At 41.1% G+C, this 143,794-nt stretch overlaps 4 protein-coding genes across 5 annotated transcripts; all 4 read left to right on the top strand.

Annotated features, from left to right (window-relative positions):
• The first annotated feature begins 45,467 nt into the window (after window positions 1-45,467).
• Window positions 45,468-75,643, top strand: VEGFD (vascular endothelial growth factor D). The gene is made up of 7 exons (XM_041416544.1): window positions 45,468-46,059; window positions 62,608-62,818; window positions 66,820-67,010; window positions 69,410-69,558; window positions 70,822-70,919; window positions 73,319-73,514; window positions 74,979-75,643. The coding sequence occupies exons 1-7, from the start codon at window positions 45,970-45,972 to the stop codon at window positions 75,103-75,105; spliced, it is 1,062 nt and encodes a 353-aa protein (XP_041272478.1). The 5' UTR covers window positions 45,468-45,969; the 3' UTR covers window positions 75,106-75,643.
• Window positions 75,644-86,906: 11,263 nt separating this feature from the next.
• On the top strand, window positions 86,907-96,084 carry PIGA (phosphatidylinositol glycan anchor biosynthesis class A). The gene is made up of 6 exons (XM_041416560.1): window positions 86,907-86,983; window positions 87,204-87,862; window positions 88,436-88,568; window positions 89,459-89,591; window positions 90,791-90,997; window positions 92,557-96,084. The coding sequence occupies exons 1-6, from the start codon at window positions 86,943-86,945 to the stop codon at window positions 92,818-92,820; spliced, it is 1,437 nt and encodes a 478-aa protein (XP_041272494.1). The 5' UTR covers window positions 86,907-86,942; the 3' UTR covers window positions 92,821-96,084.
• Window positions 96,085-99,478: 3,394 nt separating this feature from the next.
• Window positions 99,479-116,299, top strand: ASB11 (ankyrin repeat and SOCS box containing 11). 2 transcript variants are annotated; one of them, XM_041416456.1, is made up of 7 exons: window positions 99,479-99,699; window positions 102,691-102,770; window positions 105,722-105,829; window positions 107,283-107,433; window positions 107,639-107,773; window positions 108,703-108,894; window positions 112,111-116,299. In XM_041416456.1, the coding sequence occupies exons 1-7, from the start codon at window positions 99,522-99,524 to the stop codon at window positions 112,233-112,235; spliced, it is 969 nt and encodes a 322-aa protein (XP_041272390.1). In that variant the 5' UTR covers window positions 99,479-99,521; the 3' UTR covers window positions 112,236-116,299. The 2 variants fall into 2 exon arrangements, with proteins under 2 accessions (XP_041272390.1, XP_041272391.1); XM_041416457.1 differs by lacking the exon at window positions 99,479-99,699 and adding an exon at window positions 100,913-101,053.
• Window positions 116,300-125,486: 9,187 nt separating this feature from the next.
• On the top strand, window positions 125,487-140,662 carry ASB9 (ankyrin repeat and SOCS box containing 9). The gene is made up of 8 exons (XM_041416482.1): window positions 125,487-125,815; window positions 130,390-130,469; window positions 131,294-131,401; window positions 132,330-132,480; window positions 133,054-133,188; window positions 134,557-134,748; window positions 137,802-137,968; window positions 139,168-140,662. The coding sequence occupies exons 1-7, from the start codon at window positions 125,722-125,724 to the stop codon at window positions 137,924-137,926; spliced, it is 885 nt and encodes a 294-aa protein (XP_041272416.1). The 5' UTR covers window positions 125,487-125,721; the 3' UTR covers window positions 137,927-137,968; window positions 139,168-140,662.
• Window positions 140,663-143,794: the final 3,132 nt, after the last annotated feature.

Raw genomic sequence — 143,794 nt, 5'->3', positions numbered from 1 at the left:
AGAAGAGAAGAGAAGAGAAGAGAAGAGAAGAGAAGAGAAGAGAAGAGAAGAGAAGAGAAGAGAAGAGAAGAGAAGAGAAGAGAAGAGAAGAGAAGAGAAGAGAAGAGAAGAGAAGAGAAGAGAAGAGAAGAGAAGAGAAAAAGGGTTGGAGGGAACTAGTTCCAGTCTTCAAATATTAAATTAATTAAATATGAAATACTAAGAGGTGTTTCTGGAGAAGGTGGAGACACTCTTCACAAAGATGCACAAGGACAGGACAAAAGGCAGCAGGCAAGTTGCCTCGGGAAATTCTGTCTGTATATAGGGAAAAAATAGTTCACTTTGGGAAGAGTTATTATTGAAATTGTCCAGAGTCGGGGTGGAAAGAGCCGAGACGCAGGCGGGGCCATCCTTTGCGGCAGGGGTCTGGGACTCCGGAGGTGGCTCCCGGCCAGCCTGTGTTTCCCGGGAGAGCCAGGAGGTGGCATGGCTCAACTGCAGGAACAGTCTGCAGGGGCTCCGAGGGCTGCTTCACTGGAGTAAACGCTGAAAAACCCATGATGAGAAAGAGAAAAGGGGCTCAACGAGAACCAATTCTACTTCAGAGAGGGTAAGTAAGCAGAGTTTAAGAGAAAAGTTCGCTTTTTGGACAATTTTGTATCAAAGGTGTGTTCTGTGCCTGCGTGCCCAAGCCAGGTAACGCTGCTCTGTTCTGGTAGCCCTTCCAGGCACAGGGTTACCCTGCAGCTTAATGGTGGCTTTCCTTGGCTCTCCTTTCCTGACAGGAAGGCCATGTGACAGGTTAAGGAACACCTAAACAGCACCTATAAGTGCTGTATGGGCAGACACTTTCAGTCTCACGTTACACACGTGTCGAGTGAATGCAAGGAATCGTCCTCCAGCAGAGCAGGGCAATACAGGCTGATCCTCAGAAAAGTGCATCAGCAGTCACCAACGGGACTAGAATGTGGAACTCGAGGAGAGAAGGCATTTGAAACCCTGCTGCTTACCTGATTAGCCCATATCTCATTCCTGGTGTGTGTCTGAGGAGTCCCTGGGAAGCACAGAGGGAGGGAGCAGGCTGCACTCTGTGTAAGATTATCTTCAATTGAACAGAAATGGTTGCTAGAGATGATTAGGCTCCACCTAATTTTGTTGTTGATTTGTTCTGCTGTTGGTGTTATTGTACTCTGATAGAAACCATGAATATACCACATATATACATCACAACCAATGTAAAAAGTCAGACTATTTGTGTTGATGCAAAAGAGTTCGGGTTGAGCAATACTTGCCTTGGTAAACAGACATGGATGAAAAAGTGAGTGAATGATCACAATGTACCATGTTCAGATACATCCAACGTAAGTGAATATTGCAGCTGAGAGGTTTTCCTAAGCTCTTTTCAGCTTGTATGGATACATTACCTTAATCTCAGGAGGAACTCGTGGAAATGAGCAGACATGTAATGTAAACGTTTTTTATAAGCTGATGACTACTCACACCTGAGGGCTTTGGGATTACTGTCAGTTTAAAAAAATTTAGCTGACTGCTTGAAGTAAAAGCTGATTTATCTTTTTAATGATGGATTTATAGTATTGAAATGCCATTGCTCCTAATTACAGGACAAAGAGGCAGGTCCAAACCAAGCAGTTCAAAGATGTTTAATATGATGACATAGAATACATTTGTATGAATGTTTGAGGAGAACAATGTGATCTGATGGAAGTGGTATTTGATAGATTAATGGTGGTAGTAGGGTTAATTTGATGAAACTTGTCTAAAGTTAATTCAGCAACAAATTTTAAATGACTTAGTGTTAGCCCTGGAAGCTCACCCTTGTAACAAAGTGGTCAGAGTATTTGTTTTGAGGAGTGGGAGGAAGAGGAGCCCTTTTCCTTAAGTTACTTATTTGCCAAGTTTGAGAGAGAATTTGAAATGTGGTCCTGTGGAGCTTGTTTTGCTCTAGGCTGCAGGGAATTCAGGGTGGTTTCTTCTGGTCTTTGAAACTGCTTCTGTGAAATATGTACTGGATTAAGAGAGGAAACCAAAACCTCCCCAAAGAATTTGTTAATCACCATCACAATGTCAGTCTCTATCTCTGTGGCCTGTAGTTGTCTGGGTACTGGAACTGGTGGGAAAGGATGAATGTGATGGTTCTGCTTTGCTCAGAGCAGGAGACAAAGCTTTAGTTCAAACTTTTACTCACAGTGAAGCAGAGAAAGAGAGTGAGCTGCACTCTTCTGCAAAGCTGCCAAGACTGCTATGCAGGACATTAGAGAGATTTTTGGTTGGTTTCTGCATCCTAATGAGTTTAGCCTCGTGTATTACAGAAAATACCAACAATGACATGCTTAAGAGGATTGTGTCTGGGGTTTTTAATGTTGTATTTTGCCAAAATTACTATTTTAAAAGTTTTGTATTAACAGAAATGAATTTTTGATTTGATTCAGCCACAAACCCAGGAATTTTGCATCGTGGAAATACAATAACTGCATTAATTTGGTGCTTCTTGGCAAGGGTAATTAGCCCATGAATAATGAGGTTCTGAGGTAGTTACACTGCTGCTTGTTCTGGAGCTCATTTATTGTGTGACAGTTTGAAGGTCTTTGTGCCATACTCCACTGCTCAGTGTAAGGGTGCCCTCAGTCATCTTAATGTCTTCCTTATGTCTTTTTCACGCTTTCGCTCTGAAAAAAAAATGACTGCTCCCTTTCCTGTTAATGTTTAGTGCTTACTGAGTTTAGCAGACAAGGTGGACCTTTAAAATTCAGTCAATGAAATGAATTGGTGGAAATGTGCAGCAGCAGAGGCTGTCTGGTGGCCAGAAATGAAGGTGAAATGGAGAAGAACAGAACATTTCATTCTATCTTCATGAGAAGACAGCCTGTAGAGTCTGTTGGGTCACTTAACACTTAACTGTGTGCTGAAGTAGGAAGCTCTTTGCCCTGGGGGTGCTGGAATTTCAGAAGGTTTGTTTGTCATCAGCCTGATAATGACAGAGCTCTTACACCAGGACCCAGCCATAGCAAAGGGTCGTGCAGAGTAACATGTGGTTATTTTCAGTCTAAATTCCCTTTGAAGTAAAACGAATGCCATCAAATAAGGCTAGAGTGAAGACAGAGAAGGGGGAGGAGGAGAAACAGGATGCATCCTCAGAGGTGCTTCAGGGCACAGGAAACAAACACGCTCACTGTGGATGTATACACTCTTCCTATGGTGTACGTACCCTCGTGTAAGGTTGGCAGGGAATGTGCACAACACCACCCCTTCCTAGAGGAAGAAAAAATCTTAGTCTGCCCTTTAACCTATCTGTGTTTTCCTCATCTTTAAACTGTGTGAAATGGCAAAGTGAATGATAGGGCTTGCTCCCTGTTTGCTGAATTGAATCTTTGGATGTGAACTTAGTGCGGGCTGGACACACTGGTGTAGCTGTGTAAATGAGGGAATGCTGACACCTAAGTAAAAATGCTGAAAGAGCTCAGAGGTGGGCTCAGGGTTGCTCAGGGCTAGGTGAGGTAATATATAACCATAGAGTAGGCCAACAGAACTCTTATTCCTGAAACCACAGCAAGGAACTACATTATTGCTCAGTTATTACTCTGCAAAATAGGCAGGATCTATCCCTGGAGTGATACTGCTGGTTTTGCTTCATTCCTTTATGAAACACCAGTTGAAGAGGTTAAAAGCTTAGATTTCAATTTATGGTATTCATGTTTTTCCAGACTTTCTGTGCATGTTAGCAATCAAATTTTATCATTCTTATTGACTTTCTCTGGTCTACATCAATGTCCTTTCTCAAAAAGGCAGCCAAATATTTCAAAGAGGATTATGAATGTTTTAAAAGAACCACATTTAATTCTCCTTTCTTGTTTATATGTAGTCATTTGTTGGTGTTGATGTTTTCATGAGTCTTCCTCATACCCAGGCCCTCCCTCTGTATTTGTGTAATATAAGAGGTTCAGCTTTCATGATGTGTGCAGCAAATTTAGGAAGCAATTCTGCAATAGTACTGAAATTCTAAATGAGGTTCAGCAGGTACAAACCCATATGAAGTTGAGAGAAGAAAATGTGCTGAATTTCACACAAATGAGAATTATGCAGTGCAGCACATTGTTGTTGATGAGGTTTGAAATAAAGTGCAACATCCCACTAGCTGGCTTATTTTAACTTGAATTGTGTTTGAGAGTTGAGCCTAGGTTGCATAATGTCTTTGTCAAAACAAAATGTTTGCATTTTATAAATTTGTTCTTTGGAAGAATTCCATATTCTGCATTGCACATGTTCCAACCAAAATGCTGAAATACATGGAATTAGTACTTAAAATGAAAGCAATTTTTATGACCTATTCTGAGGCAAGTATGAGCCTTATGATTCAGAGCCCTGAACCTGTGAAAGATTTGAGCAAGGGGCCAGTCACTAATGTATCAGGCCATGCATTCTTTGTATCCAAGACAACCTTAGTTTTTCAGATATGTCTGCTTTATGTGAAGGGCTGCAGTAAGGCTAAATGTTAAATCTCAAGATTCAGGGATAGTACCAAGAAAAAATATCTAGAAAGGGTTTCTTGATTTTATTTTTAACTATAGTGGAATTGTGCGATCTCTTATTATTTGATTACCTTATCAATGATTGGTCAAATTGCAGTTCTTGTATAACAAAAATCCTAGCTGTCTGATACCTCTGCATCTGAAATGTACAGATTTCACTTAAAGTGAATGATTTCACTTAGGAGATGAAAACCAGATTCTGTGGAGGGAGCAGCCTTTGTTGTTGCCTGATCTCAACACTTCCTGGTGCACATGTCCTGAAAACACAGAGAGCATTGGTGGAGAGAGCCTTGGTTGTAGCTGCTACAGACTTTTAGCAGCTTCCTGCTAAAATACCTGGATAATACTTCCTAGAATCTGAATGGTTTCATATTCTTCAGGAAATGGTTGTTTCAAATGAGGAGTTTCTTAGCATATCAGGCTTCCAATTTATACTAGGAAACCTTGAGAAGAGTGCCAAGTGCAAGGCTAGGAGCTGGATTCCCACTATTTGCATATACCTATCCCACTTCCAAAGATCCAAATTGATTTAAATTTGTCTTTGTAAAAGTGCTGGTTCTAGAGGGAACATCTGTCTGAGACTTAAACAGCATGTAAATAAAATTTACTTGTGTTCAAAATCCAGACCAAGGCATTGAATTCCAGCTGTCTGGGAATGCTGAGCTGGTTCTCAGACTCCCATCTCCCATAGAAATATTGTGCTCAGACCTTGTGCAGGTTTACACAGCAGAGAAATAGCTCAGTGTTGGGAGAACTCAGCAGCTGTGCAGAGGCTGAGACAGCCCCAGAGCAGATGCTGTGCAACGCTGGCCAGAACCTCGTGCGCTGGAGCAGCAAGCTGCCGGTCACAGACAGTGGCCACACTGCTAGGAAGAGGCTGCTTACCTTTTCCTGCTTAGCTTCCAATTAACTGGCTTCTGGTGAACTACAGGAAACTGAAAACATGGGAAAACAAAAACAAGTCTGGCCAAAACAACTGGTGAACATTCAGAACAAAAACACCATTTCTAATAGCAGGCCTTTTTCTAAATGACTCTCATTTTTGAAAAAGGAAGCTGAGGTAAAGGACAAAATGATCTCTGCAGGGTCACTCAGATTGCTTTTTCCTTGGCAGAGGCTACTGGTTAGTGGCTCACCTTCTGCTGTACTGTTTTGACTCTCTAGAACAACAGAAGTGTCATCAGTTATTGCCAGGCTGTTTCTGTGCGTTGCGTAAGGTATGCTGGCTTGGAGAACTCTGAGGAGCAGTGTAAAAGCTGGCACAAACAAGACAGCAGGGAGTGTGCAGCTGGCAAGAGCAAGCTCTTGTGGTAGCTCACCACAAGTCATGACACTGCTTCCGACACAGTGCTGGTGGCAGGGCACGGTAGAGGAGAGCAGGTGTTCTCACTCTTCATTAATTGTTTATTTTCTCTGGGAGTAGATAAAGCCAATGCCCTCCCTTTTAATTCCATAATATTTTGCTTTGTTGTGGGCACGTGTGCATACAGAGAGAAAACCACCTCTATTCTGAGTTGCTTTCACATTATATTCACAGGAGCAAGTTGATTGTCTTTGGGTGAAACCATGGATAAATTGGAGGAAAGCAACCCAGTGTCCTACCTAGTGAAATTTACACAGGAGTATTGCAGGTATAGAATTTTGTGCTATTGTGTCAGTCCACACAGATGTGAAACCAGCCCTTTAACAAATGATTGATTTCAGGCAGCATTTTTGCTTCTGGACTTGTCAAGTCATCAGGGTTCACATTATCAATTGTGCTTTCATAGCACAATTTTTTTTTAAATTTGTTTTTTAATGTACGAGTGTTTTTCTTTCTACCAGAGCAGAAGGGCTATCAGCAAACAGAATTGTGAAATTCCCATTACCGTGGCAAATGCAGCTGGTGCTGAGAGGGAGCAGATGTGCTGGGCCAAGGCCTGGGAAGTAGTTCTGGAGAGCCAGGAGCCTGGCTGAAGCCAGCCGAGCTCTCAGGAGGGTGCTCTGCAGTGTGTTTTCTTTGGAGACGAGAAGCTTTTGCCCTTTCTCAGCTCTTGGCTGCTCTCTGATGTTCCTGCAACCCTCGCAGTTGTACTAACATAACTGTGGGCTTTGCCATAAACTCATTGCTGTGTGCTAAAGAGAAGGTTCATTTCCTTGATAAGGACTGGGAATTTTGATGCAGTGTTAGACATAAGAATCTGAGAAGGGAGGAGATGGCTTCCTCTCTCCTGCCCAAAACCCGAGGTGGCGAGACCTTCCTGCTGCTACCCGTCAGAGGAGACTCTCTAATCCCGCTGGCTCCTGCTCTGTGCCTGCACGTCCCAGCCACGCTTTCTAAAAGCAAATACAGTCACAGCAGTATTAGTGTGAGGCACATTGATTGGATTCTTCTACAGGAAAATAAATCTCACGGAATTAGTCTCGCTTCATTTGTGCCCAGAGCCTCGTGTTGTTTCAGAGCAGCAGTATGTGTTTGTAGGAGGATGGTCATGGGAGCAGTGACCTTTAGTTGGAAATATTGCAGTGTGCCTTCATCCCTTGCCTCAGGACAACAGCTTTCTTTCTTTCTTTTTTTTTTTTTTTTTTTTTTTTTCCATTCCTCTGAGGAGGATCTGGTTTCAAATTATGTTAAAAGACTTAAGGTTTCTTTTTTTTCCCCTTGACACTGCCCCAAACAAATATTTTCCACTGGCAAAACCCCTTAATTTTTTAGTTACTATTAAAGTGGTTTTTATTCCTCCTTCTCCACCTTTTTTAATATGGCAGCATCTCCAAGGCAGAAAATTAAGGTCTGGTTAGATCTATAAATCTTGCTGTGGGCAGAGCATTCTGAGTTGCTGGGATTCTTATCTGATGTCTGTACCTGATTTAGCTATTATGTAACAGAATTTGTGTAAAACTTTGATCAACTATTAAATGAATAGCAGTCTCCTTTGGAGGTTCAGCTCATTCATTGCAGTAAATGCTATGGTTAAAACCAAGCACTGTTTCAGGGTGAAGAAGTGGCTCTATCTGATGATCTTCATAAGGCACTTGCTTTAAACTTGGCAGAGGCTTCGCTGACAAAAGTGGTGACTAATGCATCTGCAAATTGTACTAGCTGTGCATTGCATTTTAAAAGGCCTAAGCACACCAGGATTAACCCTTCTGCAGAGCTAATTCTTGTGGAGGAGCAATGGGTGCTTGATATCACCCTTAGAAAGTTTTGAATGCCTCTGCAAAAGAGAGGTAAAATTTGCCTCTTACCATTGGATCTTTTCCCTGCTGTCCTATCTCAGTAGTACCTCATTTCAGCAAAATCCAGTGTCTGCTGCTCAGAGCCATGAGAGTTGCATTTTTTTGGGCTTCTGTAGCATTCAGACATGGATGAGCAGCCTCTCTGCCAGTGGCAGCTCTGAAACTCACCTTAAGGAGGTGACCCGAAGGTATCTGCATTGCCCTTAGTTCTGACGCCAGGCAGCTCTTGCTTTTGAATTTATGCACATAGACTAATTTATCTAGACTAATAGTTAGCTTTAGTTAAAAATCAAGCTGGATCTCTTAAAGAAAAATCTGTGTAAAGGTGTTGCAATAAATTCTAAAGCAGCTTAAAGTGAACCTTTTCATATAACAGATTGAAAGGGTGAAACAAAGTCTGTACAAAAGTTCTTGTCACAGATCAATACATAAAACTTTTCTCTCATGTGCATCATTCAAGTGCCTGATACAGCATCAGTTTTGTAGTGATGTAACACTGCTGACTTTTCCACTGCAAAGTTTCATACATAAGTAAAGGAATAGCTTTCCTTGTGCCTTGGGAGAAATAATAAAATGCTAGTTTTAGTTGACAACTGATGATTAAATCATTCAAACATCAAAGGAAGCACATATTAACTACGTCTCGGTAAATTTAAGGGCTAATAAATTTTTATACAAAGTGGACAAGACATGGCATCCAAAATTCAGATAGAAAAAAGGTGGAAAATCATTGGAGAAATGCTGCTTTTAGATTACTAGAGTGGCACTGAGTAAAGATGGAATATTACAGATTGCAATTCATAATGAAAAGCATTGGGAGATGATGAATGAAAACTGGGAGATGATAAACACAGATTTTTTGTGTTGAAACTGCTTTTTGGTCTTGCTACATAATCCAAGTTAAAGTAGTGGTGTGTGCTAAAAACAGGATAAGGATTAGATAGAAATTACCAAGTTCTGTGTAAAATAATACATGTCCTGAAAAATTACATTTCACTTGATGCATTTTGTAGTGCAAACACCATAAACCACAAAATTCTAACTTCAGAGAGTTAAAAATGTTAACACCACTCCTACAATTGAGTTATACTTTAAAGTAACTTTTTATATGTCCAGGATAAATGCTAGAAGTAATTCAAGTTGAAGTTCTTTGATAAAAAAGTAAGAGGGTTTTATTATAACCTTATAGGTGAGTTGAGTAAGAATATTAATGTATATGTATTTCTGGAGATGGATTAACTGTCCTTAAAATTTGACTTTCAGCAGCCTTTTTATGCAAATGTTGAAATGAAGTCATAGTTGTACAAAATACTGCTGCATTGTAGCACATAAACAAATGCATGTCTGTTAAAGAATACAGATGTTTTTGTTGAGGTTGTGATCATTTTGCAGACATCTTGCAGAAACTGTTTTTTAATATTTTGAAATAACTTTTCTTCATAAATTAAAAAAAAAAGTATATTCTGGACCAAATTCACCTATGCCATAAGTGAGCAGTGAGCATATAATTTTTCTTCTCTGTGACATGTATCTGAATTCAGTCCAGTGATACTGAGACTTGTCCCTAATTTACATGTAATTTCCTTACTTCTGACCTCCATCTCAGTTCTTATTTCCTCATTCAAAATAACTGTATTTCCATCACTTTCAGTGATGTCAGAATGGAGGCAGAATGGCAGAATGGCTGTCATTTATTTTACTCACTTAAAGTCATTTACAACTTATTTTCAAAAAAATGAAAAAAACCAACCAACCAAAGAGAACAAAAAGGAAAACTTCATTCTGGAGATGGGATAAGTGGGATGTAGTGTGAGAGGGATGGTATAATGCAAGTGTGTGGACAGACTGAGGAGATGGAGAAGGGGGCATGAGAAGGTGCATGAAATAGAACAGATGAGATTAGAGGGGACAGGAGAGGTTACCTAAAATACCCACCAGCCTGATGTGGGGAATTTAGGTGTCATAGCTGGAACTTTCCTCACATGGAGAGCAGGGATTGTTGTTTACTGCTTCCCTTTTGTACTGAAAATTGTTCACTTACCCACTGAAGCTAGGAACTTCCTGGAAAAATAATCAGACACAGTATGCAATGTCTAAAAATGCACAAATATTTATTAGAGCAGCACTATTTCTGGAGGCCTGGATTGTGGTTTATAAGTGTTTTGGATGGGCTGTATTGAGGCTTTCACTTGGAGTGGACAGGGCTTTTTGATAACCATTGTATCACCTTCTGCATGGGAGATTACATTTGGTTTAACTGGCTCTTCATTCTGGGTGCTTCTAGGTGCCCATATAGGCTCCTTTATATTTGACTTCTGACCTCCTCTCCCATTTAAGTATGCTCAGGGACTTCCTCAGTTCTTGGCTTTGTTGTCCCAGATCTGTAACTCATTCGACCAAAGTTTTGCTCAAACTACACCTTCTTGTTTTTGAAGCTGAGCCAGAGAGAAGATAGCACAGCACCATTTTTAGCTTTGGATATTGAGGCTCATCTGAGGTGAGCAAAAGCAGGTGGAGAGATGTGTGAGCCTATGCCCAGCTGGCAGCTGAAGCCAACTGGGGCCCAGAGATGCTGGGCCAGTGGAAGGTATTTCTTGCCTCAGCAGTTACAATCCAGCTAACCAGTGAGTTCAGCAGCTGGTTCACTCAGATTTAATTTGCAGTTCTTTGAAAACTTCAAAATGAATATTATGTGCTTGTAGGAACAGCCAGATCTGCACACTCCTCTGCAGATGTCTTGGCAGTGCTCTTTTCAATATGCTGCTGCAGGAAAAATTGACCATGGCTTGTGTTGTGGTACTTCTCCTTCTGCTTTCCTCATTGAGGACAGGCTTAGGAAAATGTGCAGGTTTTGCACTAATATTTCAACAAAAACTGTAAAACTGTGGTTTTTAAGGTCCTTGTTCATTTCTTCTCCTTTTTCTCCTGTTCTAGAAACAAAACAAAACAGAACAAAAAGAGGAAAGTATACAGATGTAAGAACGAGACAGCAGAAAAGGTAGAAAGGCTTAATAAAAAGAAAAGAAATGAGGAAATGAGAAGAATAAAGAAAGCAAACCCCAAAAGTGTAACTGTTCACATCACATGTAGAAAACTATACAAATTGATTTCAGCTGTTTGCTGCAAAGGACTAGACTATTTCTTTTATACTCTGCCTTTTCTATTAGAATATGTATTTTTCTTCTTAGTGTAAAGCATTTGAGTTTGTGATAATTCTGAATGTATGTAGCACTAATTGAATTAATCTGTATCCCTTGTTCTTCAAGGTTTCTTAACCATTAGAGATTTTATGGCTTATGAATATTTTGGTGGACATGTAACTAAACTGAAGCTAAGCTTTTTAAGGCAAGGGAATCCTGACAGAAAGGAGCACTTGATATTTAAGAGGATCCATCTGCCTTGTGTGAATTGATGAAGAAATTGCAGCCTAAAAATATTGCAGGTCTTTGTTACCATAACTCCCTGGTGTGTTGCAACCAGCTGTTGAAGTCAGCCAAAGCATTGTATTCTGCCCTCACAAATGTAGCACGTTTACATCCCAGATGAGTTCTCAACATGCCTTGCTTTACTGAAAATCTTTATATTTGAGCTGATTAAATGTCCACCAGCAGTGCATTGTCATGATTTCTTGATCTGCTAAACCTCACTAACATTTAAGGAGTATTTTTCCATGCACTGTTCCAACACAGAAAAATCAACAGATAATAGATATGAAGTGATTGCATACCTGATTTACTTTGAAATCAGGTGAAAGCCTCACCTATATTTTTCGCATCAAATGCAATTCTAGTATTTATTTTTCTCCACCTGCTTCCTTTAAGGTGCTCTCTACAGTTGAAGGAGAATAGAATATTTATGGTGCCTTTAACACTGTGAGATTTCTACCTGTATCACCAAACTATACTTTGTCTTTTAGTATTTTGTTGTGAGTCTCTCTTACATTGCAAAATGTTTCATGGCATTTCTCCACTTCTGTCTTCTAAAATTCAGTGGCTGGCTGATGGCCTCAGAGGTGGATGCAGTGCTCCAGGTGAGGTCTCACAAGAGTGGTGTAGAGGGGGAGAATCCCTCTCTGGACCTGCTGGCCATGCTGCCTTTGCTGCAGCCCAGGACATGTTTGGCTCTGCAGGCTGCAAGCACCCATTGCTGTGTCATGTCCACACACTTTGCCTCAGGGCTGATCCTTTCTGGGTGCAGGATTTGCATTTTCTCTTGTTGAGCTTCATGAAGTTCCTGTTGGCGCATTTCTGCCGCCTTTGGAAGGTGACACAACCACCTGGTGTCAAACACTTTGTGTTTCTTTACTTGTTTTTCTTTCCTTAAGAAGTATAAAGAGTGTTTACAGACAATGTAAAGACTTGTATTAGCACCCAGATTAGAAGGTCTTCAGTGTATTTAAGATGTATACAGTAAATATATTTCAGAAGTATAAATTCCTTTCCACTGACCTTTAGGAGAAGTTTTCTTTCTTAATACACACTTGTAACTCATAGTAATCAAAGTTATGGGTATCAGAAAGACAGCAACCTTATATGCTTCTTGTTAGAAGTAAAAAATCCCACACATTTTTTTCCAAATGTCTGGTCAAATAGGAACTTGGCTTGGAAAAATTTCAGTGGTGTACTAGGGTAGTATGAAATGGAAAAATTTAAATAATAGCAAAGAGAAAAAACCTTTTAAGTTAACCTGCTTATGCAATTTCCTATCCTCGTAACTTTCTTGCAGCAAAGTGTGCCTTTTGTCAAAAGAAAGGAAGCACGATAAAAAATGGTTTTTTTCATGTTTGACTTTCTGTTTCTGAGCAATTAAAGAATTCAATCTCTCACACCTTTTTGGTAAGAGGTTTGAATGTGAATGAGTCAAGATGCTTATTTTCACTCATAAATTTGGGATTAGTATTCAATGTGTTATTAGGGATTTATTGCACAGATCAAGACAAAAAAGTCCCTTTCTTTAGTACAAGGTTTAGGTATAAAAGAATGCCTTTGTGATCTACAGAAATGTGTCTTGTCAAAGAAAAATGAATTTTTCTCTTTGCTGAGAACCAGAAGGACATTTTTATTAGAAAAAAGTTGGGAAGGAGAACAAATATTTCAGGACAGCTTGCCAGTGCCCATGCTCCTGCTCCACCCTCCTACTCCCATGTGCAGCCCTGGCCTTGGCCTCTGCATTCATCCCCTCCTGTCACCCCAGGAGCTCTGCAGCAGTATTGGGGCGTGCGAGCATCTCTGCCTGGCACACATGTCCGCCGTGCCCAGCCCTGGGTGCAGGAGTGTGTTTCTTGTTGACAGAGCGATAAAACTATCCTTTTTCTCCTTAAAAAGGAAAGAAGCCTAGAAAAGCTGAAAAGTTACTTCATAGGACTTTGGAGACTTCAGAGTTAAGGATAGCTAATTGGACAGAAACTAAAAAATCTCGTCTGAACAATTTAGTAGAAAAAGAAGAGAACAAAGAAATTAATCGCTTTTGTGAGGTGTTTTACCAGGAGCAAGACCTCTTGCACCTGGCTCGGTTTTTCTGTTTGTTATTTTGCCTTTTATTAAACCTTTTTGTTTTCAACACTGCAGCAGAAGCTATCCTGCTTATTTTTATGCCTCCAAAGGTAGCTGAGCTATTTTGAGTGTGATATAGGCCTCTGAGAGCTTATTAGACCTGGCTCAAGGAAGATACGATATCACCTAGGGCAGCTCAGCCCAGGTGCCCATTCAGGAGTGGCTTTAGAGGAGACAGTCTGCAGAATTAGAAATAGTGTCTGTGCAAAAAAAGCAACACGTGTGAGGAAATGTGCAAATCACATTATACCTTCTCATAAATGCTTTTGCTTTCCTCCTTCCCACTGCATGAAGATGAAGCTGTCTGTGGCAACTTTGAGTGCTCTAAATAACTGCCTGTGCCTGACTGTCCTGCCTCCAGTTCAGTGAGGATGGATAAGAGGTGTTCTTCAGACAAATGGCTGTAATTTTATCCAGTCAGAAAGCTTGTTGGTTCTGTATGTTTCCTGTAAAGGTGGTAGGGTTCTACAGAAATTAGCTGAGCATCTGGACATCACTGAGTAATTGATAGGAAAAGAAGATTCTCTCTATTTTACATGTTCTTAGAAACAGATAAACTGGCCAGGTGTTTCTTTTTCTTCACTATCCTGGTAGAAAGTAAGGCAGTGAAACTTTTTATGTAAAACCCACAGACCTGATGTAGTTTTTTGGAGGCTGACATTAGGCTGGGGGTAAATATTGCAGTGTTGAAAGAAAATAAAATGTATAGGTAGAAATAAACTGTATACATGTAATTAACTGGGCACCATATTATCCAGCAAGTCTCTGCTCACAAAAAAAAAAAAAATATATATATATAAAGGAATACATCTACCCAGTGTTTTCAGACTGATGTGGGATTTCCCATCCACAGGATGCAAGAGCTGGTTCAGGTGTGGAGCAGGGGAGCTGTGCTGTGCTCAGTGGTCAGGCTTAGGTATTTTTCAGTGGGTATCCTTGGCTTTATCCATAAGACATCTGCTCCATAGCTGGCTTTCATTTGACTTGCCTGCAGCAGGGACAGAACTCACTGATAACTCTCTGGATAAATGCACCCAGGAGATCTGAGGAGCAGTACAAAGTGTACAGAGGGATCATTTCCTAACTGAAGAATTGGGTGGTAGTGCATTCCATCTGTAATCGCAGGCAGATAAATGAAAAGCAGAAAAAGCATCAATCATTGCAGGAATGTTTAGCTTTTTTTTGGCTGTTCTAATTTGTTTCTGATAGGCTGATATGAACTAGTTACTGTAGACTGTGGATCAAAAGGCATCAATTTTTTTTGCTGCACACTGTGGCTTGGACAGGATATTCCTTCCTCTTCAAGACAGATAATAAGAGTGTATACAGAGAAAAAATGCACAAGCTTTTCCTCACTTGACGTCAAGAGCATTAGGGATGATATATTAGAGTTAATGAAAATAGACCTGTCCCTGCTGCAAATCTGAATCTATGAATTTACAGTAAGGTTATGCCACAAAACCAGCACAAACCAGAACTGCTTTTAAAAGATGCAATATGGTAGGAGATGCTAGATTACTTCTAAGGGAAAGAGCTTGAGAGGTTTTCTGAGCATGTAGTAAAATAAAGGACAGGCCTGCTCTCATTCTGATTTTAGCTCCTTACTACCTCTATTTAGCAATGTCTGTAGTCATTACAGCCTTTCTCAATTAAGATAAAGAGGCACCCTTTCCTAGTGCTCTACACACACATTTATTTAGAAAGATCCCTGAAAGAGTTCAAGGCAGAAGATATGAGTCTTTTTTCTTCTCTGGGCATTTACATATGAGCGTGTAATGCTCCTGTGATGTTCCTGTTAGGATCCTGTTCTTTGCCAGGCCACTGGCACAGTAAATCAAAAAGCAGAGCTCATCTTGTATGCAAAGATTAGAGCAGTGCAAAATCCAGATGTCTGTCTGAGTTCAGCCCCTCAGTTCTTCTGTCTCCACTTCCAACAAATTCCTGAGGAATTATTGATTGTATGCATCCAGTTATTTCATAGATCCCCAACTGCTATAAGGAGCAGTTTCTCACTAATGAAAATAGTGATGAGAACAATTTAATGGGGAGTGTAAAAGTCTTTAATGATTGATTTTATCTCTGACACTGATGATTTCTAACAGAACCATCAGGTGCAGGCTTACTCCTCAGATGGTTCTGTGCATTTTTATGGCTTTGAAAATCCCGTGAATTACAGTCCCAAAGTCCGTGGAGCTGAAAGAGGCTCTGCTTCTGCCGGCTCTCACAACCTGTCTCTGCCTTTGCTTCAGCTGTGTCCATGGAGTGGTTAACACAGCACACACAGATCATTTTCCAGAGGAAGCTGGAGAAACCATCTCCTTGTCTTGCCTCCTTCTCCCAGCCCCTTGGTGCCCAGCAGTGTCCCAGTGAGCACACTGGGGAGGGTGTGGGGACGTCTCTGCACATGGAACTCCAAATTGCATCTTGTGTCATTCTGGGTATCACAGTGTAATAGGAAGGGCTCTCTACTTTGCTATTCCGGCTGAATGGCACAAATTACCCATTTGTGCCATTCAACACCACTGTCACTGTGTCTCCCTATTCTTATTGTATGTATCAGTTTTTTGGATTCCTTCCTTTCCCCAAGAAATATATTTCTCCTAGACATGGTTTCACAAACCTCTCACCCTCTCCTTTTGATGAAAGACTCTTTGCAGGATTTCTCCTTTCTTACTGGTAGCTGACATTCCTCCTGGTTTAATTACATCTAAAAATGACATTTATGTGGTATACCCTCGGTTTTCCTGATCATAAATGCATACTTTAAATAAAACAAGATTTACACTGATGCCTAAATCTTCCCTTAGTTGTCTCCCCTGACCTATGTACTTTGATATTTATCATTACCCTCTGCTTACGTGCATGGAGGTTTTCAGTCCATGTGACTGTTTCGTGCTGGCTGGCTCACATTAATTTTGCAAGTGAGCTTTTGTAAGGCAGATTGGTGTAATGCTGGTATTTGCTGCATTCTTTTACTCCACTGATCTTGTATTTCTGGCTGAAAGCCATCATAAAGAGACAGTAAAATCAGTGCTGAAAGACAGAAGGTGCAGCTGAGTTCAAAATGTGCAGCATCATGAATTTACAGACTAATACAGAAGAAATACTGTTTGTAGATGAGACTTTCACTGATATGTGTGCAGAAGTGTTTTCCTTCTGCCATTTTTGTAGATACACCCCATCTGTGTGGACTACTGCAAAAATGCCAGAATAGCCAGTAGGGTTATTATTAAGGGAGATTTCTGGTTCTCCTTGCCAGATGGAGCAAGTACATGTTTACAGAAAGGCAAAGAAAACTGAAGTTTCAAAGACCACAGATGGATGTTGAATAGGAGGACACTGGCCTTGATGCCGTATGACTTTTTTGGAAACATAGGAAGTGGAATTATTTCACCTGATTTTGAAGGTCTCAGCTATCACTGGAGAAGATAAGGATTTTCTTTTAAATTTGGATTTCCATTTTAGCTCAATCTGAATCAGGCCTGTTGACCTCAGGAAGTAGTTTAAATGCAAATGTCTGCATTTTATATGATTGCTTTTGATCAAAAGAAACTGTTTCCTGTTGTTACTAGGGAGGGGGAGCTGTGTTATCCTGTGCTATACCAAAAGAGAGAGGAAAGGCAGGCTCTCATTTTTATACATACCATTCTACAGGTCACTTTCCACATTAAGAACAGCTGTTGGCAGTATTACAGACGTCACTTCAAAGTGTTCCCCAAATGCTTCTTCCTGTGCTAGGGAATGGTTCATGGCCTGGCTGTCACCTCCTTCTTCACATGAAAGTGTGAGATAGGGCTGGAAACCTGTTTCCCTACACTTTCACAGGTCCTGGAAACAGAGCTGGAGATGCACCACTATGAACACACTTTAAATTATTTCTCATGACAGTGGATAAATGAAGAGGTGAAGCTTGGGAACTCACGTTTTTCATGGATTTGTTGGACAGAACTAATAATTAGTTTAAAAAAACTCTGCCTTCTCTAGCTCCTTCTCTTCTGCAGACAGTATTGCCAGGTTGGGTAGCCTTACCATGAGATGCTTGACTTTTCATTTAATGCTAAAGTACTGATGCTGTTTTGTCCATCCAAAACAAAATCTTAACTGCTTTCTGACTGTTCTGCCAATATTTTGGAGGCCACAGAGACTAAAGCTTATAAAGAATTCAGCAAATCAAGATAAGAGTCAACTATTTGTTACCAACAGAATGAAGCCAGATTTTCAACACAAGTGCCATGGGAGAGTTTCATTGCCAGAAGATAATTGTTGCTTTGACTCAAATGCTCATGGCATTTTGCATTTTTCTCTAGTTGAAAAGGCCACTGCAATTTAAGCTGTTGTCTCAGTCAAAGGACTGAATTAATGCTCATTAACTAACCAGCCCCAGTTAATAACTCCCTAAAACTGAACATCCCATTACCTCTGACGTAAGTGCACTTCAGGCACTCTTGCTGCATGATGTAAGGCAGTCTTATGTAGCTCCTCCATTATTATTTGTTTTGCAGAGATGCATGGCTCTGTGGTTTTATTATCTTTATTAAGATTAACCTTTATGAGGGAAAGAGAAGCTGAATGCATATTGCAGTAACACTTCTATACGTACTACTAACATTGTAATCGGATGCCTTTTATTTTTTCATTGGTTCTCTCAGGTAATGATAATCAAGCACACACTCTCATTGTTCTGCAGCTGTGATGTTTTTCCATCTGTGGGAAAGGAACTATGGCAGCGGTTGGATGTGGAAACAGCTCAGTCCTTGGGATCTCTGTGATCAAGCTGGCAGCACATTTCCAGCTGACAGTGGTTGGATGATGTTGGTTCCTTTCCTACTTTTATTTACTCAACCCCCAAAAAAGCCCTAAAAAAACCAGAATTGTTGATAGAGCAGTGAAAATCTAAACCCCTAAATACCAGAGAAAGCACAAGGTCTGTGATAGAGATCCTCTGGGGTAAAAGCAGTGAAGAAATAACAGTGGGCAAGGCTGCAAAGATAACATTAACTTGGCTGCATTACATTCACCTTCTATCTTTTATAGTCCTTTCTTTTTTCCTCCCAAAGTAGTGATAAAGTGTGTTACTCCTCAGTCTTTCATCAGGGGACAGTGTCTGTGAGCAGTTATAGCGTGTTGAACATTTAGGGGCTGCCTCCTGTACCATCTGCCAGATAATTTGCTTTGACTTGGAGGAAAATCACTTTGGCTGCCTAGCTCTCAGATGGTCATGGTCCATGCAACTTCATCTATTGCACTTTATAATAAAATAGAGAATAAAGCTATGATGTTTCACCATGATCCTTCCCTGCCTTGCTCCGCAGTCCCCTTGCTGCTGATGAGTGGGGTACAGATAAGGGCAGGAGTCTGCACAATCAGATCTAAATTCAGCTGGTGTTAAACAAAACCTGTAGTGGTAGGCAGTTCTGGTTACATTCATTAACTTCATTTCCAGTAAGAATTATACTTACCTACTGGGGCAGAGCACAGAAGAATTTGTAGATACATTTTTAAAAACCCCTCAGGCTTGTGTCTGCTTATACTGTTAAGATTTCTTGTCCCTGCTTCCTTTCCAAGGCCAGATGCTTGTTCTCAAAGGGTGTCTTTGAACCAGTGCAAGAAAAACAGCAGCCGCCCAGCCTACAATTAGAGCATGAGCTGTGGGATGGCCCTGGCCACCTCTGACAAATGGCCACTGGAGGGTGGGTGTTTATACCCAGGCTCAGCAGTTTGTTTGTTCAGCGACCTCGCTGGTAGTATTAAGAAAGGAATAAATGAGAGCAAACAAACATTTGGGCAGGATATGCATTTTTATGAGGTTAACTCATCCTTGGGGAAAGAAGGAAGGCTCTGATCAAAGCGTAGCCTTATTGCAGAAATCTGACTGCAGGGGCAATTTTGTTTGCACAGGACTCAGTCTCTAGCAGGCAGCAGCCTTGAATGATTTAAGAGATCTGCCCAAGAGAAAGACAACAGACAGGAAGGGGTTACCACTGCTGGGACATTTAATAGTTCTGAAGTAAACTGGTTCATTTTCAAAACAGGAAATATACTACAGTGTTGACATTTACTGCCCTCTGGCAAAAACGTAGTAGGTCCATGTGGTAGGGTTGGGATGTTTTTCCTGGGTTTTCTTTCCTCCCTAGCAAAAAAGGGAGGAAACCTTCTGCTTTTTTTTTTTTTTTTTTTTTTTTTTTTTTTACCATTTGTTTGTCTTTCCCATATCTTCAGCCAGTAATGGGAAAAAATCATTGGAAAAATCACAAAAAAGAGAGTAAATGAGGGACACTACACCAATTATTGTCTGTTAATGGATAAGGCAGTGTCTATCCAACCAGATAATTGTCAGAGAAGCTGAATATGGAAAATGATGTCCTGATTTGCTGTCCACAGTTTTGTCTTCAGAACAACCCTCTTACTGCACTATCATTGCATCTTGCTGTTATGTAAAAATATCCTCACCTAGGCTTTCTTAAAGGGATACTCATTTAGGCAACAACCCTACACACAAATCAATATTTTACATTGTTGTCAATAAAATCCATTGAGGAGGTTGTTAGGGTTTGGGTTTTTTTGTATTATGATTTCTAATGACATAAATTATCAGAACAATTTTGGGGTGAAGTTCTGGCCCTTCTGACGTCTGTAGATATCTTGCCATCACCAGATGGAGAGAATGTTCTGTGTGTACTGCCTGCCTCAGGCAGGTGACATTCACATACAACATGTGAATATCGCTTCTTACTTGCTAAAAGTTGGAAGCTAAGTCATGATTCCTCATTATAAAAATTAAGTTTCTGGCACTGCTGTCGCCTGTACATGCAGGAGCACTTTCTAATTCTTTGCAGTGAACTCTGAAAGGCATCTGTAGCCTGTAACTGGCACCACTGTTTGCTAAAAATGGGGTGAGGTAATCAAGTAATGGGAAAACCATCTGATTGCTCACCATAACAGGCCTGGCAGGGCACAAACAGAAGAAAAGTGTAAAAATCACTAGAAAAGGGAGCTAAAAGAAAGCTTGTGTTGTACATCTGGGCTTGATAAGTCATTGCTATATAGGACATTCAGGAACCTCTTCTGAGCTTGTTAGAAAATATTTTTATGTTAGCACACCAATGTAGAGTGCCTGGAATAAAAGAAAGCCTTCCCTCTCCAACTGAGTTATTTTGCCCCCAGAACGTTATCCATGACTTTCTCTCTTGTGCTAAGGGGCAGCCCCCTGTGAAAGAGGCAACCTGGATCCCACTGTTCACCCTGGACTGGTGAGTTCAGCCAAATGCTGCACCACTGGGCTACAAGAGTATACTGTGGCCACTTTTTTTCCAGAGAGGCATCTTGACAGAAGTTAAATTAAAGTGCTAAGATTCCATTTAGTGACTAACCAGCCTGCTTGTCAACCCCATTTGTTTGTGCACACTTTCAATTCCTCTTAAATTGATGGATTAGTTTAAGTCCTTCCAATAGTTGTATCCAGAACCATTAATTTACACATGTTTGCATTACTTTTTCATAAACCATCTGCATTCAGGCACTTTTATAATGACTTCTGTATGAACATAATGTTCATACATTTGTTCACATATATATAAAGACTCACAAAAAAGTATTTTCAAAGATAGGTTAATCTAGCTTTAACTTTGGAGATTTTATCATAAAGAAGGCTTTATTTCTTTGTGAGTTCATCAGTTAAACTTACTACACAGCTCTGTAAAGAGCCAGAGTAGTTATATGTATATACAGCACATGATTCTGTGAACTATGGTTCTGTAGGAAACTGTACATAAATCATAGTAAATAACATATAACATAGTATATAAAAACTGTAGTATAGTCTATATAGTAAACTATATATAAACTGCAGCAAATTTCAGTGTTTGGAAATTACTTGGAAGAACATACCTGTGTGTCTACACCATAAAAGGAAACAGTTGTACTTTCTACACTTGGAATTTTCCTCTTAGCCCTCTTTTTACTGGTAAAGTAACCTAATCCCAACAGTCACATACTTTTTGGACATCTTAGCAGGAAACCATTCATTGATTTGGCATGGAGACTAACCTTTCACCCCTTGGGGTGGTCTCTTCAGGACATAAGAGAAGGTACATAAGTGGATTGGTGTGTGGAGCATACGCTGCTGACAGTGATTTCTACGAGCACCACATTCTCACAGTTCCAGCAGCAATGCAGCCCTGCCTAAGTGAAATTATCCATCTATTTCAGCCCTGGTTTTGTTCTGTTGTCTGTCAAAATTAAGGGTTTCTGCTGAATTCATATCCTTAGTGAATAGTAACATCACACAAATATAACTAATGAAGAGCAGTACCCTAATGGTGTTTTAAGCACTAATGGCCAACAAGTTGACTATTTCCTGGCAATTAATGGCCATCTGGAGCAGATCTTGATCCCTCTGGTCATTAACTGCCAGGAAATTATTGACTTGGAGATTGCTATTGCTCTTAAAAATGAAATAATTTTTTTCCTTCTCTCTCTCCCTACCATCCTGCTTGCAGTCCTTAATTACCATCTTCAGTGGCAATTCTTTTCTTGATTGCAGACATTTTTAAGCTGTCCAAAGTGTTTTCTGCACTTCATAGAATCTCACAAATGTGTTCCCTGTCTGAAACAATCTATAATGTAGGGCTACTATTTTGCATTTTTATCTACATAGAAAGAATCTTGAATTGGTGTGAAATTATGTTTAGCTGAAGGGAGTTCTATGTGCAAAAAAGAGGTTTTGATCTTTCAGATGAAACTGATGTATACCTGATAGATACCAAGATAGATTTGGGCAGAAAGGATATCTGTTGCAAGAACAGAAACCAGAAAGCAACAGGAGAATGACAGTAACAAAATGGTTACAAAGATCTGTCTTAAGAAAAACAAAAATTAATATGGCTAAAACTAAGAGTTGCCTTGTCCATCTTTGCCTTGACCGCACAATACTTTTTATATTTGCTATATATTTAGATACAACCTCTTGTACCATTAAAAATTTTATATTTGTTAAGTGTAGTACTCATTTAGTGAAATCTACATTTCCAAATCTCTCCATAAGAACTAGCTTGACCATGCTGTCTGTAGCAAGGTTGATAATAACCTGAGTTTGTGCTGAGCCCACTCCCTATCATCACCAGATTGCCTTACTGTTCTCTCTCTCCCCCATTTGTCTGTGATGATTTCTGTCATAAAGATCATCCTTACATTCTCTAGGACTTGAAGTCTTTTAGTTTGTGTTTGTACAGGTCAGGGAAGAGTGGCTCGTGGGATGCCTGAGGGACATGGATGGTAAACGACTGCAGAGCTGCTTGAGTAAAGCTGGGCCCAAGACTTAAATGATTAGGGAGAGAGCAGAGGGGAACTAAAAAGAGAGGATGGCTGTGGAATGGCACCTTTGGGTCATGAGTCATTGATGCTGAAGGAAGGAGAAGAGAAGAAAGGGAAAGGCTAAATGGGTGAGATGTACAAGAGAAAAACAAAGGCAGGTGAAGCAAGGTGTCAGGTAAAAAGAAGTTAATGCTGCAATATATGAATAAAAACAGAACACAGATTGTTATCAACATATAGTTTACTAACAAGCAGCAATCATTCTAGAAGGTGCAGTGATCTGAGTCCCACAGAACAGCTGTTCACAGAGTGGGTATGTCCAGTACATAGCATTTTAAGAAGCAAAAACTGGACAAAGTCTTGGCTGGTTCCCATGCAAAGCACAGCTTATAGTGTTCCTGGAATTATGAATAACTGATTCTTCCAACCCAAACCATTATAGGAATCTGTGGTTGTAATACAAATTCTGTATGCAAACTATTGATTTCTTTGTTCTGTTAGGAAAGTATTACTAGAATAAAAGGAAAAAATCCAGGGAGGAAGACTAATTCATTTTTTATAGTGTCTTAAGACATGGTGTTTCATACCTCTGTTGCAAATTATACTTGGGGCAGGAAATTAAATACAATACTCTGTAGAAATCTAAAAAAATTGATCAAACTTGAAGAAAATATAAAATAAAAATACCTTTAAAATATAACTGTAAAATAGTTATGGATACATTTAAAGCCACATGTTGAAAAATTTATGACTGCTCTGGTATGCAGACCCCACTCTGTTTCAGCCTCTCATTGATTTCATGTTTTATATTTTGGTTCACTTTGGCAATAAAATGGACATATTAAAAAAGGTTCATAAATCATTTCTAATTTGCAGGAGGGGAATTTGGTGTGGACATACATACTCCTGCCTCTTGTACTTGTGCTAGAAACTCCAGTGCCTTCCTGTTGGAGCAGCTGGGATTTCAATAGGCTGCATAGCTTATGTGTGGCAATGTTTTTTTCTTATAATTAAGAACACATTTACAAATAAAACCCAGGAAAGTAAGGAAAGAATGTTAGGGGTGATAAAATTAAAGACTTCTGAATGGAAACTCTTTGAAGGGCACACAATATAGGGAATTCTTCATTTCAGAAAGGGTATTTATAATTCAGTTTAGTCCTGATTTGCATGTTTTCTGCATCAAGACAGTGCATTTGGTTACAATGTGAGACTACTTGCTAAAGGCCAGTTCCTCAGCTGTTTCAGTCCCTAATTAGGGAACTATGCAGTGGTGGTGACAGAGATGGTATTGGCAAAATTGCAGGAAGGAAAAGAACATGAAAGAGCTTCAATTTTTACATCATTTAACACTTTATTAAGAGGTAGGGAGCTTGCCATCTGCCTGGACCCAGGGTATTCTGTGGCCTTTTCTGTTCCTCAGCAGATTCCCCAGTTTTGAATGGTGACCCAAGACCAAGACAGACGGGGGAATTTGTCAGCAATGGAAAGTCCGTCATCCTCATCCCCCAAAATAAATGTTCTGGGAAGTCTATTAATCACAGGAGAAAGAACAAACCTCTTTGCCCAGAAGGAGATCTGTAAGACTACAGCCTAGTCTTCTGGTGTTTTCACTCTTAAAAAATGTAAGTCTGTCTTTCCTTGGTCTGCACATATAATTAAGTCTCACAGTGTGTAATAAAATGTGAGAAATACAGGCAGGTCAATCTTGCCTTGGTGCCTGGCAGGATCATAAAGCAGATTCTCCTGGAAGCTATGCTAAGACACATGGGGAATGAGGTGATTGGTGACAGCCAACAGGGCTGCACCACCAGCAAATTGGGACTGATAAATTCGGTGTCCTTATCTGATAAGGTGGTTAGAGGGAAGAATGAATGGCATGACCTACCTGGAGTATTTGGGACTCTCTTGCATGATATCCTTGTCTCAAAAGTGGAGAGAGACATGGATTTGACAGGTGGACCACTCAGTTTATAAGGAATCTGCTGGATGGTCACATCCAGTGAGAGCTGTGGTCAATGTCTTGATGTCAAAGCGGAAAGCAGTGATGATTTGTGCTCCTCAGGGGTCAGTACTGAGACCAGCACTCTTCAGCATTTTTGTTGCAGACATGGACATTGGCCATTGTCTGAACTGCATAGGCTACCTGGAGATGTGCTGGAATCTGCATCCTTGGAGATACTCAAAATCTGACTGGATGTGGCTTAAGTGCTGCTGTAGCTGCCCCTATTTGGGCAGTCTTCAAAGGTGCCTTCCAATCTCAAAGACTCTGTGATCTTTCCTGTGCTGTAAAGCAGATGCTCAATCTCATTTCTCTTCAGTTTTTTTTTTCCTGTTTTCTTTGATGATTTCCATTGTCAAACTTGCATTTAAACACATGTAGACTATGCTCAAGTGTAACATATCCAGTAAAACTAGGATGGTATTTATCTTCCCAAATTTAAGAAGTCTGTAGTGGAACATGTACTGCAGAGGTGGTTGCCATAGATGCTCCTTAAAGTATGTGAGAGATTTTTTGGATTATGTTCACAGGAGTTTTTTTGTTGTTCAAAAGAAGATGAATAAACCTTAAAATCTCTGTTTCTCTCCATCAGCCAGAAAGGCAGCCAAAGGTGACTATCTCAGACTATTCAAGCTATTGGAACATTTTGTATTGATTCGTTGAGGATATTTTCCCCAGTGTCTTTTTCAAAAGTTCCAACTATGATTTCTCCTTGCCATTAGTATCCAAACTTCATGTGCTGAATGAGCCAGGTGAGTGTAATATACCATTTTGTTATTTCAGTGGTGTACAAGCACTGTGTTATTTATTAGTAATAACTCATCTTCTGAGGCTTTGACACCCAGAATCTTTCTGAAAGCTCTGGGTTTTGTGGGCACCTTTTTTTTTAATGGAAAAAGTAGACAGACATTAAGCATTTTGAAATATAAGAAACCCTACCTAAGAGCACTGGAATGCATTGCATACATTTATTAAATGGTTGCAGCTCTAGATTAAGTTTAAGTTTTACAGAGCATTGCCACTGTGAATTCTGAACTCAATTTATTCATTTTTATCCAATACATATAAATAAAGAATGCTGCAGGCTATGTCTACAAGAAATTATCTATAGTAAGTACTGGTTTTGTGATTTCACTGAAATTATCAACTCAGTATTTTGATGAAATAGTTGATGAAAAGGCAATTCAAAGCAACTGTGATATGACCATAAGCATATAACTTAGCTCAGGAATTTGCCACTGTCTGGTTAGACTGTCCAACCTGTCATGTCTGGGCAGAACACAGATGCTGAAAGACGATTTCTTGCACATTTTCGGTAACTGCTGTGCAGCCTGGCACCCACACAGGTCCAGTTTGTTTGTTTGCTTGTTGGCAGCTGACTTTCCTGTCAAACAGACATATCAGCAGCTGAAATCAGTCATCAGAGACAGGAAAGTCATGTCTGTGACCATGCAGTATGTATTTGAATAATCTCTGTGAGCACAGAGGAAGTCTGTGCTCCTGCTTTACTGTTGTCCAGGCAGTTCTGGTCAGTTCAATATCTGCTTTTCATTGTGGCTGTGGATGGACAGATCACTGCCATGTGAAGCCTTCTGCAGTCCATGAGGAGTTATGAGGAAAACTTAGGGTGGGACAGCAGGGGGATGAAACAATGCCTTGGGGGCTCCCTGAAAAGCTTTTTGAGCTTTGAGTAGCTTTCATCTTTTTTCTAGAAATCTTCAGAAGAAATTTAATTCTCCATTAAGATACTTCAACTTTTCTCAGTGATTTGATCTTAGTTTTGTTTTGCACATTAGATTCAATAGTCCTTCAGAAAAGGACATGATCTCAGCAGCGTTTCCAGGAATAATCCCTAAATTGTTAACTTTTAAAAGAAAGCTGCACAAGAATTATAAGGTGATCAAATACAGCAGCATTCCACTGAGGAAAAGGTGACAGAGAAATGTCTGTCAGCATTCAAGCCTAGGCAGGCTCCTGCTGACCTCCCAGCCCTGTTCTTTACAGCTGAGTGGGCCAGTGCTGCCTCAGTCCCTCCCAACACTACCTGGGCTTCTCTCATCAGCCGCAGAGGGGAGGGCAGCAGGGCCTTGGGGCTGTTGTACAGCACTGCAGGAAGTTCCAAAGAATTCTCACTGCTTTTCTTTTGGGGAGGGCCGATGTATATTTTGGAAAACATCAATGTCTAACTGCAATGTGCTTACACTGTCTTTTTATTTGGCGGAGGGAGGGAAATAGAAGGCTTTTTGTAATGTGCATCTGGATTTGCCTCTTAAATAGAAATATTTCCAAATAATGGTAAGCCAATTAAAGATGCACTGGGAAAAAAACAAACAAACAACAAAAAAAAAAACTTCATTGCTTTTCCTAATGGATATTTTAATTGATTTATGTATTCAAGTTCTAGTCATATCACTTGCATGGATGAGATTTCACAATTGCTATTGATTTCTACAAATAATTTTTTTGTTATAAAACAAAATGTGATGTAACACTTTGAATATTTTTGCCAGTGAATATCAGTCCAAGGGTGGTGATTCCTCTAGTTTGCCAGTAATCTCTAAAGACAAGCATAACATTTTCAGTGAAGAGTAATATTGGTTAGAATTTTAATTTTTCTAAGGTTCCTTTAATTTGCTTCACTGTCTCATTGGTGATAGCAACGAGTCATTTCTTCATGCATACTATTAATTTCACTCTTGTTTCAAATTCCCTGTTTTCTTCTGAAGAGTTCATAGTTATATAAATACTTCAAGAATACAGAGAAAAATTATGTAGTGCAGGAGCTGTCAGGCTGAAAGAAGAAAAACTACTGTGTCTGACCTCATTCCTTCATCATGGACATTATATACTTCAGTTTAGTGTACCTGAGGAAGTGTATTGAATGTTGGCCTAAGCCAGATTTCCCCTTTTTTTAACCCCTGTTTGCTACATTGGCTTTTCCTTTTACAATTATTTTTTCTCTGTTTCCACATTATGTTTATACAGCTGCCTTTACAGCTTCTATTACTACACCCATAGTGCTAAAAATGTAGAAATCTTCCTCAATTCCTACTCCATTTACCTGGGATATTGCAGCTGACTTCCAAAGAACAAAGGAAACTGATTTTGAATTAGTGGCCCTAGACATCTTACAAATTACAAACTAGCTTCTAAGTACATAAACAACATCTTTCTTCCTTGTTTGCTTTATCCTTAGCCACATGCAGGTATCTGGGCTTCAAGCTGGACAAAGAAATCAAGCACACACGCTTTCTTACATATAGGAACGTTATTGGTTTTGTGGGAGGAGGAAAGTGGGAGAAGAATACAATGAACTGCGTGTGATTCATAATGAGATAAAATATTTCACCTTTATAGGATGAAAAGCATGTTAATTTTGCAGTGTTCTGCATTCTGAGTGTTTGGTAACATATTGAAAAAGGCAGTTACCTGTTCCCAAATCCTGCTTTCAGGACGGAGCAGCACAGTGTTTGATGGGGGCTGGGCTCCTCTGTATGGGGGTAGAATATCTCTATTGATCTAAAACTGCACTCCAGAGCAGCTCAAACTCCACTGACAGAAAATCAACAAGAATTGAAAGATGTAAGCCTTGCCTACTAAGTGTGACTTTGAGCTGTTGAACTGGAGCATAGGAACACACTTTTTATAATCTAAGGTGGCTTGTTTGAAAAGAGCTTGTTTCCTTGGAAGGGTAATTATGAATTAACACCAGAGCTGATTTTGTCAGGTCTTCATTGCTTTCTGGATAAAAAAAGGTCAAAGCTCAGCAGAAAGACTGAATTTCTTTGTCCCAGCTGATGATGGACTTGATGAGAGAAGAAATTGTCTTCTGCATTGAAAAGCCTGCACTTGATGGTTCAAAACACCCTCAAGTGAGACTGTGGGCTTGTGATGCCTTTAGTGAATGAAAACTGCTTGATTCATGCTGATTAATCAGTTTAATAATTTCACTTGGTGTGAATTTAAAAAAAAAAAAAGAAAAAGAAGAAGAAGCAAAGGTGTAGTTGGCAGCTATATGAACTTGTGAGGAGGCATTCCAAACACCTTCGTACATACTGGCTGTATTAATGTGAGAAGAGATGAAGAGTAGACATTTGGGTAAAAGATTTAAACACAGACAGCTCAAACAGTAACATTTTTCATGTGGTAGTTCAAGTGTGTTGTTTCATTGTTCCTTCATTTTTTGGCTTCTGTAGATTTCTTAATTGTCAGACTGCAACTGGAAGATTAACTACAGATGCTAATGGTAATCAGATGTTTTCATGTATTAATCTATTACAGACAGACTTTGAAAGAGAAACAGAGTGGGATTGCAATGCCTATTTACTTCAGTCTGGAGTACTAAGAATATATACAAACAATGTATGGCAAGCAATATCTTTACTTTTTTTTTTTGGGTAGCCCCAAGTAAGACCCAAGTAAGGAAGACCTTACTATGTGAGTGTACCTTTGGTGTCAGTCAGTTCAGAAGAGGAGATTGCTCATGAACAATTATTCAAATCATAATGGAAACTTACCTCAAAGGGGATGGATGGAGGCTCCATTAAGAGCCCTGTACTGAGGAAGGCAGCAGCTGGGCTCCACTCTTACCTCCCCCATGAGACAGGGTGTTGCAGGTGCCCCAGAACCACAGGGAAAATGTCACTTGTAATCTGCACTTCATCAACATCTGAGAATTCACATAAGAGTGAAAGGAAAAAATAAATAAAAGTTGACACACATCTATTAGAGATTTTTTTTAGGGAACTAGTTGTTTTAATTGCCTGAATGATTCCTTTAAACCAGTACATCTAAGAGTTAAACAGTTGGTCAGTGGTTTTGGTCTCATAGAAAACAGATGTTTCAGCACAGCGCGAGAGCAGCAGAAGGCAGGCTGGGGTTTGAAAGCAGCACATTCTGCGTGGCTTGGAGAGAGCCCAAGGCCACATCCTGCAGCCTGCACCCATCTGATAAGCCTTCCTCTTGGGAGCAGCTCCCCACACAGCATGCGCCAGTCTCGGCAGTCAGTGGTTGCCCTCAGGATTAGCAGAATCTCAGCATTGCATAATTCTTTCAGATTTGTAGCACATTTCTTCCTGCTAGCTGTATAAAAGGGAATTCCCTACTATCGACAGCAGTGGATTTGGTTTGTACCAGAAATCAGTTTCATTTGCAGTACAAAAGATAGTTTTTAGCTGCTTTCAAATAAAAAGATCAGATGAGGAATAATGTTAATAATTACGAGCATGTAGCACATCCAAAGAACTCTTTTCTCTTTATGGTCATAGGTTACAAATTACTTACATATTAGAAGAGCAATAAAGATGGGAAGCTGGGTGAAGTGAATCACCCCAAATTACAAATTAAATGCATCATACAGGTGTGTATGAATAGCCCTGTAGATGAGTGGTCAGAATTGTATTCCATTGCTGTAATCAGCATGCTGCATCTTGGCCCTGGATTCCTGGAAGAGTGACTGGAGATGGTCATGGCATGTGAAGTAACAGGAACCTAGTGAGAAAATATTTAACATTAGCTAAGAGTCAGGTAACAAGGTGATCCATGAATGACCTCAAGCTGTGAATGAGTTAGAAGACAGTGGCTCTGATTTAGCAGATCACTTTAATCTCAATACACTTATCTCTCCTTGCATGATGACAGCTCCATGCATATTTGTAGAGAGAGTTTCTAACCCAGCCCCCTGTGAATGCATGAATGCAGTAAGTGTAGGTAGCTCAGCAGTATTCTAGTTGCCATAAAACTAGTCACTTTTGACCGGCTGTTTTTGAGGTAAACTCAATATCATGGGGATTTTGAATTTAATAACATATATAGGTACACCTCATCCTTTTTAAAAGAGTCATCTTGTATTTCTCCTGCCTCTGCATATTAACCATACCCACAAGAGATAATTGCTTTCAAAATGCTGAGTAGGAATTGATGTAATGTCTTACCTTAATGAAATCCAAAACAGGGAAAGGTTTGATTTGGTGACAATTTTTATGAGACTCTCTTGTATATTCTAGCAAAAACTATAGTTATTTTAGCTGAAATGTCTCAAAAAGAAGTGACATCCCAATTTTCTTTATATTGCAGCTTCACAGCAAGGCTACTGTTTTTTGTTACCTTTGCTCTAATTTTTCATCAGATGTTTTATCACTACTTCTGGCAGATTTGTTAGTTTGCTGGTGGACATGATCTATTGAAGGGAAGCATTTTGCATTCCATTTGCCACAAGCACTCTTCAGTGAGCAATGTAATGTAAAATTTAGTTCCAGGATTTGAGTAATTTTAAAACGAATTTCTTTAAACATTTAAAAGCACAGAACAGGATCCCACAAATTTTAGAAATTATGGTAGGATGATTTTCCTACCTCTTTGCAGCCAAAATATAATAGTTTGCAGTTAACTTATGATAATTCAGAATTGCAGATAAGAACACAAACAGAAGCCAAACCAGATAAGGCTGATATATTGTCATAGCTCTAGGTGAGAGAAAAGAAAAATTAAGCAATGCCATGCAAAACAAATAGGTCAAGTCCTTTCAGTTTTCCCAGTCAACAGTTCATCTGATAGAGAAGCTGGAAGATGTTTCTTTATCCCAAAGTACCTTTCTAAGAATAAATCATTTGGGAGTATGCAGTACTCTGCTGTGGGTTTATATTATCCTAGGAATCTGAGTTGCTGTAACATACTCCAGTGACTCTGGAGGGGAAAAATGGGGGTGTGAAAGGTATGAGATGACATTTTTGAGAATTCCAGCACTTAAGGACTACACCTCTCCCTGCTGTCAGAGGTGATCACCAAGAAAAATGATTTCTTGTGCATGGCAGGTGAAGGGAATGTAGAAAATGTGGTCAGTGTAATATAGTGGGATTACCATCAGCTGATTTACTGCAGATATATTCCTGATAGCAAATGTATTCCAAAATAGAACTGGGTTATTTATTGGCTTGTTAAGTAGTTCATGAATGTATATGCATTATTTACATATGAATGCTTCTCACTGTGGTACTAATTGAAAATTTGACACACCAAAAATCCTTTTAGTGCTAAGTTATAATTTGATTGCAATATTAACTCACCTGCATTGGTGATCAAAACATGGAAAAATGTGCAAAGGACACTCAGCTTAAGAATTTGATTAATATTTGAAAATAAGCTGCTTTTAGAGTGTTCTGATACTAGAGAAAAAATACTCCAGTTGAGGAGTATTGGAATTTAACCAATGTGTATGTAATATTTGGAATAGCATCTCCAGTAAGACTACTCTACATCTCAGATAGTAAACCATGTCTGCTACTGAATGGAATAATTTCTTACAGCAGTACTGCAGCTTTGTTCAATACAGAACAAAAGCTGATTCCTTACCTTTAAGGAATCTCTGTTGAAGCCTGCATACCTTGGGAAAAAAAGTGGTAATAATAATGGAGGGAAGCTTTCAAATGTGAAAACAATGTTATACCAAAACAAATACATTTAATAAAATAGGGAGTAAACTGATCTAAAGGGAAATATTTTGCTAGAGGTGAATGCTACAGGATAGCAACTAGGATCTAAAGAGTTATTAGTCTGAAGTTATTTAAGAAATTGAGAGAATGTCTGCAAGCCTAAGGGACCTGCATAAAATTTTGGGAGACCTCATTTCACCTTGAGAAAAGAAGGACACAAATATTTCTATTTGTATGAAGCAACAACCCCAGATGGGATACGTTGTGAATTCTACAAGCTGTAATTTATTGGCTTGTGGCATAATAATTTAAAATATTTCTAAGAAATCTACATTTTCCAGACAGTATATGAGAGGCAGAAGAAAAATGCATCTGGAAAACGCTGATTTTATTACATGGCTGAATGACAGCTGAAGCAGCTGCTTGTGACTGTGAAGACTGAATCCACCCACACCTGAGCCACACACTCACTGGAGCACCATCCTCATTTCAAAGCACATGCATGTACTTGGTCTGATAAACCCATACACTTGTTTGTAAAAAATCCAGTTAGAGGAAATTAATCCAGTTATAGGTACCAATAAGTTCCTTAAGTAGAGAGTGATTTGGCTCAGTGCAAGCAGTTTCAGAGGTTAAGTTAGGCTTCAGATTTTCAATGCACAGGACTGTTAGGTTCCCACAGCCAAAGCTGGAAAGATTGATATTTGCTCTGATGCTTGTTCAGAGCACATTTGTGCAAGGTTCTGTATGCACAAAACTGAGGAGTAGCATGGAGCTGCAGTTGTCTGGTAGGGCTGACACACATGCACAAATGTACACTTAGCCTTTGAAGGAGCTGATAAACTCTCCTATGGAAGTCAATCATTGTCCAAAATTACCTTGCTGATTGCTGATAAGGCAACACTAAGAATAGTCCCAGTCTGTTACACTGCCTTGTACTCTGTGAGGTTGGAAACAAGGAGAGAAGACACTTTTCTAAATCTGTTCTTGTGGCAATGGTACCTAAGGCTTACAGGCTTCAACCACAGACCCATCTGTGCCTAAACAGCTCACTGACCAGGTCTGTGAGACCCCTCAGTTCAGTGCAGTGATGTCCTTTCTATCTGTTTCCTAAAACTTTGTATATTAAACCTGGTGTTTGTGTCTCATTGTACACCAGTGCTGATAACCTTTATTCATACCATGCCTGGCACTGTGTATGGTTGGTAAATCTGTATTCAACTCTCCTTGAAGCTTCTGTTCAACTCTCCAAAAGCAGCGCTCTGGCGCACGCCAAGATGACAAGATTTGTGGCAAACGGCAAGATGACAAGATTTGCAAGTATGTGAGATGCTGCACTTAATAAAAACAACTAAAGTCTGTGGCTGAGCAGAACAACGTGCTGGTGTTTTGACAGCTTAGTGCTTTCATTTCCTCTTCAGTGTCTGAGCACTGTTGACACCACCACGCTTTAAAGAAAAATGCCCACAGAAGAGGTTTGTATGATGAGATTATTATTTACATGCTCAATGTTATCTATCAGGTCTGTTCTCCCACCTGCTGGAGCTGATGTAGGACCCAGTGCTCTCCACCCTTTTATCTCCGTGGGGCTGTGTGCTGCACATTGTTGGGGAAGGCAGGGGCTGCCCAGAGAGAGCAACCCAGAGGGAAAATGTGCCAGAGAGAAAATGTGCCCCTGACAGTGCCCGACCCAGCAGAGTGACCTAGATGTTGTATTGCAGCATCTGACTGCTCAGCTCTCCTGTGCTCTCTTCGTGAATGGATAAATAGGATGATCAGAGCACAGGGACAGTTTTTCCATGTTCATGTCTGCAGTTCTTATTCCCTTGCTATGAGATTTAGGGCAATCTGTAAGTCTGCTCAATACTTCCAACCAAAACATGAAGCAGTAATCAGAATTTCAATATGTGTGTTACAGTTTAATTGGTCTGGTCTGTGTGTCTCAAGATGGTGGGAATTATTGCTTAATCCTCAGTACTAGAAGAAGGGAAGCAGAGTCAATGGGGATTAAATGTGGTAGCCAATAAAAGTCATACCCTATGAAAATATTACAATTAGAAATGAAAGATAGCCTTTCCAGATAGATTTCCTTGAGCTCTTACAAATGTTTAGACAGCCTAATCTAACCACATATTTAGAACAGCTATTTTCAGAGAGACCCTTGTGAACTGTGCTGTTAGTTAGCATTCTTGGCCCAGGTTAGCAATGGAAAATATTTCTTATCTGATCTGGCTGTATTTATAAGTGAAAGACATGTAATATGTATTTTCTCTTTTGAAACATTTTGATTTACAAAAAATAACAGTGTTCATAATGTATCAAAAAAAATGCCTGTGAACATTTATGTAATTGTCTTTGATGCTACTCTGCAAATCTTTTGTAAGCAATTTATATAAAAATAGCAACATATTTTACATCTGTAATCTATCTTTATATAGCTAGCTTTCCTCATTTTTGTAAACTGACTTCAGTGTCTGGGACTATAGACAAAGCTCTGTCATTTAACCATGAAGACAGCAATTGACAGTCCAGAACAGGCCATAGAAACTACATTTATGTGTAATCAGAAATGATCTTTCATATCACAACATTGATGTTTCCAGCCATCCCTTTGAAAAGTGAGGAAAGGAAAAATGATCTCATATAAAGTCAGAAGTTCAATATTTTGGCAAAGTTGTACTAATGATGTGCAACTTTTAGAATTCTCAGAAAGGACAGGAGAAAATGAATTCTCCAAGGAGTGTATATGCCCTTTATAAAAAAAGGCACTCTTGATGTATTAAAATTTCAGATTACTACATAAAAAGTCCTATATGTGGCTTTGAAAATGGTATTTAATGGTTAAATGGAGATGGAAAGACAGTGAAGACCAGTAGTCCATAAAAAACCAAAAGATTTGGGGCCATCCTTTATATCTGGTGTTTGAGAAAAGGCTGGTTGCTCATATCTGTCTTAAAAGTAGAGAGAAAAAAACCCTTATTTCAGTCAACACTAAGAAAGAGTCAATCTGAATGTATTCAAGGGAAAAAACCTTCTTGAAAGGATTTTAAATGGATTGTAAGAGTAACATAAATATTTCTGAACAAAGAAAAGAAAACCGCCCAGAAGAGTTTAGAATGAACATACAGCCTGATTCCAGCATTTCCTTTCTTATTTAAATGTCTTTTTTATTCAAAGATCCTGATGAAGCGAAACAAAAACTTGAAGTTCACCATAGTGTATTGACTGACAAAGAGTGCTCAGTTTGGGGACAAAGTATTTCTGCCCTAATGATTGTGGTCTGAAGGACATTTCTGAATAAGATTTAGGATGAGAGTTGCTGACATTGTTGCCATAAGCCATAACTGTTGGTGCATCACCTTCCTGACACCTCCTTGCAGACTTAGTATAAATTTACAAAGCTGCTCTCAGTATTTTAGATCAGAAAGCTCCTAAATATTTCACAATGGTTGTGTCTTTCATTTATTGGTCACATTTTTCTTTATTTTTTGATACACATCAATCCTTCAGCCTCTGCATTAATTTTAAGGTTGGAATTGTGAAGGGGACCTTTTCTTTGACATCACCAGGATTCGTTTCACCTGCACTGATAATTTCTTTTAACTGTCTTTTGCCATTAGAAAAATTTAGCTATCCCAGAACAAAGTCCCTTTTCCCAAAAATGTGTCTGGCCTACTTTTCCAGCCTTGGGGAATTTCTGTAAGACTGTAACAGGGAAAGAGTGTCTCTATGGGGAAGCAAAGCAGACAGCCTCAGTCAGTCATTATGATTCTTGATGAATCTACATCATGATGGGATTCTCTCACCCTCTGTCTCATCTGATCTTTTGCTGTGCTCTGCTTTCTTTTATGCTGAGTGCTCTTTACTGTAGGCAGAAAAATGGTGGGTGCATGTCAGAGAAATATTCTGACTGTGAAGTCCAGCTTGGCAGAAAGATTCCTAAATAATTATCTACTGAAATGAGTGTACTGTGTTTGCCTTTGTCCCTCAATTGCAGAAGATAATTAAAATCAGGAAAGTATCATCAAGTAACACTGCTTGTATCAAAGGCCAGTGAAGATTCAGATCTGCCCAGAACATTCCTAACAGCACATATTTCATAAGCCTCAGGTGTCATATAAGGCTGATATGGCTTGAGGCACATTTTATAAGCCTCAAGCCTTGGACTATTTGTAGGATTTTGGGTAAAAGAAGGAGAGGATCTCCCCCTGAGGACAAAACACTTGTGTCCAGAGTGCTTCAGGCCACCCCATCAGGATTGACAGCAACTTGTCTGAATCTGGGCTATGGAGCTTTTGGCCAGACATCTCCTCTAAGCTCCATGTGATGTTCCCGTGGCTTTAAGAAATAACTATCCCTTTTAAAAGACTTTTTAAACATTATTATCCTTAATGACTTAATTATTAGATCATAATTATGCATGTACCATGCCTTGGGGCATGGCAGGAAGACACTTGTGCATGTTTGAAGAAGCAAAGCCTGCTTGTAAAGCTCTGTGTGAGGGAAATCAGGGAATCCCCTTGCTTCAGCCTTGGAAAGAGATCTCTGGAATGATCTCTTGCCAGAACCATACTTGGGTGTTGCTTTGGAGTGAGCTAACTACAGTGGTCCAAAACAGGACCATGGAGCAAGGTAACTGTGACTCGTGGCAGAGGAGCAGAGATCCAATACTCAACCCTCTGTCACAGCCTCTTTAATATCTAACAGTCTACAGATATTCGTAGTTCCCAGTCAATTCCCAGAAAAAATAAATTTATTAAATCCTGCTTATTGGATTAAAATCTGCTTTTTAGTTTCTTTCATGGAGCCTGCAAAGATTTTTCAACATCTTCAGCTCTTTAAAATCTTGCCTGCTTGAAGACTGTTACTGAACATTTTCTGTCAAACAGAAGGGATCAGAACAGCTAGAATTGAAGATGCAGGTACATTTAGATAGAGCACATTATGGGGCTTTTTTTCAGTGTTTTAAAACCTGTTGAAAGTTTGATATAAAGTTAATGATTATTGTTTTTCAACATGTTACAGCAGTGATCTGTTCCCAGAGAGCTTTTGAGTAATTAAGGTTTAATTTCCTTTGGACTCATGTCTGCCCCTTTTCTTTGTTTTTTATTTATTTATTTATAATTTTTTTTTCCTTTAAATAAGTAACTCCTGTTTCAGTATCTAAATAGTGTTCCTTTTTTTTTTTAATTGGAAATTTTTATATAAAATTTCCCCACTGTGTTTAAAGAATAATACAGCAGTTGATATGGACTGAAGAATAAATATCTCATTATTTCACTTGGTTCTTGTCTTTCCCCTTTTCTTTTAAGCAGCGTAGGTTTGCTTTCTGTTCTCTGGCTGCCCTCCTGGACTTGGAGGATTTTGTTATTAATACCCTGGCCAAAAGGCAGTGCTGGAGGCTTAAGTTAATGGTATATTCATCAAGTACCAACAAGAGGGTAATTCCCAGATGGATAAGGAGGTCTGTCAGAACTCTTGTGACATTATAAAACCCTCTGGGTAAAACCTTACATATGGCCAAGTGAACTCTTCTCTACACTGGTGGGGGACCCATCCAGCTTTCTGTGCCACCTGAGCAGAAGTGCAGACTCCTACATTGTGGGCAGAGGTGGGGGCAGCAGTCTCACCCAGAGAAAAACAAGTTTGCATTGGGTGTGAGACCAGCAGGCTCCAAGATGAATGAATGAATGTCAGGGCACTCTCAGCTGCTTCAGGGCACCTCCTGTCCTTTGAGAAGCCTTGAGGGCACCTGAACCCTGGACCTGATGTCTGCAGTGGATGGGCATGAGAGGTAAGTAGTTTGTTTCACACAGGTGACTGGACAAAGGATGATGGATCTGAAATGTTCACTGGATCTTGTATGCAGGCAGAGTTGGAGCAGCACAAACAACGTGGGGATGAAAATTCTGCAGAAGGGTCAGTTAGCCAAGCCATCTTTTATTTTGTCCTCAATGGGAAATATATAGGGTGAGACTGACAAACTGTGTTTATGCTTACACATTATTGATAGCATTAGGATGTAATAAAAAGAGGTGGGTTTCTTGTAAAAACACAGAACTGCTTTTGTGTTTTAAGTGTCAAAAAATCCTCCTATTAGAGCTAGAGATGAACTTTGCAATATACACACTTTGAAGCTTACATTTTCTTATCTAAACATTCAACAGAGATCTCATCTATTCTCCCCTGCTGATGTCAAGGAGGTGATTTGTCCTTTAATTGGCCTAGTATCTGAGAGTGTCAAAGCAGCAAAACAAAATATAAATAATGCCCATTTCATCCTCAAACTCTAAGTTGCACCAGAAGGGTTTTATTTTCATATTACTGAACTTTTGTTACCCTAAAGTATCCTCAAATATGTATAAGTCCTGAAATTAACTTTCAGTGCTTTGCAATAGCTGTGTGCACACTTTTGGGGTGTTCCCTGCAAGGAGAATTATGCTAAACCCTGTACTGGTTCTCTGACCATCTGCTATGTATGTACATATTGCTCCAAGGATGGCACTTCAGGCTGCTACAGAAGTAAGTAGGGAAATCACCTATAGAAAATGAAGGTATAAATTCCTTCCTTATCACCTTCTTGCTGTCCTGCTTCCCACAATGTTGTTTCAGTTATCCTTGGACTTGTAACAAAATTTCCTGCCTCTGAATGTTTTAACTTCTACTTCTCTGCCTACTTCTCTGATTTCTCTGATCACTTAGTAGCCTTTATTTGTGAAAATAGCTACATGAGGAGCAGAAGACTCTGTTTAGGAGAAATTCTGGGCAAAGGCAGTTGTTCCTAAGACTTTTTAATGCTGACAGTTCCTACAAAAAGCTGCTTTGTGTTCAATGAAGACAGAAAGAGGCAGGGAGGGTGACTAAAGGTATCTTTAAGCTCTCTTGTGTGGGGCTTAGCCTTGGAGTTCCTTGCTGGCCTTGAGGGGCAGGATGTTTTCACAGCATCCTCTGGCTGTACTCGCTGGGTTAAGAGTCTGGGGCTCTGGCACAGAAACTGTTCCCAGGGCATTGTTTCTTCTTATTTCATGGACACATCTCCCTGAAAAGACATCAGAATAGGAAGCATAAAAAATATGAGCTTTGGAACTTAGCCAGGCACTTGAAGTATTCTGCATTGCATTTAACCAAGAACTTTTTAAAAGCAGACTGGATATGATTATAAAGTCCAGAAAAAGTCCAAAAGCTAATTGTGAGTAGATGTGACTGTGAGACTATTTATATTCTGTTCTGATAGACAAAGTTATGCCAACAGTTCCACCAGCTGCTTATGGGAGCCTGTGGCAAATTCTAGCCTGGTGTGTGAATTGCAAAGATGAAACTAATCTTGCATTTTCCACTCCTGTCACAAAGTCTGCCTTACCTCAAGGAGCATTGTGATGAGATGGGTGAAGATCTCCAGAAGCATTTGAAGGTGATTGTGTGGTAACAACTTCTTCAGAAAAATGTTCTTGCACAAAATTGCTTTAACTCTCCAGTCCCATAACATATACTTGCTTCTTGACCTCTGAGAATGCAACAGTCTCTAGAATAAATGAGGATATTCTCATGTAAAAGATGTTTCCTTGATGTCTTGTAGCTGCTCTTCTGGCACCATCCACTCTACAGTCACTTGAATTATATTGTTGTGAGGCTCTACTGGATGAGAAGAAAGTAAATGTTTGAAGTACAAGCTGTAATGTTGCTTTGCCATGTGAACTGGCTCAAGACATCACCAGAGACTGCCAGGTTAAGGATGTTGATATCACCTGCAGTCACATCTTTCTCTTGAGAAATTCTGGCCTTGATGTGTACAGTGCAGCAAAAGTCTGTTCAGTTACACAAGTTGGTGCAAGCTGTGCATACCTCAATTCCCAAGGCTAATTTAGCAACAGTGCCACGTGTGCTGGAGAAAATGAGAATTATTATTTTCTTCCTTATGAGAACCCGTGAGTTCATCTGCTTTGCTTGCAACATCTTCAGGATTCAGTAGTCTGGATACTCACTGTGCTTGGCAGTTACACTTCCTTTCCTTGCTGTACAGTAGCTGAGGATGAAGCCTCAGACTGAATGTAGCCATGGAACTCTGGATGTTGAATCCATCCTCTTGGTAACTGCTTCCTGCTTTGGCTTTGTGAACTGTTTCAGACCTGACTTGAACAAGCAGTGATTCTCAGGTGTACCTGAACACCAGCCAGTGCTTCACAGTCTGCAGGCAAGGGCTGGGCTACAGTCAATGGAAGATGTGAAGGATATCATCCAGTCAGAGTTCCTCCTCTCCTTCCTCCTCTCTCTTCTGTTTCACCTATCCCCTACCTCCCCACCTTTTCCTTTCCCTTTCTTCTTAACTGCAAGACCAGTTTTATCTTTATGTTCAGCTTCTCCCACTTCTCTGTAGAAAGAAATGAGAACTTATAACAAGTGAAACAAAGGCTTATGAAAGCTACTACACACCTTTGTAATTAAAGTTTGATTATTGCTTCAGTTGTGCCCTCATTAACAGGTATGTACACACAGATGGATGTGAAGACAAGCAGACACAGAGCTCCCATTATTGAAGATAAATATGAATAACAAGAATCCAGAGAGAGCTCTTGCTCTCTGGATCATGCATCCCTGTGTAGGTTAGATTTCTTAGAAGTTGGAGTAACTCAGACACAAAGGAAGTGCTGAAAAAAAGAAGCAGAAGTTTCTTCACACTTGATATAAAGCTGTTGCTCAGCACATCAGCCATGCCCCAGAGAGTTCTTCTGTCTTTCCATGCTTCAGACATCACAAATGTAAACTTGTGAAGGGTAACAAGGCAGCTGTGCACTTCACGAGGTTGAGGCAGAACCTATTCAAAAACAGAGCAGCCACACGGTGTTTGCATCTCTCAAAAGCTCAACAAACAGTGTTTGTTTGTGATTTGTATCTGCCTTTTGCTGACAGCGCTCCTCCATTAACAAGGGCGTCCCTCCCTGGAGCAGGGGAGGACTGAGCCAGGGGATGCTGTGGAGAGCTGGGACTTAGCCTGCGCTTCAGCCCAGGGTGTGTTTGTAGCCTGTGCAAACATTCCCAGGTGAACTTTCAGCCAGCTAGATGAAGGTGTGGATAGCAGTTCAGCCAGCGCAGCCTGGAGCGCAGCAGAGGCACCCCGTGGGATTTCCCCTCTTCCCTGGCTGGTTTTGCATCCTGCTGTGAGCTCCAGCTTTGCTGCAGCAAGCAGACAATTAAATGATCTAATTTAAAGGCAACTAAAGAATAACCTGAGGAGATGAAGCGGTGCTGGGGCTGGTGAGAGGGATGGCTCTGGATCTGGCTCTGTGGGGCTGTCCCCATCACTCCACTTGCCCAGCTTTGGCAGTCTCCTCGAGCTCTGAATCTGAGATTCTGTGCATGGGTTTTTTTCTTTTTTTCCCTAAATTTTATCAATCCAGCTTAGCATTGGTGTGATATTTCAGGCATTCTGCTATTTCACAGAAATTTATTATGCCAATAGGCATTTTAATAAATGCTGCTTTATTTAAAAAATGTTTTCAATTTAATAATTACTTGATAATTAGTTTAATAATGTGTACTAAGTGACCGGATTGTCATATAACTGCTATGTCATGAGTACTTTATTAAGTCTAAGTTAGTTCCTTGTTTGCAATATTTTATATACTCTCCCAGTCTTTCTTTTTCTATGTAGTTTTCAAGAAAACAAGTTCCTCTGTGTATGGATTAGTTAGAGGGAATGTACAGATCTACTTATAGAATCATCTTGAAAATACTTAATGAACTTCACTGGGAATTACGTTATTCTGAACATTGTGCCATACTGAAACTTCTAATGGTGTGGAGTTTTCAAGCCTGAAGCAGCTGGTGAAACAATACTGTGTTTGAAGTAAAGGCTATGAACTTCCTTTATTTATCTCCAATTTCAACTTTGCAAACTGATCAATTTAAGTTTATCAATTGGAGTTTATTTAGGGCATATCCTCACAAACCTTCCCTGATCTAAGCAGTCCTATTGATTTATGGCTTACTCTTGTGTTAAAAGCCTGAAATATCTTCCTTTGGTGTTTTGTTACATTTTTCCAAATGAAGATTTTTTGTTTGTTTAAGGTGTTCCCTTTTTATTTTTTCTGGCTAATAATGACACTAGTACGGGCCTTTCTGCAGGTCTAAGTTCTTTTCAGATTACTGAAGGAATTTACTGTCTCACCTGAAAAGATTTGAGCTTGAAGAACATGAGTTGTTCAGCACTGTCAGGAAATTCTTCTGTTCCTTGGGTGTGCATGCATACAAGAAGTGCACAAGTTAAACATGGTGCTGGTTTTTAGTTTTAGTCATTTGTACTGGCCTTATTTTTCTTTATGTGCAGCACAGTCCAAATATGGAACACCCAATGCATCATGATGAGGAGTTCTAGTAAATATACTGCACTTGGTCTGTCTATCCTATCATAAAAATGCCAATAAATGATGATCCATTCATCTACCAAGTTCTGGGTCATTTATATGTTCTCTTCCATCACAAAAACAGACAATAGGAATCATTGATTCCAGGTTTCTGTGCAATATGAGACTATTACTTTGGAAGAAAGACTCATACTTCAAGTGTTATTGAAAAAAATCATACATAATGCCTGTAGATAAATAGTTTTAAAGTTTTAATCTGTATTGTTCATCCATTTCAGACATCAGTGTTGACCAACATTAGAAACAGATTTAACTAAACAAAATTTTAAGCTTTTCTTGTGAAGAGCTGACTCTGTCACAATATTAATTATTAGCTGCTTACCCAAAGGAGGCATAAGTGTTTGAAATTTCAGTTCATTGTGCAGTATTTAGCATTGCTGATGTCTGTGGAGCTAATTATTCAGTTACAAAAGTAATTTAAATAGTCATATAAATTTTATTTAAGCCTCTTTTTAGACAGTGCTAGATTTCAAAAGAAGTACAAACCCCAAACCCTGAACAGAACTGAGCAGGTGGTTCTACAACAGCTAACTGAGATAAAAGAAGAAACTAGAGTGTAGGTATTGTTAACTTATGTTCATAAATTAAATGAAAACAGAGGTGTGTGGCCAGACAGCAAGTCTGTTCACTGCTGTGGCAGGCAGTCTGCAATATAATCTCATCACACTTCTGAGATTTGAGCTCCAACACAAAAGTATTTAAATTCTTCTCAAACACTAGGCAGGAAAAAAATCACAAGAAAGCTGTGTAAGGAGCAGAGCTGAGGTGGTGCTGAAGGGAGAACTGATTCTTATCAGGAACTGAGGAGAGAGACAAGAACTATAGGGAATGGGATGGGCACAGTGACACAGATGGTGAAAAAAGTTTCCCAGGAATTCATTATCTGAGTTGCTCTCCTGTCCTATCAGCTGGTTTCTCTTGCTTTGCCTTTGCTATCACAACAGCTTTGAGCCAGCTCCAGAGTCCTCTGCAGCTAACAAGAGAATTTTTTTCTCTATTTGCCAGTCTTTGTGTCTGAGTCCTAAGGGAGAGACTAGGTACTTTTTGTGTTCTGCCTGCAGCATCTCACTTGCTCTTGTATAAAGGAGTTTGATTCAGTGCCTGAGGGTCAGTTCAGCCTTCCTGCCAAAAAGGCCCCTGAAGCCAGAGGTGGGTGACCCTTTCTGATGAATGGTTTGCTTTGAGAAAGATACAGGCCTGCTCTTTCCAAACGTTGTAATCTGTAATTCAGAGCTGAATTTGGTAAGTCACAGCTATGAACTACAACATACAGAAAATACTACAGAGGTGTTTCTCTCCAACATTTCCAAACCAAACAGCCTTAATTTTCTAATGCTAGATTGCTTAGAGTCCCTGAAGGGCAGTTTGGGGCATTTGGCACCAGCCCTACCAGGGAACAGAGCAGCTCATCCCTGAACAGTGCTGGGGGCAGGCTGTGTAAGGATCCCATCACCAGGCTCTGAGCTGTGGAGGCACAAATTACTTCTTGACTCTCCCGTGGCTCTGGGTCTGTGCTCCAAATGATCCCATAGATGAGAGGTGAGTATGGCCAGACACTCCCTCCAGCTAAGTACAGGTTGATATAAAGTTATTTTCATGTAGTCCTGAGCCCACAGAGGTTATTTTTGGTTTGATCCCTTACTCGGAAGCTGTGCATCCGAGGCTGAGGCATATCCATTCCTTTTAGCAGGCTTGCAGCTCCTGCAAGGAGATGGACATTACTATCAGAAGCAAACCAGAGACATTAAATGAGGTCAAGGGGGCTGTACATAAGCTTTAGATAACACAATAATTTAAAATGATGAATGAAATAGTTTAAAGAATGCTAATTATTACCTACAGTACAGACACAGGATGGCCCTCGTAGCGTGGGCTGTGCAAAACTGTGTGAATATCTCTGGCAGCTGGGTGCAGGGGAGGCGTGAGGGGGAGCAGCAGGTACACTGACAAAGCAGCTTTTTCACTCTCATTTCAAAGAGGTGAAATTCCTGCTGTCCTTGTGTGGCGTGTGGGGTGGCAGCGGGAGGAAGAAAAAAAAGAGAAATAGATTGCTTTCACAAGTGGGAAAAGGCAAAGCTAAAAAATAATAGAGTTATATATATATATATATATATATATATTTTAAAACTTAATGACAGTTAACAGACAACAACTGGAAAGACTGGATTAAAATAATTTTCTTGCTAAGGTCCATTTGTGGTCAATACTGAAGAAGAAATTATTCAACCTAATGGTAAGTAGAGAAGTGTAACTTGTATTTAAGACAGCACTTGTTTGGGCATCAGAGGTAGGAAACCAGGACTCTGAAGTATTATGTACTTGACTGTTTTACATTAACAATTGTGGAGTCTGATTCTGCAAACACTAAAACCTGTGAGAGTGGAACTATTCTCCTGAACACAATAGATATATGAGTACAGCAATATAGATTTAACATATATAATTATTGGAGTCTTTGTCCCCACTATAATTTTAAATTATTGATTTCTGTTTTTAAATCTCTGTTTTAAACTGCAGGAATATACAGAGAAAATACATACTTATCTTGGAGCAGAAATGCTGCTTGTGTTTTGTTGCAATAAAAAGAGATTTTGTCCTTTTATACTGCAGCTTCATTAGTTTTTTTTTTCAAAAAATCAAAATCTTGTTTGTTGTCAGAGATAATTTTTAACTTTGCTTTTTAAAATTTATTCAGAAACTTCTCTGACACATAAGTCAGAACACATGAAGGAAAGTCTTTCTCTTTTCTTTTCCCACCCTCTTTTTTTTTTTCTTTCAGACAAGTAACATAAAATATGTGTGTGGTGTAAGAACGTGTGCTAAAGTTTCATGTTTCAGGTAATCTCCTTTAAAATAATGGGAGTCTAGATTGCATCAGTTAGTTTAAAAACTGCTATGCTATTGGTAGGAAGAAAATGGGATTTGAGCCAAAATTTGCCTGTGTTACTGCCAAAGTCTGTATCAGATTTAAGACACATGCTTCTGCAAGCTTCCATGAAGGTTGTGAAAAAAGTTTTCATACAGAGTTGGATTACAGCTCTCGGCTCAAAACACTGGCCATTGCACTACCATCTTAAAAGCCTGCTGTAACACCGAGCACAGAATCAAGCAGATTTCTTACATGTTCTGGACCACAGATGGATTTTGAATGTCTCCTTGTGTCTTGATGGAAGATATATTAACTTCACTAACTGGAATCCATACCTGATCGCTTGTGAGTGTGTATGTGTACACATACAGATATATATCTATTTAAATCCTTATCATGATTTTATTTCAAGTGTATCTAAGATCTGCTTTAAGAAATTACATTCTCTAGAGGAACTTATAATTGTTTTGAGCAGCAAAGAGACAGATATTTACCCTCAGATGCTGGAATCCTTTGTGAGTTTATGAAAGAAATTCTGGAAGCTTTTCTGTGTTGGTGGTAGAGAAATGCCTTTTGAAACAGACACTTCCAGCTGCACAACAACGACTGCGCAGTAACCTGTGGATTTAAACATCAGAATGTACAAACCGTGGGCAACTGTGAATATTTTCATAATTTCTTTTCTACATCTGCTGCAAGGATCTGACTATGAGAATGGTTCTGTGAAAGTAAGTGAACTTTATTTACTGTGATTCTTAATAATACAAATTTCCAGAATTAGCTGCATTTAATGTGCACGGTAGTAGGTTTCTTGATGTTTTGTAATGGATTGTTGTTTTTTGTTTGGTGATGGCTTGGTTGCAGAGATGTGTAGTAGCCATAGAGGAAAATGAATCTACAAGGAATTTAAATCCATATTCTCTGTTTAACATTTTATTACTTTTTTACTAGTTATTAAGTACTTGTTGTATAATTTGTTCTTCAGTTAAAATTTTTGTTTCAGTTATGGAAAATAAAAGAAAAATCTGAAAAAGAAGCACAAGTCAGAGTATTTAGAATAATTGGTAAATACACGTTTTTATTTCATGCATTTATAATTTCAGGAATTAGAATGCTGGCATTGAAATTTTCCCTGTAAGAACACGTGTTCATCAGTTGTTCACTTGTTTGGCAGATATCAGAGGAACATTTTTCTTTTCCTTCATTAGAAAAGGTTACATAGGATTATAAAATAAACAGTAACTAGTAATAATAGAGCACATTGCCTGGAAACTAACTTTTCTTCTGAATATAGTACATGAAACAAAATTTAAGCTGAAGCCTCACCATGAGAGTAGGATTTTTCAGATCTGGCTTTGAGACAATGTGAGAACATCCAGGACAATCATTTAGAAAAATCAGAACAAAAACTGGAACAAGTTTCTACATGTGCAGTCTGTCCAAAAATGATTAATTCACTGTGTGGTCCAGAACAAATTATTTGTTTTTCACTAGCAGAGCAAAACAAGCTAATATTTTTTTTTCCACTTCAGAAAACCTTCTGCTTGCAAGCAATGGCCACACACTAGTCTGTGAGCTGCTGCACGCTGACCTGTGCTTTAGGAAAGAAATGCTAAGTTGTGTGCCTAATTGCAGACTGCTGTTGCCAGCCCAGTAAGTCAGCAGTGGTGAGCAGTGTGTGCCTCAGGATGACTGATGCCTGCTGACTGCTCACAAGCTTTTAATTTACAACCTCAGCAATCAATTCTTTGAAGGCATTAGGAGCAGAGCAACAAGCCTTGTTTAATACATTAACTTTGTGCATTGCATGACAAATCACTGGTTTTGTACCTGTAGGAATTGCTTCATTTAAACCAGAACGTGCTTTCTAACGCAGAACAGTAACCATTTCATAATTGGTAGGGGTGATAATTCTAGCCACATGTGGGACACAAGTTTATTCAGCACAATAGGAAAACCACTAGAAAGCCCTTTAACTGTAAACTTTGAATCCATATCCACTTTGGCTAGAGTAAATGCAAGAGCTCTTCTTGCTAGCTTATACTGGCTTACAGTTCATTCACTGTGATAGGACTGTCCATGCAACATAGGTACAATTGTGATTATTTTCACTGAAATTTGGTTACCACTGTCAAGCAGCCAGCTTAGCCACAGGCTACTGTTCTTGAAACAGCTCACTGAGAGTTTCCAAGACTGTCTTAAAGGAATCTTACAGGTCACACTCAAAAAGGTATCACACTCAAATGCTGTATTTCATTTGCATTGGCTGCTGATTGCCAAAAAGAAAAGACTGCTTGTTCTGGCTCTTTTGGTATGGACAGAGATTTTTGCTAAACCATTTGTTTTTCTTTTAATGTTCTACATAGAGTGTTGGCTCTCTGGGTTGTTTTCTCCTGTATGACCTGTGGGCTTCTGTGTGTGTACACATGTGGAAATATGCCACAAAATGTGCTTCATTTTACAGTGCTAGATGGCACACAGGGTTATGATTATTTTTACCATTTGCACCTCAAATTGAATTTACAGTACACAGAAATTATGTATTGCATTCACTTACCCTACCTTGTTTTTTCAAAGTTCTTTGAGATCAAGAGCAGCATTGCCTGGATAAAACTCACAGGTCAGGATGCAGCTAATACACAGCTGATGAGACCTAGGAAGGGTAAAGCACCAGCAACCTGCTCTGCCCCCTGTTATATGAATCCAAGTTAGGTGAGCTCTGCCCAGGACACCTGAAATTTTAAAACTGTTTCTGCTTCAAACCATCAGGTGGCGTCAGTGTGGTATCATGCAAGAGTTTCACGGGGCTAAGGGTTTGAATTCTCTTTTCCCCCTTCAAATATCCTGATTAAAGGCATGAATGTTAAAAAGCTTATGTACAATCTGCTGTGATCTAGCATCTCCACGGCAGCTGGCTTTTCCTAACCCTTCAAAACCTCCATCCTCTTTTGAGCACATGAACCCCTTTTCCACACCATGTACATGTATTCCTTGCCTGTTGGAGCTCTTCCTTCTTCCTCCATTCCCTGTTCTACTCCCACCACTTGACCTTTGTTCCCTTACCTCCAGGACTCAGGGACTCACTTTCCAACTGGTCTCTTTTTTGTGCTATCCAAGTGTCACCCTCCTTCCCACTTGCTTCTTCCTGGATGGGGACATCCTTCTTCTCTCGCAGACCCTAAGGAGTTTTGTCCAAGTTCCTCAGGCAGCCCTAATGGACACTTTTGTTTTCCAGTCATATCTAACCATGGCTTCCACTTCCCTTCTCCATCCATAGCTTCCTTATTTGTCCTTGTGGTTTTAACTGCCCCAACTTTCCTTTTCCTGACCCATTTCTTGTTCTGATCTCCAAAGATGATCTCAGCCTCCTTGGCCAAGCCTTGCCCTCCTCCATGTGTATTCATTTCCTTCCCTCCCACAGGCAAATCCAGCAGTTCCTGTCCCTGGATGCCAGACCCCTGTGGCCTGCGGGGAAAGAAGGGCAGGTCCTGTGCTCTCAGCCCCATAGGCTGGATCTGCACCCATGGGTGGCTGCACCCAGGTCCTGCTCTTCTCCTGAATGGAACCAGCACAGGACCCGACTGCTGCAAAGGCCTGGGAGAGCTATGTGGACTTTTTTCAAAGATAGCAGTGTACACATCTAAGGCAAAAAAAAAGGCACCTCAGGTGTCAAAAGTGCACATCTGTGATTCATAGTAGAGAAATAGAAAAAATTTTTTCACAGATAAAGGAGGAGCTTCATCCTCCACTGTGATCAAACCATTTTGACAGAGAAAGCAAAAAAATTATTAAAATAATTTTGAGGCAGACATCTGGTATGGAAAGTTTCAGTCTGAACATCAAATGTCTGCCAGTCAGGAGCACAACTGGAGCACAGGCTCATGGTGGGGAGCAGTGGGCAGCCTCAGACAGGACAGCACAGCCACGCAGGTGTCCAACAGGACTTGGCTCCAGAGCTGAACTGATGTCAAGGGTGGCCCTTGCCTTCCAGTGGCTTGGTTCAGGATGCTAACCTAATATATAATGTCCTCATGGAAAAATTAGATTTCCGCGTGGGTTTTCTGAAGACTGAGAATTATTTTTTTAAGTTTTTTTTTTTTTTTTCATCAGGAAATGCTTTAAAAATTCCGTATTGAAGTTTTTGTCCTGACAGTCTCTTACGTTTTGGAACCTCTCAGCTAGAGAACCGCAAATTTCACTGTCTCTCTGTCTCTCCCCCTCAAATTTTTCCTCTCCTAGAGCAGAAACAGACATAAACTACTTTTTCCAGAATTTTAAAATTAGATGTGAAGAGCTATGTCCTATATCCATCAGAGCTGAGGCAAATTTTTGCCAAGAAAAGCCAACAATCCATCAGAGTTGCTTCTGTCTTCCAACACTAAAACTGCCTCTAATGAGGCAGCAAGTTTTGATCTTGGAGAATTAAAATCTCATTGCTTTCCTCCTCAGTTCTGCTGCTTCACATTATTGATAGAGTGTTGGGGGACAGGCAAGAGAAAGGAACAACTGGTCCCTTCCAGGTTAGACTCGGAACCTTTTCCTTTTGCAGAGGTGCTCTCCCCATGTTGAACCCTCCTTTGGTTTTGTTAGAGAGAAACCCACAGTGGATAGGCCTGAGGGGTGTCCCTGAAATATAAAGCTGTTTTCTGATCAAAAGACCAAGGGGTCAGGTGTGCTAGCCGGGAGGTAAACTTGGCTGCTCCCTGTTACATGCACTCCTTTTCCTCAGCTAAATCTTTTCTACTTCTGCACTAAACACTGTTCAAGCCTCCAGTGGTGACTCTTGCTCAAACAGATCTCCTTGATCTCCGACTGTCCCTGTGAACTGCACAGAGTGGGAAGCCACTTTCCAAACACAGCTGGTACATAGTCCTTGTCCACTGGCAAGAGAGAAGCAGCACTTCCCCACCCTCCTGAGGCCCTGGACCACCTAAGTGGAAAATGCCTTGCCCTTGGGAAGGCATGGAAATACCGGAGAGCCGTCACACCACGCGTGGAAGAAATCAGGAAGCTCTTTACATCTCCTCTCCCAGAGCCAGCTGCAGTCTGTCTGTCTGTCCAACTGAAACAGAGCTCTGTGAGGAAACCTGAGCAGCAGAGCTGGCTGTAAGCTTTTGTCTCTGTAATTATAACTGACACTGGTTTTTAGATAGATCTTCACAGCTTTCTAAAATCTGCTTGCAAATGTTGCTCAGTTTCTAGAACAGTTGGATTCTAACAATCTTCTGTGTCATGAGACCTCTTCCTCAAAGGCAACTCCTGAAATTCCAGCAAAGTGCTCAACTGCTAGAAAAAGAAACTTGAAATGTCATTGGAAACAATTCCTTTGTTTAAACCAGGCTTTTCATCCTCAAATCCAGCTTCCTTTCAAAGTTAGGAAACACTTCTAAACAAATATTATGACATTGTGGTTTTCAGAAGTATTTCATTCCCCCAGTTTTTGTCTGCTGCTTTTGATTCTCTGTGATTATCATCTCTGATAGGCACAATGAGCCAAAAATGTGCGAAAATATACTTACAGCATTCCTGCAGAAATTATTGTTTGTGTTTTCCTTCAGAAGTGAAAAGCTATCAGGGAAGTTGTGAGGAAAGCCAATTTGTTCTGACTTATCTGCTACTGCCTTGACAAGGTGCACTGAAGGCAAACAGAACAATCCTGTATTGTTATCATGCCACAGAGCATCCGTCCTTGGCTCTTATCAGTTTGGAAAGGCAACTACTAACACGCTGCTACTTTATCAAGAACAGTTCTTGCTCATGAGAAAGAGCAAAAAAATCCCTCCCAGCTGCTGATCCAATCCAGCCCATCTCAGCTAGGATTTTAATGTCTGAGGATAGAGCAGAGCTTGGAAAAGTACACCAGGCTGTGTAGATTATTCAGATGCAGCATTTGAGAAACCAAATTATCAGCTGTTTGAAATTAAGCACTAATTAAACTTTGCCATCAGCTGTAGCTCACATCTGAAAGTCTGTGAAACCAAGGGGAGGCAAGAAGGCAAGTTCAGAGGGCAGTGGGCCATAATTTTGGTAATTAGTGGTCTGAAAGCAACCAAAATAAGCCACCAGCTCAGGCTCAGCAAATGTTGCTTGTTTCTGTTTTCTGCAGCCTACTGGTGCTTTCCTCCCCCAGGCATTTGTGTTGTGTATAACCAGTGGTGTGGTGGTATCAATGTAGGCTCCCACAGGAGGCAAGCAGAGAAAAAATATGCCCGCAAACAGGAAAAAAAACTGGTGCAAACTCTGGCTGGTGAGACCTCTGCCATGGTGCCTGCAGTTTTTGTTCTGATCAACGCTGCCACTATTCCACACAAGGTTTACTTGTGCCTTATCTCCTGGGGACACCATACCGGCATTTGGGAAAAATAAATGAGGTACAGTTGTTGTAGGAGATAACTCGTTCATTCTAATTCCCATTAAAAACCCTTGTACAATACTTTTTATAGTTATCACACAGTGGGATCTGTGAGTCTTTTAGGCCTTTCTCTCCAGGCAAGTAAGTCCAGTTACAAAACTGGCCTTTACCCTTTCTTGGACTTGGCTTTGAGACCATATTGCTGAGCGGGAAAAATGACCTGAGCTATGCTGCTGCAGGAGAGTAAATCTGATATGGTAACTTTCCTACAGAAACATTTATTCCTGAGAAATTTCTTATTCCTCTCACTATGTGCCATTCCCTTATCTACTTCTCCACCTGCTTCCTACCTCCCCAGCATGCTTTGCAAATCGTCATACATCTTGCTGGGATTTGAGGAATGCAAACAAAATGCTGAGTGCTCCCACTACAGCTGCACAGACCCCCTTTGCCTGTGTGAAGACCAAGCAGAATTTTTTTTTAACATTATGGCAAAAGAGTGATATATGGGCTTCTGTACCAATGAACAGCAGAACACCTGCACAGGCCATTTTAGCTTTCTTGCATTAAGAAAAAATCAGTTTCTTTTTTTTGTAAAAGACAGGGGTTTTTATGTATTTTTTTAAATGTTTTTTGCCGAAATGTGATTTAAGGTGCGCGAGCACTCAGCCGGTGGTAGGACGCCATCTAGGGTCCTTCTGCTTCCACAAAGTCATACTGAGCACAAACAATGAGTTTGGAGGAATGGAGCTGGACTCCAGGGATTTGGTAATCCAGTGTTGGCACCACGTGAATGGGTTTGGAAAGGGGTGACCACCTTCCTCCCTGTCAGGATGGGATTGCCTGAGCCAGGCTTTCACGGGAATCAGGCTGTGCTGCGTTTGACGGCTCACGGTCACCGACTGCAGCGCGGTCACTGCCGGAGTGCAGCTGGGAAGGGAATTCTATTTGAGTCACCATGAATTGCAAAAAAGTTGCATCATGTTACTATATCATATGTCACTTTGCACACAGAGAATGTGCCACAAAGACAGGCAAAACTTTTCACTTTAATTAGCAGCATGACTCAGAAACCATGTTAGGATACTTTTCTGAATTGCTAGGGAAATATTACTCAAGAAAAACTACAATTCCAGGAAAATGTGTGCGTGTGATTGGGGTAACATAAGTTCATTCAGTGCTGGCAATGGCTTTGCTTTGTGAGTGACATTTTGAAACCCAGCTGTCCAATTGGCTAGTCATATCTCCAAAACATTTATTAAAGTGTCTTGGGGAAAACCCAAAAACCAGTGAAAGCATTAACTGAAGGACTCTTCACCACATTAAAAAATATTTTCAAATATTAGAAGAATACATAGTCATTTGGTTTCATGCAGGTCTCTGTTACTGAGCCATTCCAAACTCACTCTCCAAACCCCAGTGACTTCCAAAGAATGGACAAATATCAAGGGGCAGTGACTACAGCCTGGACATGCTCTTTGTAAACACATTTAATGTGCTATTTTTGATGTGTGCATCCTGTCATAGTGTTGGGCCAGCACCTAACCTGGTGTACAGTGAAGTGATAATGTTCTAGCTGAGCTCTGTATTGAGCAGCACATCTGCCTCAACACATTGCAGCAATGCAAGACCATCTGAACAAGCATATTAGCAGAAGCTCAGAAGATGTACTGTAAGACTCCCAAAGTTGTCAGTAGAATTTAGGATATATCAGTGAGTTACCACACTGGAAGTTATGAATGTTCTTTGCGTGATCACTGTAGGAGGGACCTAAAGGTAAACTCTCAATGTAGTTGACTAGGCTTGAACAGGAAGAAAATCCATACCTTGGCAGACCAACTCTTTTCTTTCATATACCACTCTGGCTTTTCCATTACTGACAGCAAACTTATGCACAGTGGATGCTGTTACCTTCAAAATCACAATTGGAGGATGTTTCCTATGAGAGCCAAAAGACCTGGCTGTGGGAAGAAGCATTTGTTCAAAGAGAGTTGTGGCTGATACTCAAAATATTTTCTGGCTGATAAAAGTGCCTCATTTTGGTGTAAAGACCATAGTTCTGAGAGGTATTTTGATAAAATATTATCAGTCTCTGCTTTGGACATAAAAATTTATATGAAATATTCTGAGATTCATGCTTCCACAAAACCATGTCCAGTTCTGATGTTTTCAGTTATTTGCTTTCAATATTTTGGTTTAGTCAAGAGAGAATACAGCAATGAAAATATCTCATCTCCAAGGATTTTTATAATGTAAGTATGCTACTAAAGTGCAAGAAGTCTGATTTGTTTGCTGTAACACCACAAAAGATCTATTCTAGTTCAAAAGGCCATTCAAAATATAAAACAGCTGTTCTCTTGAAGCCCCAGAGAAGTTAATGTGATTTACTTGTGAAAACATATCATCTTCAGCTAAGGTAGAAGCTGTTTTATCACCACCTTCACCACCAAGTTTAGAAAATTGGTAATTAGGTCTCCTTCTTCAGTGGAAGTTAAACTGGAGACAAAGAAGACAGACTCAAGAAGGAGTGTCTGGAGGAAGCTTTTTGCCACATTGAACATGAGGTGGAGCAGTCTGGAGCTTCCTCCTCCTCTGGTTTTGTGCCTCAGTCAGACGATGTACTGGCAGGGTTTTAGCAGAAGAGACCCTCAAACATCACAAGTGTATCAGTGATAAATGTGACAGTCTCTGGTCAATGTCCCCCTGTCAGCGCTCTGCCACCTCATGCAACACCTGGCCAGACTATAAGTTTGACCAGTTTTTGTTCCTCCCAAACCCACAAGTGACATATCTACCAGTCCTTCTTTGTGTGCTCTGGCAACTCTGCACTGCTCTTGTTACAGGCCCGGGCTCAATGAAGTTTCTCTTCCAGCAGCCATGGCACACAGGACTTCAGGACGGAGTGATATGATCATAGTCACCCTTTCCTGAGAGGATGCACAGCCAAGGCCAACACTCTCTAACTCTCAAGGCAGACTGCAGAGATGTTTTAAACAGATTGTGGGTGAGGGAAGCGAAATTTTCCTGTGCCTGTTCTTCAGTGCTTGAGCTTCTTCAGGGAAGAAGTTCCATCCCTTTGTGTATTTTTTTGCTATATACTTGGACAATATAGCTGTATGCTTTCAATACAGCTCTCACTGGAGAAAAAACTCTTATTAAAAAGTGACAGCTGGAGATTTGTGTCACAGTGCCCAAACTTGTCCCCACTATAAACAGAATGCCCCTTCAGGTTATTAATGTTGTAACTGTGATGATCAAGTGAATGTTAATCTGGACAGAGCAGTGCACTGAGAGATATGAAACATTTTTAGAAGAGATTTGAGTATTTGTTTACAATATTTTGAAGGTGAAGTACTGCATGTTCCTGAAATTTCATCCATGCTTTTGAGATAACAAGGACTGTAATAGCTGCTTAAAAATCCCATGACAAGCCCATCATGTTTCAGAGAATAATTTTAGTAGGAAGTCAAAATATCTAATTGTCTCTCTATGGTCATGTTCACTATAATTAAAAATAGATTATTTGTGCGCTAATATTGTACAATGATACTTCCCGAGGGAATATAGCCAGGGATGCAACTTCATATATCAGAAGTTCATAGCTGACAGAGAATCAAAAGTATGATTTTACTGGAGCTGTTGAAAAGGAAACACTCTTTTTCTCCTCGGAAATGAAATACAAAGTGATGATAAAATTGCTGCATGCTAATATGTGTCAGACATGTGGCAGAGTTAGATGCCTCATGATGGATATTCATGGGGTACTTGTTGATAGGGCAGTAAGTCACTCGTCCAAGCCTCAAGTTTTCAAACTGCAGAAGATTCTCTCACTATTTTATTACCTGTTATGCAACACCCCAAGGATACAAGATGCTGTAGTATAGACTATATTTGTTATGATAAAATTCAGCAATGGTTGAGCCCCTGCTACCTAAAAATCATGGCTCGTCACTCTGAGCGATATCTTCTGTTTCCTTGGTACTCCCTTTGGATGAATGCCTTCCACTCTTTTCTCATGTATTTTGCTTTGGCTGTAGACACCAGGTTAGGTATCACCTCTTCATTTCATGTTTTTACCTGACTCCAAACTGATAGGAGACACAATAATGCTAAAAATACTACTAATAAAAATGAAAACCCTCAAAAGAGTTCTTACTGCAAAAACTCCACACAAGCTTGTTATTCTTACCAGGAAAATGTATTTTTTTGTGTCGGTGTCATAATGGCCGGAGCTGCTTGGCATTTTTCCTGCCAAGAGAGAACCAAACATTTTCATGGGAGTTCTCTTGAAGTTCCCTGGCCACGTCAGCTCACAGTCTGTGTGCTGGGAGCCACAGCACGGCTGGGCACACTGTGGCTTGGAGGCAGGCAATGGAGTGCTTTCTTCTGCAGTGCTGGCCTTCAGCCAGTCCAGGTCCTTCTGACCCTGGTGCGCTGCACTTCCTGGATAGTTATATCTGTGTACCTCATAAATTGCTTTAGTTTAGGAGAGGTTATTTAATCTCATTTGACTGCTCTCAGCTGAGTGGGATTCAGGTCTCCTCACTACAGCTAAGCTGGTGATCTGAGAATTCATCCTTCAGCATCAATGGAGAGGAAGAGGCATTTTGGAGGCACAGTTAATTCAACAGGCTTTAGAATGGGATGAATGTTCACCCAGTGGCCTTATTTTTCTCCATGATCTATGAGAGGAGTCTCAGATAAATAGTTCATATTCATTTAGGTGACTAGAATAATAGAATCAGATTTTTTTTTTCTATAATTGTGGGGTGGCAGGGAGCTGTAGGACCTCTATCTCCGCAAGATGAGCCTGCAACTATAATGAGTTTATACACTATGTCAAAATCACCTTGGGGAATGCATCACAGACGAGAAAAGAAGGTTGTTTTCAGGTATAGCACACACAGAAGCAAAATTCCCTGGTATTTTCTTGTGGTGATGAATCATCTACCTAGTATTTAAACTGGTTTGAATCTAGTTCTGAGATTAGCCTTCAGGCAGCACTGGAACAGGGAGAATTCACCTTCTGGTTGCATCAAGCCTTTGTCTTCTACATAACTTCTCTTGAACTGAATGCAGTTGCTACAGCTGCATAAAGCACACAACGCTGGCATAAAGGTTCAAAATGTCCTCAGATGCTGCCAACACAGGCTTTGTGTTCAGGTGCCCTCCTTTTGAAACAAAACTTCCACCCCCCAGATTGGTTAATTTTGAAAGCTTTAGTCTGACCTTATCTAAAGCCTGTTTGGCCAAGTTTGTGATACAATGGCATTAAGAGAATAATCACTGTGCTATGCAGCTACAATCTGCTTTCAGCTAGCAAGATAAATCTATTACCTTCTGTCTATTGCTTAGCTGCTGAGAGGATGGATCATAAAACAGTGCAAGGTTATCAAGAGGTTCCTTAATCATTTGTCCTGGCCCCAGACACAGTGGTAATGCTGAAAATTTCCACTGGTATTTATGCAGTACTTGCCATGACAGCGTCTGTGACCCTGACTCAGAAAAACGTTCCTTATCAGAAGAATTCTTACATGTGTTTAGCTTTAAGCAGAGGTTTATGTCCTGCTGTAGAGAAAGACTGTGAGGCTGGGGCTTAAGGAAAGTAATCATATGTAAAGCTTTCAAGATGTATTTCCCGGGTCTGTGAGCATGCTTGAGTACAGAGTGAAATGCAGGCAGATTGAGCAAAATATAAATTTCTATCAATTTTTATTTTTGCTTTCCCATGCATGCAAAGTATTATTCATCTGCAACAATGCCAATCATTCATGCGTCTGTTTTCTTAAATACAACCTCATGTTTTTATGCTATAGGTCCTCAAATAAATGTAGGCCCTTAGCAGGCTTTTTTTTTACTGTTGTACTCCACATCTTTCCTCTGTTGTTCAAAATACCTCCAGGAGGTGTTGAAACACATCATTAATGCTGCTGAAGAGAGCAGCACATGTCAAGAAAAAATAAAAAGGAGTTTTGCAAAGGTGGGTTCTGCTGGCTTTCTTAGACATAATTTTGACTTATTTTTCCTAAGCAGGAAATCTAGGAGCTTGTCAGGGTGGAGAAGAGGTGCAAACTGCAGAGCTGCAGTCCCTGAGAGGGTATGGTCAATACCAATACTCAGAAAGAGCCCAGTTTGAGCATGGCAGCCTGTCTGTGGGATTGTGCATCTGTATGACATGGTGCATAGGCCAAACATTGGACTAGCGTAAATCAGTGGGGAAATGAACTCAGTGGCTGATTTTAGTCAGTGTCCAAGGTGGGAAAGGCCGCTGAATGTATCATTGCTTTTTCTCTTGTTCCTTTCCAATGCTGACTACTTGTAGGGTTTTCCTGGCATCTGAGATTACTGGGAAGAAGAAAGATAGCCCATTATGGTTTCTTTTGGAAGGACAAGAGTTGTAATTATCCAAAAATCACAATGCTAACTCGCGTTATCATTTCCTGATGATTGCTCATAGCCAAGATAGAGGAAAACAGATATTCCTCTTTGAATTGAAGAATAATTTTGGAACATATGAGAGGTCAGTGTTTTGGAAAACATGTGACTTCAGTTAATTATGAATCTGGTTTTTATCTTGGGGTATGGGATCCATTTTTAGATAAGGTCCTTAGAAAATTTACATTAATAGCAGCAGCAAGCTGAGGAGGTAAGAATGAACTACTTAAACCTACTACTTTGATATTTGTTATTGATAAGTTCTACTCAAACATTTCTCACAGGGAATAGCATTATGTCTTTGGTGGACTATGGGCTGTACATTGCTGGGTACTGAAAGTTTAGGACATGTGGAGCTTTCCAGTAATATGGATCTAAAAGTAATTTTTTCATTTTGAAAGCATGGAAATGACATTGCCATGGTCCTTTCCCAAAGACCCCTTGTCTAATTTGTTTTTCTCTCAACTCTTAATGCATACTTTAAAGTTTCTGGGGTCGGAGTTCATGATTTTGCTCCCTATGGGTACCATGCCAAGTGCAGTGAAGTTCTGCTCCACATCTTGGTTGTAACCATTACAATCAACAACTTCCACAATGATGACAGCTCACCTCAGCTGACTACTAAAATCTATGTCAATGTGAAGGGAAATTGGATGAGGGCATGGAAGGGAAAAAAATGGATGTTCCTCTGGACTAGAAGGCTTACCAGCTCAGCCTGAGATAGGTTTCACTAGACTCCCATCTACCAGAATTATGGGGAAAGCAGTGAAAATAAACAATATAAAAGCACAGTGGAATCCAAGCAGTTCATGATGTTGAGAGCAGAGTGGAGAATGGGAAGGGAACCTGGAAGGAAGGAAGGAATGTAGACATCAGAGAATGACTGAAAAAGGGAGGTAGGGATATCTGCAGAGTGGGAAAGAGCATGTGCAGATGGCTACAGTCAGGAAAAGCAGTCAATGATTCTGTTCCTCTTTTGCTCTTTGTGAGGAGCTGGATCTCCCAGAAATGTCAGTGAAATGTCAGTCTGACATCTATGTGTCTTCCCTTTGCTCTGTGGCTGAGTGAAGAGATCCCCACCTGTTCAAATGCTAGATTTAACTGCTTTCCACTTGCTATCAAGGTGAAAGGGCATAAGATCCTAAATCAAATTACAGGAAAGTTTGGGACTCTGTTGAATCTAACACCCTCCTCCAGTTTCACATTTATTCACATTTCTGTCCAAAGCTGCACTCTTTTAAGTAGGTCTTTTCAGTCAGCCAGAGCATGTCTATATCTAAACAGAGCTTGAATTTAAACAGCAGTATATGAAAGAAGTCTGCAGACCTGTGTGGTGCCCTATTGCACTTCATCCATGGTATTATCTGAGACTGTAAGAGGTTCTGTGTTTTTATTCGGTGCTGTCCTTTTCAAAATAGTATGATCAGAATTGAATACTTTGGAAAGATTTCATGACAATGATCTATTTGGTGCAGCTGTGCTATAGGAAGACAGGGGCCAGCAGAAGCAGTTCAGGCTGTAGGGCTTTGTCCTGCTGATGCAGCTGATGCACCTTCTACATTTTTCATTTTTCAAGCTTTTACTTTTCAATGCTTTTAAGTTGTGGGAAGCCACCTCTGTGGTCAAGGTGTACTAGAATGAGGATGTCCTTCTGGTGGCTTAACTGTCTGCTGTGTGCTCTAGCAAGCATTTAGAACAAGGTTCTAGATAAGAGCATTGTAGTACTCTCAAAAAAATCAAAAGAAACACATAAGGGGCTTTTCACTGTTCCTGTTTTGACACTTAGCAAGGCTGGGGCAAAATTCAGTGCTTCTCTTCAGATGTTTTATACCCCAGATAGCTGTGTTGAGATATGTTTGACCAAAGATCTACCATACTGATACCTCATGTGATCTGGTGAGCCTGGCCTTGCTGGTAATTAAAAAAAAAAAAAGACTTTCAGTGTGATTTCAAATCAATCGTGCTCTCAAAGTGTCTACATTTCTTGTCTTTGCTGTAGAAGGAGCTCAGGGCAACCAGCTCACAAACAAAATAGATGTCCCCACTGTAAAATCCTATAACTACTTGAGATTCAGACCTCCCCTAGACACCAGCAGTGCTTTCAGCTCACCATCTTGCCTAGTGTCAGCAATGCTCAGAGGCAAAGACCATACTTTATCTCAGTGCTGTTGTTACAGGAAAGGTCACCAGGGAATTCTGTACTGAATAGGGAATCCTGTGAAGTTAAAAAGTCAGCTGTGAAATGTGCTCCCTCTGGGAAGAAGCCAAATATAAGAAGCAGGAATACAATTATTCTTGTGTTATCGTGGTAGGCAACATCAAGCTGCAGAGCTTGGATCAATGTTAGGAAACATTAGAGAAGGGGCAACAGATTGCTTTCAGGGCTGAATAGCTTAGGCAAGCTCCTGTTTTGCTCATCTAATAATCAGGGCTTGGTTTAGTGGTGAACACAGTGGTGGTGTTGGGTTGATGGTTGGACTTGATGATCTTAGAGGTCTTTTCCAACCTTAACAATTCTATGATTAATAAAACCTCTTGATATAGGAGTAAGAGAAATTGAGAAGCTAGTCACCCCAAACTGCTGACTCCTACAAGAAGTGCAGGGATATATCTTCCAAGTTCTAGAATGCTATCATCTCATTTTACAGGTTCTGTGTAAATTAAGTCTAGTTTAGAAGTGTTGGATGCTGATTCAGCTAGAACATTATTTTGTACCACAAAGAGAGAGGAAAAAAAGTTAATGCTTAATAGAGTTCAGTTTTGATGTCTTTGGTCCCATTACCATGCCAGCTCTGGTCCTACACTTGCATGTTTTGCAAGACCAAGGAGACCGTTTGTGAATGGGAGTGAACATAAGCTGTGGTTCTTAGAACAAATAAGTCTTGACGCATTGACCTCAAGATGAATTTCAGCTTTCCTGGATCAGCAAAATTCTGGGTATCTTGTTTGTAAAACTGTCTAGAAATTCAGTTACTGGTGCTAAGCATTCACATTCCTTCTGAGCTATTTGTCCATTAGTATTGAGATGGGGTTTCTAGTTTTGACCACAAATGAAATACATGAGAAATCATTCACCTATGAAGCAGCCATCTCTATAATGAAATATGGCAACTTGCTAAAGCACAATATAATGTTCTGTAGGGGCATAAAAGGAGAGCAAACAAATTTTTCTGAGTTAACTACTTAAGGAATTTTAGGTCAGTGAAAGGCAATTACCCAAAAATTAACTTGGCCCATGTGTACAGGCTAACATCTGTATTGTTGCAAACTAAATGCCACAGATGTCTTTATAACAAGTAACAGATGCACTCAGTGCTTGGATTTCAGATCTCATCTAAAATCTTCCTGTTATAGGTGGCCCTTTCCCTCACTCCTTCCCCAGCCCCACACAGAGCACTTGCTTGCTACTGGTTCAGACTGCTGTCTGCTACACACCTCATGGACAGCCTCTTGTACTACAGCCTTGCTTTAAAGAGCTGGAATTTTATGACGGCCGGCAAGTCAAAAAATACAGTTCACTGTACGACCAGAGAGTACAGCTGAGAGAGCACCAGCCCAGTGCAACACAGACATTTACAAAGATAACCTCTTACTTGTGTTGGAGAGTGTTTTCAGCAGATCTGGTGAGTCAGTGGAAATAAATACTCAGTGCCTTGATAAAGGCACAAACACAGATGTCAGAAAGCAGCAGCCAAAGAAAGCAGTATTGTTACAGGATGCTGTGCAATATGAAGTGTTAAACAGCCATTTTTAAAGTGAGTATTAACTTCAAACTGATGGTACAGGTCTTTGTAGGGAGCTTTCTCCAATGGAAGCAGAGTGGTCATGAACATCACACAGGTGGAAAATGCAATGACTGTGCTAATGCTGCTGCACAGCCACAGCTCTGAGGCCAGGACCCAAGTGTAGTCACAATGGGAGAGGGCAGATGCATCCTGAACTTTGCAGCATGTTGGATGATGTGCTTGCCTGCCATATGGATGGGTCCTTGTACTTCGTGCAGCTTCCAGCTGTATCACCTGACCCTGCAGTGCTGTCTCTTGGCTGGAACCAAGTTTTGGCACCCGAGGTGGCTTGTTGCAGAGGCACATGGGCTGGGCTCATAGGCTGAACTGATTCAGGTGTAGGGTGACCTGGGATTCACTCTGGCATGACTGGCCAGCCCAGGCAGAGCAGTGATGTAGTCAATGTCCACCAGGCTCCCTGGAGACCAGGGACACAGTAAAGTCTGCATTGGTCAAATAGTTCTGAAGGCTGTGATGAAGAGGGTGAAGAAGTGGACATCTCCCCTTCCCAATCTTTGTGGGCACAAATCCTGCAGATAAGTCTGGTGCTGGGCACTCTCAAAGCCTGGGATATCTCTGTGTGCTGCTCCAGGCACACTCAGATGTGCTCAGGAATGTGCTGCCCTTTGGGACAAGTGCTCTACGTGCTGCATTGGGGACAGGCTGCAAAGTGCTGCCTTTCTGACTTCCCCCTTTCCTTCCAGAGGACATCTCTGTCAGCACTGGAGCGGTCAGAGCAGCAGATTAGGAGAGCATCCAGCCTGGAAGAGCTGCTTCACATCACTCACTCTGAGGACTGGAAGCTGTGGAAATGCAGGCTAAAACTCAAGAGCCTGGCCAACTTAGACTCCCGCTCTGCTTCACATCGCTCTACCAGATTTGCTGCTGCTTTCTATGATATCGACACACTGAAAGGTAGGTGCAGGTTTGTGGCCAAGTCTGATCTCAGCGTCAAGGCCCCTCCCTGATTCTGATCAAGGCTGCTCCCTGATTCCCCCTCCCACAGTAAACTGTGAAGGAGGTAAGGGGTTTCCTAGAATATACCCATACTAGAAACAACAGGGCATGTCTGGAAAATGACTTTGTATGAAAAAGTGTCAGAAAACAGCCCGAGTACACCTCCCTGTTTTGTGGCCAAATCAGGCTTATTTTCTCTGCATACTCTCCAAAGGGAAAATGTACTGTTCAGGGATTTGTCAGTGCATAAAAGAAAGAGAAGTCAATGTACAAAAACCAGGTCAGAATGACTGGATGAGGGGCTGGAGAGCAGCATTGTGCTACATCTCAGAACTTGCTTGCAGGCAGAAATGAATAAACTTTACTGCAGGCAGAGAAATCCCTTTTTTATTAGGTGTGCTCTGATACAAGGCACTGCACCAGCAGCAGTGTCTGTGTGGGAATTGAGAGAAAGAAGCTGTTGCCCTAACCTTGATCTGTTTGAGGAAGTTTCTCCAGAGAAAGGATGACCTTGAGGCAACCAAGCAGCAACTAAAGGTGGAGAATCACAACCTACTCCTTCCATCTGGAGCAAATATGAATATTGTTCCTTGGAGCTGTGATGCTCAAGAGGTATTACATATTCATGGATGAAAAAACAAAAGATCAGTTACTATATTTTGGTCCAGCAAATGGACATCCTACCTCAAAGCTAAACTGTAGCCTAATGAAGGACAGGCTAAGATAATCTTTGTTGTCTTTATCCTGCTGTGATATTATCATATCACTTTCCTTTTGGGAAATCAGATATTACTGATCCTGTTCCAATACTACTTTTACAACAACCCCAGCCACATTCACACACCATTACTCAGCTAAATTATGTCTGAACAAAGCCTTAAATTGCTTCTCTGAGCCACAACACAAATATGTGTATACAAGTGCCTGTCTGAAGAGGATTTTCATATCACAGGCATGGCTTTAATCTTTTCACAGAAATTTTGTATAGAAAAAAATTTAAAACAAATACATAAATAAAGAACAATTAAGACAGATTTCAATAGTGATAATCATTTTGTTTACGTACCCTTGTAATTCTATTCAAAAATATTAAAAATCCATAGAGTTATTTTGAGTACCCAGAGTCAAATGGTGTAATCCTCTACTCACTGTTGCTCATTTAATGAACACAAACATTTCTGCAAAACTAAAACATCCCTTTTGTCAAAACAGCATGACAAAAGGAGATGTTATTAAATGTTACTGAGGCAGGGAACATTGAAATGGGCATTTTTCAATGGCAGAATAATGTAACTCAATATTTATAACGTAAATAATATTCAGATAATAAGGTCACTATGACATTTAGTGTGCTGTGAATTATTTGAGATGGTCACAGGGCTGGAGAACCTCTCCTATGAAGTCAGGCTAGGAGAGCTGGGGCTGTTCAGCCTGGAGAAGTGAAGGCTCCATGGAGATCTAATTGCAGCCTCCCAGTGCCTAAGAGGGAGCTGCAAGACAGCTGGAGAGGCACTTTTCCCAAGGGTATGTCGTGAAGCTAAGAGAGGGTAAGTTTAGATTAGATGTTAGGAAGACACCAGAAGAGGTTGCCCAGAGAAGCTGTGGATGACACATCCCTGGAAGTGTTCCGGGCCTGGCTGGATTGAACACTAAGCATCCTGGTCTAGAGGAAGGTGTTCCTGTCCACAGCAGAGGGGTTGGAATTAGATTATCTTTGAGGTCCCTTCCCAGCTAAACTGTTCTGTGGTTCTATTTTACTATGATCATATTGATAAAGTTTTCTGCTTGGAACAGCTATTAGGTTGCTTGCTATTTTCCCTTTGAAAGTCTAAATTTACATATAGAGATTTCAGCTTTCTCATTAAAAGTCAAGGTGCTGAAATTCAAGTTAAGAAAAGCCCATTGGGGCTGGCCATTCTTCCATTCAAAGTGGAATTATCCCAGGACAGCAAGTACTTTTGTTCTATTATATTAATATGTTCAAGGTACTAAAGCTCCTTTTAAAAAAACACAAGCCCATAAACATGTATTTCTTTCCCACACGCTTTCCAGCCATGAAACAGCGACCTTTCTGCCAAGTGCATCTGTTTTGTTTTAATAAAATGCTTTGCTGAGAAGGCTGGGTCAAGACTTATCATTGTTTCACTAGAGTATCTTCCACAGCACTCCAAACTCCACTGGGGAAAATTCAGGACTTTATTCCCTCTTTCTAAAGCTTTAACAATGAATTCACTGAAAGTTTGTGTCACTTCATCAAACCACAGCCTCCCCTGAGCTGCTCAGTCACTAAGGACTGCAGCACTTTCAAGTTGGAGACTGTATCACAGACAAATTTCTCAGAAACTGCTCTGTGCTTGGTCTCAGAAATGACCAGGGTGACAATGGGGCATTCTGAACAAGATATGACACTCACTTCCTTGGCAGCCAGTTCCTGTAGCAGCCCTTCTGCTGGAGAAGTGGTTAATAAAGTGAGGATGTGTGTAGCTGGAAAGGTCATCGCTGCTTATGCTCATTGAAGTGACATCTGAAGTGATTACATGCACATACATTAATGAGTTTGGCAAACACTTTATTTTCTATTTTAATGTTAGGATGAGATTTGTGTTTTGATAGAACTAACATTACTCTAGAAAATTCTATTAATTGTAATGATTATTCTTGTCTTAATTTATGCCTCTTCTTCACAATTCAGACATCAAACTCTTATTTCTTGTACTCTCTGCATGACTGAAAAATGGAGCAAATCAACTCTGTTGTAAGACTTTTCAGGAATAAGCAAAATTATTTAAATATACAAAGTCTGTTGAAGAAAAAGTTAAAAATAACAAAAGGAAAGTCAGGAATGAGAACAATAGATCTTCACCTGAAGGAAAGTATAGCTAATAGGTTAAAAGTATTCCAAGATTTCTTTTTTGTCAGAACTTCACTGTAAATGTAGGCACTGCTTTTACAATGGTAGGGAGGTGGACTGCGCTGGAAGAGAGAGCATTTTTTTAATGGTATAAAAGTTGCTTTTCATATTTCACAAGCCTGATGTAAGGGGTAAAGAAGAAAAATGTTTTTCATAATTTTAAGAACTTAAAGCATAAGCATTGGTGACTCATGAGCAATTCCACAACTTGAATCAAAAAAGCAAAAGGCAAAAAAAGGAGAGCCACCTCTTGACAAAACTCAAGACTGTATTATGTTGATTAGGTAAATGTCACTTTTTTCTCTGTCTGGCTCAGGCAGTTAATACATTATTCCTTCTCACAGTCAGAATTTGACAAATCAGTCAAGCCTAGTCTACTAGTCTACAGCAATTCAGATTTTGAAAGATTCCACTGTGTTCTGAATAGACAGCTCACATTTGAATTCATATTCCTGTTATTCAGGAACCCCCTGGTGGTACTGAGGTGTGAGACTGTTTGTCTTGGATTTCACTGGGCATTTTGGAAACTGTGCTCTCTGGCTGACATCCACCAGGAGTACTCAAACCCGCTGACCAGAATCTGGTAATCATTAATGTGCTTTTGCACTAAGACCCAGGCCCTGCTGGGTCCGTGGTGGGGTACACTCAGATAGAAGATAAAGTGACAATAAGGAAGGCTACCCTGGAGCAAAGGGGAACAGGATGTGGTCAGACAGACACTGTGGAGCTGGGGACCCTCAGCTAAGGGAAATCAATGCAGCTTTACCTGATCTGCTGGAATTAACTGAGATTTTGGTCATTTGCATTGAAAGCTAAAGGCAGATACATGTAACAATCTCTCTGCCAGGGCAGCTGGTATAAGTTACTGGGATAATTTTGCACTCAGACTCCCTCTGGCCCTTAGATTGATCCAAATAAGTGCAAATTGATCCAAGTAAGTGCAAATGGCCTGCCAGCACTTAATTTTTTTTTTATATAATGCTTCTCCTTCACTAATCAAGAGGTTTAGCTTTGCCATGATTGTTCATAAAAATGCTGTTTTCTCCAGTCATAGATGAAGAATGGCAAAAGACTCAGTGTGTGCCAAGGGAAACCTGTGTGGAAGTTGCCAAAGAACTGGGTACAACAACCAACAAATTTTTCAAGCCTCCCTGTGTGAATGTGTTCAGATGTGGAGGCTGCTGCAATGAGGAGAGTCTCAGCTGCATGAATACAAGTACAACTTACGTGTCAAAAACGGTAAATGAGGCTATTCATCTGTTTTCTTTTTACCCTGGCTCACCAAAAAGGGAGGGGAAGGAGGATGTTTGGTTTCTGAGATCCTGTTATGAAAGATCTGTCTGCACTATCATAACAAACAGAAGAATTAATTTTTTATCCATGTGGAGTGAATGCAGGAGTGTGAATACCATTTTGCCATGTTGCATTATTAAAAATTGTTTATATATGTGTAGAGATGGAAAATCAGGTCCTGAGAAAGTAACTGCAGGCTCATGATGATCAGAAGTTATATCCTTCTTTAATATATTGTCCTTGGACTGGAGAGCCCTTGAGAGCATTGTCTCCTGGGAATCTTCTGTATCCAAGGTTTAACCCCAGAAAATTTTGTTGTGTTGGGCTGCTGTATTTCAACATTATCATCCATAACAAGAAGGCTGGCTAATAATTTTGGAAGTGCAATTTTGCAAGCCAAAAAAGGAGACATATTCATCAGGAGAGACCAGATACTGTTAATTAGCATGCCTCAGGATCTGAATGTCCCAGTTCATACTCGTCTTGGGGAAAGAAAAGCATAAACCATTAGTCAGTTACTAAATAGGTGCAACAGGTGATACCCAGGTTTTAATGAGCAGTCCCAAAAACGGAGCATAGGGTAGCCAGACAGCTTCTTTCTGTAGACTCCCACTAGAGGCTATGTGCAGAGATATCTTGCTCCAGTGGGTGACAGAGCAGAGCTCCAAGTTTAGTACTTTCAATCCACTCTGTGGCTGAATCCATCCATCGTTCATCAGCAATCTGGTCTAGTGGGTGGCACCCCTGCCCATGGGAGGAGGTAAGGGGTTGGAACTGATCTTTAAGGTCCCTTCCAACCAAGCCTTTTTACGATTCTATGATTCATACCCACAGATGAAGCACAGGACACGGGTCCTCTTTGATAAACCTTCATCTTGTGCATTCCTACTTCACTTGGCGTAATAAATGAAATTCTACTTATGAAAAGCCTTTTCTTTAAAACATAATAAAGATCAAGGGTGATTGTTTGAAAAAGAAAACTGAAACCCTTATGGGGAACAGGTCCAATCCACTTCTGTATTTATTTTGTGTTTGTTGGAATGTAATTCCACTGTGTCTGGTTGTACTGGAATATAGCTGGAGTAAAATAAATCAGGACCTGTCCTTCTTGCGTCAATGCTCATTAGTTGCTTTCATTCCACACCCGAAGGAGAAAGCTGTTATGAGCTGTTGGCCACACAGAAGACATCTGATCAGCTCAGGGAGCTAGGTCAGGCTAAGAAGTATTTATTTATTTATGTGTTTTTTGAGCAACAGTTCATAAGTTTGTTGAAAAACTGCAATTTTGCAGAGTGTAACATTCCTTTAGCATCCTTCAAAATAAGCATTCCCTCAAAAGTCCCCAGCTAAGTTCCATTTCTGGATACACCACCATCAGTTCAGATTTATTCACCTAATGGAATTATTCCCATATTCTCTTATTAGTGAGAGGATTTTTTCCCTTGGTATAAAATATCGACTGCAGGCTATTGATACCACCTAAAGTTAGACACTGCCACACGTAAGTTTTAATGCCTAAGCAGCCTGCTTAGGAATACTCAGTCCCTGCAGGAGGATGCAGCTTTAAGCCAAGACATGCTGGCACACCAAGATGTGCCCAGTTCTTTGGTTTCCATGGGAAGGAAGCTGGTTTGAGGGGCAGAGGGAGTGTGGATCCTTTCAACAGCTCCTGCACATAGCTGCCCAAGGAACCAGAGCCACCTCAGGCCTACTCAGAGATCACTCAACAACCTGGATGCACTAAAGGCAGGCTGCTTTGCTCCTTGAGCTCCTGCTGTAGTCAACACAGAGAAGTTTCCAGGATGATTCCCTGCAGAAACCCAGCTGAAACAGAATGAACTTTCCTCTATTTACTCCTGTTTCTTCCCTCTCTGAGGAGGCTTTGGGGGTTAAGTTAGGTCCCTAAAGATGCATACTGTGATTATACCCAAGGACAGTTACATAGGTCTCTGTAAGTAGTAGAGACTCATCTGATAGTACAACCAAAAACAAAGTTCTCAACACCTACCTCTTTCCCATCTGGCCCTAGCATCCAAAAGAGGTTTTTGTGTTTGCTTGCAAAGTTTTGAGTAGCCTTGGGTGTTTAATAGCTGTAATACAGCACTAGGATGCCCATTTTGGCAAGTTTCTACCTTGATGGGCATTGCTGACTCTTCAAAACCCTCAGTGCACTTCTGCTCATTTATATTTACGGTAACTATCTCTAGGTAAGAGCAAGGGTAGGGAAAACGGTGGAAAAGAATACAAGATTTTTCTTTAAAACTGTTATTATTAATTACTATTAATAACTAATTATTAACTGTAGAATGAAAACTGAAAAAATAAATGTTATTTGTGCCATCTAGCTCTTTGAGATCTCGGTTCCCTTGACAAGTGTTCCCGAGCCTGTGCCCATCAAAATTGCCAATCACACGGCCTGTAAGTGTACATCAAACACCCAGCGCCAGCAGTACACCATCATACGAAGGTCTGTCCAGTACCCTGAGGAAGATGGGTAAGTTCCCTCATTTGCAAACTTCTACACACATTGAAATTGTTTTCCTGATCTGCATGTTATAATGGTCCATTCTCTTTCTGTTATCCCAACAGGTTTTTTGAATAACTAGGCTTTCACTCAGGGTTAGAAAATTCACCCAAACCATGTGAATTTTAAGTGAATGCTCATCAGAATCCAACAAACTGTAGGCCAATTCAGCAGCAGCTGGAGTCACTAAGATATTTAGGTTCTTTAGCAGGGACTCAAAGTGCTCATATGGGCACTATGCTCCTCTGGAGCTATTTGAGAATGTGAGCATAGATGTTTACAGCCTGACACAGCAACTCTGCTCGTGCATTATTTAGCCAGGGCACACTGAGTTCTGTGCTCAAGCGAAAGCCCTCTGTCACACTTTATGGCATCTTGGGTCAGAATCAGTGTGAATCTTGGCTTTTCACTCTGATCCAGTCTTGGTTTGCATCTGTTGGGCTCATGGACAGGAGAAAAGTGACCTCACATCTCACTCCAAAATGTATCATAAAATACTAGTACTCCAGGTGAGAAAAGGCTACATAAATAAACAAAGACTCTAGAAACTCAAATAGCTTGAGTGACTCACTAGAAATCACCTGGAAAATCTCTGACGAGCCCTGCATTCTGCTTATTCCCATCACTGCCCTTGAGTTGGGCATCAGGGTGGCGAGAGGTGTCATTTCAGCAAGCCACTCCAGCCCTCCCTCAGCCTGCTGGCCACTCTGAATCTGCTTCCTTGACAAATACAGAAGAACCTCAGTCTTTTTCCAGTTTGTGAGTTTCCCTCCTAGAGCAAAGGGCCTGAAAGTCAGTCTGTTCCTCTGACACTGAAATAGTCCCCTGTGCATCCATGAGCATGGGCAAATTAAACTGGAACTGAACCTTCTGGCAGCGAGGCAAAATTCAGTGAAGTTACACAACATGAGTACTGCAGGACAAAGACCACGTTGCCTGGGGTAAAGCTGTTTTATGGAAAAGTGGAGCTGCAAAACTGTACCTCTTTCCTAAGGCTGTAGTCTGAAATAGGTGCTAAACTCCCCTCCTGTGTCACTGGGAGCCAGGGAGCTCCCCCCTGTCACCAGGACCAGCCAGACCCTGTTCCTTCTGTTGGCAGCAGTAATGCACACAGGTCTTCATGTGGGAGAGATGGCTGATCCAGCACACCAGCAGCTCATTTTGCCAAATGGCTACTCTGATGCCACTAATTATATATTTTTTAATTCCTATCTCAATTTCTTTTTCTTCTAGATGCCCCTTTACCAACAAATTTTGCCATAATGGATGGATCTGGGATAGTGACAAATGTGAATGTGTTATAGACACACAGCACTCCAACAGACGAGAAGGTAAAGATGGAATGACAAATAGACACTTTGGCATACTCTCTCCAAGCTCTTTGTCTCTCATTCTGGTCTTCTCACCTGTTTTACATTGAGAGAGTTAAAGTTTTTATTCCACATCCCTAGATAAGATTTGGATTATGGTATGGAAACTCACTTGAAAATAAACACATATATGTGCTTCCCCTCATCTCATGTTTTTTTGCTTGGATGTTTTACTCTCTGTATCAGCAACCTGAGTAGGACATGGAAAAGTATATATAAGATTTTGTGAAGTAGGCATCCTGTGCAAATTTTTATTTTACACGAGCCTTAAATTGTATGATGGGCATTAGGGAAACTTCTTAACTGTAGAAAAAATGCCCTAGAATACATTGCATGGAGCAGGTACTTTTTTATTTATTTATTTTATTTTTTGTTCTTAAGAAAATAATTAATAAGCAATAAGATAGACAAAACCAGTCCTGCTCATTAGCTGGAGTCAGTGCAAAAAGTTATATAACCTTTCAAAATATCTGAGTACTTTTAACGATAATCTTAAGTTATTTAGGAATCTTTCAAACTAATATACCCTACATATTCAGGAGTATGTACACTTCTTCAGCTCTGTGGAAGGAAATGGAAGAGGATAAAGTTTGTAGAAGAATAGTAACTGCCATTCTTCCTCTGCTTCTGCTGTAAAATTTTAATTTGTCAAGGAAAATTGCAGTAAATATTCTGGGTGGTAATTGTGTAAGTCTAAACTTACTTACTAGCAATAAATATTAAGAGAAATAAAATTTTCTCTAAGTCCTGTGTAAAGTTTTTAAAAATTGTTTTTGTCAGGAAATTGTATTGGTCAAAATAACACAATCATAGCACTAGAGGAAACAGAGAGAGAAATAAACCTTGCCTTTGTGCTTTAAGCTACATTCAGCAAGTGAAAGAATAAACCACTCAAGGCAACAATAAATCAATCTGGCAAGCAATTCCTACACTAGCAAACTAAAATAAAGCTAAATAACCTCATAAACTGGTCTATTGATTGCAGTCTCTTAATGTTAATAAGCAAGAAATAATTTGCATAGTTGTTTCTGTTGGATCTTTTCTCACTCTGGATAAGATCCTCTGACCATCAGGTTAGGCAGTCAAACACAAGTTAGATATTTCAGTCCAGAAAAGATTAGTACTGTATTTTAGATTGAGTCTGAAGAACTGAGAATAGCCAGAGCCCTCTTAACTCAGAGTCTTTTGTATAGTCAGCTTGGAGCATTAAAATCTGTGGCTTGTGTAATTATGGCCTTTGCTGACATACACTCAATACTTCCTCAGAAAAAAATACCATTCTCTGAAGTACATTGTGTTTGGCAAGTGGCTGGGACAAAATAACTTAAAATCTGTCTTTGATGTTGAAACAAAGTGAGATTGAAACACTCAACACCACTTCACACATGCCAGGTTTTATCACCCAAAGGAAAGGGTTTGTCTTCCAAGAATTTTGGGCAGACTTCCTCCTTGCTTTCAATAGGCCTTAGGTTTTTATTCTGTTGAGATACTGGTTTTTCATCATTGAGTAAATAATAATGAAAGTTTCTTTCAAGTAAGGTGCAAGCCTTTGCTGGACACTGAGATGCGGGATCAGATGGCAGAGGTGCAGCTTACATTTCACATTCCATGGGTTATATCCAAGAGCTAATTGTAAAGCTACAGGAAATTACCATCCCAATGACATCTTATATGCCATGACCTTTAATCAGAGATGTGCTGCTTGCATTTTAATACAGCTTTCACAAAATGTGCTCCCTTTTTGCTGGGATTAGCTTCATATTGTACTCCAGATGTGCATTTTCAGGGGAGATATTAGACAGTGAGTTCCCTTGGCTGTTCTGGCTTTTTTTCTGAAACGAAGTAACTTCTTTCATCTTTGACAAATATGAATGTGCTCCTTGTTAAAGTGCCAGGCCAGCTTGCACCCTAGTAGACATATAGCATTATTGCTTAAAAATTTCTGCAGTGACTGTGTAGTGAAGTACACATGTGGTGAGTGTGGTAGTTTGCATGGATGTACCTTTTTTGTCATGGGTATAGACTAAATCCTTTTTGAGATTATCTTTTTAAAACTTGCTCTCCAGTAAATATTTGTGCATTCCAAAACATAACACTAGGCTCTTGCAATATACATCACCCAAAATTTTTGTATTAAGTTCAACCCTCAAGAAATACCAGTATTAGAATAAAGAGAAATAATCAGCACAATCCTCTCGAGTCCATTTCAGCTCAGGAAGTTGCAACAGAAACTGTGAAGTCTAGAATCTATCAGAAAGTACATGTGTGATTCCTAGTGAATATAGAACATATAGAGTATCTTCAAAAGCAGGATTTAGTCATGTAAAGCTTACTGCTAAAAGATGTATGTGGTATTGCAGGACTCCCTCCTCTTGCTGAGCTGGCTATGTGTGGACAACATATGGAATTTGATGAAGAAAATTGTGAATGCATCTGTAGACATAAGTGTCCCACAGATTTCTTTCAAAGTAAAGAGAATTGCAGCTGCTATTTGTGTAGGGAGAGCCAGGAGAGCTGTGCTCTAAAACACAAGATATTTCATGCTGAAACCTGCAGGTAAGTGATCCTTGCCATTCAGTGTCTACATTGCAAGAGCTGAATCAGAGATGCAAGTGCTTAATTGGCTGGGATTTCCACTTGGGATAATAATAATAATAATAATAATAATAATAATAATAATAATAATAATAATAATAATAATAATATTTACAATACTTAATGTACAAAAGGAATCTAAGGTTTGTTTGTATTTTTAAGAAATCTGTACAAGGCCACTATTCAAGTGTCAATACTTGCTACCTTTTTTTTTTGTGCTAATCTTTAGGGAATGATGATTAAAACTGTACTACAACTGGTATTAGTTTTTGCAATGAGATACCAAGTCTTGTAGGTAGGCAGAGCCCATCCTGTGACAGCTGTTCTCTGTGCCAGATGAAGGCAATCTCATGGATGGTTAGGGACAAAGGCTCCCTAAATTTGCACACAGAGCACACAGCACATTCCTTATCCGGTTTGTCCTCAGAGCAAGTAATTTTCTAAACCTAATGCAATTTTGTACACATATAAATCTACTCAACTGGCTCTGACTCCACTGAGAAGCAGGAAAATGGTTCAGGAGCTACAATACTCCATGAATTTCCCTAATCTGTTTGTATTATTAGTTCTGAGGTTTCTGTGTCTTACCTCAGATAGAAAATGCCCTCTTACAACACCTGTTTTCATGGATTAGTTATTTTTTTCTAATTTTTCAGAAGGCTTTGGTCCCGTGTAGAGACCCAGGAGCATGCAGTAGATTAGTCTCAAAGTTTATATAAGGATAGCCAGCACGCAGTTTCCCTGGGTACCTTGGCAGAGCTGTAGCTCACTGAGTGGTCACCCACAGGGTTCATTCCCAGTGGCTTCATAGGTTCATTAGCAGGGAAGATGCTGTGGAAGAATTAGCATTCGCATCTTCAGGTTCAGCTTTGAAAACAAGGACAAACACAAAATAGTTGGCAAGTATAAAAATAGCTAAAACAATTAGCAGAGCTAAAAATGATCATGAAAGAATTGGTTATTTATATGTTTCGGACAGATGGGAGGGCAGCAATGTAATAATTTGTTTACATTAATTTGGCTTCTAAAAATTCCTGAAATCTGGATGCAGGACCTTAATGCCAGACTTCCATGCAGTATTTCTGGAGGAGCAAAGCTGAATGATGAAGTGAGATCAGTTACTTTGCAGAGTCCAAGGGCAGCACTTTCCAGTGCTAACCCTCAGGACTTCACTGGTTTCAAGCAAGGAAAGCATCACTTAAGTTGTGAATCTGGACAAATGGACTACTGCAAGACATTGCTGTAGCCAGAAATTGTGAGGCAGCAAATTCTTGTCTCCCTCTGTTGTAGGATGTCAACACTTTCCCAAACAGTGTGTAGGAAGCATTGCATGCTCAATGATGAAAAAGTTGAGGAATGTGACCGTGAAGAATTTTCATATTAAAATGCTTTTCTCTTTTGTATTCTTTTTCCTTAATCAAACAGTTGTGAAGACAGATGCCCATCCCAACCCAGAACATGCCCAACTGCCAAACCAGTGTGTTCCAGGCATTGTCGTTGTCCAAAGGAGAAGAGAGGTTCTCATGGGTCCCAAAGCAGAGAAACTCCTTGACTGAGCTTCCCCTATTCTTCGAAAATCCACTGCTTTGCAAAGTAGCTGTCACTGACTTTCAAACAATAGTAAACATGGACATCTTCCACATTACTAGCAGAAGAATTAATCCAGTCTGCATTTATTTATTAGAGTAATCACTAACTGCAAGTGAATCCTCTGGGACATTGGTAATTGTTCTCTAAGAGGTAACAACAGCTGATGAATTTCTGGCTGCATGGAAGAAAGATTGGAAGGTACCAGTTCAATGTTACGTTATGGAAGATGAAACTGTGTATTGGAAATAGAGTCACAGTCTCCAGCCAGTCATTCAGATATTGAGACTTGATAATCTTAGCCTCTGAATCCTTAGCTAATGCAGCTCCTGGGTAAAACCTTCTTCAGAAATTCAGTGTACAGGATTTGGCTTCTAATAGGTTCAGCACTGAGTTATTTGATCTACTGTTCAGCTTTGATTATCATTTTGTGTTTATTGTACAACTACTGTCAGATGTGCCATATTTAAGTGTATATAAGAAAATAAATACATCAGTTATTCAAGAGGATTTGATTTTTCTCAGTTATTTTAAAACTGCCCAACAACAACAACAACCAAAAAAAAAAAAAAAACCAAAAAAACAAAAACCACACCCCCAAAAAAACCCCCAAACCCCAAAGCCATTTCAAGTACAGTTTTCTTACATTTGTTCCACAGGGACTGGCTCCTGCCCAAACCCAGGTCGAAACAAGGTCACTTGACCCAATAGTTTCACTAAAAAATAAGTATTTTTTCCCATGTCAGCTCGACAGCATGTGTGATTTATTTATTTGTTCCTGGTGTAGTGTGTTAATCTTCCTAAGGGGATAACAGCACTAGTACTAACTCTTCAGTGATTTTTTGGAAAAGCACTGTTCACTAGAAGATGGTTTTCCTTTTAGCCTACCATGCAATGAAAATATCTCCTTCGCACTGAAAAATTCCTCTCCCCAGTGTGAGGTCTGAGTAACAGTGCTTTAACCAGATCAGAAAAGGGCAGTACTATTTTCTGAGCCACTGAAGTCTGATGTGAGCTAGTCCAGAGTAAATATTATGAGCAATAATCCTGAACTGGAAGTGATAGTCTTGACATCTGTATGATTTTTTTCCCACTTGATGAATTCTCCAATTCTACACTGCACTGTGAACAAAGGGAATAGAGTATATGAAACAAAAGCTACAGAGATGGAATGTTTGACACAACACAGGGAATAGGAAATGGATTTCTGATGTGCAACTAAGATTTTTTTATTATTATTCATATAGGAAAACCAGCTTGCTTTATAGTAAAATTAGAGCCAAATCCTGTAAGATTGATTGAATGGCTGGACAAAGCACCAAACAATTTAACATGCCTTTAGTCTCAGAAAGGCATTTAGGATTTGATCCTGAGTGTTTTATTTCCTAAGCCAGCTGGGACCTAGGTCTGTGCAAACATCCCTGCAGGCTGCTTGTGCTACCTGTTCTGTGAGCTGGTCTGGGATCCTGACTGAGCAGCACAGTCTGACCCGTGAGCATCCTGGTGCAGCCCCTGCAGCAGGGCTACCCCTGGGCTGCACTGGGCTCCTGCTTGTGGGTGTCCCTCCAGAGAGAAGGACATGTGCCACCAGCATGAATTCTGCGTGGAGAAGAAGGGGAAGGCAATGCCAGTGCAAACCCAGGTGAAGCAGCCTGGCACCACAAGCACACCCTTACATCTCTCCTGCTCCTCCTAGAAGCTCTAAATTCAAACACCTGTGTGGTGGTGAGGTCCCTGAGCTCCAAAGGGGAGTGAAAGGAGTGAAGCTCCCCATCATCTCTCCTCTATCTCATCTGGGGGCACAGTGACCAAATGGCTGTGTTGCCAATAAATTAAACCTCTAGCACACTCCTCAGAAAGCCAGGCAGCTACAGAGGCAAACCTGACACTTAACAGGTAGCACCAGAGGTATATGGAGTAAAAATATACCTTTATGTAAGACCACACAAAAGTATTTGTAAAGCTAAATTCTGTGGAAAGAAATAAAGCTTTTACATTTCCTAGCTCATTCTGGAGTTCAGCAACTGGAATGCTGTATTAATTACATCTGTGTCTTGTCAGTGTTGATCTGTAGAGGCTTCCTTGGTTTTCTGTCCTGACCAGTGAATAAATTAACTTCATTTTTCAAAATGGAATGCTCTTGCCAGACAAACAAATAACTCTGCTTCAACCCCAGAAGGCTCTTAGATAAAGCAGTCACTGAGGGGCTGAACACCATGTCCCAGAGCTTTTCTTACAGAGATAGAGAGGAATTTGAACATGAACCATCCAACCTCCAGGAGATTGCAATGGCCATTAGAATACCTAGGCTGGAAAGGTACCACCACTGACACCACTGTGAGCCCTATTCTGAGCTTTTCACATTTCCCCATTCCACTGAAAAAGAGACCAGTGCCTGGATGTCCAAAGCAGGACTGAAAATCCCAGTGGGATGGAGTGAGATGAGATCTTGCTATATCCATAGGCTTCTTTCAGTCTCAGCCTCTGGGTGAATTTAACCTTTAACCTCAAAATTTTGCTCTTAAATCTTACGGATCACTTTGTTAAATACTTAGGCAAATATTTTTGATAGTGCTGTGGTTTAATTCCAGCTGATAACTAAGTACCACACGACTCACTTGCCCTACCACCACCTAGTGGGGAGATTTGGAAAGAAAAAGTAAACCTCATGGGTTGAAGTAGGAACAATTTGACAATTGAAACAAAATTAAATATAACAGCTACAACAGCAATAAGAATAATAATGCTACTACTAGTAGTGGCATTAATGGAAAGGGGAGAGAGAGGAATAAACCCAAGGAACACAAATTATGTACAACAGGATAGCTCACACCCACTGACCAATGCCCAGTCCATCCCAGGGGGGATGGGACTCCCCCTCCCTAACTCCCCCTGTTTATATACTGGCCATGACATTCTATGGAATGGGATATCACCCACTGGCCCATTGCGGTCAGCCATCCTGGCCATGCTTCCTCACAGCTTCTTGTACATCTGCTCTCTGTCAGAGCATGGGAAATTGAAAAGCAATACTTAGCAATAGCCAAAACATCAGTGAGTTATCAATATTATTCTCACACTAAAAACAAGACACAACATTGTACCAGCTGTCAGAAGAAAGTTAACTCTATCCCAGCCCAAACCAGGACAGATATAAACATGCTCAAGCAACAGAGCGTGTGTGATCATCAAAAACACACCTGGAGGTCAATGTAAAATTCAGTGTTATTTCACTGAATTTAACCCCCTACAGGTTCTTCTGCCTGTGAGGGATTTCTGTTTTGCAGGAGCCTGAAAGCTTGTGGATTAAGAATGGTTCTTAGGCTTACTGTGAAGATGGAAAAGGAAACTGCTTCTAGTGACATTCACTAGCAAGCATGACCTAAGCAACCAACACACAGGTTTTTATCTAGTTTACAACCTGGATTCTCCTTAGAGGTTCTCAGCCCTAGTTTGTAGAAGCCTTATGAATGTACTTCTGCATGCTTCAAGCAGGATTGTCAGCTCTGGTGCAATCTGCAGGCATCCTGCAGTCTATTTCTTTTACAATAAATTCCTACCCCAGTGGATCGTCTGCTCTAAGACCCTGTGCCAGTCTCTTGTAGGGTGCTGCTCTTTGCTACCCTGCTCTCCTAATCATTAGAAAATTACCAAAGCTAGAGCATGTAGTGCATGTCTGTAACATTCACTGAAACACCATGTGGAAAAGCTCAGGAATTTAAGCACAATGCTGTGAATGACAGTGCTGTGTGATGGTCTTCACTGCCACAGCCCCAAGAATATCTGGATGTCACTAACTCTGTGGTGTAGCCACAAATCCTCTATGTGGAAACCAGGACTGAAAGGAGGGTCTGGGTAAAAATGCAAACACATGCAGATAATTAGATTTTGGTGAGAATCCATAAAAGCTCAATGCTATTTTGTTGGTGAAATTCTGGATTTTTCATTTAAGAATATTCAACAGACTTTAAAATGGAAATGCTTTATGTCATTTTTCATATTGATACATCAGATTGACTTTTAATTCGGATATTTAATATAACAATTCAGAAGAATCAAATGAGGCATGTAAAATTCATAGCAGATCTCTTTTTTGACTGATGTCATTAACTCTTAACCTATGACTAAATGACCCTCAGAGAGAGAAGGTTATTGAGCAGTGGAATGTTCTCTTTGAAGTTTGAAAGGTCTTTTATTACTGTGTTCAGCATGACTTGCTTTTTAGGCATATGGACATGATTTAGAGATTTCATGGGCAGAATAATAGTGCTAAAAATTCTTGTTGTGGTGTGTCTTAATTTTCATATAGTGAGGATGTCTTTAATGTGATATTTGTGTTATGTATGTAATATTAATGACAGTACATAAACAATAATTTTTAATTCTAAATAAACACATATGAAGTTTCTCAAACCATCAGTTTTTATGAGTAGCTAGCTTCTACTTATATGTGGTTTCTTCAGGAAGGGGACAATAAAAATATAAATCAGAATAATAGCTAATTGAGTCAGGAAATATTTATCTACTTGCCAGAACCGTACTTGACTTCCAGAAGGACAGAGATACATGTGGTCTTACCAAATGCTGGTGACATGGAAGAAATTCAAGCACATCCTGAAAGCACTGCTCTCATTTACTCCAAAAGCTATCACAGGTCATATGCTGTGACATTGCTTATGGCAAGAATTATTCACTGGAAGGTTGACAGAGCACATATAAATCCTGTCATACTCATATACACTGCAAACATATAAATCTGTATGAATCCTTTGGGCATCCACTCCAGCTGACTCGTAAGGTCCCTTCCTGTATTCCAGCAAAAACAAATGTGAATCTAAAATAAGTTTATTTTTTGTTTTCTTGTACCACTGCAAGCCAGGATTTATGTGATTACAGTTATTTTGCTTTACAGTAGTGTAAAAACAAAAAGGAAAGGAAAATCTTGAGAACCCAGAACTGAATCGGAGGAAGCTCCTTCAGCTGCCTGTTTCCTTTGTATTTTCTAAACAACTGGTAAATGCATTTCAACTTTAAAATACCAAAGAGGTTGCCATCTTCTAATTCTGGACTTGTGGAGTGAATTGCTCTTTCTGGAACTACAAGGTAGATACCAGGCCAAGTAAATCCACATTCTCATTTATTAAAGTCTACATTAAAAAAAAAAAAAACAAGCAAGCAGGGGTTACAAGTGATGTACTGCCATTCATTTTATTTGTCAAACTCCTACATCAGCAGTTACTTAAAAACCTCACAAAAAATTTTTAACTCAGGGGTAAAAAATCTGTTTTAAATTAAGATAAAAGGAAAGTGCTCCCTAGGCCAATAAAACAAAATGAGTACACAAAATGATGTGTCAGGGTTTGGTCTGCATTTTGACTTCAAGGCCATTAACGCTCTTCTTTGTTTCCACTTTTATCACACTTTACAATACTACTCAATGTGAAAGGTCATTCAAGGCTGAGAGCAGTCAGTGGGGGATCCCTAATTTAGCATGAACTGTTTCCTCTCTTGAATATCTAAAGGTACATTTAAAATGTTTATGGTTGAATTATCAATGATTTAATTCTAGTCTGCATTGGTGTATGCTATATATATTTAAAAATACAACAGTAGTTATACAAAAAATATCTAGTTATGGAATGTGATCACAAATTAAGTGTATTAAAAATAAGGTAACAAAGTAGGAAGCATTTCACTTAGCCTTTTGCCCCACTTTCTTATGCTTAGTGGTATTTTTAATTGGTGAAGAATATCTCTGATGTGTGGCTTAGGGTCACAGGTCCAGCTGAAAAGGTAATGCAAGATACACCCAGATAACCCATCAGTTTCTGTAAGGTGACTCATTGGCAAGGCATTTATCCAAAACTTTCCCCTGACCCCAGATCCCACTGTCTGCGCACACTCATGTGCATCCTTTGATCTTTTTTCTTGGGAAAGTGTACCCTGGTTCCTATTAATGGACTAACTTTTCAGAACTGTGTTTAAACATTCAAATACAGTTGCATAGCGGTTATTTTGATTCAGTCCTCTGAACAAAATTACCAATACAAGTGATGAAACACAAGGAAGAGCTTAACACATCCACAAGAACTATGCAATGCTTCTTATCAATATTGTCTTTGCCATAAACATAAATATTTTCCTGTAGCTGAGTTATGAGGCATATCATGAAAATCTGTTGAAAGTCATCCAGCCTCTCTCTTCTTCCATTTCCCAGTGCATCCCATTTTAAATCTACCCACAGCTCACTCCTAAAAGCTTTCAGAGCTAAGAATGCCTACACTTCTCTGCCTGTGCCCTGGAGTACAGTCACCTTTCACCTTGCCCTGCTCCACATCAATTAAATTAACCTCAGAGCAGCACTTTCCAGACCCACAAAGCTTGCAATCTGTGGCTTTCGTTTCACACCTCGAGAATGGTTTGCATGCTTCTCTGAGTCTTCTCAATTCTAACAATCAAATAAAAATTACTTCTTCCTCCATAGACCTTACCTTGTTTTTTATCTCTAAATATTCAAGGCTACAGTAACAGTATCAATTTAAAGAAACCCTTGTCTAATTTAATGGATTTTAAAGTATAATTAAAATTAATTATTCTTGTCTTACAGTTTAAATCTGGATTCAAACTATCAATATGAAGTTAATTATAGTATCAATATATAGAACTATAGATAGTTCATGCTTATTTTTTATACTAAACTCAATTTCCTTTAAATTCAAACCGTAGAATGCAGGCAGGTACTACTCTATTTGTTACAATGACTACAGAGAACAGTGCTAAAAATGTTCTGGAGCATTTGTGGGTAGGGGCATTAGTAGTACGAAATAAAACATACCAGCTTAAGGTTCTTCAGCTTTGCACAGAGATATTTTGCAGCACCACAAGGACAAACACATTTTAAGTTTCCAATAGCTCCATCTACTGTTGTCACTGCACCTCTTTTTCTGCTCCACCACCAAGTCCTCACACACACTCAACTTCCAGTTAAACCCATTTTGTGAGCATTTTAAAGCTGAACCCCCCTGACAGTTCTGCCATTCCAGTTTGTGCCAACTCATAGAATCATACAATGTAGAACTCTACATAAATTGCCAGGAGTTTTTAAGAGTTTGTCAAATACAATTTTAAAGATACAAACAAAAGACCTCTAGGACAGGCCTTCTCTTCTAGCACAGCTGATACACCAGCATTAAAGTACTCTGATGTGGACCCAAGGCTGCAAAAGCAGAAACAAATTTGCAACTAAATAGACAGTGAAATCTAGTAAAGCTGACCAAAAAAAAAAAAAAAAAAAAAAAAAAAAAAAAAAAAAAGTGGAACAAGTCTAGTCTGGTCAACATGCTGTGGCTTCATAACTGACTCCAGACCTGCAGACCTGTGTGTTACTGTAAGTCATTTACTCATTTGATCCAAGTCAGACACAGGCAGAACTGTATTTCTCTCAAATTAGTCAGGTGGCTTGTTAGAGAGTTGATAGCAGTGGTATGCTGGCTGCAGGACAGATATTCCCTGGGACTGCCAGTACAACATCAAATTCTGACAAACTTAAAATGTCAGGATAAGCACAGACACCGCTTTGCATTGTGGGCTCAGAAATCTTTTTTCTGCCCTATTTGATGAGTACTTAAGCTGGAACTTCTGAGAAGGCAGAAGACAGGCACCATCCAGGCTTTGTTTGCCATGACTGCTCCTGCTAGGGACCAGGAAGGACCAGAGACCAAGTGTCCAGGTACTGGAATGGATCCTGCATGGCAGTGGTGAATGACTCACTGGCAGGTGGTGTAAAAGAGGATTCTTCTCAGTAACAGCCAAGCACTGGGAGCAGCTCTCCTGTCCTGTGTCCTGCTAAGAGATGTTTCCAGTCCTCTGGAAGCCCAGAGGACTGGAAACTACTCCTGGTGTATAGCCTTTGACTGCTCCCAAGCCCTCATGCTCTTCTTCACCCTCACTGACCCGATTTGACAGGGAAGGGAATGCTCTGGGGTGGAAGGGCATGTAACATGCAGAGGATGACCAAAAGATTGAGACCTCAGGGCATGCATGAGATGCACAGATCACACACATGTGACAGCAAAGAGACACAGCCTTCAGCCTTGCCAATCAACTTCTCCCTTCTGCTAGCAATTCATGTCCCACAGATGAATTCCAGACTGCTTGGAAGGGAGAAGTGTCTGTAAAATGGAAAACCAACTTATTTTCTGGCATTTAAGAGAGAAATCTGGCTTCAAGAAAATAAGCCTTTTTCCCAGTTTGAGTTTAGTGGTAATTTCCTTCACAGACAGCACTGTGGTTTGTTAAGCCTTCAACTTGAAACCTGTATTTCAGAAGCACATTAACATGTAATTTTAGCCAGTTTCTGTGGGATTCCATGAATAGAAAAACCCAGGTGCTTGAATGAGAAAGCCATGATTTTTCCTGGCTGCTTTATGGGAGGTATTGCAGCCAGGTAATAAGATTGGCCATACACAGTAGAGACCAGGCAAAACCAACCTTTCTATGGTATTATAGAAATCTATTAGATCCTGTAGCTATTTCCTAGCAGCAAAAATCCACTGCTGAGGTAGACAGTTGGACCCTAACTCCCCCTGTGCAGGAATCTTAGAAGTGACAGGTTCTTCAGCCTTACCCTGTAAAAGTAAACTAAATGGAAGGACAATTAGTCCTCTTTCTTCAGAAGAACAATTCCAAGCAATACTGCTTTCCTCTTTGTTTTGGAGCCTATTTAATTCTAGCAGGATCAAAAATGGCAAACACTATAATTTTTCAAACAAGGTGTTGGGCTGTCTCTGGCTGTCCTGCTTGGTTTCATTAACCTGTCTGTGTTTATTATACATCCATAGACCACAATTCTCCAGCCAGCAGTACTATTTTTCACTGATGTACTTCATTTGTGGCTTCCAACAGTTTCTGCTTTCCTGGATCATGAAAAGGAAATGTCCTTCACTTCACGCCAGCTGTGCAGTCTCACACCACTGTTCCATGTCACAGGATTTCCAGCAGCACCGTGGCTCCCTTGTCACTGCATCAGGCTCTAGAGCAGCACTGCTTCACAGCTCTTTTGTGAAGTACTCTGTGTATAACTGATAGCTTGTTTTTGTCAATTACTATTGTTTTTAATTATAAATGTGCATGATTTAGGCTTATGGAGTGTAAATAAAAGCATTAATTTAATACACCAACTTGTAACACACAGCAAAGCCGCTTCACCAAACAGTGATAATCTTTGCTCCATACAGACATGGAATAAGAGCAATGTCACCCAACAGGCTGCGAGATAGAGTGGAAAATTCAGCCTGAGAGGAGGCTGAATGGGAGTGGAAAGTGTAGAGTACTTGGCAGAAAATTTTCCTATATTTTCAGGAAGACTGAAGAGGTCTCCTTGAACATGATGGCATCTGCTGCATGAACAAAGACACAGGAGTCTCTTGGAGTGTCCTCCATCTTCTCTCTCTATTAACTCAATTTATGAGATGTTTTAGACAGCATTCAAGGACCAGGCTTGGAAGTGGCAATTACTCTGCTGTCACAGGTTTTATATCTTTACTCTCTATTTATCCTACAGTCTCACTCTGACCTTGTATGTGCTGTGAGGGGGTGAATAGACTGAGTGCAGGATTTAGAAAGCAAGAAAGTTTGATTCTTTCTTCAGCTGTTGGTCCGTTCAGTATCAGCTTCACCTCAGACAGGCCAGGATAGACCCTGGATAGGACCAGGATCTGTGACAATGTTATGAATACACCACACAACACCACAGCCAGTGAAAAGTGAATGTTATCCCATCCTTGTGAACCAGCTGTGGAGACAAAATTTAGCAGCACCTTTTTCAACTTGGCAGCGGCAAAGATTCCTTTCCTTTCCATTAAGGTTTGTCCCAGGCTCCTTGGCAGACAAATTTTTCAAGTTCCCTTGAACATGACAACAGGAGAAGGCTGCTGATACAGGGGGATTTACTGGACCACGGACAGGAATGACATTAAACTCAACTAGACACATTTAATGAAGAACACAGATGTCAGACCACCAAAGACAACATGCCAGGCCAAAAGCATGAAGGCTGGCCACAATCCCTGATTTCCTTCAGAAGGACATCCAGAGCCTATGACCAACTGCCAGGAAAGTAAAGAAAGAGGCTGCTATGTCATGTACCAGTTACGATTCCTCTTCAGATTTTTGAAGTTTGCATACCAAGAATTACAACTTCTCTAGAGGACATGCACGAAGAACTAATCTAAAAAAAAATAAAATTCTAAATAGTTAAAACCATAAGTATTGTTTTCCCAACAGCTAAAATTGGAGTGACTTGACAGCTCGATTATTCAGGGCAGTGTGACAGCAAGGGAGGTCACCCCTATCATTTACTAGAGCTCACACAGGGTGCTGCACTGGAGAACCCCCAGGTGCATTCCTCCTTCTCCTGGCACTACTTTGGTGGCTTTTTCCTGGATGTAATTGAAGGCCACAGCTTTACACTCAGGCTACAGTTTCTTCTGAGAACTAGGATCCCTACAAACTCCTGCTTCTCAAACTCTTCTTCTTTCACACTCTGCTGTTGCTGGTGAGAAGCTTTTCTTCTGGCCTCACACTCAGCTTATCACCCTGAAATTCAGGTTCTTGACACTCCAGAGAACCACATGGTGATGAAATCAGATTTCCCAGCACTGGTCCCATCTTTCTGAACACATGAGCAAAATTCAATCAATAAGCAATGCTTTTCTTACTCAACACAGTAGAGGTTTTCACATCTTACAGTCAACAGATTGAAGTGCCTGATTTCCTCCTTAGTCCTGTTCCTCCCTTCCTGGGATCAGTGCCTCCAAACCACATCTGTCCAAGCTTCAATCTAACAGGAATCCATGCAGCCAGCACTCCAGCCTAGGTCAGCTTGTACTGTCACTCACAAACACATTTGCATAGGAGTCATGACAGACTCAAATCTGACAAAATTCATATCAGAAATCTTGGCAAGAGGAAGGAGCTGCCAAATATAATTTTGGGAACATACAGGAAAGGCATGAACACCCTTCTTGGCAGCCAGCAGCAGTCAGGACAGAGTCGGAGCTGCAAAAAAGGCTGATGGTAAGGCTCCTTGAGAAAACCAGGAATAAACAGCCAAGTGATGCCAACCCAGCTCCTTTCCCAGTGTCCAAGCTCCTGGACCGTCTACAAAACCATGTTGTTTTTAATTTATTTTAATTTAGAGACAGCAAGCTTCCAGCACTTGTAGCAGAAGAGTCTAGAACATTTCAGGAGCTCCAGCTACAACTGACCCAAACACACCAGAAGAGCTTCTCCACTGGGAGCAGAGCAAAGCCTTTGGAACTTTGAGGCAATCCCATCCCTACATGGCATTTATGTCACTTTTTTCAGTAGCTCCGTGATACACTTTTTTGACAACAACCGTCCGGGACGAGCTTCCCACTAAAGCAAGGACATCGCTGCTGCATTCGCGCCGTGCCCGCGGTGCCTGGTGCCGGGAGCGGCGCGGGACACCGGGACGCGGGGACCGGGAGAGGGGTGGGAGCGGGAATGAAGGAAAGGCGGGGCCGGGAGCGGGGCGGGATCCCGGGATGGGAGCTGGGGCGGGGCCAGGATCGGGGCGGGATCCCGGGCTGGGAGCGGGGCGGGATCCCGGGCCGGGAGCGGCATCCCGGGCCGGCGGCGGGGCGGGATCCCGGGGCTGAGGCAAGGCCAGTCCGGCGCAGCGATTGGTGCTGGTTTTCCCGCGTGACGCCGCGCCGGGCGGTGATTGGCTGCGGCCGCGCCGCGCGGGCGTGGCCGCGGCGGTGACCGGGAAATGGGGCCATGGCGCCGGGCAGCGCGCAGGGAGCGCCGGCCGCCGGCAGGTACGTGCACGGTCCCCCGCCCTCACCGCCGCCCGCGCTCCCCGGGGCGGCCGCCGCGGGTGCTGGACTCTTCACGGGGCCGCGGCGCCGCCCCTCCCTTCGTGCGGCCTGCGCGGGACGCGTGGTGGGCCCGGCGGCGCCGCCGACGCTGAGGGGGCCGGGGGTCGTCGCGGGCGGCCGCCGGCGAGTGATGGCGGCTTGTGGTTCCTTCCCTCGGCAGGAGCGGGCCCGGGATGGAGGGCGGAGGCCCGGAGGCGCACAGCGTGTGCATGGTGTCGGACTTCTTCTACCCCAACATGGGGGGCGTGGAGAGCCACGTGTACCAGCTGTCACAGTGCCTCATCGAGCGCGGCCACAAGGTCCTGGTGGTCACCCACGCCTACGGCCACCGCAAGGGCGTCCGCTACCTCACCAGCGGGCTGAAAGTCTACTACCTGCCCCTGAAGGTGATGTACAACCAGTCCACGGCCACGACGCTGTTCCACAGCCTGCCCTTGCTCAGGTACATCTTCGTGCGGGAGCGGGTGACCATCGTGCACGCCCACAGCTCCTTCTCGGCCATGGCCCACGACGCCCTGTTCCACGCCAAGACCATGGGGCTGCGGACCGTGTTCACCGACCACTCCCTCTTCGGCTTCGCGGATGTCAGCTCGGTGCTGACCAACAAGCTGCTGACGGTGTCCCTGTGTGACACCAACCACATCATCTGCGTCTCGTACACCAGTAAGGAGAACACGGTGTTGCGAGCAGCCTTGGACCCTCGGATAGTCTCCGTCATCCCCAACGCTGTGGATCCCACCGACTTCACCCCAGACCCCTCGAGGAGGGATGACAGCACAATAACAATTGTTGTTGTCAGCAGACTTGTTTACAGAAAAGGTAATGGGGGATCAAATGTAGGCTTGTTTTGGTTTCCTTCCTTTGGAGAGGTCTTGGTCAGATACTTAGGCTGTATCTGTGCTATGGATGGAATTTTCACTTGGAGTGGTGAAGTGGCTGTTCTGAGCTTTTGTGTTTGTGAGCTCAAGAAAAGAAATGTACATTTGTTTTTGTACATGGTGGGTTCACAGGTGTGTTTCCTTTTTAATACTGAGGAGACCAAAAACTGCAGTTTGTAAAATGGAAGGTTTGGTGCATATTGGACATAGGATTTAGAGCCTAATCTATATATTGTGTTAGAAATGTTTGAATTGTTTTTTAAGTTAATCTAGTGACTGCAGCTTAAGTGATTTTTTTTTCCATTTTTTTTTCTCCTATGAGGTCCCAAGTTGTGGTTTTTTTCATATTTTTGTGTACAATAGTTTAACTGTCTTCAGGAGACTTTTTTTTTTTTTTCTTTTTTTTTTTTTTTCACTTCTTCTGCTCCTGAATGTAGTTGTAGATGTGGGCTACATCATGAGAAGTTCTGAAATCAAATACAATAACAGCTTGCCCTAAATTTTCTACTCTTAGGTATTGATTTACTTAGTGGTATAATTCCTGAGCTCTGTCAGAAATATCCGGAGTTACATTTCTTAGTTGGAGGAGAAGGACCAAAACGAATCATACTGGAAGAAGTCCGGGAGAGATACCAGCTACACGACAGGTGTGTTCTGCGTGTGTCCGTGACCCTTCAGGGTGCTTCAGGGGTGGGGACCTGCCTGCCTCCCTCCCCCAGATAAACCCCAAAGCTCGAGGAGGCCTAAAGGCAAGGCAGATAAACCAGACACTGAAGACTTTGAGCTGGACTATGGTCCAGCAAGTTAATTCATATTTCTATGAATAGGCCCTGAATGAGCCTTTACTCAAGGCATAGAAAGGTGACTTAGATAGAGATTTATCATGCCTCTCTCTGCAACCATGCTACCTTGTTACCAGAATGTTGCTATGACACAGATGCATTTATGTATTTCTATTGGGTATTTTTGATCAAGAACAGTTTCATATTCTCAGTTGTTCATTTTATTTTCTAGGTTTTTTGTTGCCTGTTTTGTGTTTTAGTCAGTGACTTCTCCAATTGTCAGTATCGTTCTCATTTTACCCTTTATTGTTTTCCAATATCTCTTCAAGATGATAAGTCCTGATCATTGTATCTTAAAAACTTTTTCCCTTGTCAGACTGAGATTGGTCAGAGCTCACACTGAAAATTCAGATAATGCATTTGACAAATCTTAATTATTAACTGAAGGAAGCCATTTTTTCTTGCAGAACTAGAAGTCTCAGTAGCAAGGTTCTGGAGGCAAATGTCATTAAAACAACAAATCCTCCAACCAGCTTTATTTTCAGAAGTTTATTTCAGTATGACAATAAAAAAGCAGGATCTTCTATTTCTCCATTGCTGGAAAATTTTAGAGGAAACTAAACTGAGGTGCCCATCTTTGTTCTCTCACGAGATAAGTGTGAACCATTCAGAATCTGTGGCATTATTATGGTCCAAATCTAGTGTTTATCTCTAGGGGTTTTTTCTTTTTTTTTTTTTTTCCCTCTTGTATGCAGGGTGCGTCTTCTAGGAGGCTTGGAACACCAGGATGTCAGAAATGTCCTGGTCCAGGGGCACATTTTTCTCAACACTTCCCTCACTGAGGCCTTTTGTATGGCTATTGTGGAGGCAGCAAGCTGTGGTTTACAGGTAAAAAAAAAAAAAAATCTCCCTACCTGGAAAGCATGTATCCATTTTAAACAAATTTCACAATGAAATAATATGTGCCTATCACATGATTTCATCTGACGCTCTGTCCTGACAGAGGTAAGCAAATGTTATCGCCATTTGCAGATCACCTGGAAGCTGAGACAGAAGGGTTAACTCTGAGAAGAATTTTGTGTAGAATTTGCAGTAACTTGTAGATCTACTCTCAGTTCTCTGAAGTAGTCAAAATACTATTTTGTATGTACTTCTTTACAGAGTTTTGGGGTAGTTGAGGTTCACAAAGGTTTACTTCAAAAGGAGGTGCAAAAAAATTGTCTTACTGTGGAGGGATTCAAGATAAGTTGGAGAGAGAACAGTAAAAGTCCTAACTAATTTACAGCTCAGATTAACAACTCAAAAAGAAGTTGAGTCAATAGCCATAAAGAATTAGTTTCACGTAAACATAAAGTAAAATGTAAAGAAACCTTATTAAAATGTAAAGAAACCTTATTAAAAAGATAGACTGATAAGAGTACTTAATTTACAGTAAGTATAGAAAATGTGAGTGACCTCAGTTTTTCCTTTACTTCAGTATCCTTTGACAGCAGTTACTACCTAGTTGTAGTTACTCTCTTGCCATCTCGTCTCTAGAGGTGAGGAAGTTCTGCAGTTTCTTATTGCCCAGCGTTTAGAGATGATTGCACAATGTAAATCTTAGGTAATTTCTGATTTCCCTTTTAAAACAATAATTCAGATTAATATAAATAATTTTTTGCAAGTGTTCAGTAACCTAGGAAACTGAAATTTTAAGTATGTGGTAAAATTATCCTCTGCAACTAGAGGTAACAGTTTCTTTGAGATACTGTGGAAGAAATGTCTAAAATCTGGTTACACAGGTTTAGTTGTGTACAGTGGCACACACCTTCAGGAAGGATGTCTCATAACCTCTCATTAGACCTGTCTGATTAGTCTTCTGTTTTATCATGGCACCAAAGAATCATCCTGGACAGTGTTGAAGGTAATCTGCTATGTTTCGTCTTCTCTGGGGCTCACACCTTTAGTTCACATACAGGTCAAGTTCCCAAACCATGATATTTTCCTATTCTTTTAAATAGCTACATCTAAACCATGTAATAGCATTGACTTTGCACAGTTTCGTTTTTTATGTTGCATGTGTGCTGTTTCTTTTGTTTATTTCAAAGGTGGTGAGTACAAGAGTTGGTGGGATTCCAGAGGTACTTCCAGAAAATCTCATCATTTTGTGTGAGCCCTCTGTGAAATCTTTGTGTGATGGACTAGAAAAAGCTATTGCCCAGCTCAGATCAGGAACTCTGCCATCTCCAGAAACTGTTCATAATGAAGTCAAGACATTTTATACGTGGAGGAATGTAGCAGAGAGAACTGAGAAAGTATGTATAATCACTTCTTTTAAATTCCCTGAAAGTAAATTTCTGAAACAATTCTTGCTTTGAAATACTACTATGCATGTTCACTGTGTAAAATTCCATTGTAATTGTTCAACATGTTTCCTGTCAAACATACATAGTTTTAAAAGGTCCAGAAATACTTTTTTTTTTTTTTTCCTAAATGGATCGGTGGATTTTTCTGTTTGTATTTTCTAAAATGCCATAATTGCTGGTAAATATTTTGAAGAAAAGCCTAGATCATTAGCTAGATTTCTACTCTTTATTTGTTCAAGTCTTGACATGAAGTAACTTTTCTGGCATAGCTGGAAAATGTGCTGCATAAGGTGTATGACAAGGTAAGAACAGTTCATGACAAAGCTTTGCCATGTGCTAACAAGTTTAAAATGATGAGAGGTAGTTCAATGCTGGAAGGCTGAACACAGCTGAGTTTACATAAGCCGTGGTTGTAATGAAAATTTATTTTCATAGTTTGGAAATTATATTTCAGAACTAGAGCTGCACTTCAGTAGAAAAACTCTGCCTTCAGTGAAGAATGTTGGCTGCAGTATTGTTACAAACGCCTGTGGAGCTGTGTCACTTTTGACTTCAGCTCCTGTGTTTTAGGAAGGAGAGAGTAGCTGACCCCCATGTCTCTTAATTAGATTGTACTGCACTCAACTGTATATCTCTCACAAGCCTCCTCAAAGTGTACAACCAGTTTATTTTATTATTTTCAAATGTCATCAGTATCATTCATTTTATGATTTTGTAACTGCAGGCAACATTTGAATTGCAAAGTTTTTACAGACATTAGCCTAGATTTGAGTTTGCTTTACATTGCCTTTTCTTAAAAAAAACCCACCAATACCTCATGAAGGAAAATACTCATAGAATTGGTAGAAGTATGCATAGATCTTAAATTGTACAGAAGACAGTTGTTTGTTATCAAATTAAGTTACCTGTAGAATGGAGTCTGTAATATTCTTAGGGAAATAACTGTGTCCTTCAAGCTTTTTTGGAGTGGTTTGTAGTTGGCTGTGGTTTAGCTGTATAACAAGTCACTAGTAGCATGTATTTGCTTTGTGCAGTAAGTGAACTACTGTTTTATCAAACGAAAGGAGATCTGGAATAGTGCCAAACTCACCTGTGAGTTCATCCATCTTTGTGTTTGAAATCTTGTAATTGCATGTTCAGGCTCTTCCTGGGACCGATGTGAATGTGAGATTAGAACCCATTAAATCCATTAAAACCCCCAACCCTTTCTGTATAATATCACATGAGAGACAAATTATGCAGCCTTCCTAGTTAATGAAATACTTATGAAGTATGTAAAAGAAGAGAATGTTTCCTATTTCTCCTTAAATAAATGAATGAAATATCTAGAACAAGACTTACAAATCAGCACTTAGAATCTGCAAAGATTTTTGGGGGGTAATATTTGTCCCATCCGGTAGCTAAGACTAGATCATTTATTTTGTGCAGTGATGACAAAGTACTGCCTGATTTTTGAGGTAGAATCAATGCATTTTTAAGATGTTACTTTCTGTCTCCTCTCTGTTTAGGTGTATGACAGAGTTGCAGATGAAGTGGTTTTACCAATGAAGGAGCGACTTGACAGACTAATGACTCACTGTGGTCCAGTGACTGGGTGTATTTTTGCTTTTTTTGCTGTTCTGAACTTCCTTCTCTTGGTGTTTCTGAGGTGGATGACTCCAGATTCCATTATTGATGTTGCAATAGATGCTACAGGACCTAAGGGTGCATGGACTAAACAATATTTTTTTGGGAAGAAAAGAAGAGATAAAGAAGAACTTCCAAATTCCTAAATTGCTGAAGTGGAGAGGGAAGAATGTGTTGGTCACTAAAAGTTTTAATGCTTGCTGACAGAGACATTACTCTTAAAACTCTTTAGTTTCTTTCTGAAGTTCTTGGAAAGAAACTTAGTTCAATGTGCTACCTCAATTTAGGATGATGTTCTTAGTTCAGTTTTGGATTCATGCAAATTTATGGGCATCTCTTTTGCACTGAAAGCTGGGAGGAGAGCGTGTTTTTATATATATCAGAAGCCTTGGAAACAAAAATACAAGATTTTTCTTGATAACTTGAACATTGCGGAAAGGGACTGAGGTGTTTGGGAAAGCAAAACACAACAATTCTTAGCTTACTGTAGTTCCTGCTAATCCCTGATATTTACTGTGATTTTTATTTTAAGACCTCTTTCAAAATAATTAAAAGCTCAACAAAATACACCTTTTTTCTCCTAAGATGAAAATGGCACTTGAAATTAGTCATAAAATCCATTACCATGTAAATTTCAGAGACTTAGTTTTAGCAGTTGTGTTCCAGTGACAGTGTTTTGCCTGCCTAGCATTATTATTTTGAAGTTCTTCCCTATTCAGAGTTGCACATCCTGTTGCTAAATCAACATTCCATAATGATTTTCTGATATTTTCAGAGGTGCTAAATTTGTCCTGTTCTCATACATGTGTGAAAATGATCTAAAGCTTCTAGTGGTTTTGGATTTTGTTATTGTTTTTCGGTACATAGGGGAAGAAATAATATTATTTAGAGATAATACAGCCTTTAGAAACATCTCAGGCCTGAAAACTTCCAGCAGTCTGTGCCAAAGTGTGAGGTAACACATGTGAGAGAGCAAAAACTGAAGGGCTTAAAAAGCACACTTGTGCTTACCTGCTCTCTCCCACCTCCCACCCACCCATCCCTTTTCCCCCCACTTCTTTCTCCTTCCTCTTACTTATGACCAAAGTGGCATTTCAGTCCATCTCTGGGAGGGACAGTGTTCAGGGTGAGTGATTTCACCTCATCCACATCAGAGACACTGCCTGGCAGGTGCTGCACGTGAAATCTTGGGAAGGTATCCCTTAAGTGGAAATAATAATGGCTGTGCTTTTCATGGAGAGGCAGAGAGAAGGAGCAGTTGTGAGGAGTCTGAGTGGTGTGTACGTGGGGCAGGAGGCAGCACAGCATTCTGCCAATGTGTGTGAGAAGAGGAGTTTATTTCATTTGTGTCAACCACCTCTAAAATTGCCCCTTGTCTGATGCACTGGGTTAGTTTCTTTTTTCAAGCATCACTAATGATGATAAGCTTCCTATTTTATGACTGGAGTATTGTGTGCTGATGGACACTGTATTAATATTAAAACTGTGCAATATGAAAACACTGTTTCCAAACCCTTGAAGGGTAGTATTTAACACACTGCTTCTGCCAAATTCATGTTTGGGTAGAGATGTAATTACACAAGCATTTTATAATTTCATTGAACATATTTTCATGAAACACAAAGATAATGTAAATAATTGCCATATATAAAGTCTATTTTCTTTTACTAGAATTTTTAGCCTTTGATATGTAACATACAGTGTGTAATATTACAATTTGAGTTTTTCAAACTCTGCATTAAAAAGTGGAAGTCATCTAAAATGTGCCACAAGATTTAAGGATAAATGGGTAGAATTAAGCTAATATTCTACTTTTCTAAGTTTTTGGGTTTTTTTTATATTGTTCAAGCATTCAAATTTCTAACAACCTTTTGAAAATACTGATTGCCACTCCAGGGAAATGTTTTTTATATATATATATATATATATATATATATATACGTGTGTGTGTGTAATTTTAGTAATATGTTGTTCGTTTTCTTTTAATTCTGTTTGGTTTCCTGCAACATCTGCAAACAAATCAAAAGGATTGCGTGTATCTATTTAAAATAAGATTTCTTTTGTGGAACATTGTGTACTTATGAATAACATAATAAAACCTTGTTATAGTCTTGTTTACAAGACCAATGTAAAGATTATCTAGAGGTTTATTTACCTTTCCATAAAGAATGGATACATTTCATTAATATGTGGGAGCTTATAATTAGAAAATACAAAACTACAAACCATAATGCTGCTTTTCACCACTGGTTGTGGGAGTTCTTACGAGAATGTTTTTTAATAATCACCTTTCTGTACAAGCTGCTATACAAACTTAACCCATAACTGGTTTCTCAGATAACACCACTTGTATTACACAGAACTCTGTGGGAATGATTTGCTCACTGGCCTTGTGCAGTGGAGTAAAGGGTGATGCCACAGAAACGTTTACAGTTTTACAAAATATCAGTGGGTAACATGAAAAAGGTTAAATAAAATAAGCAGAATACTAAAAAAAAATACTTAGACAATGAGTGTGGTTAGAAATTAATAAAATAACTTGTTAAAAAATTGAAATGTTTTAATTGTGCTTGCAGGTAACATTTGATTGTTGTGAAATGCCAGGGAAATGTTAGGAAAGGGAGAATGACACTCATTAAGCAATGTCTTGCACAGAGCAGAGCCTCTGGTGTGTAGGAGGAGCAGGAAGACCTGTATAGAATGTCCCCGACCCAAACTGCAATGAAATTCCATCCCCAGGCACAAGGAGAAATGCTGTTTCCAATACACTATGTGCAGACACTGTGAATTAAGGTAGTGAAAATTGTAGGTTAAACCGTACAATACACCATACAAGCATCATGTAAAGTGTGGATATAAGATTAGTCTTTCAGACTGTGTTTTAGTGGGTGTGGATGTATCTGTAAGAAGGTAACTACTGTAATTTGCTTGTTTTGTGGTCAATTTTTTCTGCATCTGTTTATATTTTTTTTCCTTTTTGATATGAATTTCTCTTTACTAGTCCCTTTATTTTCATATATGCTTGGGCTTTTAAAAACTAAGTGTAAAAGTCTTTCTGGTGCTTTCTGCTTCAGTAAAATACAGACTTTATGTAAATAGATAAAATAATAATTTCAAAACGGTTTAATATTTTGATTTTTCAATATTTCAATAGTATTTCAATATTTTTAGTGTTTAATTGCTGTCATTAAACTAGTCTCATGATATTTGCTGTGCATCATGACATTCGGTATAATGTTGACTTCCACAGTTTTCCCTAATGACTTGAACACTGACAGAGATAAAAGGTGGATATTTTTTAAGGGAATAAAACTAATGACAGGATGTGGCTATGTGTCTGAATTTATTAATTTATCGAAATTACACATTTTTCTTGTAAACCTAGCAGGCAGATTAGGTTGCTTTCAGATCCTGACATGCTTCAACACTGTCACAGCTCTAGAGATGCTACTTGTGCAGGATTCATTGAACTTGAACTGTGCGTGGCTCGTTGTCTTGTGCACGCTGGTTCTTCAAGCTTCTTGTCTAAGCAGGAGGGATTGGTGCATTCCCTGGGAACACAGGCACTGGCTGCTGCTGGAATTTGCTGTCTTCCTGCCCAGACAGCTGCAGGAGTTTCAATAACCAGACCCTACCCAGCGTGATGAGTGGCAGATAGGTGAGATGAATCCCACATTGGCTTGAGAGCAACCAGTGAGTCACTCTCCACATCTCTGTAAAAGGAGTGTTGTAAGTGTGCTGGCCTAAGGATGCGAATAAGGCAAGGCTGGTGTGGGAAGTAGTGCCATTTATTAGATCAAACTGCTAGAAAAGAACTAGCCAGGCTCTGTATGGGCATCTTTGTTCTCATCTCTTCTGTTTGAGTGTTTCTGACTCCTTTTTTTCCCCCAGTTGCCTTACTTTGACTGAATACATTGGATACTCTAATCCCAACTACATACATTAGAAATACACTGCTGTAATTCCAAGTGTGTGCAGCATAGGAATAGACCAATACCTCTTTGAAGTTCTTTCAGATGAGCATTCCTCATCCCTTTTCCTCATCCTTGCCAAATTCTTCAGGTCACATCTGGTATTTCTCCTTAGAAGTTGGATAAAGTTAAGGTGAACCTTACTGAAAATGAGTTGTTTTCTAAGCTGGATTGCCCTTTTTTTCCTGCTTCTTTCTTGCATGTGTGTAAACTAGCATATATAAACATTACTTTTTGAGTTTTTTGGAGGATCTAGCTAACTACTTCTATTTACCTTCTCATGACAATTTTTTGGAAGGATTAATATATTTTTTGGATATTTTGATTTAACAATTTAGTAGTTATTCTGGAGTTAAGGAAGAGTGATTCTTGGAGTAGTTTGGGCATCTTACAGCAGTTCTCAATGAGGTGTGTTTTGTCTACAGGGGGCTGACTTGTTCACTCAAGTCTATCAATGGAGTTGCATAATGCACCTGGTTCGGCTCACAGCAATGATGCTCAAAAGAGCAAGGGAGGAACGATGACAATCCTGTGTCTGCACTGTCATTGCTCCTGTGATCTGCCTGTTCTCACGCCTACACCATGTTGCTCATCTCTAGTTTCAAAAATACCAGAGATTTCTGTGTGATCACACCCGATCTTGCTGTTTTTTGCCTGACTACCACCCTCACCAGTATTTATACTTTCCACCATGCTGTTCAGCTGTCTTCTCAATGATAATTTTCTTTTACATCCACTGAATTAATTTTCCTAGTGCTCTTGTACACTAAGAGCAGATTAGGAGATTACACAAGTTTTTCTCAAATGACTCACTGAATAATTTAACTGAAAATCTTTATTTGTCTTGTACTGAAGCCAGGAGGGTGATTTTGCTGCTACACAAATAGAGTTAGTCCTTCTGGGAGAGTCATGTTCCAGCAACTGCTTCCAAGCAGTCAAACTTTCCTGTGGTTTTCTAGAGCACTTGGAGAGCTCTTTGGTATTATTCCATTAGGGATAAAAGAATTTCAGTGGCAATCACCTGATTTTCAGTCTCTTGTATTTTTCTCAGTTTTATGGACATGTACAATTCTACATACCAACTATTAGGCTGATTGGGAAAGAAATCAATTAATTTCCTTTGCAACCAAAAGCTCATTTTTGTCTTAAAAGGTGCTCTTTCTTCTTGTTTGTCTCCTGTTGAGAACCAAATTTATAAATCCTACACAAGAAAGATTTCTCTGTTATTCAGGCTGGCTTTACTTTGTAATGGTCTTAATATTTTTTATGGGTTCTTTTTCTCTGCATCCAACATTTTGTTTTTTACAGCTTTTACTATTCCTCTGGCTCCAGGAGGAATGTTTTCTTTTTCTCAGATTTTTCTGGGCTGACCATTCTGTTCTTTAGCCCACCTTTTTCTGTTAATTTCTCCTCTGTTTCTTAGCTGAGCAGAATTAACTGCCAATAAACCAATATGTTTTTCTGTGATTCTTTAACTGAACTTCTCTTGTCCTGTAATCTATATCTTCAGCTGTCTGTGGCAAACTGTATTAAAGTGATTAAAAAGAAGAAATTTTCTTCTTTTGGTTTAAAAAGTATTATAGCTTCTACAGGTATTTAATATTACTGTGTGAGGAAAGGTAGATGTAATACTTTTGTAAGGAGTTATGTAAGAATGTAATAACTTGGTTTAATTCAGAATTTTAGAAAAATTGTTTCACTTGAGAAAATTGCTTGGGGTGTTTTATCTCTGCACATATTTTATATAGCATTTTAGGGCACCTGGGAGGGCTGAGCACTGAAGACAGCGAGGTACTAAACCAGCTGTATTGCTATAAACCAAAAGAAATTACATCTAAAATACCCAGAGAAATAATTTGCATGTGCATATCCACCATCTCTTTGGAACCTCTAAGAGAGGAATTATCCTGCTCTTTTCCTTGACAGATGTTGGAATTGAAGGCTAAGAGAACCTGGGCAAAGAGGGGAATCAAGTAAGAATTAAATACTCCTCCTGTGGTACATATAGGAAAACAGGAATAAATAAAAGTTTAAAATAAAAAGAGATGGGGTGTTCTACATAGATTCAAATAAACACATGCAAAAATAACCCCCTTTTTTCTCTATGGAAGCCATGTGCCTTCAAAAAGAAAAAAAAAAAGGGCAGTTAAAGAAAGGGTGCATCTTGTTCAGTTTCAAATATTACACCTTTGAATCAATGGAGGATAATGTAAAAAGATTTCCAAAACAGACAATGCTGTTTGCAAGTGATATCAATGGACACCATTCTTTATCCCTGAGTAATGGACAAAAAATTATATGTTATGTGTTTCTTTTTGTGCAATTTCAATGTATTTTTCTCCTCCTAGAATAAGTTTGACTTCCTAGCCCTGGCTTTGGCCACGTGAATTTATTTCAAATTCTTTCATGATAATGCTTTTCTTTGACCTGTTTGCCTTTATTCTCTATCTGAGTGCCAGCAAGGCCTGTTCTCAAGATGGAAAAGACAGAAGAGTATTCTTTTTGCAGCATCTCTGAACAATTTCTGCAACTTTATCTACGTAGTCTTTGTAAATGGAACTGCTACCTCTAAGAATAAATCCAATGTGGATGCATAGCCTTTCAGGTGGTATGGAGAGCATCTGTCTGAAAATGTATTCTCATTTATGTAGGTTTGGAAAGGATTTTCTAATTTGTTTCCTGTATGCAGAGATGTTCAAAATATCCTTGATACTGTTATTTAGCATCAAACACCTCATACCAAATACAACCAGGATGTATTTTTGGTAACTGAGGAACAGCAGGTCCTGAAGGGTTTAAAATAGATGACATATGATACCAAGAATAGCTCAGTGCAACTTATCCAACCTGAGAAACTATTCAAAGAGCAAACGAAAATGGAGGGCAGTTCTATACTCCATTCTTTCACTAACATTTATTTTGCCATTTTTGCTTTGTTTTGCTTCAAGCTTTTAATTAAGATTTCCTTGGCTTTGCTGACCCATTTCTATATTGTTAAAGGCAACAGAAAAGAAGCTGCCAGGATAGCAGAAGAGATCTATGGAATAGTCCCAGGTAAAGTAAAAATATGGACTCTAACATTTAAATGTTTATTTGCCACATTTTTGTAATCCGAAGATTTAAATCAGCAAGTCGCTGTGAAATTAGGGATTTTTCACTAAATGCAGGGTTAAATGTTTTAACCTGAAGTGCCTCCCATTTCTGGGGTCTTTGCAGTGTCAGTGTGTGTTGGCATGGTTTAGGTGTGCAAAATATGAGACTCCAACAATTACCCAGCTAGAATGAGGACAACATTTGGTCAATGCACTATGGTAAATAAAAATACTGTTCTCAGTACAAGGTGTTCTTTATCAGTGGTTACAGATTGTTTTACTAAACATCCAGTTTTACTGCCAGAGAATATTTAGGGAAAAGTTTTAGCACATTGATTTTCTGGAAGGAGATGCTAGGAGGATATAACTAATGACTTTATGAATCCAAGCAAAGAATCCTTGTTTTGTTAAATCAAATGATAAAAATGAATGCAGCTAAAATTGTTCTGAAAATTTCACAGCACAAGAATACATTGTATTTCATAGGTTACTTAGCAGGTCATGGTTTTGTTTTTTTTCAAGTGATTTTAGTCCTTCAGATCACTGCCATAATAATGAATAGGCATGTGTTTGCATTCCTGTTAATTCCACTAATTAAATGACACGGTATTTTAAATTTAGTGCTAATGAGGGCTTATTTTCCTAGCTGCAGATTCTGATCAGCATTGTGACATCACATGTTTCTGTGTGACTCATTGGTTGGGCACTTGCTTTGTGATTGTGCCACCATGAACGGGCACAGGAATGGCATCAGAGCACAGATGGCGTGGGATGGCCACCCAAAGCAGGGAGATTAAGATCAGGCCAAGAGAAATACTGCAGCCAAGCATTTTTGACAAAGCCTTTATGAAGTCTGTATAAATGCAGGCATGTCTTGGTTATTAACTTATTTTTTATTCTCTAGAATATAATTCCGGTCATTTGTTACTGTCATTTTTTCCAAGCACCTTTGTGCAATCGTAGTCTGACACGTGGTGAACAGCAGTTTTCCCTTCAAGCAGGTTCTTACTGAGGTGCCTTGAAATTCAGCAGGCCATAACATATTTTTATCTGCAAGTTGCCATTTGCAGAAAGCCATTAAGGATAATCTTACAAAATGTAAGATCATGTGGTTGTTGCTGGGGCACTATATCATATTACAGCCAGAGCTTCACAACCTTTTCTCTTTGCAGTGCAGTAGCACAGCAGCAGCAGCAGCAGGGCTGCATAATTTATCTGTAGGCATTTAAAAAGAGCACTTTCAGTCATGTCGCTCCCAGCTGAGCAGGGGAGATGTGCTCCATATGGGAACTATATTTGCCACACGTTTCAGGGAGGTAGGTTGTGGTGGCTGGCGTGGGAGCGTGCAGAGTGTGTGTTGTCCTGAGGCTGTGCGCACACATGCGCTGGGAATGCCCTGGGAGTGCGTGTGAGAACACGCACTCGCACGAGTTATACTCTGCATAAAAGGTTAAATAAGGCCCTGTAGCTCTGTTGTCTGAGTAACTCCTGAATCTTCCGGCTGTATGAGGGCTCTGGGCTTTGTCACTTGCAATGTCTTCTGACTTTCTGAACCGAGCTTGCCTGTTTCTGTTGCCAGCATGACGAGAGGTGTGGCGTATTTGGGGGGTTTCAGGAAGGCTGAAAGTTTCTTTCTCCCTACTTGGTTCCTGTTTCCATCATTTTGACTGATGTGTCATTCAGAGCCTTGCCATCTAATGTGCCAGCCGGTCTTTCCATGCCAGTTTCCTGCCTTAGGATCCCAGGAAGTGCTCCCTAAATAAATGGAAACAAAAGTAATTATTATAGTTAAAACTGTAACTCCAATAGCTGAAGTGCATCCTGGTCCTTGGGTAACAGAAGGAGACTCCTTTGGCCAAGGGTAAAACCTCCTTGCCCTCAAGTCCCCATGGATGTATCCATGCCTCTCACTGATTTCTCCCTGCCTTGGGTAGCATGTGAAATGGAGATAAATCACCCTTTCCATTCTCTCTGGTGTGCAGTATAGCTGAAAAAATTGAACAGGACAAGGGTTTCAAATACAGTGCCCATGGGTTTGCTGTACAAGAGAGCATGAATACAAACACTGGTATTACTTCTGTTCTGTGGCACTGGAAATGCAGCTGGCCTTTGGAGAAATATTTACTACACACTGTGTCACAGGATAGTTATAAATTTTAATATAGGACAAGTAAATTTGCCCTCTATTTGAGTGGCAGGGATTTAACCTGTAGCTAAATATCTATGCCTGTAGGTGGTAGCTAGGCTAAATAATTATTTTTCTTGGCACATAAATAGATTAGGATAAGAAAAAGGGCAAGAAAGCCTACGTGAAGGAGTCTGAACAGTTCAGCATCTCAAAATTATTAAAGAAGAAAAGTAAAGCCTTCAGGCAGAATTTGGTTTTCCATGTATTTTCTAAAATATTTCAGTGAAGAGAATGATTAAACCTGTTACATGGTAGTCTGAGAGGGAGGATGTTATTTATGAAATTGTCAGTTCAGGAAATAAAACTGCCAAGGACGTGCCAGAATTCATCTGATGGACAAGTCAACCCTGCTATGAGGCTCTTAGCAAAGTGTCAGAGATGCTGGGATGCAATTTGTGACAAGAGCTCCCAAGGAAAGATGGAGGCTGATATAGTTTTGAGTAGGAGAATTTCAGGGTTCTGAAGCCTCCATGTGAGACCCAGCAGCACTAAACTCGTGATCTTTGCTGAAACATGTTTTTAGCTGTTCTTTTACAAGTTCTGCCAAGAAGCTTTTGTTTAGGTCCCTTAGTGAGCAGCCAGCTTTCTCAGGATTGCAGATCCCTCAGCTGCTCTGCTGAAATTAATTCATCAAACAGTTTCACTGCTAAGCCCACATTGATTTCAGTCCTGATCTGCATTTACATGTGGCTGTGCATCCCCTCTCCTCCCAAGAGCTGCTTTTGCTGCATCCCTGAATTAGCTTCCATGCATTTGCTGTTTCAGGCAGCTGGGCAGACCGATCCCCTCTTCATGATGCTGCCTTCCAGGGACGCCTTCTCTCTCTGAAAACCTTGATTGCACAGGTAAAAGCTCACAGGGAAAGAAAAGGCTGGGAAGCAAGGTGGTTTCACATGAATTGCATTTATGGGCTGGTGAGCTGGTAATAGACTGCAACAGGGCATAAGAAATATGGTTGCATGAATAATATATCAGCACAAACACCTCTGGGCATGTATGAGTTTGCTCAGTTAAAAAGCTAGGCACAAGCCTGGGACAAAGACTATCAAAGCTTGCAGCTTGCTATATAATAAACAATGATCCTTGTGCTCTTTTTCAATGATGAAACATGCAACTAGGCTTGAGAATAAGGATAATAAATATATAAATGTAGGCTATTAAAAAAAACCCAAAACACTAAAAAGGCATGCCTTATAAAACTCATCTTGCCTTTTATAGTCAGCCTGAAACCCTCTGCTCCAAAAGGAGCCGAGAGTTCAGGCAAAAGGAAGAGAGGAGAAGAGAATACATGAGAATCAAAAGTAGCTGGATATGAAAAGAGATTATGGTTCTTTGTGCTTTGCCAATAATCTTCCTTCCCACCTTTGCTTAAACTCAGTGTCTCTATGAATAGGTTACTGTCCCACTCTCCTTCTTGCCCCCAAGGCAACTGCAGGGAAATTAAGTCCCTGAGTGTAAAGCTTTGACTTGGCTATCAGATTTTTTATAGCCAAGGTAAATAATTATTACCAGAGGCCACATCTCTAATGGACAACATTAGCTCAACTCCTCAAGGAGTGGAGCTGCTAGTGGGAAAGCCTCCTCTCCAGAGACCTCTTGAGGCACAGCTGCAGCTAAAAAGGATGCTGTTTACAGACAGTATATGCCCTCCCATTTTCTGATCCCTCTTTCCTTCACCTGCTGACATAAAGTGATTTTTATGGAAAAGGAAGTGATGGAGGTTAGAGACAAAGAGGCTTTATTCATTTAGGGATTTGATGTTTTCTGACCCCTCTATCTCCATTTATGCTGACCTTACACCACTTGCTTCGTGGAGCACCTGGTGTTGTGCTTATTCACCAGATGTCCTGGTTATGCACTGCTCATGGCTGTACACTGAGGAAGCACCCAGTGGTGTGATTATATCATTTAGGTAATTCACTATTTCTCCTTTTCCTGAAGACATTTAATTTTGGGAGTAAAAGATGAAGATCCTTGCTGATGAAAAGAGATCAAGGCAGCAAGGTCTGTAGAGCCTGAATTGGAGCTGAGTCACCACAGATTGATGAATTCAGGGATGAAACTGTTCATGGAGCAGCATAATCATTGCTCATTGCTTCTAATAAAGTTACACTACTAGCCTGAAATGAAGTATGGGACTGTACTTGAGTATATGTGGGACATTCAGAAGTGTCTACTGCAGCACCATAGCTTTCAAGAAAGCCACTGAGGCTCTGGCTGCCCAGGGAATGCCTGGTCACAGGGAGGTGATGTACTGCTGGTGTTTTCAAATGGCTCAAGAACTCACCAATGTCTGTTTCAGTGCCTGAAAAAAGGGTTTGATTTTTCATGTCCATTGAAAACAAGGTTTATCATGAGTGATGTTTGGCAAACAGCCATTGTAAGATCCACAACTTATTCTCCATTTTGTAATGGAAGCAATTGCTGTTTTTCCCAAGATATCAGTGCTTATTCTTTCACTTTATTACTGAGTTCTATTTGTTAAATATATATATATACATGTATATATGAATAATGATTGAGAATACTCCTTATTAGGAGTATCTAGAAGGAATTAATCTTGAAGGAATATGCTGATCACAAAGTATGAAACAACCATACAATTAGAAAATGGAATAATCTCTATTTTTTCAAGGTTTTCTCTATTCCCCTGCCATAATTGTAATGCATGAGAAATTTTACCAACAACTTTTACATTAATAATATTTTCACATGACTGAAAAAGATTGTTTTTCTATCAGGTAATGCTTAGCCTGAAGTGTTTACAGTGCTTTTAATACTCACGGTGTCAGGACTGTTGCCTTTTTTGCTGTGTGAAGTTGCTCCCAGGTATTCCTTTCTGCCCATTGCATTGGGTACTGTGTACCAAAAAGTGCATTGCTGCCATCTCGTGAGCTGCCCTGTCTATAGCACGTCAGGCAGACACCAACAGTGCTTCAAAATATGACATCAAGCTGAAAATGGAGCTGCTTCTAGGCCTGTTCTCACCCATGGCTGTAAAATTCTAATTACCAGGGGATTTAGTTGCATTCAGCGGGAAACAAGGATGACAACTGCTTTTCCCTTTGTGAATATGTTTGGTTTGTCTTTGTGTAGGAATAGATATGGCAACTGTCAATTAGGAAAACACCTGAAATAAGGCATTCAACAGTGATCAACAGGAAATCAACAGTGATTTGTACATCACTGTTCTTTCTTCCAGTGTAAAACATTTCCTGGGTGGTCAGATAAGCGGAATTGATCTGTGGGTGGAATTTGACTTATCTCTCTTATAGGTTTACCATGTACTTATTACCTCTGAGTGAAACACCCTTGGGTACCCCATGTAGTGAATGAAAGAACTTTTAGGATACAATTTTTCTGCCCTGCTGGAAGCAGCTGCTTTAGTACGGGATGAATCATATCCTAGGGAATCTCCTCACTGAAAGAGCTGCCAGCTCCAGCTGAGCTGCAGATACCTGTGCCAGAAGCATTCAGGTGAGTCTCTCCAGCTGTAGCTCCTGGTGCAGGACTTGGTAGGGAAGGGAGTGCCACCCTTATAAATTAAAGGATGTGAAGCCTTTCCTGCAATTGACAGTGCGCCATAAAGAGCTAGAAGGCATAGCTTGTGACTGCTCCCTCTTTAACCCCGCCACCAGCTGTGGTTTGTCGGGACAAGAAATCATGGAACCAACCTGACCTGAGCCCTTTCCCTGGACACAGCTCTGACATGACTCTCCCTGCCACGGGCACCCCAGCAGCCCTGCAGGAGCTGGGCAGGGCAGGGCTTCCCCTCACGCCCTGGTCCTGCTTGCAGGGTTTCAACGTGAACCTGGTGACCACGGACCGTGTGTCTGCTCTCCACGAGGCCTGCCTGGGTGGCCACGTGGCCTGTGCCAAGGTGCTGCTGGAAAACGGTGCCCAGGTAAGTCCTGGGGATGACTCTGGGACATGGGCACCTGGGAACGGATGCTCCTGGCATCAGTGGGGATGTTGGATGTGCTGTCCAGGTGGCAGGGCCAAGATGCAGGTGGACATCTCAGACAGAAATGTGGAAAAACAAAACATTGTTCTGTTTCCCTGGGTGATAGATTTGTCTCCCCTTTGTGTCATCCCTTTATTCTCTTTTGTTTTCCCTTTGTGTGTGAAACATAGTCACGATTGACGGAAAACGAATGAAAGATGCTAAGTGAAATAACCTTGAAGAAAGTAACTCACACCTTTGCCCTCCCCCCTCCCCCCTCAGCAGTGATCACTGGAATTACATCTGGTTTTCTATGGGAAGGTTTGGGAGTCTCATGTAAGTAAAAATGGATGTGCTTGAAGCAATTAAACATTTTATCTGCTAATAAAATAACAATTCTCACAACTGGACCTAAGGCAGAGACATGTTCACAACAGAGATTAAGGAAGGGGTGAAATATATAAGGATAATTTTATGTCAGCTGGGTTTTCAAGTAAAATTTATATGGCAAGAAACCAAGCAGCACCAAAACAGTCAAGAGACCTCCAGTGCCTCCAGCAGCTTCAGCCACACCTGCCTGATGGTACTGGTAGGAGGTTAGGGTGGTGGAAATTTTAAGAATTGGCATGGGCTTGCATAATCCATTGCTCTTCTCCAGTGTGCCACAGAGTTAAAGACATGCAGATTTGCTTAATAAATTGGCCCTGAGGGCTTTCTTCGTAGTTAAACACAGCATAAACAGGGGTATGGTGTGATTTCTGGGGTATCTTGTGCCAGGCCAGGAGTTGGACTCCATGATCCAATGGGTCCCTTCCAAATCAGCATATTCTGTGATTCTGTGATCCACAGCTCTGCTGTCCCAATGGAGAATGGCAATAGTAGTGCTTGCCAGGTCTTTACATCAGAAATTGGGAAAGAAAATTTCTTTCTTGCATAGACACATGCATATCAACTCCTTCAAGTTCCTTTTCTGTTTGGGATTATGTTTCTATGAAAATTTCTTTTGCTGGAAATGTGTTTTCTGTTTAATACTTTTCAGATGAAAGTATTAAACAGAAAGCAAACATTTTCATTTAAAAAGCAAAGCCATTTTCTTTTGAGGGTGTTCCACCTTGAGGCTGGTGCAAACTAAAGAATCTTGAAGATACTTAAGTTCTTCACATAAAAAAAAAAAAAAATAGAAAATTGCATTTTTTAGCAGCTCCAGCAGACATTCAGAGCAGGCAGGGTTTCTGCCTTATGGCACTAACTATCTGGGAAAGAGGGCAGACACAAAAGGAGAATGTTATATATGTTATACCACAACATATAACTCAGAAAGCTGTAAATAAATTAGTTCCTGAAATTAAACAAGGCAAGAGTCTCACTTCAGGTGTCTCAAACCGGATTGTCCTGAGTGTGTCTCCCACTGCAGGTGAACGCAGCCACCATCGACGGGGTCACTCCCCTGTTCAACGCCTGCTGCAGTGGCAGTGCCGCCTGTGTCAGCGTGCTGCTGGAATTCGGAGCCAAGGCGCAGCTGGGGAGCCACCTGCCCTCACCCATCCACGAAGCAGTCAAGAGAGGTGATGTTCTGGGTGTGAGGGGTGTGAGCGCAGCCAACAATTATGTGACAAATGCGGCTTTTGTCATTAACAAAGCATTTTAAAAAATTATTTCCATCTCAGTACAGATAAACAGGCTTGGCTTTTTCACTGCTCTTGTGCCTCACAGCTGTATCTGGGTGTGTTGTGCTCTGCAGCGATTCAGTGACAGCTCTTCCCTCCACAGGTCACAGGGAGTGCATGGAGACCCTACTGGCCCACGGGGTTGACATTGACCAAGAAGACCCACAGCACGGGACCCCTCTGTACATGGCCTGCACGTACCAGAGAACAGAATGTGTCAAGAAGCTTTTGGAGCTAGGTACACCTGGAAAAGGGGCAGGGGGAGAGCTGTGGTGGTGTGAGCCAATGCTGCTGGTCTCTCTGAGCTGCCTCTTTACTTAAAACATCATAGGTTATTTCCACAAGAGTTGTCTGGGAGTCTGACTCTGTCAGAATCATTTGAGGCCATTAAAAATTTCCCCTGTATTGATAAAGAAATTATGATTTCCTAAGTGAAAAGCCTTCTTAATTACAGACACCTCCCTGAGGCTATCTGAATGTGAAAACAGAATTTTAGTTTTCTAGCATGGTAACAGGAAGCACAGAAAATCCTGACTAATATTACTGACCAAAATCAACTCTTGCTTAACATAGCAGTTTATCAGAACCATTAACTTCACCTCCTCCTCAGTGGATGATGAGAGCAGCAGTAAAGCTGCTTGGAAGAATAATCACTGCAGGTCCAGGCACAGGCTATGATCTAGCATAAATTTTTGCTGTCAGTTGCATTAGCTGACTTACACCTGCTCAAAGTGTGGCCCTGCTGTGCCCAGCCAGTCCGGGGCAAGCATTTGCTTGCTGTGCTCCCAGACTTACTACAATGAAATACCTAAAGGTTTCAGGGTTTTTTTTCCCCTCTGGCAATTAAATTAACATAATCCATATTAGATTTTATGCCATTAACAACTTTAAAGAACATATGGTAGGCTTTGAACATGTTTTGGGTTGAAGGTCAGGCTGCTCAGTTCTGAGCATTGCAGACAGGCTCTGGTGGCCCAGAGCACTCTGCCAGAGCAGGTGTTTGACCTGCTGGGCTTTGCACAGCTGCTCTTGAGAGATGGGGGAAGTCCTGTGTGCCATCCTTCCCCTTCCTCTGCTGAGGCTGCTGGTGGAAACCAGCCTGTGTGATGAAGGTTCAGACAGCCCCTGCTGCCCACCAGATCTAACCACAGCTCTTGTTCACCCAAGGAGCCGATGTGAACGTGGGGAGGCGACTGGACACCCCCCTGCACGCGGCAGCCAGGAAATCCAGTGTGGAGATAGTTGTCCTGCTGACAGACTATGGTGCTAACCCAAAATGCAGAAATGCTGACCTCAAATGTGCCCTGGATCTTGCCACACCCCACAGCAAAGTGGAGCAGGTGCTTCTGCTTCGGGAAGGTAATAGTTTCCTTTCTTCTCCTTTTTTAAGTAAAGCAGTATTTGTATCCTTTACCTAAGTATATTTTCTTAACTGCTTTTATAAGTAATGCTCCACATAAATTCTCTTACCTTCTCTGCTGCCTTCAAACCTCCAATGCATGACAGAGAAATCTGTTTTGTTGCTAGGTCTGCCACCTGGTGATGTGGTTTTAGCAGGTAAATCAGTCAGTTATTCTGTGCTTTCTTTTCCTGCCTACTGAAGGAAAATCATATGTATTTACCTCGTGGGACTCGTAGTGTTAAAAACTACCACAAAAGTTTATTAATAGATAATATTTTAGTACCACTATCCAGTGTTCAGACTTGCACCATGGCTCAGTGGGTGAGTGTGTCCCTGGCTGCCAGGAGAAAGCAGAGCTCTTTGCCAGGTGACTCTTCAGTTTCACTGCTCCTCCATGTGGTTTATGGGGCTGCAATCCCAGCACAGACCAGTGCGGATATTTTCAGTTTAGTTGAAGAAAGAACAGAGATAATTTTTCTCTGGGAAACTTAGAGAAAAAAAATGAAAACCATTATTATTTTTCTTTTTGTGACCGTTGTTTATAAATATAGTTCTCCAATGTGTACTATTCATAGCTCACCAATAGTGTGAGAAGTTTTTACTTTGAGACCAATCAAGTCTCACCTTAGCAAGTCACATTATAAAAAACTCACTACCTTCATTAAATTACCTTCTAATTCACCTTCTAAAAACCAGAGTCTTTTCTTCCATCCCTAATTTAACAGTGTCAGACCAGCACTTTGCTGTTCACCTCCAGGCGTCCTGCAATTAATTATCCTTCCAGTTTACTGGAAGGAACCTCTGAGCAGAAACAAATCAGGATCCTCTTGTGCTGTTTTCACCTGCACAACATTTGGCCAGAACTTGATGCATCCAAGAGCAACATCCCTGTGCTATGGGCTTGCTGAATCAGTTCCCCCCTCCTCTAATCTCTGTGTTTCCCAGCTCACTGGTACCCTCTCAGCTGGTCTGTGTCCCCTGAGGCTCTTTCTGACTTGGAGGGTGAATGGTTCTCCCCCCATGCAAGGCCTCCCACCTTCCTGAGCCTGCTCACAGCCCACCAAGGACCTAAGCTTGATGTGCACAAAAAGCCCAATTCCAAACAGCTCTGGTATGGTAAATTAATAAATGTCACTGCTGCACACAGGCTTTGTCCCAACCCTCTGAACACAGGTGGGCTTTAAGGAGGAAACAAAACATTGGCTTAATATCCTTCTGTCCTGTTCCCTTTCTCCATGACTTTTCATGCAGAGCTTTAATTTGTCATGTCTAAAACCTTCTGGGAGGAATTTTGTTTGAATGCTTCTCACCTTGTGTGACTTTTGTCCCCATACCTGAGTTGCCCAGAGCTCAGTGGCAGACTGCAGGAGCAAAGGCAGTGCTGCCAAGTGTGCTGCTACCATTGCCCTGTGTGAATCAGAATTGGTGTAGATATTAATTATTATTAATTAATAATATTAATAATTTTCTCTTCCTGAACTTTCCTTTTGATTTCCACTCCCACCTTGTCACCCTCTGCTCCCTTACAGTCAGAAAGGCTCTAAAGGCATTTCAGTTCCTGTTGACTCTGTTTTTCAGGCATGAAGTTTCCTCAGTTCCCTCACCTTTGGTCCTACTTTCAGATGTGTTGCTGTGCTTAACATGCAGCTACTCTTTTCCCCTGCTTCTGTGTTTTCTGAGGTCCTTCTGTTTGAAATAAGTACCCCAGGCTAAAGAGTTTCTCCACCCCTAACTTCACCACTGAGGTTACTTGGATGGGTCCCTTTAGTTTCTCCTCTCACTAGCTATTAAGTGATGTGAAATATAAAATGTGTCTGTTTTCCTGAGTGCTTTAGAAGATGGTAGTTTCTTTCTTCACTTCCAGTGACAGTAGTACAAAAGTTATTTTTTATATATCCCATATTTTTCTATTAATTTCTTCTCAGAGGGGATATTATCAGCCTGTTTAAACTCCTAAATTTTCCTGTGGTAAAAGCACAGATTATGAAGCTTACCTGTAAGATATAAGGATAGGCCTTTAAGCCTATCTCTACCTATTACTTGTCAAACTCTGCAGTGATTGCTACTGTTTGGACAGAAACTGGAGTGGAAGGGCAAGAGAGGGCTCAAAGGCTGAGCACCTCTGGGCAGGTGTAAAGGTTGCACCTGGAGCAGCTGTGGCAAGAGGAAAGTGAAGGAGGGGCAGGGACACATTCACTGGCAGGGTGTGTTTGCATGTGCAAGCTTGCATTGCAGAAGCAATGGAGCCTCCTATCCAGTGGGTTTGTGCCTGGCATTCCCCTCAGCTACCCACGGTGGGGTGGGGACAGCTCCTGGTCACCCTGCAGGGAAAACCCTGGGGCAGCACCACTGTGGGCAGCCCTGTGCCAGCCACTGCCCAGGAGGAGTCCTCTGACAGCTTTCCAACCACCCAACCCTCTGAGGTGTAACAAGAGTTCTCACATGCAGCAAGGGAAGAGCAAAAACACTCCACATCTTCTCATCTTTGTTTTTGTTGTTGCTTCTTTCTTTCTTTCTTTCTTTCTTTCTTTCTTTCTTTCTTCCTTCCTTCTCCTCAATGTCTTTTTGAAAAAAAATTTTGAGACTTTCTATTTTTGAGACCTTTCTTTTCCCTTCAGTCAGATTTAGCTAAAATTAGATGTCACAGTAAGAAATGTTTTGAGGAGCACAGGCGGACTGACTGACAAACATAAATATTCTGAGACTGTGGTCATGTAAAAAGGCACAGCTGTAGATACTACTTGTGCAGATACCTGCTGAGGCACCATTAACTGGAAAAAGCATGTTCTGTATATATGAACAATTAACTGTACTTATCTTTTATCCTCACAAAACTGCTGGGGGTTGTGTTATACCCTGAAAAAGGACTATGCATTCCAGAGCTCCCTCTCTCCAGTGCAGACACATCTTCAGGTGTTTTCTCAAGAAAAGATGCCAAACAGCCTAGCTGTGCATACAGAAAAAGGTGTTTAGTGCTCACAGCTTTCAAATTGCTGAACCAACTCTGACAACACAACTTTAATACAAACAATAATGTATCTAACTCTCCCTGACCTCAGCAAGTCATTATGTAGTGCTTGGTCTGAGCCGCAAATCCTGCTGGTGTTTGTTGTTTTGTCTGACACTGGTGCTGGGTTTGAGGGTGCTCATTCTTGCCTTTTGTCTCCCCCCAGGTCCTGCCAGCCTCGCCCAGCTGTGCCGGTTGTGCATCAGAAGGCATCTGGGTCGGTCGTGCCTGCGCAGAATCCCCAGGCTGCACCTGCCTGAGCCACTGCAGAGCTTCCTCCTCTATCGATAACTCTGGGGCTGCCTTGGGACTGGAAAAGAAAGAGGAACAAGTGGTTGTTTACTCCAAGATTATTGTATCAAAGGAAAAAAAAACTCAAAGGCATCATTTACTGTCTTCTGTGGCTACCAAACATTGGCTGCTATGTGACAGTGAAAATTGAAAACAACTTTTCACAGGCAGTGAATGGTATCATGGATACAGTTCCCTCACAATCTATTGCCACAAGGACTCACACCAGCCTGAGAAGTTCTAGTACATAAACAGCTCACTTGACACATGTTTGTAGGTGCAAATACCCACTTTGTTTGTAGGTCCACTCACCCACTTAGACACAGAGGTATCCCCTGTATTTAGGGTTATATTTATTTGTGCAATATCTGTGCAGCTTCTTCCCTTTGTCTCTCCAATCTCACTGTCAAAATCAAGACAGTGGATATTTTTCTTCCATTAGTATGTGAAAGCTTTCAGTGACAAACATCAAACGTATACAATATACTGCACATCTTTTATCAGCTTTGATTTTGCATCCTTTCATCTCCTTCCTATTGTCTGCTGGAGCCCTATCAATTTCCAGCAGTTTCTGGCTGTGCAGCCACTGGACAGCCCTGAGCCCTGAGCACAGCTATCCCCAGTGCTAACACATCTTGTCCTTGGAGGTACAAGTGATGCTATGAAAGAAAGTGCAGGGGTTTCGAGTAAACCCACAAAACTGTGGGAAAGTCTTAAAAAACCCTTTCATCTCTTCCAGAAAAAAATCCTTCCAGAGTTATGTCACTTGAGATCTGGCTGTATTCGCTACATGAAAATTTTTTCATAGCTTAATTCCATGACAGAACTGCAGATGTTTTTACAGGCATAGTAGGTGATATTTCAGTGTCCATCCTTTGCAAGGTTTAAAGAAAAGCAAATGAAATAGTGCTGCTTTCTTTTTTTTTTGGCTTTGCATGCTTTGACATTTCTCAAGGTAAGTCCTTGGACTGTGGAGCTGAAGAGAAGCAGGGCCACTAAAGATGACTGTGCATCACCCAAATGTTGTCCTTGTTGAATTTTCCTCACCAGGAGTGGTTTGCAGCCTTGCCTGCTCCCTCGCCCCCTGTTCTAGAGGCTTTAATTACCTCCCTAGAAGAAAGGATTTTTAGAGTGTTATAATTGTCCACTGTGGTATTAATTTAAGTAATGTGAGGATTAGTAGCTTGGAAACAGCAGGGCTGAAAGCATGCACCTCTTCGAGTTGAAAAATGTGGTGTACAGTGACACTTCAGTGCCTGTTTGTAAAGATTTGTTTATTTTTCTTGGGCAGGTTCTTCTGGGGGACAAAACATTTTTTCAGAGCCAAGTTTTGGTAAACTTCTGCCATAGAAAGGCAATGGTGTTTCACTAGTTGTAGTAAAATGTGAAGCATAATTAAAATGACTCTGTCTCCAGTCTGCTCAACTTCACAGGTCCAAGAGGCTGCTGACACATTTTCAGGCTGTGAAATGTACTGGTTTCTTTATGAGTTAGGCATACTGGCACCAGTGTTCACTGCCCATACATCTTGAGTCAGAGGGAATTTGCCTCCTGGAATGTGGACACAGGGCTGGCTTCCAACAGCATTCAGGCTCCTGTCCCTGCTCCAGCAGCAGCAGTCTCTGGTTCAATGCTAATAATCCCTTAATGTCACCCTGACAGTTCCTCTGAGACAAAGGTCTAATGTTTCCCATACTTCTTTATGATTAATTCAGCACAAGTGAGATAAATTGAGCTCTCAGCAGCTCATGAGACTGGACCTTCAACATTACAGCCAAAAATGGATGCAGTTTTCAGCCTGTGTTTGCACATATTGAATGTTATCTGATGGCAAGAGCTATTGCCCATAAAGTTGTCAGTGGCATCAATGACCTTGCATGGTATAATACATCATGAAACTCAGAGATTTGAACACTAAATTCTCAAGAGCCTTTGAAAATCAAATACTGTCAAGAAAGAAATGTCTATATTAATCTGATGTCAGCAGATCCCTCTCAGTTCTAGCTCTACTGCAAACTCACCTGCTCTGCTAATAAGGTGGCAGTGAGAATACAACCTGCTCTCTAAACAGAGAGGCAGAGGCTCAGCTGTGTGAGTTGTCAGACTTGCACTGCAATCAGGGACTAAGGCAATTTATGGGATCTATTTCAAAATGTGTAATACTGAATTGATTTCCTTCTGTGATCATCAATGAAAGCAGTATTTCACTTGCATAGGATTTTAAATTGAAAAAAAAATGTATCTCCATTAAGAAAATGCAAAGTCTACTCAACCTCTCAGAAAGTTTTATCTCAAGAAGCAGGAGAAGCTGCCCTATATTTATTCTTGATATTAGCTTCCCATCAAAAAATCACCTTACCTTTCTTCTTCCTCGAGACTTACTTCTCTCTGAAATTCTGTATATCAGAGAGTCTGACAGCTTTAATAAATTAAAAGTTCAGAAGTCCTGAGATTAAGAAATTTCCTTAGAAACTTTACCTAGACTTTCTTGCTCTTACCTCAAATTATGAAGTTACCCATTTAATTTTCATTGGCTGTGCTTTGTGTCAAACAATGCATGGAAATACTGAGGAAACAGCTGGAGGAAGTATTTTTTTTTCCCCAAAAATGCCATCTCGTGAAAATAAGGAAAGACTGGGACAATTTTCTATGAGGCTGTTGAGTCTTGGTGATTTTTCAAAATGAGTTTGGAAAACATCTGTCAGCTGCTTTTCTGAAGGTAGGAGAAGGGAAATTAATCTCACAAAGTCTCTTTTCTCTAAAAGAAGTGGTGTCTTCTCTGTCATTCTGTGATCATTAAAAAAAAAAAAAATCGGCTGTTTGGGTAAGGTATGGTTTGCCTGGGGATACAGACATTTTTATGTGCTGCAATTCCACTTCTATACAGTGCTCTCTCAGTCTCCTGCCCAAAACCTGGCTCCACAGGTTTCCCTGTAGCTTGAGATTAATTTTTCCCAGTTTTCTCTGCAAGCATTCTGGCCAATGGGCCACATCCTTGGGGACATACAACAGTGGGCATAAATAGGCTGACACATTCTGAGAGGGCTTAAGAAACAATATGTCTTAAGGTAGCTAGGAAAACAAGTTTCATTCTGATTTGTCTCCAAAAAGATCTCTGTTTTGATCTCCTGACCAGCCTGCTGGGTTCAAGGTGACCTCTGTTCCTACAGGACAACTCTGCTATTGGCATTTAACCATCCTTCATCCTCTCTAGGACTCAGCTTTTCACAGCAGATCTGCAGCCTGTGAATTGCTGTCTGTCCAGTCGAATTTGTCATTCAGAGAGTGAAATTAAAAAGTGTAGGGAAATGCTAGACTGTTGAAACTTGTTATACTGTAGGAACTGAAATTCCCCTCATCTGCCTTGAGGTGCCAACACCCACCTTCCCAGGCAGATGCAGGCTGTGAGGGAGGCTGTCTGTCTGTCTGTCTGTCTGTCCACCTGTGTGCTCTCTCCTTTGGTGATGGGCTGTATCACTTTGTGCAGTGGGATGGGAGGATCATCTTCTGACTCTGTCTCCCCTCAGGGGTACTTGAGCCTGGCCAACATCCTCCTCAAGGCATTCAGATTTCTTCCCCCCCCCACAAGTCAGAAATAAATGTTGTGTTGCCCTGTGCGACGCCTGCAGTCCCCTCAGTGCCACTCCCTGCCCTGCACGGCTGCCAGCTCTGCAGGACAGGAGACACAGAGGCTGCCCTGCACCTTTCTGTGCCAAGCCTGACCTTCTCCTGCAGCACAGCCCTGCTGTTGGCATTTAACACCCCTGCAGTCTTTATTGGATTGAAAACGCTGGTGGTGTGTCCAGCATGGCATTAGGGCAAGTCTGATAAGAATGAAAATCAAATACATTCACTGACTCTTAGCTGAAAAATTTGTCTGACCTGTATCCTGAGGTGATGGTTCCTGATGCCTTTGTGTAATTTTTTTTTTTCAGAAATCACCATTTCCCACATGCCAATTACTTCTCACTGTGTTGTTTTTGTTTTTTTTTTTTTTTTAATGTTCTGCATGAGATGTATAATATATTATTGTCAAATACAGATTAGTCCACGCTGAACTTCTACCTAATTTGATTTTTATTTCTTGAAAATTTCTTTATTCTTAAATTTCATACTATTTGTAGAAATTCACAATGTATACTGCAAGTAAATGAAAAACTATGTCAGGTTTAAAATTGAAAAATCTTCAATAAAGGGTACCAGGAGTTGCAGAATAAAACATAATTTGCATATTCAGTTGAGAACAACATCTGGGAGGGGGGAGACAGATGAATCAGCAGAGCATGTCATACCTGCAGTGCTATGACCTCATTGTCATCATGGAGATGTGGTGGGATGGCTCCTGTGACTGGAGTGTTGGAATGGAAGGACACAGGATCTTTGTGAAGGGCAGGCAGAGGAGATGGAGAGGAGGAGCCTCCCTGTCTGCCAATGACCAGCTGGAGAGCATGGAACTCTGCCTGGGCATGGATGAGGAGCTGCCTGAGGCCTTTGGGGTCAGGATTAAAGGGAGGGTAGGGACATTATTGTGGGGTCTGCTACAGCCGCCTGGCCAGTGAGACTGAACGGATGAGACCCTTACAGCCTCACATTCACAATCCCTGGTCCTCATGGGGAATTTCTGCTGTCCCAGTATTTGCTGGATGGGCAAGACAGTGGTGCACAGGCAAACCAGGAGGTTCCTGGAATGCATTAATAATAACTTCTTTCTCCAAGTGACAGAGGTGCCAGCGAGGAGAGCTGCTGGGCTGAACTTTGCTCTCCCCAAGAAGGAAATGCTGGTGGGGAATGTGAATCTCAGGGGAAGCCTTGGCTGCAGTAACATGGAATGGTGGAGCTCCTTAGGGCACCTGGAAATGTTCAAGGTCAGGCTGGATGGAGCTTTGAGCAACCTGGTCTCATGGAAGTTGTCCCTGCCTATGGCAGGGAGTTTGGAGCTCGATGATCTTTAAGGTCTCTTGCAACCCAAATCATTCTACAATTCTGCGAGTTTTGCAGCATCCTGCCATATTTCTAGCTGTTTGTTACCAGGGGCTTGCTAGCAATATAATTTTGTGGTGAATGGTTCATTTTTTGCCAGGTCTACCTGCTGGCTATAGAGGCTAACATGCCCTAACAAAATAGAAATTAGACAGAATGGGAAGGGAAGGAGATGTAGAGATTTCCAGAGAAAACTTGTTCTAACTTTTATTTTTTTGTCCTAGCAATGTGAGTGAAATGTGCAAGTTTTTGTCTTCGGGAGAGAAGAATTAAAGACTCCACAGACTTACTCATTTTATGTTGCCCATATAATTCTCCAGCTTCACAAACATGATTCCAAATTATCTTTTTTTTTTTTTTTTTTTTTGGTGGGGGTGGAAGGGGTATTGTTCTCTGCACTGAATTTGTTTGAAAGCTGGTTTACCAATCCCCATGAGGGTGATAGGGTTTACTAACAGTCAAAACAAAGTTTTCACATTTTCTGCATTAAAACCAAAAAAGTGTACTCATCAAACTACGTAGAAATTAGAGATCCCTTTTCATTCTGTCTCTATCATAATGTGAGTAAACTGAAATATTTTTAATGACATTGGCCCAGAGGGTCATCCTTTGCATATTATTTGTGTCTCATCCTACAGGGAAATGTTTGCTCTTAAATGTTTCAGAGGGTGAGTTCCTGCTGCGCGTAGCCTGATGTTTGTAAAATTACTTTGACTTTGTCCCAGCAGCTTTGTGCCTTCCATTACTGAGTACCTGTTGAAGACTACTTGTCCTCAAATATCCCAGAGTAGCTCCAAGTTAATGAATGTGGTAATTTTTATTTGCTACTTATGCTTTCAGGGTCACTACAGATTTACAGGAGACATACATATTAAACATGGCATCCTGAATAATTACAGTGACTGAGGAACACATTTTTTGGGTCGGGAATTTCCAAGACTTCAATGAAAACTTTCCTCTAAATCAATGCCAACAAGTAAAAGTAATTCCAGCTTGTTTCCACAGACAGGTTCCTACAGGCTGTTGGTGTAGAGAGGGCAAGACATTTCCCCCTGAGCTGACACTGCTTTTTTTCTCAAAGTGCTTTCCAGTTTTACTCCCAAAATGCTCCTTCCCACTCACTGTGGGCAGCCACTGTTGCAGGGCACCACAGCTGCTCTGCTGGGTGTCTGGCAGGATGGAACCTCATTTGATATTTATAAAAGTCTTTGAGCTGAAATGATTTACTGTGCAAAAAATGTCCCTGTCTGCTAGTTATCCATTTGTAAATGGCTGAGAAATACCTGGGCTTTTCATGCTTGCGGCAGCTTGGGAAAAAATATGGTTTTGTCACGGACCATTAAATTACTCATTACGGGGGTTTTTTTCCCTTTCTTTCTATTTTTTTTTTTTTAGTACATCTCAAGCATGTGACTAAAAGGGCTCATCCTTGGCACATTTTAACAGATAATTCTCTTTGGTGGTACAAATCTCTTGTAGCAAGCTTTGTCATCAGATGAAACAGTAAGTTGAGTGAGGGGCTTGTTCCGGATCTTCAGATGCCTGCCCCAATGCTGTCACAAAAACAGGTGATAAGAAAATACTAACCACCTTTTCAAGCTGAAGAATGAACTAGAGCACTCTTGTTTTGTGGGCTGCATGTGCAGACAGCTCCCAGCTCTGCTCTGAAGAGGACAGGTGTGTGGAGAAGTGGTTCCTCCAAGCAGTCTGAGGGGATGCGTGGGCTCTGAGGGTGCAGGAGCACACGCGTCTGGCCCTCCCTGCAGCACGGCCAGGCAAGAGCTGGCTGCAGACCCTCCCTGCCCACCACCCACCAAAGGCCTGTGGGGTCCTAGGGAGGCTCTGGCACTCCTGGCTTGGGACATGGAGGATGATGCTGGGAGCTGATGTAGAGTGACCCACACCAGGTGAGGTGCAAGTTATCTGCAGCCTGCTGTGCACCAGGCATGTCCCACAGCTGGAGGAAGGGCAGGGTCAGGCAGCCCTGCCACACATTTCCATCCTTATGCCTCAGGTAAGCCCTGCACTCTGTATATCATTTTCCAGAGGTTTTCTTTCTGCAGCATCAGATATTCAGATGAGTGGCCAAGCTGGCTACAGTACTAAGACAAAACTTGTATACTTGTCACTGTGCTCAGCTCATAGTGCTTTAGGAAGGGAAATTCTTATTTTTACAACATCAGCATTGTGAATCAGCATCTGTTGGCTGTTTCAGAGGATTTCCAGTCTCATGCAAAACAAAAACCAAGCTGTGCTCATGGACACCAAAGGAAACTTCTACCAAGGCACACTACTGCTGTAGCTGGCTGCTTACCGCAGTCCCAACTTTGCATTTTGAACAGAGAAACTGTGGATAGCTCCTAGTCCAAGCAGCTATTCTGTCCAACACCAGGTGAGAGGATTTCTTTGACCTGAATATAATGTTGGGAACAGTTCAGATCCTATGGGCTTAACTATTCTACACACCTTCTCCACTGCACCACATGCCATCTTCCAGGAACAGGGCAGGGAGACAAGTACATTGTTTAGGGCAGCTGAGTAGTTTCACCCACCTTAGTAATATGCTAAAAATCCTTACAAAAAGAAAATGGGAGCACCTGCCATGCCTGGGATGCTGGAGGGAACAGACCCAGACGCAGGGTCTGGGGATATTTTCTTTGGCTGCCATTATTGCTCAAGCAGTTGTGCTGGCAGTGTTGCTTTCTGACGCCCATTTTTAGAAGCCAACAGAAGTCCCAGCTCTGGACAAGGGTTTAGGAGATCCTGGGGTAACTTTTGTGTAAGTCCACAAATTGCATTTTGTAGAAGTGGAAAGGTGCTGGCAGCTGTCCCCAAGGGGAGCCGCTGGGAGGTCCTGCTGTGAGGACAGCTGGAATGTGCTGGCTGTGCCCATCACATGCAGAAGTGTGGAAAGCTGCGCCACATAAGGGAAATTTCTAGAGGTGAGCCCCAAGGTCTGGAAAGCAGCCTGTGGGTGTGGGTGGAAGAGCTTATTGAAATGTAATGTGCTGGAAAAGCAGTGAACATCTAACCCCAGTGAACAGGGGAAGACAAGCACTGAGGCAGAGGAGACTCTTCATTAGATACCTCCCTCCCACGACCCTTTTTTCACCATTCCATCTTTTCAATACTCCTGAGCTGTTACTGCTGTGTCCTCCTGGTACTGATAAGCAGTGGGAAGAGAAAGAAACCAGGGAAAGGCATGGAAAGTTGTATTTTTTGGGAACATGCTCTGTGTGGGACCTGCCATGTGAGTGCTGCTTAGCAGGGCCAGCCCCACTGGCCTCTGTGGCTCTGAGCTTGTTTGTGCTACATTTCTCCACACTGGTCTAACCACTGGGATTAGTGGAAAACTATTTTTTTTTTAATGTTAAGTTTTTGAAAAAATTAATATCTTTGAGGAAGTAATTTTGGTATCTTCAGAAATTACTATTTTACACTGGAAAGTTTGGGAACCAAAAAGATCTGCCATCAAACCAAAGAATTCCCATTGTTTTTCAAAACTAATAATAAACAGTTAGAAAAGGGGAAGAAAGAAATTGAAATCTGCTCTATGCCTGTATTCTGGTTTCACTTAAAAGTTGGTACTGGACAAGACTACCTTACAGTTTGTCAGATGCTGGCAGGCTGTGCTGAAAAACCACCACAGCTCTCGAGGACTGGGCTGACACTTTTGCGGTTGTTACACCTACTGTCTGCCTGCTCATGTGTACTTGTCACATGAGATGTTTCACCACACTATTCACCGGGCAGTGTGGGCAAACCATGATTGCAGCCCACAAGAGAGGACAAAAAAAAACCATTCCAGGAATGATAGAAATCACAAGGATTTGGAAAAAACCCAAAAACCACCACCACCACCAACAAAACAACAACCAACCAAACAAACAAACAAAAAAAACCCCAAACCCAAAACAACAAAAACAAAAAACCAAGACCCAAACCAAATTTAAAGCCACCAACTTTCAGGGTTTGGATTCTTTTTGCCTGAGCAGGAGTACATACATATGTTTTAAATCCAGTTCAGAAAGCAATGTCAAGATATATTTTGTAACATATGAAGATGCTTACACAGATGTTCACTGAGAGTCAACCGGCAGCAGGTGGTGAAAACCAGATTGTTGTTGCTTTTCTCTCTGTGGGGAAAATGCCCCCAGTCTCCTTCTCGACACAATGAAAGTACAATAACCTTGTTTGCAAGCTGTCATGCAAGGTTTGTCCTGCTCCTTGGGAAATCTTGGTGCTTCTCCACATCTGCAATGAATTAAACACAGATCCAGGTGCTACTGATGTAGCCACGATGCAACCAAGATGCGTTTGGTGCCTTCTTCAGGGTTTTTTTTTTTGTTTGTTTTGATTTAGAGTCTCGCTAAGTAAATTTGCCATCCTGCAGATGGGAACAGTTACTTGCAGAAGTCTGTCTGGTCCCCAGCCAGGATGATGGGATGTTTGCAAAGGGAAGTTTCTGTGAGGGTGAGAGGAAGGAAAATGAAAACATTTCATGTCAGAAAAACTGTAAAAGAAGGAAAGCCTCTAGAGGAGATACTTTATTTGAGGAAAGGAAATTAGGGATACAAGAACTGGACAGTATTATTAATTTCTCCAAGGGAGAACTTCTCCATTTTGTGTCAGCTCAAGGATTTCACAGCAGCTTTCCAAAGAAAACCAAGGTACCTCTGGAAATGACACCAGTGCTTTAGTGCTCCTGCGGGCAGGCTCTGGCAGATTTAACTGCTGTGATTTAAAACATGGCTGTCCCAGATGTTTGCCTTGCTTGCTGACTGGAAATTACTGCCTTAGAGGAGGATGTGGCATGTGCAAGGGTCTTAGGGCTCGAGTTTCCAGGCTGGAGAAGGAAACTGCTTTTACAGGTTTTTGAGCTGACACAATGGCCAGTGCTGCCATCCCTTGTATTGGGTAATCTCTGCTGGGAGGTGGGAGCCAGGCTGGGAACAACAGCTTGGATCAAGGCAGATAAATCTGTCTGAGCTGTCTGTCAAAACCCTGCTCTCTGAGATGCAGGCACTGCAAAGCTGAGGCTCTGTGGTTCAGGCATTGGGCAGTGCTGGCCTTTGGATGGATGAAGATGTTTCACCCTGAGCTGCAGCACCCAGAGGCTGCGCAGGACAAGGCACAGGACAGCTCTCAGGAGTGTCACAGCTGGGACCCTTGGCTGTCAATTCAGCCAGATTTTAAAGTGGATTTCAGCTGTTTACACATACACACCTAATTCTCTGCTCACGATTTAGGGATCCCTTTTACAGCTGGTGAAGACTGACTCTAAAATTCCAATATGTGTTCCCCCCGAGCAGACATCTAAAGTAGGTGAGACAAAGCATCGTTTGAAAATGCCTATATTTCTTCACTAGTGCTAAGGAAAAGCTAGGATTTCTCACCCTGATTCTGAAGTCAAATTGAACAAATCTTATGTTTTGTGTCCACTTTTCTGAACATTTTATGTAATTCTGTGGTTTGCTTCCTCAGAAACCAGGCTGAATTTTCATACCAAGACAAGACTTACCAGCAGTGCATTTTCATTTTTGTAGCAATATTTGTGCTAGTAATAATAATAATAAAATCATTATAAAATTTATCTGCACAATTTAAAAAACTGATGAGCAAGCGGAAGAAAAAAAAGAACCAAGATAGTAGAACAGTCCATTGAATTACAAAGAATTTAGATTTTTGAAGGAGGAAAAAAATTATTCCTTTTATAAGACATGCTGTAAACAGAAGAAAAGGTTTTAAGTGTTGTAGATTCCACTTTACTGTGCACTTCTATGCACCAAGGATGGCTGCACTTGAACAAGGACAAAGTAATTTCTGTAGCTAGGCCTGTTTATGTAGAACTTGGGGGTGTATTTGCTATTTAAATGGAAAATAGTATTGTAATGCTTAAAAGCTCTGTTGTGTCTCTGTGTTGTGTAAGCTGTTTCTAATCTGTATTTGAAGTTCTGTGGTGTTTGTCTTGAGATCCAGGTTGATGTTAAAACATGTTGCATGGAAGTTCTGCCTGCTTCCACTTGAACACAAACGGGCAAATATTCAGTGACAGAAAAAGGATTTTGTGCTTGTAAATTATATTAAATTGGGAAGGAAAATAGTTCAAATAGAGATGATCTGTGAGAACAGAACTTTTGCAAAACAGACACAGAGAACTGAGACAGAGATGCTCCTGAAAAAATTATTGTGGTGGTGCTAGTTGTTGGTTTCTCTGGGTCTGGATTGAAGGCACTTGAGATACTAGTGCATGTTCAGACTCAGGTGTTTATTATTTCTTATCAGTAAAACAGTCTCACAACTGTGAGTTTGGCAGCTTTTCATTAGAAGGCACAAAATGACCAACAATCTCTCATTACAAGGTCTTTTAAGACTAAACTATCAAATTAAGAACTGACACCTGGATTATTTTTCCTTTTAACCCAACAACTGATCCCAAAGAGCCCACAATGCAGACTTTTCTGACCAATTACAAAATGCCACCCAAACCCATGAAGAAGAAGGAAGAAGAAGCATGAAGAAGAAACCCAGGACGACACCCTGTGCCCTCCATCTTGCTACCATCCACAACATACTAAAAATCCCAAAACCTGAATTTCTCAGTAAGTGATGCACCTATGCTACTCTCTATAATCTATTTCACACTTTTGCAGATTCTAGTCTATCTTGAAGTCTTGGAAACTTTCTCCATGAATGAGGGTCAAAGTCAGTGCTCCCCTGGGGGTCAGGGCACTCCAGAGCAGACAGAGAAATATTCCTGGCGCCCTGGCTTTCCACAATAATTTTTTTTTTTTTTTAAGCTGTTTGGTTTGTGACTGGTACAAAACTGCACTTTCCACAATAATGAAGACTTTTTTTTTTTTTTTTTTTTTAAGCTGTTTGGTTTGTGATTGGTACAAAACTGCAGGTGTGAGTTAGTGAACTCAGCCAGACAGGGTAGGGGGACACGATCCCCGCTGCGCTTCGCTGCCCGCGCTCCGCAGAGGCGCGGGTGTGAAATACCAAGCTGTGTTTCGTGTCAGGTACATACAGGCAATGTGTGTACCTGTGATTGTGGTATGTGTGGAAACTGACCATGGGGCAATTATAAAGACAATTCTAATAAATAACTGAGGAAGTAAAGCATGGAAGAAGGCCTTTGAACCTGTCCTTTGATTGCAATTAACCTTTATAAGTCTTAAGTTGATTTAGGAGCATTTGAATTAAAGCTTTAAGGATGTTGCTGTTTGACAGGAACTTTCTGCTTCTAGCTAAAAAGAATTTTGCAATAATAACCTTTTGAAGTATAATTTTAGAATATTGTTTGTAGTAAGGATCTTTGAAACTATAGCTTTAGAATATATAAAAAGGAAACATGCTTATCTCGACACCTTAACAAAATACTGAAAAGCAGCTTGAGAAAGGAAGATGAACATCAACTCAAGGATTGATAGTTTCGACCAAGGGAAGCTGGACATCACTGACATGAGATTTATAGTCCTCACAATTAAAAGGTGAACCCGCATCTGGAATCTGGACCTCACCAGCTGGGAGACTTCTTCTTTCGGAAGCTGGACCCCACCATCTGGGGATACTCTTTTCTGAGATACATCCTGAGAAAAACTAAATCACAATAGTGTATATAATTGTGACATAAAAATTTGGAATAGAAACTGCTGAGAAAGCTTATGAGTACCCCTATGAATATCTGTAAACCCCAACTATCGGTGTGCAGTTGGAGGGAAGATTTCTCCCGCTGTACCCAGCGCTGTATTGCTCATACTTTACCATATTAATTAATAAATTGATTGCTGCTTGAATATTGGCCTAGTCAAACTTCTCATTTATAACACAGGGCAGGCGGCGCTCGCAGCGGGCACAGCGGCCCCGCAACTCCGCGCTCCGGTCCCGCAATTCCGCGCTCCGGCCCCGCAATTCCGCGCTCCGGTCCCGCAATTCCGCGCTCCGGCCCCGCAATTCCACGCTCCAGCCCCGCAATTCCGCGCTCCGGTCCCGCAATTCCGCGCTCTGCCCGCGCCCCAGCGGAGCCGCGCAGAGCCCTGCCCGGGGAGCGGGGCACAGCTCTGCCTGCCCGCGGCTCTGCCGGCTCTCTGCTCGTCCCCTGCAGGCAGAGTTTGCTCAACTAGTTGAACTGGCTCTTTCTGTCTCGTATTTTCGGCAAACTGAGAATTTCCTTCCTGATAAAAACGAGCGGCGGGCGCCCCGATTGGGCGTCGCGTTGCAGAGGATGTGACATCAGGCACATCTCTCGCTCGGCTGGGTCCCTGGCTGCCGAGCAGGGCAGCCGGGGAGCTGTTTTGTTAAATCCCAGCCCAGGTGCTCGGGTTTCTGCCCGGGGAGCTGCCGGCACCACGTCCCGGCTGCCGCAAGGGCTGCTCGGCTCATGCGGGCAGGGTCCGCGCCAAGGATCGCTCCGGCCGCTGGGGGCTCACCGGGAACGATGGAATTTGAACTCTGGAAACCAACCACAAAGTGAAAAAACAGCGCCTGGGCAGGCAGGGCTGAGATGGATGAAGAGAGAACAAATCAAAATGCCAGCAAACTGCAAGAAGCGGGAGGCCCGGCATCGGCAGCGCCGCCGTGCACCCCGCTGATGAGGGGTAAGTGACACTGCGGGGACAGGCTCAGCCCGGCCGAGCACCCGGGCACCGGGGCAGGCTGCTGCTCCCGAGTCCTGCTTCAGGACAGCTCCTCAGTGCGTCCCACAAAACACCCTTTGTACTTCTGAGGGGATTTTGAAAAGCTGTTTCTGTTTGATACTGAAATTTTGGTTGTTTTTCTTTCGTGTCATAGAAAAGAGTGATTGGTTTTGCACTGCACTTTGTGCCAGCAGAAACAAATGCTGCATTTGGACCGCAGCACACTAAAAAATAAGTTGGAATGTGGCGTGTTTGACTTAAATTAGTGCCAGCAGGAAGCTCAGCACTAGCTCAATCCCTCTTTTTATTTTTTTCTTTTTTCCCCTTTTTCCCCTTTTTCTTTTTTCTTTTTTTTGTCTTTTTTTTTCCTTTTTCTCTTTTTCTTTTTCCTTCCTCCTGTCTTTCTTTCTTTCTTTCTTTCTTTCTTTCTTTCTTTCTTTCTTTCTTTCTTTCTTTCTTTCTTTCTTTCTTTCTTTCTTTCTTTTATTTTAATTTTTGCTTTTCATTTTTGTCTTCTCTTTCTTCTTTATCCTTTTTTCCTTTATCTTTTATCCTTTCCCCTTGTCTTTCGGATGAATAGACCTAAGTGCTGTTTAGGCTGAGCCTACTGGGTTGTTCTGCAGTGGTATTGCTGTGACCAATGCTGTTGTGGGCACATAATAGTGAGCAGTTACTCAGACAAATGGCCTCACTCCAGTCATTGCTCTGTGTCTGGCCCAGAGCCATTGAAAATATGACATGGTAAAAAAAGACAAGTAATTTAACTTCATATCCTGAGCTGGATGTGTTCGTTGTAGCTCTGTTTCTGTGAGGTTACTCCATCTAATGGCAAGTGCAGATGGAATGATGTAAATTCAGACAATGTGACTTTACGCTATCCCTGCTCTTTTTCTGGGCTGTTCAGGATGTTTCCATTAATGTCAAGTTGAAAATTAAGGCCATAAAATCAAAATGCAAGGCTGACCAGTCTATCTGCAGTGTAGTCTGCCTGCCCTCGTGTGTGCCACGTATGTGCAGCCTGAGGCTGGGGTGAGCAGGAAGGCACAACTTTATTATTCACAGTGTGAAACAGAACCAGTCCACACCAGAGATGAGCTCCAGCAAAATGGAGGGTGGAAGGAGGGAATCCCACATGGCACAGTGCTGCACACAGATCATTTGGTCCTTTGAAAATCAAAGTTTAGTCCATTCCTTTCATGTCTCCCTGTTCCTTAGCAGAGTCAATAAGCTCTCCTGGCAATTTCCAGCAGGAATGTATTTGGCTCAGGCTATGTAGATCACAAACTTTAAGGCACAGCCTTTGAGTATGAAAAATACCATTTGTAATACTGTTCTATATAATGCCTTAGGATTTTGCATCTGCAGATATGAGTGCAAGAGCATACCTTCACTGGAAGGACTTAAGAGCCCCTTTCAAGTTGTGCTGTGCGTGAGAGGCATGGCAGGAAACCAGCCTGGGGACAGGCACAGAGAGTGAAATGCCCTCACATGGTCAGAGGTTGGAAAAAGTTGGTTCAGCCGTCACCACAAAAACCAGTGCTCTAGAAAGGTCCTGTGAGAGCTCTGTTGTGCATAGGGAGCAGTCAGAATTGGTTATTGCTATAAGACTCCTTCTGTATACACCACCCTGTCAGTGTCACATGCCTGAGTGATGGCAATGCCATCAAATATGGCTAGCAGTTTAATGGAACCTCTGGGCTGGCTGGAGCTTTCTGCTGGGAGGGGAGCTGGGTGACCCAAAGCCACTGAAAACCAGTGGGATTTGGAAGTCTAGATGATGAACTACTGGGGTCTGACTGAGCCTCCCTGTGGACTAAGGTATGGGTAAATTTCAAATCTGGACAAATTATTGTGTTTCTTTGTGAAAGAGCAGTTGTACCTGTTTTTGACAGTCAGGAATCCTTGTTTCCGTGGTGGTACATACAATGAACACTGTGTCCCCCACATGCACTGGCCTTGCTATTCCACATGCAGCTCTGGTGGCAGAGTGCTCCGGGCACATTCATGAACGTCACTAGTTCAGGATTTTGAAAGCCCATGGTCAGCTGGAATTGACATTTGCTTAGGACTTAATCAAATACAATACAGATCTTTTGTATTCTGGCAGTCTGCCTCCTGTGAAGTGTAAAAGAGGGCAGTGAGATAAGGAAATCCACTTGCTTTCTTTGAGTTCCAGCCTGGCAGAAAATAGAAATATGGTTATTTGCCAGAAGGTGATGCCTTGGGTCAAGAAACTGGGGAAATTTGCCATCTCTTCCAGGGGGTTTGCCTCCCTGGCATTGCTTCAGGTTAGAGGTGCTTGCTGCAGATGGAGGTAGGGCAGGAGAGACATCAGCCTGGGGCTGTGCAGTTCATGGCAGCAGATTTGGAATTATGCCATGACAGTTAGTCATCAGTCAGGCCTTTAATCCTGCTCCTCCCAGGGTATCCAAGGCTGGTGTGATGGACTCCATAGGGCTCCATAGGGCTCCACTTCCACCTAGGATAAAACTCTAGTTTCTCTCAGTTACTGAACTCCCAGATAGATTATGTGTTAGCACATATCTCTTTTATTTTTCGTGACATTTATTTTTAATGCTTATATGGTCAACCTTTTAATTCATTGTTAAAACTTGGAAACTTGCAAGCCAATGGCCAGTCCACAGATGGCTGGTCTGGCTCTTTTTAGAGTTTTACCAGAAGCCTCTATTTTCTCAAGCAAGGACTGAATGGATAAAATCCACACATGGATATGTCCCTCTTATATCATCATGACATGATGATATCATAAGTTGGTACAATGCACAGGTTGGTACAGGCACAAATGCATGCTAATATTTGTGTGGCCAAAAAAAGTTTAAGTTGCAGCTCAAAAAGCTTGTACTTCAATCTAGATTTTTAGAATATCTATAAACATACTTCCCTTATAACTCATGCAATTTAGGCAATGGCATTAGTTTCTAAATGGGGAAAAACTTCTTACATACCCTGGAAACACAACTGACTGTAACACAGGCAGGACCAGCAAGAACAGCAGCACAGTCAGATAAGCATCAAATTTGACACACATCACTTAGAGCAAAGCTGTTTCAGTCAGTTAATCATTCTGTGCTTTAGTAATTGTAGCCTAGTTTTGCTATCCTTATGAACCAGAACCAGAGCCCAGAACTGGCTGTCCATTTGCTAAAGCCAAAGGATGTTTGGGAACCCAATAAAACTGTGTACCTGTAACTGTTGTGGGATGCAGCCCATGGAGCTTAGAAGGAGGCAGGCAGAGCTCAATAATGCTCAAATAACAAAGAATACAAATTTCTTTAAAAGCTAATTCATAGACTTATAGCCAGGTTTAGATTGGAAGGGACCTTTAAAGGTTGTCTAGTCCAGCACCCCTGCAATGAGCAGGAACACCTTCCACTAGACCAGGTTGCTCAGAGCCCCATACAACTTGACCTTGAATCTTTTGTCTTTCAACAAATGGGACATCTACCATCTCTCTAGGCAAGCTGGTCCATTATTTCACTATGTCTGGTCTAAATACAGTTTATTTTCATTTAAAACCTGTATGATCATCAGCTTATGCGTAAACATTCTTTTAAAGAATTATAGTGGCTTATTAGGGTATTTTTGCTGAGGCAGACTTCCCACTGTTAAGGATTCCATTCCATGCATATACTCTAATATGGTTCCTGAGAACCTCAGCAACTCAGCCAGCAAATTGGTCACTGGAGTATTCTCTGTAGTTAGTGGAAGGAGAGTGGGACATCCCCAGAGAACAGCAAAATGTCTTTCCACAGGAAGCTGTGTGAAGTGCCCTCTGTAAAGGCTTCCCTTCCTTCCCAGGGGGAACCTGGGACACAGACATAGAGCAGACACTGGGTTTTGAGTGCTGGGATGTAAATATCTCCCAGAGGGATTATTGTTGTCAGTTGGCTCTGAGCCATAACATCTGTAATACTGACGATCTCCCTCTATTAATATTTGCATGGTATATACATGCTGTACCTCACTTTGTGGTTTCAGCAATGCAGAGAACACAGCTATTACTTAAAATGCACCACTCATAGCAAACACTGAAAACAGAAAGACAGAATCAACAGGTAGCACAATTTGCCTCCTTGTACTTTGGTCCCTTCTCTTGCCAAGTGTTGTTGACTCTAGTCCAGCTCTGAGCAGGGGTAAATGACTGATCAGCCAAACCCTCTTCAAAACATATTCCTTTTGAGATAATTGGTAAAATGTAATAAGTTTGTGAAAAAAAAAAAAAAAAAGGCCCTGGAGATAATTCAGAGAGAGGGACAAGCTCAGCCAGAGCCAGGTGACGTTCTACAAATCCCTCTCCTGTCTTTTGGAGGGGAACACAGCCATGCAGTGCAAGCATGGGATGAGTTAAAAATGCACCAGAGGGAAGCCATCTTCTTGTCTGTCTCCCTCACAGTATCTGCTCCAAAGAAATCTTGGCAGCTCAAAATAAAATAGAAGGGAGGTCACACAGTTGAAGTAAAGTATGCTGGCAAAATAGAGTTTTTAGCCTTTTTCCTGTCTTTATTTTTGTACAGACTTTGTTTCAGACTGGTCTCCCTTACATGAGGCCTCTATCCATGGGCGTCTGCTTTCTCTGAAGAAGCTCATTGAACAGGTACCTCTCCCCTGGGTTCATGTGGTGCACTAATTTGATGATGTACTGAACTGTCCTGGGTGATATGTTAACTGTGGCAGACGTAATGGGCTCACTGGGATCTCTGGATGGCCAAGAGCAGCTCCTCTGCACCTCCTGTGTGTGCCTGTGAGCAGTTTCTGGTGCCCCAGCTGAGGGGCCAGCTCTGGACCCAGTCCTGAGTCTGGTTGAGGCTTCAATTCAGTCACCCAGATATTTGTTTCTGAAGTGCCCAAGCATATCCCAGGGCCCTGGTCCCTCCAGAAGGTCAGGGCTAGGTAGAAGTGATTTCTGAAACTGACCACTTTGTTTCTTCAAAATCCCTGGTATAACCTGTGAAGGAGATAATGGAAAGGGAAGGGGCACTGGAAGAGTCTTCCAGCTTAGTTTTCTGGAGCACCAAGATTGTTAGAAACAAAAGATCTTGTGAAATCCAACCAATGTTTCTGATGCATTTCTTTCCTTCAGTGGTTGCCTCGAGGCAAAGAGCAGAAAATACTTCAAGAGCATTTCAGGGTTCAAGCCAGTCAAACAACCACAATATATTGTCCCACTGGACAATCCACTAAGCTTTTGTGCTGGTTTTCAGGGTATCAGGTATGCTGTGCCAGTATCCACTCCAGCCAAAACATCACAGCCTCTTCATCCCCTTCATCTTCTTACTTTCTGACATGAATAGCTCCAGGCAGTTGAGGAAGGTCTAATTAAATAAGGCTTTTAAAGAAGTTTTTTTTTTTTTTTATTGTGGATTTTTGTATGGGGGTTTTAGTAGTTGGTTGTAATGATACTTTCCATTATCTTATCAGGGGAATGATGTCAATCTTGTTACAGCAGACCATGTGTCTCCTCTCCATGAAGCCTGCCTAGGGGGTCATGCTGCCTGTGCCAGTGTCCTGTTAGAACATGGTGCTCAGGTGAGTAGGTGCTGGGCAGACCAGACCACTGTCTCTAGTGTTAGTATGTTGTACTGCCACACTTTAATGCCACAAGATGTCATGGCAGAGTATCTCTGTGATTTACACTCTGTACTTAGCTCAGCTTAAGGTACTTATGAAAGGCACTTCCTAATAAAGCAATCCAAAAAGCACAGATGTAAGTAGCACTTATTATTGTTCTTTAGATGAGGATGAAATGTTCTCATCTTTCACAACAATAAGGGGAAGTTAATCTTGCAAAGTGTTTATAATCCTGCAGCAGTTAAGAGTGTGTTTTGTTTTATGCACACATTAATGTTATTGCTATCAATACACAGAGTCTTAAGTAGAGGCATAGGAATGTTAGGTTCAACTGACAAAAAATGGGAAGAAAATGGAAACAAGATGCAAGTAAAATGGTGAAATGGTGTCTCATGGCCACTACTTTTCAAGCTGACTTCAAAATTATAGTGAATAAGAAAATTATTCATACATATGTTACCTTACCAGATATTACCTTTCAGTTTAAAACGTAAGAAAAAAATTAGAAAATAAGGAAGGATTGCACACTAAGCCAAAAATGAACTGTTTCAGGAGAGGGCTATGGATAGGTGTGTTTCAGCTAAGATGACTGAGAAGTGGTCGTGGTCATACACTTAGCTTGGTGACCCTGGAGTGGCCATGATTTTTTTTTATTTTTTTTTTTTTTTTTTGGTAGGAGAAACATCAGGGCAATTTAAAATAATACTTTTTTAATGATCATTTTAATGAAAATGGTAGTCTTCAGGAGCACTGGGGAGTTTCGGCATGGAATTAAATAAAAATATTGAAACCCCTATTTCCTGCTGAGAAACTGGTTAGTTGTCATCAATTCTGAAATACCAAGAAGACAAAAGTCTTGCTGGATTTTTGTGTTATTTTCCCCCAGGTGAATGGAGTGACTGTTGACTGGCACACCCCACTGTTCAACACTTGTGTCAGTGGCAGTGTGGCTTGCTTGAATTTACTGCTGGAGCATGGAGCCAGCCTACAACCACCCTGTGACCTGGCATCCCCCATCCACGAAGCTGCTAAGAGAGGTAACCCCACAGGCATCAGCTCTCCTTTCCATGCTGCTAGCAGCGTGTTGAAGTGGAGGAGAGAGATAAAGAAGATAATTTTCTTGGTTTGGGTCATGTAAAATGCCTTGCTAATTGGTCTCATCATGAGGGGTGCAGTTCTTCCCAGCCCTGTTGCTCCTCAGGGCAGGTCAGCTCAGCTGTCAGATCCTCTGAGTGCACGTCGTGACACCTGGAAGGGAATGCAGTGTCCAAGTCAGCTGCCTGCAATGTGGACATTTGAGGGAGATGTCTGGCTGTCTTCAAAAGGAGTGGAGAGAAACCTGGAGTGATTCATCTCAACTTCAGTAGATATCTGAAATGATTCAGATAAAATGTGAGGGCTTTCGCCTGTGAGGCTTTAGCCTGTTTTGCTGAACGTGGCTTTTCAGCTCCTGTTTTTTTTTGCTGGATCCATTGGAGTAGATGAAAGTATTACACTACCACCTCTTGATAAAACATTGAATCTTTGCCAAGCTACACTGCTGCAACAGAGAATTTGCTGAAAAGAAAGCCTGATCTCTGTGAGTTGACTCTTCCTTTATCCCTTTTAAGGTCATGTGCAATGTGTCGAGCTCCTTGCGTCCCGTGGGGTAAATATAGATCACAACATCAAGCACCTGGGTACTCCGCTTTATGTAGCATGTGAGAACCAGCAACTGAACTGTGCCAAGAAGCTGCTTGAGTCAGGTAAAAACAGAAATAAAGAATGGTGTACTTTCGTTTCCTGAAACATCTATCTTTGGGTTATCTTTGCATCAAAGATTTAGATGAGGTCCTGCTTTGGGACCAGGAGATGCTTCACTCCTAATAGCAGCTCTGGTTAAATGTGGTAGCAGAGTGATCAGGAATTCAGCTTGATAGCTCCCAACAAAATGATGGGTGATCCTGGATTTCACCTGGCTGATTGTGCCTGGAACAAGCTGTCCTTTCCAATGTCTGTGCATGTGATGCTGCAGTTATTTGAAGTGAACAGGAAGAAATTTAATTTTTAATTTTTTTTTTACCTCCTCTTTACCCAAAACAATTGATTCAGCCACTTTTACGTAGTCTTTCTGCAAACATGTTTTGATTTCCAATGAGTTTATAAAAAGTTGGAGACATTTCTAACACAGAAGAAGGTTCAGCACTATATCCTTTGCATCAGACAAAGCTGTAAGTGTAAATGCTTGGGTAATTATGCAAAACCACTTATTGTTATCCACAGTCGTACAGGTCTTCTAGCCAAAGGGGCCATATAACATAAAGTAGCCACATAGCTGGTACAAAAATGATGGACCAACAAAGCTACTTTAGAAAAAACCAGCAAAAATCTTATATGCCACATTTTAGTAGGTCACTGTTTAGTACAATGACCTTTTTTGGGAAGAAGTCAAATACAAATTAATCTGATTCTTTTTAATTTAATCTAAATTAAATTTTTGAGAACTATTTTCTTTTTTCTGCTGATTTTTTTCTGCTGCCTTCTGTATATGGGAATGTGTACTATAAAACCATTTATAGTTTTGAATTAGTTCTGCAGCTCACCTTTCTCAGGGTATTTTAGGAGCTATTAATCTTGGATAATGAATGGGGGAACTCTCATCAGAGGTGCTTATGCCCTCTTCTACCAAGGACCTCTAGAACTTTTTCATCCTCGCATTTTTTCCCTAACAGATACTTTGGCATTTGGAAATCCCACCAGCTTAAGCCTCCAGTACAGAGCATGTTGAAATCCTGCCTTTATTTTAAGGGATGGGAAGCAGAGGTGGGCCACAGGTGGAGCTACACCTTTGTCTTGCTTCAAGATACCCTTGGGCTGGGCTGTGGGTGAAGGACTTCCTCATGCACCATTCCTCTGGGATCATTTTCTTAGTCACAGCCCCACTCCTCAGCCAGTGAGAGTTGTGCTTGTGCAAATTGTAGCACCAAACCCCAGCATAAAGGGAGTCCAGCTCTGGGTGCAGGCTTCAGCACTTGTGTGTTATTCGGGGAAAGAGCAGCTAGTACAGTGAATGAAAATGGGCTACTGTGCAGTCATGGCTCTTCTCATTGTTGTTTGCCCCTCCTGTTGTTCAGGAGCAAACGTGAACAGCGGCAAGGGCCTGGACTCCCCTCTGCACACGGCTGCCAGGAATTGCAGCGTGGAGCTGGTGAAGCTGCTGATGGACTTTGGAGCAGACGTTTGGGTGAAGAATGCTGAAAACAAGAGGCCAGTGGAGCTGGTCCCGCCTGGCTGCCCTCTGGGCCAGCTGTTCCTGCAGAGAGAAGGTGCCCCTTATAACTTGGTTTAGGGAAAACCCACACAGACTATTGTACAAGGCTATGCTATTCCAGGCTGCTAGCACCAGAAAACTGGGAATAACTGAGCTTGCCTCCATTTGCTGACATAGGGACATGGTTCAAGTGCCAGAATATAGTGGTGAGCTAACAGTGATAATGATAAGAAAACCCATCCTGAACCTCCAGATTTTTAATCTACTGCATCAGGATGCAATCATCTTGAGCTTGCCATTTAATGCAAAATAGAATTTAGAGGGAATAAACAAGCAAAAAATGCCTTAGAAATTAATGGTAGCTTTTTTCATTACCTAAAGCTTTGAATTCAGTGAAATCCTGTCAGTTCTCTTGTGTCAGACAGCAGTAGACCCAGGAGTGTTCCATGGAGTGTGCTGACAAATGCAGGCAGCAAATCACCTCTGATGGGAATTGGGGCTAGGTAGTGAGGATGAGGTTTGAGATCTCTGGATATACAGTAGATGGTCAGGTTTGTCTCAACACAAATACATAAATGCAGATTTGCAACCCAAAAAAATTTAATGCATGTAATACTTAAAAAAGGTATATTGAGCCTGTTTTTTAATTCTTCGTCCTTTACTTTTATTCTTGGGCCAAGTTTTTACATAGATGCAAAAGTATCTTTAAAATGAAAGACTACGTGTTTGGTCTTTTTTGATATTAAGGAAAATTGCACAAGAATGATATAAGGAATTATATATTTTATTCATTTATACACTAGACTTTCTCTGAGTACCAACCTTATGTGCTGAATAATAACAGCAGTATCAAACCATAAGCTTAAACTTTAGGAAGAGTCTATTTCATACTTGTAAATTAAATAGTTTCAGGTAATTTTATTTTATTATAAAATCTTTTATGAATTATGGAGAGAAATGTTGCTTATTATTGAGGGAAATTAGAATAAGATCTGTAGTGTCTATTCATTTTTATACTTGTGTTCTTCCTTAGATTTTCTCATTCAGTCAGTCAGCAAGCTATATACGTTACTAAATAATCTGGATTTTCATTGTTTTAAACAAATTGATGATTTGCTTAAAACAGTTACACATTGATGAAATGCTGTGGAAAGGTAAAATTGGAATGAAAAGGTGATGAATCAGGCCCTGCTTGAAAAAGTAACATGGAAGTAGCATGGAAACAACTGTGCTGTGCATGTTATGCATGAGCAAAGGATATTTGGTTTCCCAGCCTAATCTACAGCACACAGAGCAGTGATCTCTTGGAGTTCCAGTCCCTGTTGCATTCAACTCCTGACTCCTGTGTCACTGCATGTGTCCTGTTTATTTGAGATAGAAAAACATTTCGGGCACGCCCTGTGGTGCTGGCCTGGAAACACTGCTCAGGCTGAGCTGACAGCATGAGCAGCGAGGAACGTTTCTAAGTGAAATTCAGCAATCAAAATCAGAAACAATAAATGCCTGAAGGGAATTTTCCTGTGGAATAGTGGTTTTTCTGATGTTCTCTAACGTGCCCTTCTCTGAGTGGGGTCATGCCTGTGGACAGCCGATGTCTTTGGCTTCTTTGGCTGGCTGAGCAGCTGTGATCTGGGAGAGTGGTGCAAGAGCTGCTCTCCTGCCATGCAAGGCTCTCTCCCCGCAGAGCCCAGCTGCTGCAGCCCTGCAGCCCACGGCCAGGCAGGCTGCAGGGAGCCTGCTTGGCCACCAGAGATGAGTTGGTGAGCGTGCTGAGCCAGTCCCCTCCCAGGACCAGCCCAGGGCAGGTGCCGTACCTGTGGTGGTTCCCTTCCTAGCAGTTCACTGTGCTGCTGGACCATCATACCTGCTTACATTTCAGGGACAGTCCTGCGTGTGGGTGGGAGAATTAGTGAGTGCTCCAAAAATGTACTGTGTGCTTTTGTTTGCAAAATATTTTCCAGTGTAGTGTCACTGCTTGTGTTTTGATAAGTCTTCATGTTTTGGGTTTGGTTGTTTTTTCTTTTAATGGAAGCTGGTGTTTTTTTAATGGGATGTTTGCAGGCAGAGGCTTTAAACTCTGGGATCAGAGTCAAGCACAAGCACAGTGTGATACTGCAGTAGTTTAGCTAGCTTGCCTCGTTTTGTACCCAGGAACAGGGTAACAACTCATATGCTGGCTCCTAGCAGAAGAGTGCAGCCCTTTGCACAGTCCTTGTGATAGCACAGCAGCTTTCAGCCCTGCACAGCTGCTGGAAATGTGGTGTCCTGCACGAGGGAAGTCTCAAAAGCTGATCAAAGCTGCCACCTCACTGCATTTTTGTTGTGGCCTCCCTTCCTTCCCTCTGCTCTGCAGGAGGGAGGGCACCTGATCTGTCCCTTCCCAGCTCACTCACCTGCCTCTTGCTTTCTGCAGTGTCTCTTCTCATGTCCTCCCCATTCCCTGCATCCAACCCCCTCCTGGTGCCCATCTTCTCACCTGCCCTCCCACAGCCCCTGCTACCCTACACACTCATCACCCTTGTGCAAACCATGCTCTGCAGGGTTGAACACTGGTGGGTACTGCAGGTAGAACTTCACACAGGATCTTCCTCTTCCTGAAAAGGATTTTCACTTAGATTTTTTACACAGTAACAAAGATTCTTCAGCAGGGCTCCCATCTATCAATATGGGACTGGTTCACCTGGAAGGTTTAAATAAAGAACTACAAAGTGCTTCTTTTGCTATGTGTTCATTATCACTGTTATGAAATATGCCTCAAGAAAGCAGTGGACTGGAAACTTTGATCTCACTGGGGGAGTGAGAGGAGGGAAGGGCTTTTAAAAGTAGCATCACTCATCTCTTATCAGACAGTACAAACATTTGTACAGCTTAAAAGGCAAAGGCTGATGCTGCTGATGCCAGTTGAGTACTGACAGAGTGAGTAGGCATGGATTGGATTGCAGGTGGGCAGGTGTCCTTTGGGGGATGCAGGTTTGACTTTTCACTGCTGAGTGTGAAAACCTGGTGAGAGGTGGGTTGCAGGAGGTGGGTTGCACAGCTGCTGTTTCAGGTTTACAGTCTTGGCATTATAAAGCCATGTGTGTAACCTGTTCCCTGGCTCTTTCTCAGGGCCACTGTCCTTGATGCAGCTGTGCCGCCTGTGCATCAGGAGGTGCTTTGGACACAAGCAGCATCAAAAAATAACTGGACTTCTCCTCCCAGATGAGCTGAAACATTTCCTCCTGCACATTTGAGCCTTTTCATGTTCAGAACGGTGCCTTTAATAACTCAGCAAGGTTTGTTGACTTTTTTCATCCCTAGTGTTGCCAGTGTTTGCAATGATAATTTATGGCAATTTTTGGTCTCCAGTAAAGTCCAGATCAAAGAAGCACAGGACTGACCAACTTGCTCAGCCCTCAAAGCCATCACTCCCACCAAATCCATTTGGAAAGAAACAATCCTGCATGGTTGAATGGCGAAACTTGGAAATGTGATGTGAGAGCCCCCTTGAAAGCACAGAAAATTAGCGTGACATTTTAAAATAGATCTCCCCATTCTCTGGCACAGTTTCCGAGGTCTTGTGGTTGACAGCCCCTTACAAAGAAAACACATATCCCAGTGCAGCAGTAACAGCATTTCATGTGAGCATGAGGCACACCAGGAGAGCTGCAGGGAGCTTTCTCTGTAAGCAGTGCTCACGTGCCTGAATTCTGCAAGGGCTGTGCCCACAGCACCACAAGGAAGGGCAGGGAACCCAAGTGAACCCAGCTGCCAAGCAAGGAAGGCCTTCTGGCAGAAGTTACTTATTTTCTAAGGGTATCACACTGCCAACAGAAAAGCACCAACCAACAATCATTTGCATTTAGGCCAGCATCTGAAACAAGCATTTCTGCCCTGACAGCAAATAGGTCACTGCTGATGGCAGCTCCATACAGTGCCATAATAGCGGGGCAAAAGTTTTTAATCTCCACTAAAGAAAATTACTCCTGATACTTTGAGACATAGAAGAGCTACACTTCAGAACCACCCATTTTTTCCTTGTAGTATGTTAATTTTCAAGGACACAGGCTATCAGTAGCAGGCATTGAGTGCTCCTCTTTTCTGCTCTGAAAATTAGGTGATATTTCCTAAGCATTTTTCAGCATGCATCAGAAAAACAACAGCTTCTACACCCCTTCTCCACCCAAGAAAATATTAAGAGTGAGATAATATTTTTTTCTGAAAGAGTTGCTACCTCATTCATAGCATTTTCCATGGGAGTGGTAATAATAATGCCTTTAATGTGTGGTCATAAAACAAACAATGAAATTAAAGTCCATTCCAAATTTTAAAACTGTGGCAATTACTGCCCCTGCTCAGGGGCTGAGCAGTGGGCTCAGTGTATGACATATGTAGTTCTTATTCCACTGAGGTTATAAGAACATTATGACATTATTATAAAAAAGAATTATTTCCAGCTAAACATTAACACTGAGCATTTTTCTTTCCCTTTCAGAAATGGGTCCTGCTGCCACAAACTGAAGTGCAGTTGTGACCACTCTTCTCCCTTGGGTGCTCCCCTGGGGATATCAGCTGCCTGATAGATGTGGGAGCAAGAATGCTGAGACTCCAGCTCTTCTTCCCATTGCCTTGTTTCCTTTTGAGCTCTAAACCAAAGTGTCTCTGCATCACCTGGGAGCAGCAGCATGCCCAGCAGCCTGAGGGGCTTCCATGCCACCCCTGAGCCAAAGGGCAGCCACACACTTGAGTGCTTCTGGAGATCCTTTTTCACTTCACTGTGGAGACTCCGTAAGAGTGGTCTGGGAGTGCAAAAACTGCTGACCTCACTAACACCAGCAATGGGAGATACAGAGCCCTCAGCTCAGGAGTGGAGAGACTGGCAGCCTTCAAATACATGAAAGCTGATTTTGGTGTTCACCCGTGTGCCAGTGTGAGTAGTGCCAGCCTGCCTTGTGCAAGTGGAAGGTTGGAGAGGAGAGGTCAAATGCTACCTGCATGCTGGTATTTGATGTAAATCACAATTCAAATCCTTGTCTGCACAACATGACTGCTGGCTATAGGTACCCAGTGTGATGGTTTGATTCCTTTGTGCTGACCAAACACAGTTCTCTTGGGTTTGTGGGACACTAAATTGTACCCTAATGGGACAAAATAACAAACACAGTTAGGTCTCTAACTCCTCTGGTGATAGAGGCACTTGTGAATGTGTCACTTGTCTGACCTAATTCATCACACATGTTTGAGCCATGTAAAAATCAACTGGCTGGTTTAAGATGGCCTTCTATATGGTTTCCCTCATGCCCAGGAAGAAAAGCAGACATCTGTCTTCACAGAGGTTAAATAAAAGCAGATGTCTGGGATGGGAAAGGTATATTCTTCTAAAATCACTGTCTTAGTTAAGCTGAATCTGCATTGAACAGGCATGGAATGGACAGTGAACCTAGTGCTTAACTTGGACATTAAATTGTGCTTTGGTGACACAGTGGAAAGCTGGAGATCCATCTCATTATATTCTAGATGATGAAGAAACATTTTTATACATACTAATTTTACTTTTGCCTCTAGGCATCTTATTTTGTAACTTCAGCCAATGGATTTATAATACCAGGAGAAAATTGCTCTGAGAACCAGGTGAGGGTGTTGCTTCTAGTTTGCTTTTCTTATGAAAATTTCATGGTATGACTCTGTTTACTTGAATTTCTCTGCCCAAGTGGAATTAGGATGAATTCTGTATGCTCAGCTTATATCATCTCAGTGTGTTTACTTATTTATTTTCATAAAAATTGTGGTCAACACTGGTGAATTACAGCTTTATGGATCAACACTTATCCAGTTACAAACTGTTAAAATACAGGATGCAGACTGAATAAGCTCTTTATAGGTGAGGTTTGGATTTTTTCTATATTTGAAACCATTCAAAATGTAAAGCAGGTCTTAAATGATTTTCAGGAATATATTTAATCACATTCTTTCCTATTTTTATGTGAACAGTTTAATGGTAGTTGAGCCACACAATTTTGTAGGATATTTTCTCAGAAATAAATATTTCATACTCTTTATTGCTTGTTAATTTGTTTTCATTCCATTTTTAAATGATAAGCCTAATTGTGTGGATTGACTGAGACAATGAAATTTTGAATTCTAATTTCTTTCAATCCCACCTGCAGGCAGGTAGTGAACAGAATATTTCCTTCAAATAAAACTATAGTAAATATGAGACTAAAATGCAAGAAAAGGAGACAGAGATTCCGCAAAGCAGGAAAAGATGTAATTTTAGATGGTCGCTGTCTTCAGCTTGGTTTTGGGGGAGTTTTTTGGTGTGTTTTTTTTTCTGTTTGTTTTGGGAGGTTTTTGGGTTTTTTTGGTTTTTTTTATGTTTTTTTTTAAATTGATTTGCATAAATCTCTTTCTCCTGCCAGCTAAGCAAAAGGCACCCGCAATGTTCTGGTGCTGTTGTGTGTTTGCACACAGCAGGAACCCTTTACTGGAAGTGAGTGTGGAGGTCCCAGTGTGGTCAGAAGCCCAGCAGGGTCTGTCAGTGCCCTTGGGTAGCTGTTGGCCTGGGAAGGTGTGGAAGGAAGGACAGTCATTCCCTTTCCATTCCCTCTCTGGCAATCCCTGCCCACAAGGACCAGCTCAAAGAGCAGGGCCAGTGCCAGCAAATTGCTTTACAAGATGTTTCTTCTGATGGATAGAGAGCTGCTTATGGAAACTGTGGGACTAAAAACACCTCAACAAAAGACAACCACAGATTTAAGCAAGACATCAATCTTTTGTTTCATTGAAATCTTGGTGCAATAAATCTCTGCAGTTGCTAGGGGGGATCAGCCACATCCCAGGACACAGCTCTTTCTGCAGTTGTGCAAAGGTCCACAGCTGTCCTGTACATTTCTTATTTTATATTTTATCTTTAACTGGAAGCAACAGACATGCAAATCTAGTAAATATGACATACAGTTTTGGAGCATATTCAATGTCCTCTTGCCTGTCCACTGACATAAATTATTTTGAAGATGACTAAGAAGGAAATAAATTTTACTTTACTAGCTTAACCAAATGGGATACACTGTCTGAAAAAATAGTAGGTTATCAGTGAAAAAGCAAGTACTTTTATGCCCAAAATGGGATATGCTCAATTCCCATCAGACTCATGTTCTTGAGAATCATGGGTCTGAGACTTGATGCTTCTGAATCCACTTTTTCTTGCTTAACACATGCACTGTATTTGTCAAAATGGAGGCTGCCTTGCTGTGCAGTTCCAGCCTGAATCCTGCTTGCTTTGGATAAAAATTCCCAGGAGTTATTTCCATGTATATTGAGCAATTATTTGTCCTTCCTTGACATGTTGCTCAGTTCACTGCTCCAAGGGATACTCACTTTCATGCACCAGGCAACAATTGATGCAAAACTGCTCTCTAGGATACCTAGGGGAGTCCACTTTCCTTTAAAATGACAGCAGCGAACTATTGCTGGGAAGAGGAATGTTTCAAATTCTTGTATCATTTAACATAGTAACCCTTACTCCATCCCTGCCTCAGTGCTGCAGAATACCTGGCTCATGTCACCCTGCAACAAGGTCTTGTGTCTTCTGTGCCAGTTGAAGCCTTTCCTTTCTGAATTACTTCCCTTTGCACTTTTAAAGGTCTTGGAACTCATTAATCATCACTGATTCAAGTGACACAGCACTAGATTCATGGCTTTAGTGACTGTGAAGTAAAATTGAGTTTGTAATCTGTCAGCTGTCTCACTTCAGAGATTAAACTGTGGAGTCTCTGCCAAGTCTATGGCTTTTGAAATCCCTGGAGCTTTTCTTTCTGTGGTTTGTAAAATGCAGCAGTAGCAGCTCTTTGTCTCATGAAAGCACTGACTCTGAATCACAGAGGTTCATACAGACCTTGGAAAGGTGTTATGAACAGGACAAGTATAGGGCTGTCTCATTGTCATCGAGACTGCACTTTTTGTTACTCTATTTTGAGGAAAGGGAGTTGCAATTTTTTTTCTCTGATTAAATAATACCAAAACATGAACAGTTGGTATTTCTGAGAATTTCTGAATGGGGCAAAGCTCCCAGCAGCTGCTTTTCTCTCCCCAGGCCTCTCTGAAGGAGCATCACCCCTACACTTTATTCAGCTTTTTCACCCTCTGGCCGAGCAGGGTGACTGAGACTGACAAACTCTTTGTTCCTTCCAACTCTTTATATATAATTTTTCCTACAAATTGGTAGGCAGAACCTCTGCTTTTCCAAGTCTTTTCAATGAGGACTATGGGCATCCCTTTCTGAAATAACTCCATTGATACCTATTAGTTCAGAATAGGTGACCAGTGCATTCCTACTCCTCAGGTAATCACAATGATGAGCACAAGGTGTGAGCATGTTCCAGCTTCACTGGGATTATTTGCATTCATTTGTCTCATAGAAAGGATGGAGCACTGCTCAGGTTCTGGAAGTACCAGCTCAGTCTCTTTGTCCACTGACCACTAGAAGGGGCTGGTTTTGTCCACAGCTCCCAGTCATTTTTTCAGTCAGCCAAACAACCCTAAACAAAACCTTTTCCTTATGGAGCAAAAGTTAAGAGGTAGCTTTTTTATCTTTTCCAAGCTATAATTTGATTTATTATTTCTCAGACTAGAAAACAAACAAACATAACCCCAAACAGTTCAATCCATGTTGAGGAAATTGCTCATTTTTCTTGTAGGAACAGAAGAAAACACATGAAAAAATATTATCTACCAGTAGGGCTATTGGGACATATTCATTAGAGGTGATGGAAGCAAGTTCAGATTCTCTCCTAAAATGAAATAGATTATTTTTCTATATTTGCTATCCCTGGTGCTTTGGAGATATATCCTCCTTGTTTTCAGTGAATCTAAGCCTTCCTCTCCCAATTTATCCAGCAAGACTCTATGGCTTTAGTTCACTAATATTTTCTCACTGTGCCTCAGTATGCGAGAGCCTAAAACCAGACTTGGATTATGGCATCTCTGGGCAGGGACTGGAGCCATGGGTGACTGAAATGGGGTCACGGGACAGGGGCAGGGGGAGCCCCAGGGGGCTGCCATGGGGCCCTGGGTGCTGGAAGTGCCCTCAGGGCCTGGACATCTGGGTAGCCATGCACATTCTC

Source organism: Onychostruthus taczanowskii, unplaced genomic scaffold (assembly GCF_017590055.1).
Source record: "Onychostruthus taczanowskii isolate IOZ18803 unplaced genomic scaffold, ASM1759005v1 scaffold52, whole genome shotgun sequence".
NCBI lineage: Eukaryota > Metazoa > Chordata > Aves > Passeriformes > Passeridae > Onychostruthus > Onychostruthus taczanowskii.
The sequence above is the reverse complement of the archived record's forward strand: the minus strand, read 5'-3'. Positions and strand labels throughout refer to the sequence as shown.

Excerpts from the sequence above, each read along its gene's own strand:
- PIGA (XM_041416560.1), top strand. The coding sequence starts at position 86,943 with ATGGCGCCGGGCAGCGCGCAGGGAGCGCCGGCCGCCGGCAG. Across the intron at positions 88,569-89,458 it reads AGATACCAGCTACACGACAG|GGTGCGTCTTCTAGGAGGCT; the intron begins GTGTGTTCTGCG and ends TCTTGTATGCAG. Across the intron at positions 89,592-90,790 it reads CAGCAAGCTGTGGTTTACAG|GTGGTGAGTACAAGAGTTGG; the intron begins GTAAAAAAAAAA and ends TTTATTTCAAAG.
- ASB11 (XM_041416456.1), top strand. The coding sequence starts at position 99,522 with ATGGAGGGCAGTTCTATACTCCATTCTTTCACTAACATTTATTTTGCC. Across the intron at positions 99,700-102,690 it reads GATCTATGGAATAGTCCCAG|GCAGCTGGGCAGACCGATCC; the intron begins GTAAAGTAAAAA and ends TTGCTGTTTCAG. Across the intron at positions 108,895-112,110 it reads GGTGCTTCTGCTTCGGGAAG|GTCCTGCCAGCCTCGCCCAG; the intron begins GTAATAGTTTCC and ends GTCTCCCCCCAG.
- ASB9 (XM_041416482.1), top strand. The coding sequence starts at position 125,722 with ATGGATGAAGAGAGAACAAATCAAAATGCCAGCAAACTGCAAGAAGCG. Across the intron at positions 132,481-133,053 it reads CCACGAAGCTGCTAAGAGAG|GTCATGTGCAATGTGTCGAG; the intron begins GTAACCCCACAG and ends ATCCCTTTTAAG. Across the intron at positions 133,189-134,556 it reads CAAGAAGCTGCTTGAGTCAG|GAGCAAACGTGAACAGCGGC; the intron begins GTAAAAACAGAA and ends CCTGTTGTTCAG.
- VEGFD (XM_041416544.1), top strand. The coding sequence starts at position 45,970 with ATGTACAAACCGTGGGCAACTGTGAATATTTTCATAATTTCTTTTCTA. Across the intron at positions 46,060-62,607 it reads ATGAGAATGGTTCTGTGAAA|AGGACATCTCTGTCAGCACT; the intron begins GTAAGTGAACTT and ends CTTTCCTTCCAG. Across the intron at positions 62,819-66,819 it reads TGATATCGACACACTGAAAG|TCATAGATGAAGAATGGCAA; the intron begins GTAGGTGCAGGT and ends TGTTTTCTCCAG.